This window comes from Centropristis striata, chromosome 24, assembly GCF_030273125.1.
Source record: "Centropristis striata isolate RG_2023a ecotype Rhode Island chromosome 24, C.striata_1.0, whole genome shotgun sequence".
NCBI lineage: Eukaryota > Metazoa > Chordata > Actinopteri > Perciformes > Serranidae > Centropristis > Centropristis striata.
The window spans coordinates 16,152,127-16,296,305 of record NC_081540.1 but is presented as its reverse complement, the minus strand read 5'-3'; the positions used below and the strand labels follow the sequence as shown (position 1 = coordinate 16,296,305).

Below are 144,179 nucleotides of genomic sequence, written 5' to 3'. Positions count from 1 at the left end.
CACACATGGGTGAAAGATGTAATACATATATATGAATTTAAAATTAAATGAACGAATACTATAATAATTGTAATTTGTTTCAAATAGTTACTTTAGCGGTAAGAGGGGCCAAACACTCATATATTGAATATATTTGACATGTATATGTATCATTTTGTCACACATACAGTGTATCTGGAAGGTATTCACAACGCTTCACTTTTTCCACATTTTGTTATGTTACAGCCTTATTCCAAAATTAAACACAAAATGACCAAAAATAGACACAAAATGACTAAAAAGGACACAAAATGACCAAAAAAAGAAACAAAATGACAAAAAAGACACAAAATGACTAAAGACATAAAGACACAAAATGACTAAAAGACACAAAATGACTAAAAAAAGACATAAAAAGACACAAAATGACTAAAAAAAGACACAAAACGACTAAAAGACAAAATGACCAATTAAAGACACAAAATGACCAAAAAAAAGAAACACAATGACTAAAAAAAGACACAAAATGACAGAAAGACACAAAATGACTAAAAAATACACAAAATGACCAAAAAAATACACAAAATGACCAAAAAAACAAGACACAAAATAACTATAAAAAGACACAAAAAGGCACAAAAAAAAGACACAAAATGACTAAAAAAAGACACAAGACACAAAATGATCAAAAAAAGGCACAAAAACACAACAATGACCAAAAAGACACACATTTTGTACCATAACATTGTTATATTACAGCCTTATTCTATAATTAATTTAAATTATTTTTATTATTTTTCCTTAAAATTATACACACAATACCCCATAATGACATTTTTGACCCATGTGCATTAGAAGCAGTGACACAAAAAGGGTTTTTATTAAAAAAATAAGAAATAAAAACAAAAAATTAGGATGTATGATAATCATAACACATTGATTGATGAAAACCTGAAATACTGAATGATGACATTAATTTATTGCAAAGACATAGAAAGTAAAAACTCAGCCGGGTCATTTTAAACCCATGTTGTGCATCAAAGGGTTAAAGTGAAAAAAAAACCCATCATGGCATTGCAATAAAATCATTTTTTTATGAAAAATCCCTGAGTTATTAGAATAGTCATATATTTAAGCAAAAAAAAAATAAAAATAAAAATAATTGTGACTTTATGCTCATGAACATTGTGTTTTGATGATTTGAAGTGAAATAAAAAAACATATCCTGAGAATAAAGCGCTAATTATAACTGAAAAGAATTCTGTGATCTTATGAGAATAAATTCATAATTTTAAGTGAAAGAAATTGCATCATGTATGGGTAATAAAGTTTCAGAGAAAAATAAATCATGATATCATAATATTATGAGATTAAAGTCAGAAAGAAGTCAATGTTGTGAGAATAATGTCATAAATTTTGGTGGTGAAAAAACATGTCATCTATATTATGACGCTATCAAAATGTTGTTTTTAATAAAACATTTTAGTTAAAAAAAAAAAAAAATCCAAAATGTTACAAGAATATATTCACCATTTTAAGCAAAAAAATGAATACAGTCCCTGATTTAATGAGAATAAAAATTACATTTATGAAGAAAAAAAACCACAATAACAATTTTAAGTAAAATTACCATTAGCATTGACAATAAAGTCATAATTTTAAGTGAAATAAAAATCCATACCATAAGAATAAAGCAGCAATTATAGGTGAAAAAAATCCCTGATGTATGAGAATAAATTAAAGGCAAACAAAACAAAATGGCATGTTATTAGGATAAAAAGGTGTTATGATTTATGTTTTTTTTTCTTAACATATATAGTAAAGTAAACTATGAAAAAAAAATTAGATGGAACTTAAGTCATAATTTTAACTTAAATCCATGAAATGAATATAATAATTGAATTTAATGTGAAAAAATGGCAGCATGTTCAGGAAATAGTCATATTTTACCTGAAAAAAAGAGAAATAAATGTCATTTTCAGTAAAAAACAAGCATGATGGAATTAAATCATATAGATGAAAAGGTCAAAAGATTATGACTTTATTCTCAATATCTCACTTGTCTCAGAACATTTCACAGCAAGGAAAACATTTTTCCAAATTTCTTTAAATGAATCACCCTTTTTAATGCTTTTTTAAATCTTAAAACAACCACTTACATCATGATCAGACTGAACTTCCATTTTTTGATCTATTCTAACGTATTTATGGTGTCAGCGTTACTGTTCCTGGAGTAAATATTTGTTCAAGATTTGATTTCTTTTCTTTCTAACTGTCGTTAATTTTACAGACAGTGATCCTGATTTTGCACAGGGAAGCCCGCTGAAAACACATTCACTGAATCAACTTAAAGCTGGAGAGATAAAAAATATAGATTTTCTGTAGCGGGAGAGAAAAAAAATAAACTTTTCACTTCAGCAGATTCCGATTAATGACACACATGCTAGAAAAAGTCTCATTCCGGTCGCTCAGGAGTGTGTGAACACACACACATTAATGCCCCTTTATAAAGTCAGTGCAGCAATACAGTCGTTCAGTCTGTCAAAGGCACCTGAGTTTAACTTCACCAGTGTAGCGCACACACACACACACACACACACACACACACACACACACACACACACACACACACACACACACACACACACACACACACACACACACACACACACACACACACACACACACACACACACACACACACACACACACACACACACACACACACACACACACACACACACACACACACACACACACACACTAGCTGTGCTCCTGTCCCTGGCTCTCCTGAGCGTCTGGGCCCCAGCGGAGGCCGTTGGCGTGCGTGGCGTGCTTGTCCCAGCTGTCCGTGTTGTGGCCGTGTTTCCTCTGGTGGCGTTTATAGTTGTCCCAGTGGCCGGTGGTGTAGGTGCACTCGGCGCAGGCGTACGGCTTCTCGCCTGTGTGCCGCAGCATGTGCCTCTTCAGGTTCATGCTCTGGTTGCAGGAGTAGCCGCACACGCCGCAGTGGAACGGCTTGGCGCCCGAATGGATGCGCTCGTGGCGCCGCAGGTTGGCGAGGTTCCCGCAGGCGTAGCTGCAGGACGGGCACTGGTAGGGCTTCTCGCCAGTGTGCACACGCAGGTGCCGCTTGAGGTTGTCGAGGTGAGAAGAGGTGTAGGGGCAGTGCGGGCAGCGGTGCGGCTTCTCCTCAGAGTGCGTGTGGGCGTGGCGGGCCAGGTGGTTGGGGTAATGGGACAGGAAGGGGCAGTGAGGGCAGTGGTACAGCTTCGTGCCACGCTGACCCCGCCGTGACCCCCGAGACCCTGACCCGTCTTTGGACGGCAGGTCCAGAGAGCAACGACGACAAACCTGCAAGGAAAAAAACAGACGGACAAAGGAACACGTCAGATTCAGGCTACGTTTACATGATGACGCTCTGAACAGAAGACGCGTCTTCACTTTTTCAGGATTCGTACACTTTTGCAGTGGTCAAATTCAAGCATTTTTCAAGGACTTTCCAGGTCAATTTCCAAGCTTTTCCAGTCTTACACAGATTGTAAATTGTATGTTTTAGATGAGTACTTGCATACTAAAAAGGGGAGATTTCACTGAACCATACCAACAGCGATGCTGTTACACTTTTAAGAGGAACGCTCTTCATTTCAGATAGGCTACTCATTATTTTTACATTGAACTGTGATTATCTATCGTCTATAGATGGATATAGTCAGATTGCAAGAGAAATACAGTAAGAATTTCAACCATTTACAAGCACTTTATCCAAAATCCTTTTTAAACCTTCGAAATACATTTACATTTAAGCATTTTCAAGGATTTGAAGCACCGGTACAAACCCTGCTTTTTATTCTGCGTTTAGACGAGCGTTTTCAGGAGGAGATCTGCTGCATACGGTGAAGCTAAAGTGTGTGGAACTGGATTGTGTATGCATGCCAGGCGACATCACTTAAAGCGATAAGAGCAACTTTGGGCATGGGGAAGTTTTCACGCCACGCATTTTCATCAGCTACTCCTTCAACAAAGTTCTCTACCATCCACTAGATCTCCCAGGTCTCGTCCAAAGCCGTCTGGCTCGCCTCCGACCAATTGGTGCATCCAAAATGTGATAGAGGTAATTACAGATCCTTCTCTGTTCACTAATACTATCTGTACATATCCTGTACATTTGGTGGAAAGACTCCTGTTTAGTAAGTTTAAGTTTAAGTTTTTAAGTTTATTAGAGCTGCCAGAGCAGCTTAAAGGTCCCACGCATGGCAATAATCCCATATGTTTATTTCCCTGTACTGGCACATGTATGTGGTTTCAGATTTTTGCGTTTTTAAGCCCCAAAAACGCCGTCACCATCTAAACGAAAGGCACTAACGATAAAATATTTTGTAGTTTTACCCGCAAGCATCCTCGTGTAAACGGGGCCTAAAACTTTCTTAATGATGAGACACTTTCCTTTTGAAAATCCACAAAAAAATACTAACTTTAGGTCCACAGGACAAAAATAAAAGTAAAAAAAGGAATATGAATGACGGTGTTAGTGGATTTAAGAACAGCATTCACCAGCATCTCCCTATCCTGTAAAAAAAAACATTAAATTCTGCACAAAAAAAACAAAACACAGTGATGCTGCTATTTGGGGTTCACTTGTCATTCACTTCCAGCCTGGCTAACGACAGACTAATCACAAATGAGATTGGTCTGGAAACCAGCCATTCATTTCTCCGTAGAGGAGGTGTGGTTTACGATCCGCCAGAGCCGTTTATTGGGCGCTATGAATGTCTATCAAAAGCGTCTGTAGGTAGCTCTTAGCCGATCGTATCAGTTATACCAGATGACGTATTTAGAGCGACAGAAATTGATGTTTACATAGCCAGGCTAGCCCATCTCTACTTTGAGACTAAAATGCTCAATTCTGCTTCTGCAACGTTTTTCTGCAGCATGTTCTGGCTCTGGCTGCTCACAGTCTACCGGCAGTGTTGGTGTGTGTGTGTGTGTGTGTGTGTGTGTGTGTGTGTGTGTGTGTCTGTGTCTGTGTCTGTGAGAGAGTGTTGCTTGCTGCTTTGCTTCTCCAGTTCTCGCTTTCTGTATGGAAGAATTATCCTATCTTTATTCAAGAGCGTAGATTTTCAGTTTGAGAGCATAATTTGTCTTTCTCATGCTCAGATTTGTTCTCCTCATGCTCACATTTTGCGCTCGCACTCAGATTTCTGCTGCTTTCTTTCAAAATGTATGCGTGCACTTAAAAATCACATGCTTGTGCTCACATTTCTTCTGCTTGGACACAAACATTTCGCTCGCACTCAAATATGTCCTGTGCGCACTCAAATCTAAAGTCTACGCGCTCAGATCTCAACTCTGCGCTCTCAAAACTTTTGTGCTCGGACTCAGAACACGCACGTCCTCTCAGGTTGAGGTGTCTGCTCAGACTGAACGATGTCCCGCCCTGCGCTTAAACTAGTGTGTTTCACCAGCCAATAGGGAGACAGCTAGATTGTGACCCCGTCTTAGGTGCGTTGCCTCGCCTTTTTGAGCGCTCCGTCGGGGCGGGTATATGGTCTGTTTGTAAAACTGCTTCTCTCTTAAAATACACCAATTGACCATATTGCTCCCTGGTCAAAGCCAGGGAGCGCGTAATTAGGCTAATGTTGGTAATACTTTCACTTTCACAAGAAGAAGACTTTGAGCAGGATTCGGAGCGCGGCAGCGAATGAATGAGAGACAGATGGATGGCCAAAGACCTCAAGTAAGTTCATTGCTAAATGTTGCTACAACTCAAAACACTCGTACTTATCAACATATATAGCGGGCCTTTGGCGGCACTAGGGACAGCAACTCATTATGAATGAAGTGACGTCAGCGGGGATTTCCTTCAGCTCGCGCATCATTATGTGTGCCGACCTGCCGCTGGTACGATCATACGTTGCCAATTATTGTACTTTCGTTGTACATGTTACAATGAAGGCCCGCTCTATATGTTGATAAGTACGAGTGTCAAAATGATTACGGTACTGTTGAAACTATTGAAATTGAAATTGAAACTACTGTATATGGTCGATGTGTTTTGAGTTGTAGCAACATTTAGCAATGAACTTACTTGAGGTCTTTGGCCATACATCTCGTCTCCCATTCATTCGCTGCCGCGCTCCGAATCCTGCTCAAAGTCTTCTTCTTGTGAAAGTGAAAGTATTACCAACATTAGCCTAATTACGCGCCCCCTGGCTTTGACCAGGAAAAATTTGCGTATTTTTCATTATACTTTTTTAAATCACGTAGCCAAGTCTATTTACCCATCATCTCTTGTTAAACGTTTCAATAAGAGAAGCAGCTGGTTACACGGATTGTATTACTGTTACATTAATTTATCAATTAAAAATGTAAATCATAATAAGACATGCAGCAAGAGTGCAGCTGACGGGATGCGAACCGGCGTCCCATGGTTTAAAATGCAACAGATGGTAGCGTCCTTCACCACTGGACTATCGTGACACCACTGAACAGGTGAAAAATAAAAAACAATAAATATATATATATAAATAATAATTTAAAAAAAAAATATATATAATCTAAACTACGATAACTCCTTTTAGGACTACTTAAGATTAATTCTACATAAATATGCTGCGTCTTAAATAGGTGACGATTCAAATAGCTGGCTAATATGGTCAATTGGTGTATTTTAAGAGAGAAGCAGTTTTACAAACAGACCATATACCCGCCCCGACGGAGCGCTCAAAAAGGCGAGGCAACGCACCTAAGACGGGCCACAATCTAGCTGTCTCCCTATTGGCTGGTGAAACACACTAGTTTAAGCGCAGGGCGGGACATCGTTCAGTCTGAGCAGACACCTCAACCTGAGAGGACGTGCGTGTTCTGAGTCCGAGCACAAAAGTTTTGAGAGCGCAGAGTTGAGATCTGAGCGCGTAGACTTTAGATTTGAGCGAGCACAGGACATATTTGAGTGCGAGCGAAATGTTTGTGTCCAAGCAGAAGAAATGTGAGCACAAGCATGTGATTTTTAAGTGCACGCATACATTTTGAAAGAAAGCAGCAGAAATCTGTGTGCGAGCGCAAAATGTGAGCATGAGGAGAACAAATCTGAGCATGAGAAAGACAAATTATGCTCTCAAACTGAAAATCTACGCTCTTGAATAAAGATAGGATAATTCTTCCATATTTCTGCAAGATTATTTATTTTTACGCCTTATTCCCCCTCATGTCATTCAGCCACACACATCCACTGATTTTATGGGCAATAGACGAGCTGCTGGGGGTCTCTGGGCGGCTCCGCTGTCCCCTGGCTCGTAGCGAGATCACCGGCGTTACAGCAGTGAGCGGTAGCGGGGCTAGTTGGTAGATTAGGCTTTTGCCAAATCCTGTCTGAAACAAGGCTAAAACATCCTTTTTGGTGGTGAAACAGGAGTTTAAAGTCAAACGTTGCTCTTCTTTTAAAATCAACTTTCGCTTTAAACTATTTAAAACGCCGTCTACAGCTAAAGAGAGCTTTGCGTCTGCTGCAGCCATGTTGGATCCATAAGAAAACTACAAAACTATAAGCTTCCGTCTGTTGAGTAGTACGCGTAGTCTTCTTACTGTCCCTCCCCGCTCTGTGATTGGATCCCTAAAACAGGGCTAAGAAACGGCCGTAGTTGCCAGACCGCCTCCAGGTTCAAAATGACATCGAGCGTGCAAGGCAGTATGGGTGTACCCAGGCTAATTCACTTCTTGAAATTGGGCTAGACAGTTTTTAGAGGACGTACCTGTCCTCCGTCGCCGTCCCCCTCCCCCTCGGCCTTGTCTCCCTCCAGGTCGGCCTCCTCCAGGGTGAGGCCACACACCCGGCAGCACAGGGGGAAGAGGAGAACAGGGAGCGGGGCGGAGGGAGAGCCTAGGCCGCCCAGCGTCTGGAGGTACCCCGAGTCCTGGGACACTCTCAGGGTCAGGTCTGACACCACTGCAGGAACAACACAGAGAGAACAATCAACTGATCGAACTCTGGAACTCCACTTTGCATATTCTTTCATTGAACCATGGAAAAGATTAGAAACCCTCAGAGAAAAGCCCAAAACTTTTTACTCAGAATAAGAAACTTATCAACCACCTCAAGCTCAGACTTCCTCTTTTTACTTCTTCCTTTCATATTTTTAAAAATCCCTCCTGGTTCTCATTTTCTGTGGTGGTTTGACTTTCCTGCTGTTGGTGAATCACAGTTTCTCTACATTATTATTTGCTAATAAAATAATTAAGATAAAATATGTAAGAATGTTTTCTGATGCACTTGAATTCAGCAGAGGTCAGTTACAGGGTGATAATCAGTCAACCAAGCAAAGCTTTTCTTCCTCATTTTCTAAACCTCAATCTTTCAGTTTCAATTCTTAGTTCCTCTTTTCTGCTCAGTTCTTCCAAAGGAAAAGTCCTCCTGCAGTCTAGAGGGACCCAACATTTAGATTTTAACACCACAGTTATCTTTCCAAACTTATCTGAAGTCACAAGGTGCAAACAACACTTTAAAAACAAAATAATTGTCTTCTTTCAAACAAAGCAACAAAGAATATTTTCAGCCAATTCAATAAATGAGGTTTTTTGTATACTCCTATGAAGGACGAAAAATGACAGAAGTATTAATACATGTAAAAAATGTAATAAAAAATATATAAATAAATGCAAAAACAAATGGAAATTCTATATTTTTACATTTATTTTATTATTTATTTAGGTATTTCTGTATTTACTTATGAATGTAATTCTATATTATATATTTAGTTAGTTAGTTAGTTATTTTCAAATTTATTTAACATTTCCACATGTATATATTTATTTATACTTTTTTTTTATTCATTAAGCATTTTCTTTTTTTAAAAGTATTTATTTCCACATGTATTTATTTCTGCAAGACTTTGTCCCAACAATTGTGCTTCAGAGTGACATTGGGAATATATAATATATAAAATAAATAAATACATTTGTAAATAAATATATATATATTATACATGTAGAAATTTAAAAATATATGTTGAGATAACTTATGAAATAAATGAAAATGTATACAAAAATAAAGATAGAAATACCTTAATAATTAATTTCAAAAAAGTGTATATATAGAATTTCAGTTTAATTTTTTGCATTTATTTACAGTGTTTCCTCTACCATTATTTTAGGGGGGCTTTGTTTATGATCAGGTGCTGACGTTGTGCACAGTAAGCGATGGCGGCCACAGTTGCGTCTCCCGTGTTTAATCCGTCGCATATTCCGAGACATGTGCGCACATTCACACACTTACACACACACTGAATTTACCGAGCTGGTTTAGCGAGGTCCAAACACACTGCTGCATACGCCGTTTGGTAGCCGCGAGCTAACATTAGCTTACAATTAATGTTGCTTTAATCACAAAAAGCTTAACTGTGAATAACGATCTGAAATATTTCCTGTCGCTAAACACATGCAGCTTTCAGAAGAGCACAGTGTGTTATCAAAATCCACCATAGAATTTACAAGAAGACTGTCAAAATAAGATGCCATAAATAAAACATAAAACAAGCCTTATTGTATATATATATGCAATCATTAAGACCAGTGTATAAGATTGACAAGTGGCATTAGAATGTGTGAGAGGGACCAAATTTGGGCTTTTTAAAAAAAAAAAAAAAACGAATTCTCCGGGGGGCATAAAGATTAAATTTAAGCAGGTAAAGCAGGTCGGATGCTGTTTTTTTTCGACATCACAGTATAAACTAATTTTACTCATCTGTATGCCCCCAAATTCCAGTGAACACAGGAGCTACTAGTCCTGCAGGCGGCCGACAAGTAGAGTTAAAGGTTCTTTGAAAATGTATCCCTGGTGAATACTCTTTTCTTTTACATTTGGTAGTTTATTTTTAAATGTATTACAATTTTTATTTGATTGGATTGTAAAAATAGTTGCTGATTCAGTGAATAGTTGAAACTAATGAATGATTAATCTTTGCATCTCCAGGGTTTGTCTGTCTGCACTGAACTCACACTAAAGAGTGACTTTTGTAAAAAGAAAATAATGTTGTGAATCTGAGAATCTACTGAATGATCAAAAATGAGGCTAATCCTCAGCAGTACAGGTGTTTCAGAGTGTGTGTTACCTTCTTCAGTGTCAGCGTTTGCCTTTTTCCTCCTCCCTCTGCGTTTCTCCTTCTCCCGTCTCTGTGGCCTCTCCTGCACGTGCATGCGCTGGTGCCTTCGCAGGTTGCCAAGAGAGCTGCAGGCGTAGCTGCACTGGTGGCAGCGGTAGGGCTTCTCCCCGGTGTGGGTGCGGGCGTGGCGCTGCAGGTTGACGAGCTGGGTGGAGGCGTAGGGGCAGACAGGGCAGCGGTACGGCTTCTGGCCGTCGTGGGTCCTCATGTGGCGCTTTAGGTGGTTTGAGTAACGCGAGGTGAAGGTGCACAGCGAGCAGGAGTACAGCTTCGCTCCGCCAGTCTTACCTCTCCTCTTCCCGTCAGAGTCAGCTGCCTCCAGCGAGCCCTCCACCTGACGGCACCAAGGTTATAATAGTTTTGGATTTTTCATTAGTTTTAGTTTTAATTTCGTTGTCAAGTTTTAGTTAGTTTTAATGAGTTTTTAGAGTGAGTTTGCTAGTTTTAATTAGTTTTTATTTTTTGGAAATGCTTAGTTTTAGTTTAGTTTTTATTAGTTTTAGTGTTAGTTTTAGTTTTTTGTAATGGGGTATTTGTTTAGTGGGAGATTCAATAAAGTCACAATTGACTGATCCATCTCAGCCCCAATAAGTTTATTAACTCATAGATGAAATAGATTTCATATCAACCAAAAAGGTTTACGTATGAAAGAATTTGACAAAGACGAAAACGAAGAACATTTCCACTTTAATTTTTGTTTGTTTGTTTTGTAACCAAAAAGTACAGTTTCAGTTAGTTATCGTTTTTAAAAAAATTCTCGTTTTTATTTTTATTTCAGTTAAGGAAAAATTTTTTTCAGTTCTTGTTTTTGTTATTTTGTTACTTTTCGTTAACTATCATAACTTTGGACAGGACAGAGGATCGCTATGAGTTCAGTAGCATAGACATGAAAGACATGAATAAAAACCATCTGAAAGCCTAAACTCTTGGCTTGGCTAATTTGCACAGATGACCTCCACAGTTATTCTAATAGCTCTCAGATAAGGGCAGAGAGATGAATGATTAAACGTCAGGAGAATGCTCCCTACCTGAGACAAGTCCACCGAGGCTTCATGCTGGAGGCCTTCCTCACAGGTGAGACAGTAAAGCTCCGCCCCTAGGTCCAGGCCCACACCTGCAGCAAAAATAAATCACATTTTATATAAGAAGACCATCAAGTGTCAACAGTATCTTTTTTTAAACCACAGTACAGGATGTGGGACTGCATTGTTGTTGAGTAAAATTAATAAAATTGTCAAAGTTGTTTACAGCAGCAAAAAGATAGAAGATCGAAAGGTTTATCCATCAGCCGATTTTCCGATATGAAAACATTGGACTTTTTTTAAAATCAAGGTGGCTTTCTTTTTGAAGTTTAAAAGCAGAGAGAAGATTTTACCAAGATCTAACCCTGCCCCCAGAGGAGTGTCCCCCAGCAGCTGACCACATCCTTTACAGGTGAGGAAGGCTGGGAATGTGGAGTCTGTAGGAGCTGACGGGTCGTCCTCCACACTCAGGGAGAACACCGTCATACCTGAAGGAGGACAGAAGAACAGGAGATGTTCAGAAAATTCACAAATTGAGAGAATTTTTCATGAAGACTGTAATCCTTAAACACGTTCTGCTTAGTGACGTCAGGATGAAGCCCGGCCAATTACAAAACAACTTGTGAGACATTTCTCATTTAAACAGTGTCCAAAAACAAAGCATTTGCATGAAAGTCTCTGAGAAAAAAAGTAGCCAAAACGAAGCAAAAAAATTGGAATATTTCACCAAAATCAATTTATTCTGCATCACTAATCATGTCGCCATGTCATTTCACTGTTTTTTCTTGCACTCTTTGTTTACATCAGACCACAGAACATATATTACATGATATAACACTCTGTGTTTCTTTATACTTTTATATTATAATGCAATACATTTATACATTTTATATTACTGTCCTTATCATATTAAGTGCACTTTCTACTTTGACAATTTGCGTATACACATGCATATATGCACTAACCAAATCCTGTTAAAAGCATTTAATCCTGCACTCCTCAGCAGTTTAATAAAACATATTTTTGAATGAAGAAGTCATATATGTTGTCTTGATTGTTAGTTAGCACATGCTTAAAAGAAGTTTCAACAAAATTTAAAAGCTTGATTGCTAAATAAGAGCCAGTTAATTATGTGATTAGTCCCCTAATCGTTTTAAGTTTTTTTATTTTGCACAAATAATAAGACAAAACACAAGTTTAAAGAGAGAACAACAAAAGGAAGGTGTAAGGTAGTGACAAGAAACCAAAAAGGGCTTATACAGGCCTCTACCTATATTAAAATTCACAAGTTAAATTAAAAACAAGTAATTATGAAATAAAAAATAATAATAATAATGACACATAAAAATGTGGCAAAATTATAATAATATTAAAAGTAAAGTAAAACAAAAGTGTAGAAATGTGTGTGTGTCTGTGTGTGTGTGTACTTAGTGACCCGAGCATCAGAGCCACTAAACTGCTCTTGTGTGCATTCAGAGAGGAAAACTGGATGGAACTATTAAACTGATCATTCCAGAGTATTGATCCTCTGTATTTTAAGGAAAATTGCCAAAGACTAGTCTTGTTAATTGTCTAGTATTGTACTTATGTAATTGTGGGTTGACATGGAAATATTCACTGAACGGTTTAGGAATGGAATATACATATACTTAAAGATAAAAATGCATATTTTGTATATATTGATCTGAAAGATTGTCATCATCTTGAGTTTTGAAAATGTGGCATTTCTAACAAATCTTTTCTGAACGAGATAAATAGTGTAGAGGTTGGAGGCACATGTACTGGCCCAAACAATGTTGCAGTATTTAAGGTGTGGATAAATCAAGCTGTAATATAAAGTAAGTAGACAGCTCTGATTAACCAGCTTTCAATAATCAATGCCTATTTCACTGTCAAAATAGTCGTTAGTTGTAGGCTTAGTAATCCACAAACTCGCGTATGATCTAGTGCAGGGATGGGCAACTTAAATGCTGCAGGGGGCCACAATTTTTCATGGACACTACCACAGGGCCACATATAGGACCGTGTACTAAACCAGATATGATGAAAATGCAATTTTAAATATGTTTACAGTGCAGTAACTTAACACATTTCATGCTCAAATGCATGTATAACAGTATAAATAGGAATATAAAAGGTTTGAAGACAATAAAAAATAACCACTTACTGTTATTTCTTTTTTTTCAGTGCAAGAACAGCAGACCAACATTAATTGCAAGAAGTAACTTTGTGCATTTTTACACTTCACTTTTAAGATAAGAAAAAAAGATTTAAAATCACATTTTATGTTGGACTAAAGGACCAAAAAAAAGACATAAAAATGACCACAAAAAAAGATACAAAAAGACACAAAATGACCAAAAAAAAGACACAAAAATAAACAAAATGACCAAAAAGAGACACAAAAAGAAACAAAATGACCAAAAAAGACACAAAAAGAAACAAAATGACCAAAAAGGACACAAAATGCCAAAAAAAGACACAAAATGACCAAAAGAAGACACAAAATGACCAAAAAAAGGACACAAAATGACCAAAAAAAGACAAAAAGAAGCAAAATGACTAAAAAAAGACACAAAATGAGCAAAAATGACACAAAATGACAAAAAAGACACAAAATGACTAAAAAAAAGGAGACAAAATTACCAAAAAAAAAGAGACAAAGTGACCAAAAAAAAGAGACACAAAATAACTAAGAAAGACACAAAAAAGACACAAAACATTTTTCATGCTCAAATTCATATATAACAGTATAAATAGGAATACAAAAGGTTTGAAGCAAATAAAAAATATCCAAAAACAGCAGATTGCAAGTAGAAGTAATTTTGTGCATTTTTACACAGCACTTTTAAGATTTGATGCACAAAAACATGTAGTTGTACTGAGGGCCACTTCAAGTGAGGGTGCGGGCTGTATGTGGCCCTGGGGCCTCCAGTTGCCCATCCCTGATCTTGTGTGTGTGTGTGTGTGTGTGTGTGTGTGTCACTGACCAGACTCTCTATCCAGCCCCATGATCTCAGAGTCTCCGAACTCGAGCTCTCCGCTCAGCAGGAAGTCGCTCTCAAGAACCAGGCAGCCCGGATCACAGGCCACCGCGCCGTCCTCCGACTCCACTGAACACACACACATGAAAAGGTTTATTACTACATATTATTCTATTAAGATATACTTTCAAATGTTTTATCCAAGTAGGAAATCCAAATATGGAGCAGGGTGAGAGCCAGAAAAACTTTTGTTTTTTTTCTTCATATAAGTCGCAAATAAGGACACTGAACACACATGGAACAAATTGTAACTTCCATGAAAACAAACAGGAGCTTTATATGTTGTTTCAATTAAAGAATAAATACACATGTTTTTAAAGTTCACATCCCATTACTGTACACTAATACACTTGTGTTTTATATTAAGATTAAAGTTAAGTTTGGAATAATTCTGGAAGTGTGTGGCAGTATTTGCCTCTTAAAAAAATATTTCTACTTTTTTTAGATAAAAAAAAAAAGAGTTATGTAGAACAGAAGTTAAAAATGAAGAATGAGCCAAATAAAAAATAAATAAATGACTTCATAAATTAAATCACATGCCATTAAATGTATCAATATGCATAAAATATTTCTTTTAATTAGCTTTTTTTTAAATTAGATTACACAATTTACATTTTTTATACATTTAACTGCATTTATATAATATGCATTTGTATTTATTTATTTTTACATTATTTATTTCTACACTAACTTGTTTATCCTTGCTTATTTAATCTAACTCTTTAACCCTCCTGTACTCTTGGGGTCCTTTTAGACCAAATCATTTTCATAGAATTGCTTGAAATGTTCAGCATATGTTCCCCTCTGCATCCTTTATAAATTTCATCTTTCTTCATACATTTTTACATGTTTTATACATTTTTATAGCACCCATGGTCCTCAGAGGTCAAAAAGGACCCCATGACATTAGACTGGTTTTAGGACATGTCGAAAAAATTTAACAACTTTTTTTCCACCTTTTAAGGCAACTCATGACCAAGACATTGATATATAATTTTGATATTTTTTTCATAATTATTGGTCAATTTTAGTCAAATATACAAAATTAGGCCTCATATCAAGAGGAAAAACTAATACAACCTGAATATTTTTTTTCAATTGTAATAGTGGGAAAATGTATTTATTATTTATTTTTGATTTTGGCAGATTATGTCCTCCACAGAGAGGAAGTGAGAGAGCAACTTGAGGAGAAGACAGTAGTAAAAGAAGAAGAGGAAATGAGGGAGGATGAGATAAGTTCAGAGGAGGAATGAGGCTGACTGAGTCTGGAAAAGGAAGAAGGGTGAAAGAAACGGAGACAGGACACAGGACTGATGATCTGTGGCGCTTTCATTTCATTTTCATCGCGCAATCCTTTCTTTTACCGTAAACATAATATTTTCTAATAGATGTGCACATTTACAGCATGAAAATAGGATTATATTTTAATATTTAATGGTGAGCACCAAACTGCACATGTCAAGACTAGAGCTGAAATGAATAGTGATTTAATTTATTAGTCGTATGAAAGAAAATTAATCGGCAACTGTTTGGATTTATCATTTCCATCATGATTTCTAGCAAAAATGCCAAATATTTAGTTGTGCCCGTCTCTTATTGAAATATATGAGCCCAACAGATGCTTCTGTTTCTAACTTATGTTAAAACTTGCAGATGTGTTCCCTCCGCTTCCAATCCTCATCCCACATGTTTTTGCAAATAGCAATGGAGTTGTCCCTCTTCTTAAAACCAGAGATAACAGTGATGTGTATAAAATCACATGTAAAAAAGAGAGATAAAGAAGTCAAACAGGGAGCAATAACAGAAAGACAGAAAGAAAAGAGGAGAAGAAGAGAAGAGGAGGAAGAAGGAGGTCAGGTGTGGGCCTGTGAAAAGGAAGTGGAGACAGGAAGCAGAGAGGAGGAAGACCAAGTGAGCCAAAACATTCAGGATGAGATAACACACACAAACACATCTACTCAGAGGACAACATGTCTCCAGCAGTCTTCCTCTCTGACAGACAATGAGGAAGTCTGCAATGTCAATATGTTAGAGCGGCTCGGCAGCGTCTCCCCTCGACTAATAGAATCAAACTGAAGTCAAACAGCGGCCCCAGCAAACTCAAAAAGAGGTCAAAAAGACTCAAGCAGAGGTAAACAGACTTAATAACTGCTAAACAGACTCAAACAGCTGGTAAACAGACTCAAACAGAGGTAAACAGACTCAAACAGCTGGTAAACAGACTCAAACAGCTGGTAATGACTCAAACAGCTGGTTAACAGACTCAAACAGACAGACTCAAACAGAGGTTAACAGAGGTAAACAGACTCAAACTGCTGGTTAACAGACTCAAACAGACTCGAACAGTTGGTAAACAGACTCAAACAGAGGTAAACAGACTCAAACAGAGGTAAACAGACTCAAACAGCTGGTAAACAGAGGTAAAAGCAGGTAAACAGAGGTAAACAAAGGTATATAGTGGGTTAAACTCACACTTAACCGGCTGGGGGTTGGACTGTTTCCTCCTCGGCATCCTCGCCTCGGCTCGTCCCGGATCTTGCTCTGGTTTGTGGGCTCAAGTCGGTCCGTCCGTCTGTCCGCCAGGCAGCTAACTGCATGTCATCATCATCATCATCAGCTGCTTCCTCTTCCTCTTCCTCCAGCGGACAGCAGCAGCAGAGTCATCACAACCAGCTGCTCCTGAAACAGAGCCACCAGCACCGCTTAAGAACAGCTTCCTGCAGTTAAAACATGTCAAACTACATTCATACTCTGCGGCTCTATGACGCTAAATAACCCCAAACAACCCAAACACATGTCTAGCGCTTTAAACTCACACTATGACTCATTATTTGTTGTTGTTCCGCAGTATATAGACGGAGCCATCTTGTTAGCCACCTAGCTAGCTAGTAAACTTCAACATTAAGAATTACACCGTTAAAACTACAAACTCTGAATAAAATCTACGTTTGTAAACGTTTCTTCGCTGGTCAACACACCTGTGATGAAGTCCGCAGATAACAGTTGCTGACAAAATTACGCTAATTGTTTAAAAATTCGTCTTTTGTCGCCAAACACAGCCGCTCGCTGCTGACACAGGTACGCCGGGTCCGGGCTCCGGGTGACGTCATGGCAAGCGCAAAGGAGCATGGGATGTGTAGTCCTTATGGCCAATCCTAAACTACACTATCATTGTTCATTTCTACGAAAATCCACATGATGGCGTTCTTGTGTATGCTATTTGATTTATTTTTTCCTCATGAATATATACCGAAAATAAGAAAATAAAGTTATGACATATACAATCTAAAGTCACTGTTTAATATGAAATTTAAAATCTATTTTAAAAAAATTAAGGTATTTTCTGACATTTTTAGACACTGTGAGCAAAATTCATTACCGTAACACATTTAAAAATAAAAAAATTAAAAAGTTTTTTGTTTTTTTTTCTTTGGCAAGCACTTAAATATGCTCAAAAGTAGCTGGTATCACCAAAATGTATTTTATTAAAATATACACATATTTTAATGCAAACGATTCTATCATTACCGTAACATTTCACCATTTTTTCTCATCAATTTTCATTCAGATTTTGTTCTTTATACATTGTTAAAAACCACTATGTTTGATTGTATTCTGTAAAATTATACATTTTTAAACAAATGTGTATTTATTTTTATAGAGTTTATTAAATATTTATTGTATATTTGTGTGGGGAAACCATGACATTTTTATCTGGACGCATTACAGTAATGAATTTGTGAATCAAAAATATGTTTAAAAATATAGAAAATATTATTTTTAACAAAAAAATAATAATTGTGCGTCATTATGGCTATATTGTTCATTCATATAAAAGCTAAATATATTTAGTTTGATAAAGTATGTCCTTATAATCTTCACAGACATTGCTTAGACTGACATAGCTTCATGAGAAATCTTGGAAATAACACACACAAAACAAAGATCTGTATGAGCTCACGAAGATCATTTAATTATTTCAATAATAAATATGATATACTAATGATTATCTGACTAGAATGTTCACATTAACAAGATAAAATACTGTATTAGGCAACCATGCATTTATCTCTTACATCAGTAACTAAAATATATCGTTTATAATATCTGTGTGTTTATTATAGGACTTTATGGATATATGAAGTAATTTATATTAATCGTTAACTTTAGTCATATTACAGTTTCTCAGTAAAGATTTTCTACATTTACAGACACTGACTGAAACATATCTGCATCATCAAACGGGTTCCATGATAATAAACAGTAAAATAATAAAGTATCAAACTTTAAATAAGTATTAACCTGATTTGTGAAATATGTTTTAAAAGTCTAATGGGGCAACAGTAACATTTTATTGCCAATTATACCCTCAAATTTCAGTCTAACCGTGTGTTCAGACCAGACGCGTAGCGAATTTTCGCGTCGCGTTACTCGCGCGAGTTGATCGCGCGAGTAGTTGAATTTACTCGCATCACTCGCGCAAGTAAATATTCGAAAAAATTCGCGCCGCGACATTCGCGTTTGCGTCTATTCGCGTGTTTGCATTGACTTTGTATGTAATCTTGTCGCGCGAAATATTCGCTACGCGTCCGGTCTGAACACACCGTAAAGATTCAACATTGAACTAGTAAGTAGTAGCTTTACATTCAATCTTACATTGTTTTTAGTTTTTAGGCCTCGAAGTGATTATTTACTGAATTGAAAATTGAAAATTTGCCTTCTGAGTAACTCTAAAAGATATACAGTCATGACAAATCTGTACTGTCCTATTTTTAAAACATTAAAATAAACAGGATTAGCTAAAATATACATCAAAATGTTAACCAATAGGCTTAAATACCATTTGACTTCCTTGATTTGTGGAAAATGCCCCACATGTGGCATAAACAAGCTACAGCTATAAAAACAGAAGTGATTTCAAGCTTTACAAATTGTCTTTTGGTGCTATTTAAACAAATAATAAACTTTATTAATTTAGTGCCTTTTACTTGCAAAAATCTGGATCAATTAAACTTGAATATGGCGTATCACAAGGCTCTATCCTAGGACCAATACTTTTCTCAATGTGTTACCATTGGGGGCGTCATCTTCTAGCGCAAGATCACAAAAAGCCAATAAAACTGAAACCCTCTTGCAATATTTAGGGCTTGATCACAAGTCCATCATGGCCTCAAACTCATCAATTCTTTGTCGGGTGTTTCCTCTTCGGATCCTCCGGTACGACACAGTTTTATACTTTGACGACTTCTTCTTGTCGTCCGCTTCGTCTGCCTCGCCGTTCACCTTCTGGGAATCTTCACCTCCTTCCTTTTTGTCCCTTTTGTCCTCCTTCACTTCCATCTCAGGGCTTTCTGTGCTGGATGGGTTTGATGTCGGACTGAGCTTTTTGTTTCCTCCTCCGGCTGTTAACGATGACTCAGTTGCATCCATCAACGACACTTTCTCCTCCAACCTGCAAACTGATTATAGCAGAAAATATTATATGTGTTTTTTTAATTCATTAAAATATAATTTAAAGGTTAAAGCACGATAAGCAGGGATTAAATTGGCTCGGTGGAGCCTATTTTTCATCATCATTTGCTTTTGGCAATAGAGTGAGTGTCATCTTTGCGGAATTTTAATTAGATTTTAATGAATGAATTAACTCTCTGGCCTGAATCTCCACTGTGAGTAATTGTGTTCCAGCCAATCAGAGCAGCAGTTATGTAAGATCCTCTCTACACAGCAAACTCTCAGACAAAGTGAACAACTACCAGCAACAAATAACTTTAGGAGGAGATAAAACCAAGTGAAAGCAATGGGAAAATTATTTTTGCTCTCATGCATTTGACAATCTGATATATTGGAATGCCTTTTACAGACTTGATTTGCATTCATCTTGTACTTCTTAACAAAAAACAGATTCAAAAAGGACCTTTTCTTCAGATTATTTCAATGTATTTGAAACAACTCATCGTTTCTTATGAATTTAAGTTTTCCCATGTATTCAATGTGATTAGTTCATCAGTTTAAAGTTAGATCAACTTATATGTATCCAATTCAGATTAATTGACAATTTAGAATTATAGATTAAAGCTTTTTTTAAACTTGACTTTAAGAAACAATAAACATAAAAATGAATCCTTACATCCATTTGGCTAAACTCAATGTCCCCAGTTTGTCTAACATGAGAACAAGGAATAAACCTACTGAGCAAACTAGAAGTGAAGTAACATTTTAAAGCTCCCATATGCTTATGTGATTGAAGACAGAAACTGCCACAATTAAATAAATAAAGATTTTTTAGCAGAAATAATATGAAATATAAATGTATGCATTAGGAAATTGATAAAATATGACAAATTAAATTAAAATGTAAAATGAACAACTTTAATTTACACTGTAAAAAAAACCTGTTGTTTGTAAAAAAAAAAACACAGCTGTAGTTGCCAGAATTTTATGGTGCAACTTTTTCTAATATTACGGTAAAATGATATTAGCACTGTTGCTTTCCCGTTTAAGATTGTCATTTTATTCCATATTGTACAGTAAAAAATCTAAAAGTTTTTCCATCAAGAAACGTTGTTCTGCCATATAATTGACAAGAAAATACTTTATAAATGCCGCATAAATTAAAGATTTTACCATTAAATATTACAGTATATTTTTGTTAGAGATATGGTGTTTAGTACATTTAACAGTGAGAAAAAGTATTTTATACATTTACGGTGTTTCATTGTTACTGAAACTGAATTAACTCATTTATCATTTTACGGTCTTTTACTGTCGTGGTTAAGCAGTTTTTCACCGAAAATCTACAGACATTTTTTTACAGTGTAGTGTGTTTTTCCTCATTTATGGAAGCTATCAGTGTTTGTCTGCTCCAAAATCATAACAGTAACAGCAGGAGTTTAGATTACCTGTATGTAGCTCAAGTGGAATATCTGCAGTTTCCGCTCGATGTCCTGCAGCAGGAAATGATGTCAGCAATGACGTTTTGAGTTGCTCCTGTTCCTCCACAATCTGTATTTCCCCCGGTGTCAGATTGAGATGAGCAGCAGCAGACTCGTGGGACAGATCTGTGTCTGTCAGAGAAACTCCCTCCGTCTCTGTCTCTTTGTCGCTGCTCGCCGATGTGGGATAAATGTCCCAGACGCTTGGGCTTTGTTGTTCTATTGTGGGCACTCTGGGGGCTTCATTTCCAGTTCCTGCACCAGCATGACTCAGCATCTGAGCACACTCAGAGTCTGGGAGAGGGGATGGAGGGGATGGAGCTGATGGAGCTGATGGAGCTGATGGAGGGGATGGAAGGGATGCAGGGGATGAAGGGGATGCAGGCGATAGAGGGGATGGAGCTGATGCAGGGGATGGAGGGGATGGAATGGATGGAGGGGACGAAGGGGATGGAAGGGATGGAGGGGACATAGGGGATGGAGCTGATGGAGGGGATGGAAGGGATGGAGCTGATGCAGCTGATGGAGGGGATGGAAGGGATGCAGGGGATGAAGGGGATGCAGGCGATAGAGGGGATGGAGCTGATGCAGGGGATGGAGGGGATGGAATGGATGGAGGGGACGAAGGGGATGGAAGGGATGGAGGGGATATAGGGGATGAAGCTGATGCAGGGGATGGAGGGGATGCAGATGATGGAATGGATGGAGGGGACGAAGGGGATGCAGGCGATGGAGGGGATAGAGGGGATGGAGCTAATGCAGGCGATGGAAGGGATGGAGGGGATGGAGAGGATAGAGGGGATAGAGGGGATGGAGCTGATGCAGGGGATGGAGCTGATGCAGGGGATGGAGGGGATCCAGGGGATGAAATGGATGGAAGGGATGCAGGGGATGGAATGGATGGAGGGGACGAAGGGGATGCAGGCGATGGAGGGGATAGAGGGGATGGAGCTAATGCAGGCGATGGAGGGGATGGAGGGGATGGACCTGATGGAGTTGAGAGAGGGGATGGAGGGGATGGAGCTAATGCAGGCGATGGAGGGGATGGAGGGGATGGACCTGATGGTGTTGAGAGAGGGGATGGAGGGGATGGAAGGGATGGAAGGGATGCAGCAGATGGAGATGAAAGAGGGGATGGAGGGGATGGTTTTTGGGAATCAAACTGATTGAGCTGATTTGCAGGCTCCTCGTTAGGCTCCTCTTTGCTCTCTTTTTCTTCTTGTTTTTCTGCATTTTCTTCTCTGCCTCCAGAGGTCGCCGTTTCTCCTTCTTCCCCATCCTTCACCTCCTCTTCCACTTTTCTACCAACATATTGTTTCTCTACTTCTTTATCTACCTCCTCTTCCCCTTTATGCTCCATCTCTTCTTCTCCATCAATCTTTTGTTCCTCTTGTTTCTTTGCCTCAGTTTCTTTCTTTCTATCAACATTTTGTTGTTCTTTTTCCTTGATGTTTTCTTCTTGTCCACCAATGTTTTGTTCCTCTTTTTCTTCTAACAGTACTTTATTTTCCCCTTTTGCCTCCATATTTTCTTCTTCTCCATCAATCTGTTGTTCCTCTTGTTGTTCCTCTCGTTTCTTCACCCCTGTATCTTTATTTCCTTGCATCTCTTCTTCTTTTCCATTAACCTTTTGCATTTCTTCTTTTTTATCTCCCCCCTTTTCTCTTTTTTCCTCAAACTCTTTTTCTCTGTCAATCTGTTGTTCCTCTTGTTTCTTTACTTCCGTATATTTATATTCTTGAATATCTTCTTTTCTATCAACCTTTTGTTCTTCTTCTTTCTCTACCTCCTTTTCTACGTTGCCCTCCAGTTTTTCTTCTCTTGCATCAATCTGTTGTCCCTCTTGTGTCTTTGCCTGAATTTCTTCTTTTCTATCAACTCTTTGTTGTTCTGCTTTTTCTTTTCCATCCATCTCTTCTTCTTGTCCATCAATCTTTTGCTCCCTCCTTTCTCCATTTTCTACCTTTCTATTTATTACTTCTTCCTTTCTGTCAACATTTTGTTCTTCTTTTCCACCAATCTGTTCTTCTTGTTGTTTCCTCTCCTCAATGTCTTCATTTTCCTCCATCTCTTCTTTTCCATCCACCTTTTGTTTCTCTTCTTCTTTCTCTACCTCCTTTTCTCTTGTATCCTCCATCTCTTCCTCATTTTCAGCAGTCCCCCTGTTTTCTTCTTTCTTTGCGTCGTCTACCACTCCTCTCTCCTTCTCTTTCTCTCTTCGGTCCTCTTCACTTCCCTCCTCCATAACCTCCTTTTTTCCTTTTTCCTCCATCTCTCCATCCTCTGCCTCCATCTGTTCTCCGTCCTCGTCCTTACCGAGACACTTCTTCTGTTTTTCTTGTCCTCCATCCCTTCTTCCATTCTTTTCTTCCTTCTGCGCATTGAAGTCTTTCTCTCCATCTTTTCTGTCCTCCCTGTCTTGTTCTACTCTTTCTGCCTCCTTTTCTTTCTCTCCTCCATCTGTTACAGGCTTCATCTTTTCTTCCTCTCCCTCCTCATCCTCCACTACTTTGTTTATTTGTTCTCTCTCCTCCACTTCATCTCCATCCTGTCTTTCTCCTGCCTCCTCCTCCCTTTCTTCCTCTCCAGTCTTTTCCTCCCCTCCTTCCTCTTCTTTTGTTTTATTTTCAAACAGCTGTTCTTCTTCTCTGCCTCCTTTTTCTTCTTGCTTCTTAACTTTTTCCTCCCCTTCCTGGTCATCAGCCTCCTTTCCTTTCTCTGTCTTTTCTTCCTTTTCTTCTACCTCTCCTTTGTTTTTTGTGTCTCCTTCCATCTCTTCTTTACTCTCTTCCTCCTCCGCTACCTGTTTGCTCCGTTTCTCCTCCTCCTCTCTTACTTCCACCAACTTTTCTTTCTCTGTTTCAACATTTATGTCAGTTTGTTTCTCCTCTTCTTTTTCTTTTTCTCCTTTATGCAAACATTCATCCTCTTTCTCTTTGAACTCCATCCGTTTCTCTCCTCCTTCCTCTTCCACCTTCTCTTCTTTGTTTTTCTCCTCTTCATCTGATACAGGCTCTACCACCTCATCCTCCACTTTGTTTATTTCTTCTCTCTTCTCCACTTCATCTTCATCCTGTCTTTCGTCCCCTTCAACCTCGACCTTTGTTACTTCTTTCAAACTGTCTTCACCTTCGTCTGCCTCCTTCCTTTCTTCCTCTCCAGTCTTGTCTTCTCCTCCTCCCTCTTCTTCTGTCTTATTTTCAAGCTGTTCTTTTTCTCTTCCTTTTTTCTCTTCTTGCCTAGTGGCCTTTTCCTCCCCTTCCTCGTCCTCAGCCTCCTTTCCTTTCGCTGTCTTATCTTCCTCTTCTTCTTCCTCATCTTTGTTTTTGGTGTTTCCTTCCATCATTCCTTTACTCTCCTCCTCCTCCTCCACCTGTTTGATCCCTTCTTCCTCCACTTCTCTTGCTTCTGCCAGTTCATCTTTCTCTGTTTCAACATTTTTGTTGTTTTTTTCCTCCTCTTCTTCTTCTTTCTCTCCTTTATGCCAATCTTTGTCCTCCTTTTCCTCTTTGCACTTGACCTGTTGCTCTCTTTCTTCCTCTCCAGTCTTGTCCTCCCCTCCTTCCTCTTCTTTTGTCTTATTTTCAAACAGCTGTTCTTCTTCTCTGCCACCTTTTTCTTCTTGCTTCTTAACTTTTCCCTCCCCTTCCTGGTCCTCAGCCTCCTTTCCTTTCTCCCTCTTATCTTTCTTTTCTTCTACCACTCCTTTGTTTTTTGTGTCTCCTTCCATCTCTCCTTTACTCTCTTCCTCCTCCACCACCTGTTCGGTCCCTTCTTCTTCCTCTACTACCAGCTTTTCTCTCTCTGTTTCAACATTTTTGTCAGGTTGTTTCTCCTCTTCTTCTTCTTTTTCTCCTTCATGCAAATCTTCATCCTCCTTTTCCTCTTTGCTCTCGACCCCTTGCTCTCCTCCTTTCTCTCCCACCTCTTCTTCCTTCATCACTTCATTTCTTGGCATTTCTTCATCTTCGACCTTGTCAGCTGCGTCTTCAACACTTTGCTCCTCACCTGCTGCCGTCCCCTTAGTGTCGTCCTCCATATAGACATCGGACAGCATGGCGTCCTCCAGGGACAGAATATCTCCAAACAACCCGACTGCCTGAATGACCCGAGAAACGATGGAGTCCTCGTCCAGGTCCGGACCATCCAGTGGGTCTGCAGACATCCACCAGCTCGCCATGCTGCAGCAGAACTGCTCAAACAGAGTGAAAGGAATAAAGCTGCAAGTGTTCCACTAAGGTTCAAAACTCTTGTGCATGTTAAGAAAGGATTTGATTCATGCTGATTGGCAGCACACGTCGTTTCTCAATCCACAGTCTGGTGACCTGAAGGTCACGTTTTCAGCCTTGGGTCTGTAATACTTTAATCTGTCAGGTGTGATTTCTCTACTGGACCTCTCCACACACATTCTGAGAGGGAATTATTGAAATACTTACAAAACCTTTTTCCCACTTGCTTCGACAAGTGACAAACTTGACAAAAATACTGAAAAGATCTGAGGACTTTCTTCTCTTGCATCAATCTGTTGTTCCTCTTGTGTCTTTGCCTCAATTTTTTCTTTCTATCAACTCTTTGTTGTTCTGCTTTTTCTTTTCCATCCATCTCTTCTTCTTGTCCATCAATCTTTTGCTCCCCCTTTTCTCCATTTTCTACCTTTCCCTTTATTACTTCTTCCTTTCTGTCAACATTTTGTTCTTCTTTTCCACCAATCTGTTGTTCTTCTTGTTGTTTCCACTCCTCAATGTCTTCATTTTCCTATTATTATTTTTTTAAATATTATTTTTCAGCACAACCTCACCTAATATGACCAGATAATAATTGATTTATTATTCTAACTTACTGGATCAACATTTTGAACCAAAAAGAAAGAAAGAAAAAAACAACATAAATGTGATTGTGTATGATACTGTCATCCAACTCTGGTTTTTATTCTAGTGGGACTCTATTTTATTTGTGTCTTGTGTGTTAAGCGTAACAATTTTGGTAATTTTGTGTCTTTTTTATTCATTATGTATCTTTTTTTTTTTTTTTTGGGTAATTTTGTGTCTTTTTTTGGTAATTTTGTGTCTTTTTTAGTCATTTTGTGTCCTTTTGTGTCTTTTTTGGTAATTTTGTGTCTTTTTTATTCATTATGTATCTTTTGTTTTGTTTTTTTGGTCATTTTGTGTCTTTTTTTGGTCATTTTGTGTCTTTTTTAGTCCTTTAGTCCAACATAAAATGTGATTTTGAATCATCTTTTACTGTCAAAATACTATCATGCTCAATAAAGAAGTTTAAATGTTGCAAATATGAACAAAGGTTGCAAATATAACATATAAGAGGGTTACATCCAGTTCTATCATTTTATACTAAATATATTTGAGCTTGTCTCCAGTTTTACTTGGTATATCATCATCAAACTGAAACTGGCCTCATGGAGTTTACAGACAGAACTTTCGAGGTAAATTTACAGTAGGGCTCCACACTGCTTTGTTTTCTAGTCTGGATGTCATGAAGAAGGCATGATTTGGAGCTTTTGGTGACTCCAGAGGGTTACATACTGTATGTGAAAATGAAAGTAGTAACTCTCCACCCAACTCTCACAAATTTGGGTTAAAAATAACACAACTTTATACTTTCAAATTATGTGCAATGCATAGGCCAAAATCAAATTTTGTGTGTATATGATATGCACAGGGGTATTTCTAAAAATAGCAACCCAACTAGTTGCAGGACATTGTAAGGTTCACTTCAAAAAAGGCTGCAGTTTGGTTGAACTTAGGCTACAAAACCACTTCTCCTGGTTAGGGTTTGATAAAAGACAGTTTAAAAAGTAAATACATTTTGTAAATGCTTGAAGTGAAGTAGTTACACTGTAAAAAATGTCTGTAGATTTTACAGTGAAAAACTGCCAAACCATGACATTAAAACATAAAAATGTATAAATAGGTTAAGTCAGTTTCAGTAACAATGAAACACCGTAAATGTATATACTGTATCAGCCTAAACAGTATTTTTTGAAAAATACATTACTCCACTGTAAAATACACTGTAATATGTATTTAATGAAATATATATACAAGCCGCCACTGTAATTTTTGCATTTATCTTTTTTAAAAAAAATACTTTTTCTCACTGTTAAATGTACTAAACACCATTTTCTTGTCAATTATATGGCAAAATAGCATTTCTTTTGATGGAAAAAACTTATTTATACAGTACAAAAATTGAATTTAAAAAAATTGCAATCTTAAACGTGAAATCATGTCTTTTTACCGTAATATTAGAACAAGTTCTACCGTATTTATTACGGTAAAGTTCTGGCAACCACAGCTACCGTTTTTTTAACGTAAAAACAAAGTTTTTTTATTTTACAGTGTACGAAGACGACGTGACTACTGGAAGTGATATAGTTATGTAAAAACATAATGCAGAGAAGTTAAGTGGTGTTTGAATCACGGGTGTTTTAAATGGGACATGAACGCCATTCTTTTTATTTTACATTTTGTGTCAGACTTTTATTACTTTGTTTTGGTAATTCTGTGTCCTGTTTTGTCATTTTGTGTCTTTCTTGGTAATTTTACATCTTTTGTTGAAGATCAACATTCCCACTGTGGTTTATCCAGCGCTGGTATGTAAAGCTTCACTATAAGCTGTAATGAGTCTTACATGTATTAACATTATGTCACCATCTTTACTGCAGCACACTATGGAGGATGGAAGAAAAAGAATAAATGACAAGATAACTTAATTAATATGACAATAAACCTTCCAAAATTAATATGGAAATGAAATCAAAACATTAATGAATGGATTAAATGTGACATGAATGTATTTGCATTTTTATTGGCTTTTTTCTTTATCTATGTCTGCATTAATCCTCCTCTTAATTTATTTTCCAACACTTTTATTCATCTTTACATTGTTTTTTTAATTTTGATTATTTTCAAATGCATTTATTTATTATTTATTTATACATTTCTAAATGTATGTATGCATTTGTGTATATTTCTATTTATTAATTCATATTTTTTTTCCCTTGGCATTTTTCCCCGCTGTTTATTTCCCATAAAAAAAAAATATTTTTGTATTATTTATTTGCTTCACTGTGAATAATAACACACTTTTACCAGCTTCAGCCAGCATCTTCACAAGGTCTTTTGCTTTTGTTCTTGGGTTGATATGCACATTTTGGACCAAAGGACACAGAGCCCGTCTCCTTCCTGAGCGGTATGATGGCTGGACATTCCCATGGTGTTTATACTTGGGTATAATTATTTGAACTGATGAATGTTGCACCTTCAGGCATCTGGAAATTGCACCCAAGGATGAACCAGACTTGTGCAAGTCCACAATTCTCTTCCTGATATCTTGGTTGATTTCTTTTGACTTTCCCATGATGTTACACAAAGAAGCAGTGTGTTTCAGGTGTGCCTTAAAATACATTCACAGGTGTGTCTCGAATTAACTCAAATGTTGTCAATGAACCTATCAGAAGCTTCCAAAGACATGACAGCATCATCTGGGCTTTCCCAAATTGTTTCAAGGCATAATAATGTTAGTGTATGTAAACTTCTGACTTTGAAGAAAGTAATAAAAAAACTGTCTTAAAAAATCCTTCTCTCATTATTCTGGCATTTAGCAAATACAAATAATTTTGGTAATCCTAACGGACCTAAAACAGGAAAAGTGATTGTCTGATTTTATGTCAGACAGTGAGAAAAAAAGCATATGCATCTTTTTATATGTATGTGTATGTAAACTTCTGGTTTCAACTGTACATATATATATATATATACATATATACATACATATATATTTATATATATATATACATACATATATACATACATATAAACACATATATATACACATATATATAATATATATATATATATATATATAATTTTTGTATATTTTTTTTATATAATATATATATAAAGAATGTATTTAAAAAAATAATAAATTAAATTGAAAACCCTGTACTTTGTAGAAAAATAAATAAATGAATTAATTAATAGGAGAATAACTGATTAAATAATAAACATGGGAATAAATACAAAGGTACATCAAATATGAATTTATGTTACATTCTTACCAATTACTTAATGACTGTATCTATTTATTTAATATTATTTTTTAGTACATTCAATAGCATGTGAACATATTAACCAAGTACTTTATTTATATACTCATTTTATTAACACTTTTTATTCCAATTCATTAAACAAATATTTAAAATACTTATATTTAAGATAATTTGAATATTCATCTGAATCAGTCAGATTTTAGAATTATTATTCTGTAATTATTGACAGCACTCTCCCTGACGTCCTGTGGATGGTGCTATGACGTTTTATTTTAGCTACTGAGTTTTGAGCATTGACGTACAGCAGGCATTCATAAACTATCTTCTTTCATAGGAACATGTGTCATTTTATTCTCTAGAATTGCCCCTCTATGTTTGTTATACAACAAAATAAATATCTTGTTTGTGCAAAGGACAAATGAAACAAAACCTGAACTTACAAGTCTTTAAAGGTTCGATTGCATGAAAAAATATTGTGCAGTTAAATAAAATCGTTCAGCTCATTCTGTTATATAGATATAATGCAAAATTAATAAAATGTAATAGTTATATAATGAAATGTAACTGTAATGAATACATTACTCACCCATAAAGATATTTTACTTTTAAAGTCATTTGTGAAGTTGTTTATTTTCTTTATTATTAGGGCCTCGGGGCAATCGCAAAATTTTTTTTGCATTGAAATGAATGGGACGGCCGAAGAAAAATGAGCGAAAAAGATCAATAATTGGAGATTTTTAAACGTCTACTTCTCCGGCATAATTTCACCTAGAGGCTCCATTTAAACTTTAAACAGTAGACACTCAGTCTTGTGTATCGGTGTATTAATCCACATTTCGATAGGTCATATAGTTTTTTATCAATCCCTGTTCAATGACCATGATCATTTTTGGAGAAATTCTGAGATTATAATGGGTGTCTATTGCACGGAATGTTCGTGTCACAGTGTGTGACATCATCGCCAGAGTGTAAAGGGAGAGAATAAATTGTCAAAAAATACATTTGAAAACTGCGCTCCAGGCCGCAAATTCCACTCTACAGAAATAATTTGTACATAAAAACGTAGGAAAATTTGTCTTCTCCCTCACAATCCTCTGGTAAAGCTGTCAGAGTTATAGTTTGGGCGTAGGACACCCAGATGATCCACCAACATGCACCAACAGCCTCATTGGCTCCCATATTAAAAACGAAGATTTCTAAAAAAAGGAAGATGGAACAGATTTTTTAGATCGCTCTAACAAAGCTATTTTTTCATTTTTCTGAAAAACAAAACATATGTAGACGTTCAGGAAGAACTCAGGACGCTCAAAGTGAAGTCGGATCAATGATAGGTATTATGGTTTTGCCAAAAATGCTTTCTGTTCGAGGCCAGAAATTCCAGTCCGTCAGTCTCTGCTGTCAGTGTGCCGGAACAGGTGCCAGTTAATTCTGTTGATTGCTTTGATCTTTGATGTGATTACAGTTACAGATACACACACGTAAGTGCGCACACTCCTCACACATGCAAACACATGCTTCAAACATATACGCGCGCGCGGACACACGTAACTTTATGTGATTTTAATCTCTCTCTCACACACACACACACACACACACACACACACACACACACACACACACACACACACAGTTTGAAATCTCATCATAGTGTACACACACCGGCAGTAGCCCCCGTGGCCCTTTCAGAATTTCCCCAGAGGAAATTTTCTACTTATGTCAATAATATTATGGAAATATATGATAATAATAATTTAGAAGTTAATTTATTTTCAAAAATATCAAATATTATTTTCAATCAGTTTGATTTAAAAAAAAAAAAAAAGAAAAACCCACAAGGTATCATTTGTCAGAACATGTATTTCATAAATAAAATAATGTAACAATTGTGTTTTTTTCTTTTATGAAAATACGTATGAAATGTATTTTACATTTAGCCGTAGAGCAAACAAAACATTAATTATTTCTGGTGCAATAATGGGATTTTTATAATAGTGAATAAAATATGTGTTATATTCTTCTCACAGCACTTGCTTCCAAAGGATTTTATTATATTTTTTTGTGGAACAAACTCTTTCAGTCCTCGAAGAGTTCAAACAGTGGCGGACTCAGACTTTTTGAAGGGCAGGGGCGAAAAAATAAAAAGGGCACATTCTGCACAACATGGGGCGGTCTGGGGGTCCTGGATAAAATGTGTACATTTTTAAGTAAAATGCATCAATCTTGTTCACTTTGAGAGCTAAATGAGAGCAAAAACCTCGTATCACATTTTTCACAGTTGCTTGATACTGTATTGTAGGATCTTTATTGATATCCTATTGTGTCATTTTTGTGTCACTGCAGATAATTTTGTTCACTGGGATTCTTTTTCTCTCTATTACAAGGGCACTTTATTGTGTTTTCAAACTTGGCATCGAATTGAATTAAAACTTTTCTATTACGGGTACAGGCAGACTATTGATCCACTTTTTGCTTCGTTGCCGATTTTTGTACCACTCGATGTAGTTGTTCATCATAGCAACGGCACATGAAAGCAACGCCTCTTTCATATTCCCTGTTTGTCAGCTACCAAAGAGCACCATGGCACCAAAAGGGCAGAAGGGCACTAGAAGGACACTGGAAGGGCACTAGAAGGACACTAGAAGGGCACTCATTAAGGCACATTATCAATTTTTTTGCTCTCAAGGGCACATCATCATAATTTATTATATGAAGGGGCACCCTAGAGGGCCCCCATTAATTTTTTGCATGTGTAAAGGGCATCCAATAAGGCACTTCCTCTCATTTTCACCACTCTAGAGGGCACTTTTTCAACCTTGGAGGCATGAGGGGTGGCGGTTGCCCCTCCTGCCCCTCCTCTGAGTCCGCCACTGAGTTCAAATATTTGATTATTTTATAAAAGTGCATCCGAAGCTTCACTTCTGCTCTGTGACTTGGCTTCCTGCTGTGCCCTCCAGGCGTTGAGCACCTCGTCATCCACGGGCTCGGCAGCGGCGCGGGCTCTGACCCTCTGCCTGGTTTGGGCGATGAAGGTGGCGATGTCATCCTCTTCCTCGTCCACCTCCTCCCTCTGACTCCTCCTGCCTTCTGACTCGCTTGTTTCATATCTAGAACGATGAGCAAACTTCCTCTTTGTGAAGATGTCATCGTAGCTCTCCGTCCCCTCATCGCTCCTGGCGTAAGCAGCGTGTGACCCGCCTGTCCGGCTGGAGAAGCCGTTGCTCGTGTCGTCACTCGACAGATTTTTGCGTAACCTCGATCTGTATCTAGAGGTGACGCTGTAAGTTTCCTCATCATCTTCTTCGGCGTAGGAATCCCTGCGGCTCGAGAAGTCAAACTCGGAAGCGGAGGCATCAAGGTCGTCATAGGCATCCTCCAATTGGACGCCTTCTGCTCCAGACGCCGACTTACTGGGAGGAGGCCGGACACTCTCCAGCCAGTCGTCGATGTTGGTGTTCTTCTCTTTCTCCAGCGCCGGGTTGAGATTCAGGCACCCGGAGAGGCCAAAGGTCCTCGCAGGTTTCTCTTTTTTCTTTGTTTCCTTGAGAAACTCCTCCTCTCTTGTCTTTCTCTCCTCCTCCTCCTCCTCGTCATCCTCGTCATCCTTTGGTTTCTTCTTCTTGTAGAGGGTGCTGCGCTTGTTGTCCTCCAGGATCTTCTTCTTCTCGTAGGTAGCCATTTTGCCCCTCATCTCAGACTTAATCTCCTTGTCCATGGCGTCAAGTTTGCCCATGTCCACCTGGTCCTGGAAGAGGCTGAAAAGAGGGACGCTGGTGGTGGTGATCTTGGTTTTCTTGGAGCTGAGGGTGGATCCAGAGTAGCTGCTCGCCCCGCCACCAGAGAGGACAGACGTTGCCCTGCCGCGACCCTGCGACAGCGCACTGGAATATGAGGCACCGCTCAACATAGACACCTTGTCGTCATCCAGGCCCCGGCCTGAAATCACGCTTGGTGTGCCGCCAAAGCTGAACTCAGATCCGACTCGTGACGGAGGAGGCAGGCTCATCTCACTCTGCTTCTGCTTAATCGTTTCGGAGACGACACTGGCGATCCAGTTCTGGATGCTGGCTAAGTTGACCATCGGTTCTCCTGCAGGGCCTTGGATGGGAGGGACCGGGAGGATGGGGGGAAGTGGTGTCTGGGGGTGAACAGAATGTGCTGATCTCGCACTGCGAGGCTGGGACACAGAGGATATGACGGAGGACCGACCGCTCAGCATGGACATGTTGTCATCATTGGCGGCACTCGGCGGGCCCATGACCCCGGCTCCGGCCCAGAAGGCGGAGAGAGGAATGGTTCCTCCACTGACACAGCTCTCGCTCTCCCAACCGCACATGGACTGACTGTCCTCCAAAGTCTTCTTCGAGCGCTCCAGGATCTCCTCACGTCTCTGCCTGCGCTTGGTGGTCACGGAGTCCTCAACCCGACTCATCTCCAGAATCTCCTCCGTGTTTTCCTCCCCGTAACGCTTCTGTTGCCTCATCTTCCATGACTGGTACGCAGTCAGGTTGACGTCCTGGAAGGCTGGGGTCCTGGCCTCTCCCTCGCTGTCACCTTTCTCTCCATCTCCGATTGAACTTTTTTCTCCATCCTCTCTGTCTTTCTTGTTCCAGCCGAACTGGATCCTTTTGATGCGCCATCGCTCCAAAGGCGTCATCTTGTCCTTGTTCTTCTGGCAAAAGTTGTACATGGAGCTGGTGTCGGAGAGGATGCTCTCCACGTCGACCTCAACCTTCTTCTTTCCTCCGTCTCCACCTTCTGTCGCCGTGCTCTCGCTGCCCTCATCGTCTTCTTTCTTGCGGTAGCGGGCAGCAGCTTGTTCCTCTATTTCCCTCAGACGCTGTTTCCAAAGATCAGAGTAACTTGTGCAGCTGGAGGTGGACATGGCATCTGAGGGTGGTCGCCTGAGGCGCCGCTTTAGCCGATCTTTCATGGCTTGAACATCCTCACTGGTGACGCTCTCCACATCAGCGTCCTCGCCAGTCTTCTTCGGTCGAGCCCCAGAGAGAGATTCTCCATCCTCGCCGTCGCTGTTTAGCTGCGCCTCCCACCAGTCGTCATTCTGGTACTTCTCGTTCCTCCGCTGCCACTCACGTATCATGCTATCGAGGTCGTCCTCATCTTCCCCTTCGTCCCCAGTCTCCTCCTTCGGCAGAATGATCTTTTCCTGACTGTCTCCCAGGCCGTTTTGTGCTCCGGTGAATCCGCTTTTGAGCGCAGCAGCGGCTGCAGAAGAGGCGACACTGCTCATCACGCTCTCTCCGTCCTCCTCCTCCTCCATCATGATGGAGTGCGCTTTCACCTCTATCATACTCTGCTCTTCCTCTTTATCAGTGTCGTCATCATCATCGTCGTCCCCGCCCTCGCCAAAGATGCGCGCACGGGCACGTGCATCGATAACGGAGCACTGGCTGAGCGTGTCGTCGTCATCGTCGCGCTCCTCCATCAGGGTCTCGTTGAGGTTTCTCAACTGCTTCAGGAAGCCTTCGTTGGGGTTTATTGGGCGCTTTTTCCTCATGGACGTCAGTGCCTCCATGATGGACATGTGGTGGAAGATCATCAGGTAGGACGCCACCAGGATGGCAGAGCGGCTGATGCCCATCATGGAGACCACAAGAACCTTTCCTAAAAGGAAACAGAACTGATTACAGCCTGATCAGTAGTTGGTTAATTAACCCTTTGACTGCCTGGTCAGCCATATGGTAGAGCACATTTTGAGTAACCATATTAATACACCATACATACATCAAAGAAAGGAGTGTTTAACTGAAATTCACCTCATTGAGCCATCTCTACCACTTGGCTGAGGTTTGTTTTTCTAAAAAAAAATCTGCTAGATGTCACTGTGTCTTTAAATAGTAGGCCTCTTAGTCTCGTCTCCAACCAGGAAATCGGAAACAAGAAAATCACTCCAGACATTTGTTTTTGGTGAAATTTTGAAAGGTAGGTACATTTTTTTAACATATCCTTACTGAACAGAATAATGTTAAATGATTAAATGATGAAAGATGAAAAAAACTGTAATGAATGTACTTTTTTTTTTTTTTTAACTATCTCAAGCAAACAAGATTTGATTTGGAGCTTTATGGTTAACTTAGCAGTATCAAGCTAATGTCATTATAATGAATTATGTGCTATGAAAACATAACTTCCGATCATTCATTGCTGTAAATATAAATATGTAATGTTATTCCATCATATATAAGCTAAAATAATCAATTAAGAATGTAGTTTTTGTTACTTTCTGAGATGATTTCCAAGGGAATCATGACAATCACAACTAATTCCATTTTTAACAAAATTACAAATGCTGTTATACTAATATTTTTACCATTGTAGGAGAATGTGATTTGTATTTTTTTTAATTTGTTTTACAATTACTAGATGGATACAAAAAGGGGTTAAGGGGTTAAAAATTAATATACAGTTATTGTTTATACCTCTGATGTGTCTGGAGGACAAAAAGCAGCCTTTTGTAACCATAAATTAATGAAAAAATGTATAATCATCTCAGGTAGGATGAAAATGACACCATCTGTCTCTCACCCTTGTGTGTCAGCAGAGCCTCATCCAGGAACTCTGCAGTGGGACGAAAGTGCAGTGAGATATCTGTGTCGGGGAAGTCGTCCACCTCGACGCCCATGTACTGGATGCTCATGCCAGCGTAGAAGGACTCGCCCGTGTAAACGCCCGTGCCGTGGGCAGTGTTCAGGATGTGGGTGATGCCCATTCGCTTCAGACGAGCCTTGTTCACCGCAACAGATCTGGAACAGGAAAAACAACCTTCCAGAAATCAGATGTCTGGAATCAACCAGGAAACCTCCAATATTATATGATAATTAAACAATGTTTGAAGACCGTGTTGCTCTCTGAAGATGATGCATTTCCTGCAAAGAGTGGAAACTCTAAATGTGCAAACCAAACATGAAATTTACTTTATGACCAACTGAACTGAAGCTTTCAACCCCAACGATAGTCTTCATCAGCTACTACACTGTATAAAATGTCTGCAGATTTTACGGTGAAAAACTGCCAAACCATGACAGTAAAAGACGTAAAATGATAAATGGGTTGTTAAATGGTTAATTCAGTTTCATTAACAATGAAACATCGTAAATATATATATCAGCCAAAACTGTATTTTTTACATAAAAAAAACCCCCATTGCTCTACTTTAAAACAATACTTGTTTGTAACAAAAATGTACTGTAATATATAAACAAACTTGAATATCATAAATAAAGATGAAAGTGGCAAAAGACAAAAACTCAAATTTCGGAGAAAAATAAATCAGATATTCTATTAAAACTGGTAAATTTACGAGTAAAAAATATATATATTTTCTGAGATTTTAGATGCAAACTTAAGTGAAAGCAACAGATATTCTGAGATAAAGTTATAATGTGTAGGCCATCACTGTAATTTTTGCATTTATCTTTTGTAAATATAATATAATAAATATGAATATAATAATATTTATTATTAATAATAATTATAATAAAAAAATAAAAACTTTAATTTATGTGGCATTTATAAAGTATTTTCTTGTCAATCATATGGCAGAACAGCATTTCTTTTGATGGAAAAACGTTTTCTATGGTAAAAAACGCAATAAAATGTTAAATGTTAAACGTGAAATCAACAGTGCTAATATTTTTACGGTAATATAAAATAAAGGATCCTCTGAGGTTTTGTAGGGATCCCCTGCAGATTTTTGTGATTTCTGCAAAATTTTCCCACTGACACATAAGTGAGAGACAGAATATTCTAAAAAAATATCCTAATAAATATCCTATTTTATGTATATATTTTTACATTTTCAAAATTTTTTGTAAGCAATTTTTCTATATTTTTTGTATATTTTCTATATATATTTTATATATGACTTATGTATATATTGTATAAATTGTATGTATATTTCATTTATTTTTAAAAATATTTTATATTGATTTTATGCATATTTTATGTGTATTTTGTGTATATTTTATTTAGATTTTATGTATAGATTTTTGTTGATTTTATGTTTATTTTATATTTATTTTCTCTTAGAATTTGTATGGACTTTATGTTTAAAAAAATCGATATGTACAGTGAGGGAAATAAGTATTTGATCCCCTGCCGATTTTGTGATTTTTGCAAAACTTTCCCACTGACAAATAAATGAACGGTCTATGGTTTTATTGGTAGGTTCATTTTAACAGTGAGAGACAGAATAATTAAAAAAAATATCCAGAAAATCACATGATATAAAAGTTATACATTTATTTGCATTTGACTGAGTGAAATAAGTATTTGATCTCCTACCGACCAGCAAGAATTCTGGCTCCCAAAGAACGGTTATATAGCCATGAGACACACAAATTAATCCTCTCACTTTAATAAAGTACTTCCATTCTCAATTCATTGCCTGTATAAAAGATACCTGTCAAAGTAAAATATACATAAAATATAAACAAAAATACATATAAAATATACATCAATTATATGTAAAAAATCTATATAAAATCGACAAAAATATATAAAAAATGCATACAAAAAATATATAAAAATGTACAGAAAATATATATGAAATATACATACATTTTATAAGTATTGCAGCTCTATGGACACAAAACAGTCACTGAATATTTCAGGTTAAATATTTGTGGGACTCACTTCTCAGCGATGAAGATGTTGGGCCACACTTCGTCCACAGGGTTGGTGGGCGCCTCGAGGCGGTCCTGAACCATGGCCCTCTGGATGTCCAGCACACAGGGCGTGTTATAGGGGCTGCGGTCATCGATCATGTCCTTGACCCGGTTGTACAGGTCCTCCACCATCAGCTGCTCTGCTGATTCCAGCATCGACTCTGGGACAGACTCGGCCCGCACGCTGCGAGGTGGTAGTTCTGAGGAGGAAAGACACGAGACACCTGTCAACTGAGGCAGACTGTCTTCTGTCACCAACTGTCCATCTTGTATGGAGGACAGAAAATGGCAGGAGTAAAAACAAATGAGAATATATATATATATATATATATATATATATATATATATATATCACAAAATCGGCAGGGGATCAAATACTTCCCTCACTGTATATATTGATTTTTTTTTTTTAAACATGAAATCCTTACTAAATCTTTGAAAAAATAAATATAAAATAAACATAAAATCTATTTCAAATAAACATAACATCTAAATAAAATTTACATGAAATACATATGAAATATGCATAAAATCTATATAAAATCTTAAAAAACACATAAAATATACATAAAATCAATATGAAATATAAAGAAATTATATATAAAAAATATATATAAAATATACAAAAATATAGAAAAAATGCTTAGAAAAAATATTGAAAAATGTACAGAAATATAAGCATACATGAAATAGGATATTTATTAGGCTTTTAAAAAAAATCTAAAATAGATTTTTTATACATATAATTTATGTATATTTTATATGTATTTTGTGTATATATTATTTAAATTATATGTAAATTTCATATTGATTTTATGTTTATTTTATTTACATTTTTCATAGGTGAGGGAAATAAGTATTTGTTTCCCCTGCCAATTGTGATTTTTGCTAATTTTCCCACTGACAAATAAATATATATATAAAATATATACATTTATGTGTATAATATAATTTATATATATAAATTAATGCAAAAATATTTATTACATTTTATTATTTATTTATGTATTTCTGCATTTTTATGCACTTGTATATATTAATATTTTCTTAAATCTATTTTATTACATTTACTTATTTGTGTATATATTTTTTCTACATTTATTTATTTACATTTTGACATTGTTGTCTCTCAGAGATAAATGACTTAAAGCAATGGTAAATGGACCTGCACTTATGTAGCGTTTTTCTAGTCGATTTGTAACCACTCAAAGCGCTTTACACTACAGACTGCGCTCATTCACCCGTTCACACACACATTCATACTGGTGGCAGAGGTTACCCTAACAGGTACATAAAATGAACACAGCATTGGGAGCCATTTGGGGTTCAGTATCTCATGTACCTTCCATGTGGGGGGCTGCTCTACCAACAGAGCCACAGCCACCCCATGCAGAAAGCAAAAATAACTAAATAAATATGCAGACATACCAAGATAAATAGCAATTCCATATTTTTACCATTATTTCTTGCTTTCTACATTTTCATTTATTACATACTCATTTCCAAATTTATTTTTTTAATTTAATAATTTTTACATTTCCACATGTATTTATTAATTCAATTATAAATATAATTACTTTTTGAAAATCTTTATTTCTACATTCATTGATTTATTTATCTATTTATTTATTTCTACATTTTAAAGTCATTCCCCCCAAAAATATTAAATTTCCACATGTATTTATTTATATAATAAATATATTTACTTTAAAAAATCTATTCATTTCTACATTTATTGATTAATTTATCTATTTATTTATTTGCTACATTTATGAATTCATTGACATTTTGACACCGTTGGGAGACAAAACTCTCACCGAAATAAATGTAGAAATAAATAAATACATGTGGAAATGTAAAAATAAATACAGAAATACCTTTATAAATAATAAAATAATTGTAGCGAGCTGTTTGAAACTGTGGTCCTGAAAAACACACATCCAACAGCTCGATCAAAGGGCGTGCATGTGAAAGCACACACGTCTCATCAAAGCCCGATGCAGATGAAACATGTATAGTCCATTAGAGACGTTCTGTCAGAATCAGTGACGTGTCACTGAAGCTGATCTCCTCAATCAACAGCCCTCTGCTAACGAGACTGACTGTCACTGACCACGGCACCACCACATCACACATGTTGGATGTGGACTTTCATTTCTTCACCAGTCACAATCCTTCACAGCTTCTCTTCTATTTTCCATGTTTCATGCAAGATTCAAACTGAATAACAAATGCAGCTTGAGACTGAAGTCTATGGTGTTCTCCACATCAAAAGGAGTCCTTTTGATGTGGAGGAGCAGCGGCTCTACTCCGGGCTAAGCTAAGGCTGAGCCCAGCCACCCTACGGAGGAAGCTCATTTCAGCCGCTTGTATCTGCGATCTCGTTCTTTCGATCACTACCCAAAGCTCATGACTATATGTGAGGGTTGGAACGTAGATGGACCAGTAAATCAAGAGCTTTGCCTTCAGGCTCAGCTCCTTCTTCACCACGACAGTCTGGTACAACGCCTGCATCACTGCTGACGCCGCACCAAACCGCCTGTCCATCTCATGCTCCGTTCTACCCTCACTGCTGAACAAGACCCTGGATACTTGAACTCCCTCGCTTGAGGCAGTACCTCTCTCCCCACCCAGAGGGGGCAGTCCACCGTTTTCCAGCAGAGAACAATGGCCTCAGACTTGGAGGTGCTGACTCTCATCCCAACCGCTTCCCACTCGGTTACAAACCGCCCCAGTGAGTGCTGGAGGTCCCGGTCTGATGAAGCCAAAAGAACCACATCATCTGCAAAAAGCAGAGATGCAATTCTAAGGTCACCAAACCGGATCTCTTCCTCCCCCCCGGCTGCGCGTTCAGATCCTGTCCATGAAGACCACAAACAGAATCGGAGACAAGGGGCAACCCTGGCGGACACAGCTCTCACTTTGGTTATATAGGGACCAGATAGCTCGTAGCAACGAGCCCAGTACCCCATATTCCCACAGTACCCCCCACAAGACTCCCTGAGGGACAGGGCCGTAAGTAGGGATGACGGCGATCGATCGGCAACTGATCGGATCGGCCCGATATGATGAAAAAACGATCAAAAAATCCGATCAAAGGTTAAAATCACAGATCCCATTGCATTATACATACATGTGCTTTACAAGTGTTTGTTATGGTGTGGTATACATTCCGGATCCAAAGGTGGCGGTAGTGCGCCGAAACACTGCCGATTTAAAACAAAGAAGAAGTGTTGTGTTGCGGTCACGCAGCCTGCATGCACCGACACACCCACAACATGTCTGCAATATGCAACCTGGTCTCACAGAAATCCGTGGAATAGCCACGGATTCGGGCAGTCAAGGACAGGAAAGAGCTTCATGTTGAAAGTTTACTCACTCATACTATCCATTTTAAATGGCTGTATTGTTGCATTTTTCGTATAAAATAAAACTCAAAACAATTGCACTCTCACTAACATTTCTCTAAATGTCTAAATGCTTGCATAAATTGCAGCTAGCGTGTGTGACATTGGACTCACTCACTTAGATAAAGTTCCATATTGCCTATAGAGGCCATTTTGGCATATTGTTTTCCACAGTGCCACTGCTGCTATGAAGGAATATTAAAGTTACTGCTCTGCAATAAATAAAGGTCAATCTAGGTAATCTAGTAGTATCTAGTAAATAAATGATTACAAGGTTAACATAAATGAAAGACTATAGGCCTGTGCAATATATAAAGTTTATTAAAACCTCATGTAGCTCCATGGAAACAGCACAGCATGGCAAGAAGTGTATGAAAAAAAGTATTTTGTGCAGAACAGTTATAATGTGGAAAAAGAAACTTTTGCTTCACATATTCCACATGTTGAACCATTTCCATGTTTCCAGCCTCTCCTGTCCTCCTCTCAGCTCTGTGAAAAACAGATTTTCAGTGAATATTTTTGTTGCATGACCGTTTGTCTCGGCAGAATCTACCATGACTTCACAGTGTCGCTGAAGAGCAGAATGTATTGTTTTTAACTGAATCTGGTTAGTTATTTTTGGACACATTTTAAACGGCACATGCAGAATAAATTATTCTGACACAAATATCACAATTTATCCCATTTATAACTGTGTTATTCTGCACAAAAGGACATTTGGGTTTGAGTTGTTACCATTTCTAGCCATGATTGTGCTGATTCCATACTTCCCTACAAAGTCTAACTGCAGTAATTACATTTTTGGTCAAAATTGAGTTATAACTAAAAATGAACTCCTTGATGTCTGTTTTATCTTGTGACAGAGTTTTAGATTTCAATTTTGCTTTATTTCAGAGAAATAATTATATAAAAACCACAAAATCCAACTCAAAACCAAGCAGAGCTGCACTTATATATTAATTTAAAGATAAAAATAATAGAAATTATAAGTTTATTTGAAAGGGAAATTATTATCTAGATAGTGATGAAGTAAAAAAGTGAGAAAATTATATTTGGACTACATTTCTTGATAATATTAAGTCTAAAATAAATAAAAAAACGCAAATATTTGAATAGAGTTGTTAAACACTTTTAAATACATTTATAACAAAATCTATTTCAAAATGTTTATTCACTGAAAACAAAATATAAAAGCTGAAAGAAGACAACAACATTGTAGTTACTTCACTCTACGTTTGCACTTCTATTAGAACCTTTTACAGCAAAACCAGAGTGCATTAACTACATTTTTGGGGTCAAAGGTCAAATAAATTATCATGATTTTTTAGCATAAAAATAACATGATCAATACATGTAGAAATAAGTGTCGTATCACTGACCTACCTATAACTAATTTGGCTGGCCAGTTAAAAAATGTTAAACATTTTTAAAGCAGTTTTTCTCAGTTTTATCTTTTGTGTAGTTACTGCAGTTAGACTTTGTAGGGCAGAATAGAGCTGCAGGATTTTGTATGTATTTGCTTGCTGAGGATCAGAAGGTTGAAGGGACTCTGAGTCGTCTCACCCTCATTGATGATCTGCTTGGCGGCGATGGCGGATGAGAGGTGGATCGGTTCCATGAAGATGCTGGCAGCGTCGGAGCCTGAGATCATGGAGAACCTCGACTCTGACGCCATCGAGAAACTGGAAGAGAGGAGGAAACAGGAAGTCAGTTTCAATCAGTAAATTAAATCTGAAAAATAATTTGTTGTTCAACAGCACTATTAATGTCACAATTTTATTATATGTTGTGGAGATGCAAAGAAAAAGGCAAAATTGTGTTTCTGTCAGCAGCAAAAAAATCAAAAATAAGAAAAATCATTAACATAAATACCATAAACGCTCAGTGTATCATATATGTCACATCACAGATCTGTGGCATTTAGGGTTCAATTTTTTTTTTTTTTAAACATCATAAATGTCTTCTATGTGGTTCACTTGGTCTGTGGTATATCCCCCATAATTTTCCTTTTACCCTTTATCAGGAAAAGAACCATATTTGGTAACTTCTACGTCATAGATAGTGACACTGTTGCATCTGACCAATCAGTAAATCATACAAGATTCAAGCTTTCCTTTATTGTCATTGTATTAAAAAAGTATACAACTAAATGTACGTGTGCTTCTCATATATAAGGTGAGAAAAAAAAAAAGACATTCAGACATTAAGTAGTCTAAAAAGAAAATAAATTGTTTAAAGGTAAAAGATAAAGTGGTGATGGATGCAAATGATGTCTTATTCTCTATTCAGGGTTGCTGTGGGAAAGAGACTATAATAAATATAACTAGAAAATTTCCTCTGGGGAAATTCTGAAAGGGCCACGGGGGCTACTGCCGGTGTGTGTACACTATGATGAGATTCTTCAGAGATTTCAAACTATGCCCTTTAACCTCAAAATGTGTGTGTGTGTGTGTGTGTGTGTAATTAAAATCACATAAAGTTACCTGTGTGTGTGTGTGTGTGTGTGTGTGTGTGTGTGTGTGTGTGTGTGTTTGAAGCATGTGTATGCATGTGTAAGGAGTGTGCGTGCTTACGCGCATGTGTGTGTGTGTGTGTATCTGTAATCACATCAAAGATCAAAGGCAATCAGATCAAAGCAATCAACAGAATTAACTGACACCTGTTAATGTTCCGAAAGAGTGACAGCAGCCAGAGGTGGACTGGAATTTCTGGCCTTGAACAGAAAGCATTTTTGGCAAAATCATAATACCTATCATTGATCCGACTTCACTTTGAGCATCCTGAGTTCTTCCTGAACGTCTACATATGTTTGTTTTTTTTAAGAAAAATGAAAAAATAGCTTTGTTAGAGCGATCTAAAAAAACTGTTACATCTCCCTTTTTTTAGAAATCCTCGTGCGTTTTTAATATGGGAGCCAATGAGGCTGTTGATGCGTGTTGGTGGATCATCTGGGTGTCCTACGCCCAAACTATAACTCTGACAGCTTTACCAGAGGATTGTGAGGGAGAAGACAAATTTTCCTACGTTTCTATGTATAAATTATTTCTGTAGAGTGGAGTGGAGCGCAGTTTTCAAATTTATTTTTTGACAATGTTTTCTCTCCCTCTACACTCTGAGCGATGACATCACACACTGTGACACGAACATTTTGTGCAATACACACCCATTATAATCTCAGAATTTCTACAAAAATGATCATGGTCATTGAACAGGGATTGATACAAAATGCGACGTACGTCGCGAAAAATTCGTATTCTGTAGAGAAAACTAATAGCACACCGATCCTGATCAAACCGCACGTTTTGATGTATAATTTGTCCTGCAACTCTTCAAGTTGTAGGACTAGTAGCGGGACAAAATTGCTTCCGGAAGAGCCGAGCCCCGAGCACTAGTCCCTACAGCTATTGCTGTATGGGACCACTGCTCGGTGCGATTGCCCCTTGGCCCTAATAATAATAATGACTCAATTGACCTTGATTTGTAATATAAAAATGAAACATTTTGCAAAAACTTGTAATATCCTCCAAAAACACTTCAGGGTTGACATTTTCAGTTTCCAGGAGTGTCCTATAAAGCAGCTATTCTCAACCTTGGGGTCCCGACCCCAATTGGGGTCACGAGATGATTTCTGGGGGTCACCAAATCATTTTGGAAGTCAGCTCTGGCTCCATTGTGTTAAAGTGTTCATGTGTTTTAATCTTTTTGGTCATTTAATATGTTTTTTTTTTGATAATTTTGTGTTGTTCTTTTGGTCGTTTTGTGGTTTTTTTGGTCATTTTGTGTCTTTTTTGGTCATTTTGGGTCTGTTTTTGATCATTTTGTGGTCAATTTGTGTCTTTCTTGGTCATTTTGTTTCCTTTTTTTGGTCATTTTGTGTATTTTTTTAGTCATTTTGTGTATTTTTTTGGCCATTTTGTTTTTCTTTTTGGGCCATTTTGTGTCTTTTTTGGTCATTTTGTGTCTTTTTTGGTCTTGTGTCTTTTTGTGGTCATTTTGTGGTCAATTTGACGAACATGAAATATTTTTACATGAAAATTATTTTAACCATTAGTAGTACACTGTAAGAAAACCCAACAACAATGTAAAAAATGCAGTAAACAGTTATTTTACAGATATAGAAAATATGAATAATATAAAGTAAATATCTATTTTAAGGAAATATGTATCCGTAGAATAACTATAGTTTTTTCTACTTTAAATTGGCGGTTAGTGATTCTACTGCCAGACTTATACTGTTTTTAGTAATTTTGTGTATTTTTTTTGGCCATTTTGTTTCTTTTTGGTCATTTTTTCCCCCTTTTTTGGTCATTTTGTTTCTTTTTGGGCCATTTTGTGTCTTTTTTTGGTCATTTTGTGGGGGTTTTTTGGTCAATTTGTGTCTTTTTGTGGTCATTTTTTGTCATTTTGTGGTCAATTTGATTCTTTTTTGGGTAATTTTGTGTCTTTTCTGACATATTCCAAAGTCTGCTTCATTATTTGTCCAAAATTCGTCGTTTCGACTGAGTTTGTACATGCATGTGAAATTGGGGGTCGCGACTCAAAATGGTTGAGAACTACTACTATAAAGGGTTAAGGGTCTGGGTTCTTATGGGTTAAATTCAGTGAAATGAAACAGAAGTCTGGTGTGTCCTACCTGGGTGACGGACAGCGGAGGTAATGAGCCTGGACTCCTTGGACGCTCCTCTCCTCCTGCGCCTCCTCGCCATCAGGAACCGTCTGATCTCCTCGCTCCTCGCTCTCGCTGCTCGACGCCATGGCAGCCAGGATCCCACTGATAATGACAAGCTTTTATTCATGTTAACTTGAAATTCTGTTCTTTTACATTTTATTTGGATTTTTGTTTAAATGGGAAGATAGTTCTTGATTTTGTACACTGTAAAAAATGTTCGTAGATTTTACAGTGAAAAACTGCTAAACCATGACAGTAAAAGTAAAAGACCGTAAAATAATAAATGGGTTAATTCAGTTTCAGTAACAATGAAACACCATAAATATATATATCAGCCAAAACAGTATTTTTAAAGTTTTATTTTTTGAAAAATACATCACTCCACTGTAAAATACACTGGAATTATGTATTTCATGTAATATATATACAAGCCACAGTAAGTGGCAGTTTTGCATTTATTTTTTGCAAAAATACTTTTTCTCACTGTTAAATGTACTAATTTTTAATGGTAAAATCTTTAATTTATGCGTTTTCATTTATAAAGTATTTTCTTGTCAATTATATGGCAAAACAGCATTTCTTTTGATGGAAAAAACTTTTATTTATATAGTAAAAAATGAAATAAAATGGGAATCTTAAACATGAAATCAACAGTGCCAATATATTTTTACCGTAATATTAAAAAAAGTTGCACCGTATTTATTAAGGTAAAGTTCTGGTAACCACAGCTGCCGTTTTTTTACCGTAAAAACAAGTTGTTGTTTTTTGCTTGTTTTATTGCATTTATTTTGGAAAATTGTATTGTTATTATTATTATTATTGCTTTGTCTCTTTAATCTATTTACCTAGTTTTTATTATTATTTAATGATTAATTCATTTATTTTGGCAGATTCAGTCCTCCATAATAGCACACTAAAACAAAGGTAAGTGAATAAAACAAAAAAAAATTGACATTTTATCAATTATTGTTTAGTGCATTTAATAGAAATGTAATTGATTTTAATTGCAGTTTAAAAGAAATATAAAAAATATTTTAAAAGTTTATTAGGGAAGAAAATAAGTTGGGGAATTAATACAATATTGTATTAGTTGTATATATAAAAAGGCAATTTAACACAAATATATATCACATTTTTTATTATTAAATGAAAGCCTACATTTATTTCAATTAAATTTGAATTAATTCATTCATTATTTATTTTTTTCCAGGTACAATCGCTGAGTACACTGTAAGAAAACCCAACAGCAATGTAAAAAGAACAGTTAAAACAGTTATTTTACAGATATATATATATATATATATACACATACAAGTTTCATCTTTAAAATTATTATTATTATTACTTTTTTGTCCAAATAAGAGTGTAATATTACATATTTTCCCCTTTTGAGCAGCCAGAAGCAGTTGTTTGGACAAATAATGTATGATAACTTTTGGAAATTTAATAAAGTCATGAAGTCGATCAAACATGACAATAACAATATTAATTTTCGCCTTTTGAGTGGCCAAAACATTTGTACTCATTTTAAAAAGTAACAGTAAGCAATTGAATAATATGTATTATTATTTTAATTAACCTTTTTCATGGCATTTGCACTTTATGTAGAAAAAACAAAAAGAAAACCCTGTAAAACAATACAGTAAAATGTTTAAACTGATGTGTGTGTGTGTGTGTGTGTGTGTGAGAGAGAGATCTATTTTTAGCAGAGGACAGCTGCCTGAGAGTCTGTCAGCTCTGAGATCAGCAGCTCAGTGAAAAGGCCTCACAGTTCCAGACAACACAACAACAAGTGTCACACAACATCCACAAGATATCTTCCTATAAAACACCACGTCTCTTTGTGTATATGTGTGAATATGCGTGTGTGTGTGTGTGTGTGTGTGTATGTGTGTGGTTGTGTGCTCTTACCTTGGTGGGTCACAGTGTGTGTCTGAAGGCGTTAGCGGTCAGATTGACACTAACGTCAGAGAGACTTCTCTCCCCCACCAGGCCCAGTGACACCCGACACCACAGCTGCACAGTAACTGAGTATTTTTACTCCACTAAAGTACTATTACTTACTCACTTAAAGCGACAGTGCAAAGAATGAAGACTCAGAGCACCACACACCTTTAAATGTAAAGTACCCAGTTGACAAAGCAGTAATTGTCGATTTATATATGCATCTATATATAGATGTATGCTGCCCTACAAAGTCTAACTGCAGTAATTACATTTTTGGTCAAAATTGAGTTATAACTAAAAATTATATCCTTGATGTCCGTTTCATCTGGTGACAAAGTTTTAGATTTCAATTTTACTTTATTTCAGAGAAATAATGATATAAAAACCACAAAATCCAACTCAAAACCAAGCAGGAATTGCACTTACCACCATATGCTTTGGATATATATATATATATATATATATATATTTATATATATATATATATATATATATTTATATATGTAACAAGGCTAATATATAATATAAAATTGTACAGAAATATTGCAAATAAGATAGTTATTTAGTTTTCATTTCTTGTATTATAATTTCCCAAAATCTGTATATATAGTTCTTACCTGACATGTTATCCTCTTTAGTCTGCTTGTGCTTGTGTTTCATTAAGCTCCTGTAATCCACGTCATTTTTGTGTGTCCGTTTACTGTATATATATATTGGATCCTCGCGCGTACCTCTGCCCGTTTGTAACTGTTGATGGCAGAGGTAAGCTGCATTTCTTTCCTGTGTATGTCCGTTAATTGACCGTTATGCTTAAATGTTGTTTTAAATGTCAAAATCTGTAATATACTTTTGTACATTTGCTTAGGAGCTGAATGAGGGAAGGACTAACTGGAGATTGTTTTTGTTAATTGTATCTGTCAGGTATGTTTTGTTCATTTAATGCCCCGTTTGTAACTGTTGATGGCAGAGGAGCTGAATGAGGGAAGGACTAACTGGAGATTGTTTATTTTAATTGTATCTGTCAGGCTGTGAGAATAAACGGAGATCGCCTCCAAAAGGAAAACTGGTCTGAGCGTCAACTTTACACAACGCAGAGTAGCCTCCACCGGTTACACTTGGTGCCGTCCGACCCGTTGGATCTCCGATCGGCGCTTGTCCGGTCCACCGGGATCCATCTGAGATTCTCCGAATCCATCAGATTCCCGCTTCTCCTCCTCCTCCGGCTGTGTGGCCTCCGCGAGCTACGCGCGCCCCCGAGTGCGCGCGAGGTGTGTTAATTAGAACGAGGGATTAGAGGAGCGCTTTTACGCTCTTTCTGAAGTGTGTGCTTTGTTGTTTTCATGCTATTCTCACTTTGAGGGTCTTTTGTGGCCAGTAAATGCATAAAAGGGTCACTTTTAAAAAATATATAAATTAAAAGGGAATATTTCTGGAACTGTATATGGGAAAGGTGATTTTTTTTGTGTGTGTGTGTGTGTGTATTCAAAGTGTATGAGGTGATAATTTACTTATTTTTTATTCAAAATTTAAACGGTCTATTTGTTTTATATCAGGGCTGAGACTATTTGCATTCATATTTTAATTTTGTCTGCATCCTGGGGTTTTCATGTTCCTTGGTTATACTGTGTTGTGCTAAGTCATACTGTTAAAAGATACATATCTGCCAATTGTTTGCATTCAGTTTGGGTGTTATCAAGTTTTTCCTTTCTATGAAAGTCTGTTATGTCAGGGGGAGATACATTTAGGGTTGGCAGCATGGCTGGTCGTGGACATGACATCACCCTTGGGATGGGGAGGGGTCAGCAGATTGCTTCACTGAGTTTTGGTAGGGGTAGACTTATGTCACCCGGTGTTCTCAACTACACAGCTGATCAGTCAGTTATTAACCCATCATTAGCCCCCACTGCCAGTTCCACACCTATTGTCCCATCAGACCCTAAGCCTACACAAGTCATCTCTGTTGAAGCTTTTGGAGACATGATTGTAGATTTGGCTAAACAGATTGGAGATAACATCTCAGCCAGCCTTAGCAGTATGCACCAGCCCACTGATGCCCAGCCTCAGTCCCCTGTAGGTCAGTCATTCAGTAAAAGTGACTTATCACATTTAAAAGTAGTTGTGCAGTCCGACACCAAAGCTCCACCTTACTTTAGGGGTGACCATACTGACACATTCTCTGTGCATGAATGGGAGGACATGATGAAATGTTACTTGAACAGGGTGAAATGTGACACACACAAAGACACGTTTGACCTGATGATGTCAAGGCTGACAGGCAAAGCCAGGGATGTGGTGAGGGTGTCACTCCGCAGCCGTCCTGAACTAAGTGCCACTGACTTACCCATGGCTGTGTTTGATGTATTAAAGGGTAACTTTAGTGAGCTTTCATACTCCAATCTGCCCATGAAAGATTTCTATAGTACCATCCCCCATGCTAGTGAAAGTGCTATGGATTACTGGATTCGCCTTAACAAGTCCATCGATGCTGCTGACGAGTGTCTTCGGAGGAGGGGCAGGTCTGTGGAGGACCCCAGTGCTGAAGTGGTCATGATGTTCATTAATCACTGTCCCGATCCCAGTCTTGCCATGTCATTCCAGCTGAAGGCACCTGAGCAATGGACTGCAGCTGAGGTCCAGGAGCGTTTGGATAGTCACACAAGAAATGTGAGGAAGACACAAGCTAAGTCCCAATACCCAGCGTGTTTCTCAGCTTGCAGTCAGAGCCCTATGACAGATTCCTTCCATCCTGCATACCCCTGTGTGTCTCAGACCGCTTCAGTGGCATGCCAGTCAAACCCCCCTCCAACCTCTCTGACTGCTTCTATGCAGGCCTACAGTCAGCCTCGACTGGACAATGTAACTGTGAGCCCCCACATCACCTCATTGCCTCCTCCTGCTGCTGTCTTTGATCCTCCTGCTGCAATTTGTACATCAACCAAGGAGCCTGGTGTTCCAGAGCTGGTGACTATGTTTGACAAAGTTCTGTCATTGTGCTCTGCTTCCCTTGCAAGCAGCCAAAACCCAGTTAATCGTCAGCCATACACCCATCAGCCTACCAACCGTCAGCCAAATCATCGCCAGGGTAACCGACCCCGTAATCACCAGGGTTCTGTCACCACTACATGCAGGGTCTGTGGTTCAGCCGACCACACGACCCATGCACACTGCAGACTTTACAGATTGTGTCTCAACTGCTTCAGTCCCGGTCACATAAGGCACGAGTGCCCACAAGCCTCACGTTCCCCAGCCATCCCTCCCCCTTCACCCTCCGATGCTGCTTTAAACTAGCTCGCCCGTGTGATGAGAGGGGTAGCAGGGGCAGTGCTGGTGTAACCCTCAGTGAAGAAAATGATTTGCAGTCTATGTATGTGAACTGTCGTAGTGATCTACCTGATGATAATACAGTGATTTTTGTGGGGTCGCACAGGGTGGTAGGAGCTAGTGAACTGTTTTATGCTCCGGTGACCGTTGATGGCCAGTCTACCTTGAGAGGGATGCTTGATTCAGGGAGCATGTCATGCACGCTCAGTAAAGAGGCAGAGTCCAGGCTTATAGCTGCTGGTGTTCTCCTGAATCCTCAACCTGTGCCTGAGAAGGTGGTCTTGGTTGGCTGTGGTGGCCTTATAACACAGCCAACATGTATCTATGAAATGAACATTGAGATTTTTGGATCTGAATTCACTGTGCCCACCTTCCTTGTCCCAGGACAGAGGGACGAGCTCATCATTGGAAGCAATGTTATCAGACCCATAATACAGAGGATGAAATCTGATGAGCAATACTGGAAGCTCATATGTTCGAACACCTCAGACCCAGAGTGTGAGCAGTTCCTCCAAATGCTCAGTTGCATAACTCGCTGGTCTGGTCCTGAACCCCCTGACAAGGTTGGCACCGTCAGATTGCAGCAGGCTATCACCCTTGCACCTCAGCAGGAGTATCTGGTTTGGGGAAAGCTGCCCAGTAGTGCTCCTGTGTCACCAGGGAGCACTATAATCGTGGAGCCCACCTCCTCCCGCTCAGCTCCAAGAGACATCATCGTCGGGCGGGTCGTAGCGCCCATGTGGGGGGATCGCTGGGTCGCTATGAAGATCCTCAACCCCACGATGAAACCTGTGGTGCTACGCCGCAATACCAAAGTAGCTGATGTTTTCCCCTGTGTTGCTGTGGAGGACCTTCCTATCTCCCAGGGTGTAAGCAGACCACAGGCTGATCAGGCGTCTAAACCAGCCTCCAAGCCAGGTTCCACCTGTGACCCCCTCCAACGTCTCAAGGACTGTGGATTGGCAGACATAGACTTTGAGGGCTGTGAGGTAGCAGATGAGTGTAAACAGCGGCTGGCTAACCTTGTGCTTACTTACAAGGATGTCTTCTCCAAAGATAAGCTGGACTGTGGGGAAGCAAAGGGTTTTGTCCATCGAATCCACCTCACCGATGATCGTCCCTTCCGGCTGCCCTATCGCCGTGTCCCTCCAGCACACTATCACAAACTGAGAGAGGTGTTGTCTGAGATGGAGATGAAAGGCATCATCAGTAAGTCAGTCAGTGAGTATGCCTCCCCACTGGTCCTGGTGTGGAAGAAGTCAGGAGAATTGAGGATCTGCACCGACTTTCGCTGGCTTAATGCCAAGACAGTCAAGGATGCACACCCGCTGCCTCACCAGGCTGACTGCCTTGCTGCCCTTGGGGGGAATGCCTTTTTCAGCACCATGGATCTTACATCGGGCTTCTACAACATCCCCCTTCATGAGTCTGACAGACGATACACAGCCTTTACAACACCCTTAGGCTTGTATGAGTATAATAGGCTTCCCCAGGGGCTATGCAACAGTCCTGCATCCTTTATGCGGATGATGATGAGTGTCTTCGGAGACCTGAACTTCTCTAGCCTCCTCTGCTACCTGGATGACCTGCTCGTTTTTGCTCCATCAGAGGAGGAAGCCCTAAGTCGGCTGGAGACCGTCTTCTCCCGTCTCCGAGCCAACAACCTGAAGCTATCTCAAAAGAAGTGCCACTTCCTTCGCAGGTCTGTGCGGTTCCTGGGCCATGTGGTGGACAGCCATGGGGTCTCAGTCGACAGGGAGAAAGTGGAGGTCATCTCGGCTTTCAGGAAGGAAGACCTAATGGACGATGACGGCTGCACTCCATCTCAGCGAAAGGTCAAGTCTTTCCTTGGGATGGCACTGTACTACCAGCATTTCATTCCTGGCTGCTCTTCTATCGCAAAGCCTCTTTATGCTCTGACTGCGGGGAAGAAGAGGAGTATTAAAGGAGCCTCTGGTCGACGGAGAGCCGGTACCTTCCGGAAACTGACTCCTCAGGATTGGACTCCTGCCTGTGATGATGCGTTTGAGCTTTTGAAGTGTGCTCTCCTCAACAGTGTAGTGCTGGCACACCCAGACTTTGATAGGCCTTTCATCCTCTCCACCGATGCCTCCCTTGATGGTCTGGGTGCTGTCCTGTCCCAGGTGCCTGCTGATGAGGAAATAGCAAGGCCCATCGCATTTGCAAGCAAGTCTCTCAGTCGCAGCCAACTCAACTATCCTGCTCACAGACTTGAGTTCTTGGCCCTCAAGTGGGCGGTCTGTGATAAGTTCAGCCATTGGCTCAAGGGCCACAGATTCACAGTTTGGTCGGACAACAATCCTCTCACATATATCCTGACCAAGCCCAAGCTTGATGCCTTTGAGCAGCGGTGGGTCTCAAAGCTGGCTCCATATTCATTTGAGATCAAACATATTCCCGGCAGGTTGAATGTGGTTGCGGATGCTCTCAGCAGGGAACCATTTGTGAAGCCTCTGAGGCAGCGGTTGCTGCATGAGCCTTACTCTAAGCTGCTGGACCAGGTCTGTAATGTCAGTGATGGATGTGTGCAGGACTCCTTCCGCCTCACTTGCCAGCCTCAGGCACTGGGGTCCCCACCTCCTTCCACTACACTTGATGTCTCAATGTCTGAGGATGAAGTCTCCTCCATCCTGTCCTCTTTTGACGAGTGGGATTCTGTCCCCAGGCAGCGTGCAGCATCTCTTGCCAACCATCTCACCTCCTTGGAACCCCCTGGCCAGGATGCATTGCCATCTTTGTCTCTTGCAGACCTGCAGTCTCACCAACAACAAGACCCAGTCATCTCAAGGGCTGCTCACTATGTGGACAGGAAACGTAGGCCCTCCAGGCGTGAACGCTGCAATGAAAGTAATCAAACTCTGAGAGTCCTTAAGCAGTGGGATAAACTGACACTCATGAACGGCATCCTCTATAGGGTCACAAAGGACCCCCTGACGAAGCAGAAAAGATTCCAGTTCATTGTACCTGAGACCCTGAAGGAAGAGGCATTGTCTGGTGTTCATGACCATGCTGGTCATCAGGGTCAGCCCCGCACGCTTTCCCTGGCTCGTCAGCGGTTCTTCTGGTGTGATATGGAAGGAGATGTTCGTGATCATGTGAGGAACTGCCACAAATGTATTCTTAGCAAGACCCCTGAGCCTTCGGCAAGAGCCCCAATGGAGAGCATTAAGACATCTGCCCCTCTGGAGCTTGTGAGTGTTGACTTTTGGTCTGCTGAAGACAGTAACAACAAGTCTGTGGATGTTCTCGTCATCACTGATCACTTCACTAAGCTGGCACATGCTTTTCCCTGTCAGGATCAGACTGCCAAGAGAGTGGCTAAGAAACTGTGGGAAAACTTTTTCTGTGTTTATGGCTTCCCTCAGCGCCTCCATTCCGACCAAGGAGCCACATTTGAAAGTGAGCTGGTTGCTGAGCTGCTGGAGTTGTCGGGGGTCAACAAGTCCCATACCTCACCTTACCATCCAATGGGTAATGGCGGCACAGAAAGGTTTAATCGCACCCTGGGTAACATGTTGAGATCTCTGCCCCCACGTTCAAAACAGAAATGGCCGCAAATGATCCAGACTATGACCTTTGTTTACAACTGTACCGTTCATGAGACCACCGGGTTTGCGCCTTTCTATTTGATGTTTGGGAGGGTCCCCAGGCTACCAGTTGATCTTCTCTTTAAGAATGTGCTGCATGATGGGACTGTCTGTGACTATAATGCTTATGTGACCTCCCTTTTGGACGACCTGCACTGTGCCATGGCACTGGCTCAGAAGAACTGCACCGCTGAGCAGAAACATCAGTGTGACCAGTACAACAAACGGGTCAAAGGTCAACCTCTGTCTCTTGGTGACAAGGTGCTATTGGCAAACAAAGGTGTCAAGGGGAAGCATAAGCTTTCTGACAAGTGGATGCCTGTTGTTTACACAGTGGTAGCCTCAAAACCTGCCTTGCACATCTATAGGATCAGGGATCGCGAAGGAAGGGACCGTGTTGTCCATCGGAACCTGCTGCTTCAGGTTAGCTTCCTGCCCCTCGATGAGGCTTTGGACGATGAAACTGCCCATGTGTCCATACCTGCTGCTAGCTTGGCCAATGCTCCTGTCACAACTGAATGGCATGATAATGAGGCGTCTGTGTCAGAGACTGCGCCTGAAACACCTGAGCCGTCCCTTGCTGGTTCCCTCTCGAGCGCTGCTGACTGTGATGATAGCCGCACTGCCTCATGGGTCTGTGAGCAGTCCTCCATTAATGGATCAGCTGGTTCAGAGTGTCCCCTGTCTCCCTCTGTGGTTGTTTCCCTTGCTTCTGATGGTCCTGCCACCCCCGCAGATTCCTCAATCACACTCCCCGCTTCCCTGCCACGACCCCTGACTGCCCATTCTGATCCACTTCAGGCTCCAACTGCTGGTGGACTTTTCACTTCTCGGTTTGGCAGAGCTATAAGACCAGTGTGTCGTTTGATTGAGTCCATGGTACAACTAGAGTCTTTTCTGGGGGTTGAACCGAGCCCCACTGCTGTTATTCATGTGTGAACAGTAAATGTAGTTGAAGTAACATGCTAGTAGCATGTGTATTTTTGAATTTTTTTGTATTTATTTTTTTTAACAGAGAACATGTTTGGGTCACTCTTTGTACTGTGCTGATTTGCTGCTGTATGATGGTATTTCTTTTAATGTGCCCACATGGTGTGGCCGTAATATGTGTGGTGTATAAGGCATCTCACTTTGTCTATGGAGTGTTATGAGTTCTTGCTAGGCGCCGAGCAGTGCTCTAATTCTCTTATCCTTTAAGTAGGAAGCTCATGTTGCTGGTCCATTGCACTTTGTTTTGGTTGTGTCTTCTTTACGGCCAATGTGTTTTTGTGATTGTGGATTGTTTTGCTATCCAGAATTTTGTGTAATTCTAGGGGGGAGAGTGTAACAAGGCTAATATATAATATAAAATTGTACAGAAATATTGCAAATAAGATAGTTATTTAGTTTTCATTTCTTGTATTATAATTTCCCAAAATCTGTATATATAGTTCTTACCTGACATGTTATCCTCTTTAGTCTGCTTGTGCTTGTGTTTCATTAAGCTCCTGTAATCCACGTCATTTTTGTGTGTCCGTTTACTGTATATATATATTGGATCCTCGCGCGTACCTCTGCCCGTTTGTAACTGTTGATGGCAGAGGTAAGCTGCATTTCTTTCCTGTGTATGTCCGTTAATTGACCGTTATGCTTAAATGTTGTTTTAAATGTCAAAATCTGTAATATACTTTTGTACATTTGCTTAGGAGCTGAATGAGGGAAGGACTAACTGGAGATTGTTTTTGTTAATTGTATCTGTCAGGTATGTTTTGTTCATTTAATGCCCCGTTTGTAACTGTTGATGGCAGAGGAGCTGAATGAGGGAAGGACTAACTGGAGATTGTTTATTTTAATTGTATCTGTCAGGCTGTGAGAATAAACGGAGATCGCCTCCAAAAGGAAAACTGGTCTGAGCGTCAACTTTACACAACGCAGAGTAGCCTCCACCGGTTACATATATATATATATATATATATATATATATATACTGATTTAGACATAAACATTTAAGAAATTATAAGTTTATTTGAAAGGGAAATTGTTATCTAGATAGTAATGCAGTAAAAAAGTGAGATACAATTATATTAAGACTAAAATATAACATTCATTTAGGCTATTAAGTCTAAAAACCACAAAACTTTGCTGTTAGGCCGGCCAGCATCTGACGCCAGTGTTCTTCCTTAACGTGTTTACACAAAATGAATCCAGCGAGCCACCTTTTACTCCGTTTGAGTCCTTTTTCCCATGCGTTATTTCAGTCTTGTGGCAGTGAAGGTTTCTGCTGCTGTCCTCAGCTCCGTTGTGCACACAACTAAATGTTTGTCCTTGGTCTTGTGTTACCTTGCTGCTGATTAGTGATTGTGCTCACCTGCTGAGGCGCGCCGCGGAGCAACGCACATGGCGTCACGCTCATGCAGCAGCACGGCCGCTGTCAGACACACGCAGCTGCACCTCCAGGCAGATCGCCGCAACAAATACTTTTGCTGGTCTTTTGCTACCAGCAGCATCAGCTTAATAAGCAATACGTTAGAGTGCTTGGTATTCGCAAGATGAGCCTCCTCATCATGCCAAACTGTATCACCGTTGACAGGAGAGGAGGAGAAAACGGCTCGCATTGATACGAAGGTCCGAACTATAAAAAAAGTTGTTTTCACACTGCAAAAGGTTCGGACATTGGTTCGTTTGGTCCGGACCGAGACCACCTCTTTTGGTCGGACCAAACTTTTCCTTGCCCTCTACAAAGGCAAACATCCCAAATGACAAGACGGCAGAAACAATGGCCACCTCAAATGACAAAACCTTTGTTTTGTCATTTGCCCCACCATATACAGTCTATGCCTAAAACCATTCACAAAGTCAAGCAAATTCTGCAGCTGACAAGTTTTGCTGAAAACAGCGACATCCCCTCCCAATCTGGGCTAAAAGAAATGCTGCAGACTTGATGCCAAGTTCCATGAACGGCCCCATGCCCGGCCACACCATGGGAGGCTTTCATGACAGACTCTCTAAATTTCTCAGGCGTCACAATCTGCACTATGGGTTTTCCCACACAATCACCCTGTGCAGAACATTTACGCACCAGCGCACCACTTTGTAAGTACCTCTGAGCTGCAGTTTCCATGTCTACCACTGGAGAGACCAGATCAAACAAAGCACTAACTGAGGCATCAGTTTCTTGTTCTCTAACAAGATCATTACAAGAGATGGACTTCAGAGGCTCAGGTATGACCGCAACTTTTGCCTCAGTCTTCAAGTGTTGAGCAGGTTCGTCTCTTACCCGACTCATTGCTCGAGTTACTGCATAATCTTGAACCTGGTGACCTCACTAAGGGGTGGAGCCTCAGCCCAAACTCTGCCTCCTGCCAGGTCATTACCAAGAATTATGTCAACCCCTTCCACAGGTAATGCAGGGCGTACCCCCACCACCACAACACCAGTCACCAACCCACAACATAATTCCATTTTATTCAATTCAACTTTATTTATAGAGCGCATTTCATGCACAAGGCAGATTCAATGTGCTTCACAATGGATATACATAATTACAGTTAAAAAACAAAACAAAACAGAAAACAAACAAAAACAAACAATTAGAAAAAATCAATTACAAATGAATTTAAGAGTGCAGGTAGACAAGCTATGCCATATTCACCACATACACACTTACTTACTCACACGTGCACCCACTCCCACAACCACACATGCACACGCACGCACACAGTTCAACCGAATGCTGTTGAAAAAAGATAGGTTTTTAATCTGTTTTTATAAATGGCTACTGATGTGGCATGTTTAACTGAGTCAGGCAGGGTGTTCCACTTTCGTGGACACTTTCATAAACACTAAAAGCTGCTTCTCCTTCGTTGGATCTGGTGTGAGGGATGAGTAAGTTGCCACTGCCTGTTGACCGAAGTGTTCTTGCTGGGGTGTAGGTGGTGAGCATATCTCTGATGTACTAAGGTGCAAGGCAGTGTAGTGCTTTATAAACCAGGAGCAGTATTTTGAAATCGATTCTTGTTCTAACGGGTAACCAGTGCAAAGATTTAAGAACGGGTGTGATGTGTTGATATTTCTTGGTGCCAGTGAGAATACGCGCAGCTGCATTTTGAATTAGTTGTAACCTATGAATACTTGATTTGGAGATTCCAGTGAATAAACCATTGCAGTAATCTAGTCTACTTGTTATAAATGCGTGGATTAATTTTTCTGAGTCGGATTTTGACAGAAAGCCTCTCAATTTAGAGATATTTTTGAGATGATAGAAAGATGATCTGGTGATGTGGTTGATATGACTTCTGAAATTTAGATTGCTGTTGATAATTACACCCAGATTCCTTGCTTCAGTTTTGCTGTCGAGAGAGAGAGTTGAGATGTGTTGCAATTTTCTGTCTGTGAGCCTGTGCACCAAAGATGAGTATTTCTGTTTTGTCTTTGTTTAGTTGTAAAAAAATTTGTGACATCCATTGATTAATGTCTTTGATACACTGAGTGAGGGATGTTATGGGTGATAGGTCATCGGGGTGTAGTGAAACGTAAAGTTGTGAATCATCTGCATGATTATGATAACTTATTTTATGTTTGCGTATGACATGTGAGAGTGGAAGCATGTAGAGATTGAACAGTAGTGGTCCTAGAATTGACCCTTGTGGTACCCCACATGTAATGTTCATTTTGTTTGAGTAGAAATCACAGATGGAGACATAAAACTGCCTATCCTGAAGGTAGGTTCTGAACCAGTTTAGAACTGGGCCAGACAAACCAACCCACCTTTCGAGTCTTTCCAGTAAGATATTATGGTCAATGGTGTGAATGCAGAGCTAAGGTCGAGTAGAACAAGAATGGACATTTTTTGGGAGTCTGTGTTTATATGTAGATCATTAAGGATTTTAATAAGTGCTGTTTCTGTGCTATGGTGGGGACGGAAACCAGACTGATAAGTATCTAAGAGGTTATTTAACGCTAGATAATTCTTGAGCTGAATGTAAACTGTTTTTTCAAGTATTTTACTGAGGAATGGGCCTGTAATTTGCAATGACACTTTGATCCAGATTGTTTTTCTTCAGAAGTGGTTTGATGACAGCTGTTTTTAGTGATGTGGGAAATATACCTGACTGAAGAGACGTGTTAATGATATGTAAAACCTCTGGTGCTAAGCAGTTAAAGACATTTTTGAAAAATGCAGTTGGGAGAGGATCCAGGCAGCAGGTGGTGGACCTGAGCTGACCAACAATATTACCAAGTTCTATTAGATTTAAACAGTTAAAATGAGGCATGACACAGGTGGAGTTTCTGGAGAAAGGAAGGGCAAGTTCAGTTGTAAGTTTTAGGGCAGTAATGTTTTGTCTAATAGTAATGATTTTGTTATTAAAGAAAGAGGCAAATTGATCACATTTTACTGAGGACAATATTTCTGAAGGAATGGTGGAAGGTGGGTTGACTGTCCACACTGTTTTTAGCAAGTGTCCAAATCGGATATGGCTCTGTTCAGACTGGGCCACATTATTGACTGATCTGACAGGTTGCTATAGTAACACCGTCAGCAATTATATGACGTCTGACGCCGTTACGACGTCAGACGTTACGACCCGCTCTGATCCTAACAGGGACAAACAATGGCAGTTAACAAAGAACCTGCATGTGAACGATTGTACACTGAGCCACAGTGTCCGAGCACCAAACTAAGACACGAAACAAAAGCTCTCTCCCGTAAAACAATACATGTGTCTCCCACAAACAATGTAATCTAACAACCAAAATGGTGGAACAAACTTTCCCAAAGGTTACTTACCAAGAAAGTCCACAATCAAATCCCACCACTGCAAACTAGTCCAAACAAAAACACTAAATTAGTCCTAAATGGACGAGTGGACGAGCCCCCATTTTGTCATGAACCGGCTCATAGATCATGACAAAAACAAGGGAGACCACACATGTATTCAAGTTATAAGAAAATAATATTTATTTAATTAATTGAAAACACAAATAAACTTAATTATGTGAGTCAGTATATCAGTGGTGAGGTGTGTGCATGCATGCAATGTGGTGAAATGCAGGTGTATAAGCTGAAAATAACTAACAAACTAAACAAAACCAACTAAAACAAACCAAGGTGGTGGCTGTGGAGGAGAGAGGAGAACTGAGGCCTCAGCTCCTCTATATAGCCTCAGTGATTGAGACTGGATTCAGGTGTGCTTCTCCAGCCTCCTCCAGCCTCTGCAGACTGGAGGAGTGGCCTGACCTGTGGCTCCTCCTACAAAGGAAGACAAATAAAACATGCCACAACACAGAGTGGGAGGGGGTCATCACACCCCCACCACATAAGAAAGGAGACCAAACAGGTACTATGTAGGTACTAGGTATTTCAACACTGTAGTTTCCCACTCCCCAATATACATCTTATCAGGGTACTTAAGTCAGACTGAAAAAAACAATTAGAGGGGGAGGGGGTCATCACACACAAGACACAAAAAGACACAAAATGACTTACAAAGACACAAAATTACTCAAAAATAGAGTCCCACTAGAATAAAAACCACAGTTGGATGACAGGATCACACACAATCACAAGATCACATTTATGTTGGTTTTTCTTTGTTTCTTTTTGGTTCAAAATGTTGATCCAGTAAGTCAGAATAAACAATCAATTATTATCAGGTCATATAGGTGAGGTTGTGCTGAAAAAAAAATACACCAACATGGCATCTAAACCTTTTTTAAGAAGTGTATACAGGCGGGATGAAAAGGATTCAGAAATGGACAAATAGCCCAAAACTCCAACAGAAAATTAATATTAATGTATTTTTTGATCCATTTATCTTTTTTAAACCCTCCAGAATTTTTTGTTTAATTGACTTGAACAGCTGCAGTTAATTACATGCTGTGTAATCCAGATTGCATTTTTTACAGAAAAATATTAACATTTTGTAGAGCTTAAAATGACATAATAAATAGGATAGAACTTTTAAAAAATATTACGGTAAAATGCACTGTTGATTTCACGTTTAAGATTGCCACTTTATTTCATATTTTACCATATAAATGAAAAGTTTTTCCATCAAGAAAATTTCTGTTCTGTCATATAATTGACAAGAAAATACTTTATAAATGCTGCATAAATTGAAGATTTTACCATTAAATATTAGAGTATATTTTCGTTAGAGATATGATGTTTAGTACATTTAACAGTGAGAAAAATTATTTTTACAAAAAATAAATGCAAAAAGTGATGGCTTTTATATTTATATTACAGTATATTTTTTTACAAATACGGTGCCAGTGTATTTTACAGTGGAGTAATTTCTTTAAAAAATAAAAATGTAAAAAACACTGTTTTGGCTGATATGTACATGTACAGTGTTTAATTGTTACTGAAACTGAATTAACCCATTTATAATTTTACGTCCTTCACTGTCATGGTTTAGCAGTTTTTCACCGTAAAATTTACAGACATATTTTACAGTGTATTTTTCTGCTTAAAATGACAAAAATGACTTTAATTTTGTAAATGTACTTGATTTTGTAGTTGATTTTAATTTGTTGTCTTTGTTACGTTTCTGCTGTTTTTGCTCTCAGAGGAATGACACGTCCATCTCTAGTCAGCTGACAATTCACTCTATTTATAACCTAACACACACACACACACACACACACACACACACACACACTGGGTCACTACAGTTCATTTGTAGCTGATAAGTTTTTGTTTTTTTTAACTTATTTTCTAGAATAGAAAAGTACTTACAGTGACAAGTCATCTTTAGAATTGCTGAGAAAAAAAAGTTACATCTCGAAAATTATTTTTATTATTACCATTTTTTTGTCCAAATAAGAGTGTAATATTACACATTTTCCCCATCTGAGCAGCCAGAAGGAGTTTATTCATCCACTTTATGACTATATTTAATTTCCCAAAAACATGACAATAACAATATTAATTATCAATTTAAAAAAATGTATTTTCTATTTCATTTTAATCTATTTATTATGTATATATATATATATATATATATATATATATATATATATATATATAAATATTATAATAATATAAATAATATAATATAATATAATATAATATATAATATAAATAATATAATATATAAATATAAATAATATAATATGTGAAAAAAATATTTTTTTAGTATATATATATATATATATATATATATATATATATATATATATACTAAAAAATATTTTTTTCACATTGATTTTATTTAAAAAGTTTTTGACACTTATTTATTTCGCATTAATTTGTATTAAAAAAATAAATGTTTTAATCTATTCATGTATTATTTTGGCTTTTCTGAATATTTATTTCACCAAACATAATTATCTCTGTATACATTTCTTTGCACATTTGTACACAAAGAATTCCTAAATTGATTTTATTATTACTTTTGGTACATTAAAGGGTTATTTAATAATTGAGATATGTATGTATTTATTTATTGCAGCTTTCATATATTAATATTTAAAATATGTATTTTTTATGTATTTACATTTATCTGTATTCATAAAAACGTGTTTTTCAGTCACTTAATCTGATCTTTGGGCACCAAAACCTGTTGGTTGAAGTGAAAGAAAAATGGTTATAAAACTTGCAGAGTAAACTTGAAATTTCTTTATGTTTGTGTGTGTGTTTGTTTAAATGATATTCACATTTGAGCTTTTTCACATTTTATTGCATCAAATCCAAAGTGCTTTTCTCTGACAAGAACAATGTTCAGTGGTTTTAGTGGTTTTGTCACAATGAAAAGGTGAACTATTGAACACTGAGTGGCTTTTAATACACATTACACAAGTGCAAATATAAACACATATACATACATACATACATATATATGTATATATATATATATATATATATATATATATACATATATGTATATATATATATACACATACATACATATATATATATATATACATATATATGTATATATATATATATATATATACATATATGTATATATATATATATACATACATACATATATATATATATACATATATACACACACACATATATATAATAATATATATATGTATATATATATATATATACATATATATATATATATATACATATACACACATATATATAAACACACACACACATATAATATATATATACATGTGTTTATATTTCTTTTCTTTTTTTTTTTCTTTTTTTTTCCAGATATAGATATTTATATGAAGAGTCAAACATTTTCCACACATGAAAGCATTTCTAGGTATGGAAACAACAAGAAAAAAAAGGCACATTGAGGCACAAGAGAAGAAAGAGCAGAACATCTAGCGGCCACAGTGAGACGTTAAATATCTCACTAAATAACATTATTATTGTCCCCAGAATACGATTCAGCGCACAAATGTACAAGAGTCATGTGAAGTGATCCGGTCACCTGTTTCCTTTCCATTTTAAAAATAAATACATTCATGTCTCTGTTTATAAATCTATTAATATTATTTATTATTTTTAACATTTAATGGCATATTCATTTACTTATCCAGTAATTTATTTCTGACTAGAAAACTGTTTGAGTTAAGAAGTAAAAGTTATTTAAATTTAATTTATATTTTTTATCCTATTAATTTCTGCATTCATTTGTTTTCTTTTGTAATGTAAATTAGAAGTTTGAAATTCATTTATTTATTTTTGCTTTTTTCCCCCAATTAAATCATTTAATCATTTACTGGCTTGTAATTTATGTATGTATTACTCTAAACTTTTTTATTTCCATGTCATTTTCTTTATACATTCAAATTGGCAAGTTGTTAAAAAAAAGTTAATGAAAAATAAATAAAGGAAAAACTGGTGAAGTAATACAAATACAAATAAAGGAGCAAATAAAATAGAAATATGAATTAATGTTATAGTTTATAAATGTGTTAATTTCATTTACCTTTTTATATTATTTCTCTAACATATTCATTTAAAATAAAAGGAAACACTCCCTGAGAATGGCAGTTTTCTCAAAATTAATGTTTAATTATATTTATTTATGCATTTATCGGGTTACTTTTTAAATCTATATGTTCTGTTTTAAATGTATTCATTCATTTTTGCACTTATTTTGAATGTTCTTAATCTATTGATTCATTTATTTATTTTCCCCCTTTATTTATTACTCCAAACATATTTATTTCTTTATCAATTTCTTGATATATTTCTTTATGAATTTCTTTCTATCATCATTCAAATTGACTTTTTCTCTTTTTAAATGATCAAAAAAATAAATTCTTAAATGCAAGCGGAAACTGGGAAATGAATGCAAGAATTAAAACAGAAATATATATTTATGTCTCATTTTTAACAAATGTTTAAATGATGATTTTTAATATTATTTCTCTAACATTTAACGGCATAGTCTTTAGTTTGTTGGCCAAATGTAATACAAAATAAATGGAAAAACTCCCTGAGTTTGTTCATTCAGCATCTCCATAATTTAACACCATTAAATGAGTTAAAATATAAACATATGCTGCTTTTTAAATGAAGGACACAAATCGTGTGCAGGATGAAATTGGATTGAAGGACTCATAGTAGTCCCGCAGATTAGCTTAATGAAGGGGATCTGCTGGAAAAAAACATGCTCTCTTTCACTATAGGTTTCAATTTTTGGTAGGAGCCACTTCATCAAGATTGCGGATCGGAGATGGCAGCCATATAAAGTCTATGAGAACCAATATATCTTCTAAGCTACTCAGAAGGTCAATTTTAGTGTCAAAATCTACATTTTCTGGGTCAAGAAATCATTTAAATTGAGAATATCACTAGTTCAGTGATTCCCAACAGGGGGGACCCGACCCCCCCAGGGGGGCGCCAAAGATCCACGGGGGTCGCGAAGCCCTCTTGATCTTAAGGGATGTAATAAATCTAATGTGTTAAATATAGATGAGTCAGCATTTAATTCATTAGTGGGACAAAAACAACTAAATAAGGGCTACATTAAATGTTTATTCATTTATTTAAATAGAAAAATCACTATAGAAAAGTTTAAAAATAAAGGCTATATCGCGAGAATAAGGACATGTGTAACATCCCTCCTGCAGTATACACAGGTAACCTCACCTAGCGGTAACCTCACCTAGAGGTAACCTCACCTATCGGTAACCTCACCTAGCGGTAACCTCACCTAGAGGTAACCTCACCTATCAGTAACCTCATCTAACAACAGAAACACAGAGCTAATGTAAAAATGGCGAAGCGTCAGGGGGACGAAAATGCTGAATATCTCAAAAAGAAAAAGAGAGGGTACCATGAAAGTCACACTGAGTTCGGCTTCATAGAAGCAATGGGGTGGGTTTACAATGGTAAAAATGTGGGTCCCTCAAGAAAAAAGGTTTGGAACCACTGCACTAGATGATTTTTTGTTCAAATAGACATATTCATTTTCACTCAGACTGGGAGGCAACTCGCCTCAAGTGCTGCAGCAGGGAATCCTGAGTTGAAAGTGTTTGGAATCTGTGTTCATGGGAGAGTGGGATTAGCTTCCATGTACACTGCTCAAACAAATCAAGGGTACGCTTTCATCTCATGTCAGATCTTAATCAACAAATTATTTACAGTGATCTAGTGATATTCTCAAGAGCTTTAAATGAATATTTGACCCAGAAAATGTAGAGTTTGACACCAAGATTGACTTTATAAGTGGCTTGGAAGATATATTGGTTCTCATAGACTCTATATGGCTGCCATCTCCGATCCACAATCTTAATGAAGTGGCCCCTTACCAAAAATCGAAACCTATAGTGGTAGACAGCATGTGGAAAACATTTGGTGCTTTTGTCCGGCGTGTCCCCATTCTTCTAAAATCTGGTCCTAAGCTGCCTGACTATAGTGACACATTAATATTCCTCTCATGTTCAGGATAATCAAATATCTCCTGAACGCACCACCACATGTATATTAATGGAATATGAGCTCATGTCCTGAATATAAAGCCAGCTGGGAGGGAAATTTAACAGATGATTCAAAGAAGTCTGTGAGGAGGTCAGAATAATATCTGGAATGTTATTCACACTAAGAGAGAGAGAGAGAGAGAGAGAGAGAGAGAGAGAGAGAGAGAGAGAGAGAGAGAGAGAGAGAGACGGAGTGATGCTGAAAAAGATAATAAAAGTTTTCCTGATTTAACCCTGTGGAATCACATGACTTGGTTATGGTGTAAAAACGAAGCAGCCTGGCGCCATCAGCTTCCCTCTAAACAACTGCACTGTAAAAAATGTGTGTCTAAAACAAGATAAAAAACTAAATCTGAGGGAAATGCTGCATGGACAGATAATTTACCTTGACAAGATTTCTTAAATTAAGATTATTAAATCTAGAAATAAGCATGTTGAATGCTTAAACTAAGAAACTAACTCTTAAAACAAGATAAATGATCTAACACTTCTAAATCTAAAGTTGTTTTTTTTTATCTTGGTAAGAAACAAATAATTGTCAGTGCCCTCTGCTCAGGCCAGTTTAATTTATCTTGTTTTAAGAGTTAATTTCATCATTGTGTCTTTTTAGTGGTCATTTTTACATCTATTTTTGATCAGTTTGTGTCTTTTTTGGTCAATTTGTGTCTTTTTTTGTCAATTGGTGTCTTTTTAGTGGTATTTTTTACATATATTTTTGGTAATTTTGTCTTTTTAATGGTGATTATATGTCTTTTTTGGTCATTTTGTCATTTTTGGTCAATTTGTGTATTGTGTGTAAAATAAGAAATTAACCCTTAAAACAAGATAAATGATCTAACACTTCTAAATCTAAAGTTTTTTTTTTTATCTTGGTAAGAAACAAATAATTGTCAGTGCACCCTGCTCGGGCCAGTTCATCACTGCTTGCAGCTTTAATTTATCTTGTTTTAAGAGTTAATTTCTTATTTTAATTGTTCAACATGCTTATTTCTAGATTTAATCATCTTAATTTAAGAAATCTTGTCAAGTGAAATCATCTGTCCATGCAGTAAGCTCATTTCCCTCAGATTTACTGTTTTTATCTTGTTTTTAGACACACCTTTTTTGCAGTGTGGCTTCAAACTGCACTTTTTGTTTGATGATGGGAATCCGAGTCGAATGGGGAAAAACACAAAAAAGAAAAACAATCAAACCTTTAACAAAGAAAATAAACAACAAAAAAAACGGAAAAACAACTTGAACAAAGAAAAAAACCAAAAGCAAAAACAGGGGAATAAAACAAAATAACTGAAACAGAACCTTTAACAAGGAAAAAAAAACAAAAAAAAAAACAGGAGAAGAGACTTTAACAAAGAAAAAAACAAAAAAAAAAAACAGGGGAATAAAACAAAAAAAAAAACTGAAACAGAGCCTTTAGCAAGGAAAAATAAACAACAAAAACACAGGTGAAAAAACTTTAACAAAGAAAAAAAACAAAAAAACAAAAATGAAACAGAGCCTTTAACAAGGAAAAAACAAACAAACAAAAAAATTATTTAAAAATGACGTAAAACCGGAGATAAGGTAATATATGTATATATATATATATACACAGAATAAATGTTATTTTAATTCAGTACAATGGAGAAAAAAACTGAATATTGTCAGAATATTACTTATTTTACTATATTACTGAATTAAAATAAAATGTATTCTTATATATATATATATATATATAAGAAATATATATATTATATATATATATATATATATATATATATATATATATATATATATATATAAAGACCTAGATGTTCTCTTGATTTTACCTCTTATAGGTTATGTTTGTAACCAACATTTACAATTATTCTTTGAGCATGGTTGTGTTCAGAAAATAAAAACATAATAAAATCACATATCAGGTCATATAGGTGAGGTGGTGCTGACAGAAATGACACCAACGTGGTAAACATTTTAAGTGCTATTTACAGGCAGAATGAAAAGGGATTAAAAGCTGCAAGAGGCGACTTCATGTCGGACTTCATTACCCAGAAATCGTCTCTTGTGGCTCCGGGAAAGAAAGCGGAGCTTCTTTCAGACACGAGAGAAGCTCGGTGTGCGTCAGCTGCACTTCCTTTCTCTTCTCTCACAGTTTGGACAGTGTATTTGTTTTTTCTCTGCATCAGCCTGTGTTGTCCACGGCGGCGGGCAGCAGAGGGACCGCCGCCTCGCTCCTCTCTGCCTCGCCACCATCCTTCCCCATGTCTGTCCACGCGAGTCGCTCAGCCAGCTTCTTCTTCTCCGCTGCCAGAGGTGGAAACTCGCGGCAGTACGCTGGCGGCGGCAAACACGGCACCAGGTGCACCTCGCCGGTCTCATTCATGAGATGCACGCAGGTGTAGAAATCCTGCGGCGAGCGGTTGGTAGTGGTGGGAGTGGGGGCGGACTCGGGACGTCCCATCACGCTGTACTCTGTCCCCGGCAGGGACACGATCTCCGGCCGCGGCCAAAAGGACGGGAGGTCCAGTAGGGGGGCAAAGGCATCGGGTGGCGAGGAGCAGTACGGCGTCTGCAGGTATGACGCCGGACCCGTGAGCTGGTGTTGGCCGGCAACGGGCGCCACGTCACACGGAACCATCAGGGCGTCCTTCTGCAGGTCCGCCGGGTCTGCAGCAACGCCGCTCACATCCTTAGGTGTGCTCAGATACACGCCGCTGGCACTCACGTGGTCCCAAACCTCCTCGCTGTAGCTCGGAGGGCGGTAGCTGTGGAGGTCACTGAAGTGGCGGTTTATCTCCTCCAGGTTCCCCTTCTGACAGATCAGGATGAGGAGAGAAGGAGAAGAGAGGAGAAGATATTAAAGGATAAAAAATTAAAGATGGAAAAGGAGAGAAAGGAGGCAGGAGAAAGTGCAGGGGTTAAAGTGAAGAGCGAGGGAAGAAAAAGCAGCAGAGAAATGAGAGGAGAGGAGGAGGGAAAAGAAAAGGATGGTGGAAAGAAAATAAAAGAGAAATCAGAAGTTACCACATGACGGAAGAGCATTTAAGTCAATATTAAACAAACAAACAAATAAATAAGTAAATAAATAGATTAAAACAAAATCAAATCTACAAGTAAGGTTATGCAATAAATCCTAAAAATAAATAGAATATAATCTCTCTCTCTCTCTGTGTGTGTGTGTGTGTGTGTGTCTGTTTGCGTTACCTTCAGCAGCAGTGGGTCGATGCCGATGATCCGCGGCTTTGGAATTGGAGGCAGGAAGAAATCTTTTATTCTGAAGGTGAAAACATAAAGAAAACATTTGATTCTATTCATTATATATTAATTATAATAATTGTAATAAGTGTTTTGACTCAGGTATTTATTTAATTGAAAATGCACAAAAAATAAATGAATACATTGAAAAATAGATGCAAATCAATGCAAAAATAAGTTAATACATTTAAAAAATGTATTTTAAAAAATCAATGAATAACAAGAAAAACCAGGCCTGCAAGCAGGACTGAACGGGACCGAGCAGAGTGGAGCCGTCGGGGGAGGCGCCGTCGGACACGGTGCTGTGGGCTCAGTCCCTATGCGTACAAAATTGTGTGTCTCCTACTCCTCTGCTCGGGCTAGGTGTAAAACATGTTACTTGCTGTTGCCAGCAGGGGGCGCTATGACTGTGTGTCAATATTGACACGTGGGTGTGTTCCGGGCTGGACCCTAATCACGTGTGTGAAATTTGGGACAGATTGGACAAAGTATTGTCAAGTTATCCAGTCTGGTGTTAGATGGCGAGACGCCATATTTTGCCGCCATGCCACGCCCACATAGTGTGACCGTCGGTAAAGATTTATACAACTTTTGATCCCAAAGGCCTTGTGATGCTACTGACCAAGTTTGAAGTAAATCGGGTGACCTCGGTGCTCGGTCCCTAATTAAAAAAAAAATCTTTGTTTGAAAAAATAATATTTATATTTGATAGTTTCTCACCTCTTGCTCTGTGGAACGACACCAAAGGCGATAACGAGCAGCGCCACGATGCCGACGCCTGTCACCAGAATCAGCACCACCAGTTTACCTGCACAGGTTCAAACACAGACACTTCATTAAAGGGTGTTTCAACTACAGCCCAATACCCGGGATGAGGCGGGTCTCGCACAAACGCCCCTAATTTAATGAGCAGTCCTGAGTGGTCTTTTTTACGGGACTTTTTTCGGCTGTTTTTCTCCCCTGAAGAAAGCCTGGCTGCTGATTGGATAGAAAGCAAAACAGGATGTGATGTGGTACTTGACGCCACAACAACACGTGCCATTTGTAAAAGCCGGTGAAGCAGTTTTGCCAACTAGCGACTTTTCAGACCCCCTTAGCGACTATTTTAAAAAAAAAGTGACTGGCGACAAATCCAGTGACTTTTTCTGGTGTTATTGGACACTTTTGGAGACTCGTTCTTTTCTTCTCTGCCAGCCCCCGCGGCTCCTTAAGAAAAGTAAGAACAAGTCGAAGCGGCCCAGTCCTACTGCAGCTAGGGTTGCCAACTGTCCCTTGAAAAACAGAATCATCCCGTATTTAGAAACAAAAGCGCCCGTCCCATATTGAGGTGAAAATGGACGCACTTTGTCCAGTATTATTATGATATTAGTCAGCTGCATGACTCCAAAATAGCCCTTCAATTGTATTCATGCTGCTCGCGAGATTTTGAGCTATTCAAACTTCTATTTGTGACCTGTGGGAGCAGTAAAAGGAAAAGAAGAAGAGGAGGAGAAGGAGGGGAAGCAGCAAGCAGCCAGAGTGACGTCGCAGAGGCTCGTTAAGAAGAGTAAGAACGAGTCAAAGTGGCACAGTCTTCCTGCAGCAGTCTCTCCCAGCTGCAGTCACAGAGCTGGAGGGGATGTTAACCCCTTAGCGTCCAGTCTGCAAATTGCTAATAGGCTAACAGTTAGCTCTGTAGCAGTACAGTGTGTATGTGCTGCTGCTGCAGGAGGTGTTCACTTAGTGATCTCTGTTTGTTTACAACAAGCACCGGACACTCTGTGCACAGTTAGTGATGCAGGTTAATTCACAATCACTATGTTTATGATCAGAAGACACTGTGCATAATTCCGTGTTTAATCCGTCGCGACAATTGAAAACCATACATCACCTCCAGAGTCTCTAAATCCCTCTGGGAGCCTTTTTGTAATGGAGACACGCATATGTATATATTTGACTAAAATTGGCCAATAATAATGAAAAATATGAAAATTATATATCAATATGTTGGTCATGAGTTGCCTTAAAAGGTGAAAAAAAAGTTTCTAATATTTTTTTTCTACATGTCCTAAAACCAGTCCGATGTCATTGGGTCCTTTTTGACTCCTGAGGACCATGGGTAGTCGACAGGAGGACTACTTCGAGGTTATTACAGTTAACAAAAACTAACGAAATAATGAAAACTAGAATTAAAAAAACATTGTTAACTGAAATGAAATTAAAACTAAAGTATTAAAAAAAATGATAAATAACTGAAACTGTATTGTGTGTCCTGTGTTGGAAATATGAAAATTCCTATAGCGTAACCCGTTCAGTTATTATGGTAATCCGAAGTGCGCATGTCTTCAATTTGCCCATGATATTACAAATCACATTTTTTTTGCAGTGGCGCTGAAAACTAAAACTAATAAAAACTAAACTAAAACTAAACATTTTCAAAGAATAAAAACTAAACTAAAACTAGCAAACTCACTCTAAACTCTCATTAAAACTAACTGAATTTGAAAAAAAAAATTCACAACGAAATCAAAACTGAAACTAATGAAAAATGCAAAGCTATTATAACCTTGGACTACACAAGGGATAAATAAAAACATAATACAAAATTAATACATAAAAATAATTTAAAAAAATAAAAATGCGAACAATAAATAATTAAAGGTAAAATAAAATTGGTAATGAAATGTGATGTAATCTGCTGTTTAACTCTATGGAGTTTTGGGCTATTTAGTCCATTTCTGAATCCTTTCTATCCTGCCTGTGTACACCACTTAAAAAATGTTTAAATGACATGTTGGTATATTTTTTTCAGCACAACCTCACCTATATGACCTAATAATAATTTACTTTTTATTCTGACTTACTGGATCAACATTTTAAACCAAAAAGAAACAAAGAAATGTCATCCAACTCTGGTTTATATTCTAGTGTGACTCTATTTTAATTGTGTCTTGTTTAGCGTAACAATTTTGGTAATTTTGTGTATTTTTTAGTCATTTTGTGTCTTTTTTGGTCATCTTGTGTCTTTTGTTGTGTCTTTTTCAGTTATTTTTGTCTTTTTTTGGTCAATTATTGTCTTTTAGTCATTATGTGTCTTATCTGTGTGTGTTTTTTTTTTGTCATTTTGTCTTCTCATTTTGGGTCTTTTTTGGTCATTGTGTGTCTTTTTTAGTCATTTTGGGTCTTTTTTTGGTCATTTTGTGTCTTTTTTTTAGTCCTTTAGTCCAACATAAAATGTGATTTTGAATCTTTTTTTTTAACTTTCAAAACACGACTAGCTCAATAAAGAATTTGAAATATTGCAAATGTGAATAAAGGTTGCAAATATAACATATAAGAGGGTTACATCCAGTTCTATCATTTTATACTAAATATATTTGAGCCTGTCTCCAGTTTTACTTGGTATATCATCATCAAACTGAAACTGGACTCATGGAGTTTACAGCCAGAACTTTAGAGGCAAATTTACAGTAGGGCTCCACGCTGCTTTGTTTTCTAGTCTGGATGTCATGAAGAAGTCATGGTTTGGAGCTTTTGGAGACTCCAGAGGGTTAAATATGACATGCTAGGGGCGCCCTGGTAGCATACCTGGTAGAGCGCGTACCATAGAGGCTTTGACCTCGCAAGCAGGCGGCCCGGGTTCGAGTCCGACTCGGAGCCCTTTCCCGCATGTCTTCCCCTCTGTCTCCCCCTTTCACTCTCTCTCACACTATCAAATAAAGCCTTGAAAAATGGCCAAAAGATATCTTAAAAAAATATGTATATATATGACATGCTGACAGTGTGTGTGTGGCGGGCGGTGTACCTGCGGGGGGCCTGCCGGGGACGCTCATCAGTAGCGGGGCGCTCCAGTCGCTCCACAGGCCGTAGTTGTGCGAGCGGCAGCGCACTCGGACCACAAACTCGCCGATGGGCAGACTGAGGAGCTCAACGTGAGTCTCCCACAGTGGGTATTTCACCTGCATACACATCCCATAATGCACTTACATTCATTACACTGTCAGCTGTAATACATTTTATAATTTTTAATATAATTATTTACAACAAAATCAAATATTTTTCATGTCTTAACTTACAAAAAAACTAGGGCCGGGACTTTAACGCGTTAATTAAGATTAATTAATTACACAAAAATTAACGCGTTAAAAAAATTGACGCATTTTAATCGCACTTATTTTTGCACCGCGGAACATTTCTCACTGGATGAGTTTCAGGTGGACCGATTCATACTGGAGCACCAACTGGCGTTCATGAGTTCAGACAACAACAAACCACAGTGGACATGAAGGAAAAAGCTGATGAGACGCTTTGGTTGGCCCCGTGGATGATGGGACATTTTGTTACAAAAAACCAATGGATGGAAGCGTTAGAGCATGGTTGTGTTGCTATGCAACAAAGAATTCACATATCACCGCAGCACATCCAGCCTCAAGTATCACCTCAATGCAAATCATATAGCAGCTAGCGGCTAGTGTGGTAGCTAGCTTGCATTGTGTTTTACTTAAAAAACCAAAGTATTATAGTTTACAGAAGGTCTACCTACCTATAGGCTACCTTAATTTATGAAATGTGCTATATTTGACAATATGCTATTGCTACACTTAATGGCAAAAATTGCACTGGTCTGTTGCAAGGTTATTATAGTTCACGAAAACTAACGAAATAACGAAAACTAGAATTGAAAAAACATTTTTGTTAACTGAAATAAAAATAAAAACTAGACTTTTAAAAAAACGATAACTAACTGAAACTGTATTGTGAGGTTCTAAAACTAACTAAAATTATTGTGAAAATGTCCTTAGTTTTCGTCTTTATCAACTTTTTTTTCAATCATAATCCAGTGTTTCTATTTCTTCACCGCTGAGTGTGTGTATTCCTGCTTTGTGGCTTCAGGGAGAAGCATGAGTGAAATTACCGTAATGACACCATGTTGGCTGTAAAGAACAACTTCTCAGCTTTCAGAAAACATTGGAAATTTTCCAATAGGGTAATCCGTTCAGTTATTATGGTAATCCGAAGTGTGCTTGAGCAAACGTCACCGGCTCAACACTCTAAACTTGGGATGTTGGATAAACCGAAGGAAAAAAAGGAAAAAATTATTACGACCTCTTTGAATCTCACACGACAAAGCCCATTCCAAATAAACTAAAACTAATAAAAACTGAACTAAAACTAAGCATTTTCAAAAAATAAAAACTAAACTAAAACTAGCAAACTCACTCTAAAAACTAATTAAAACTAAATGAATTCGAAAACAAAAAATTCACAACGAAATTAAAACTAAAACTAATGAAAAATCCAAAACTATTATAACCTTGGTCTGGTGGACTTGAACAAAAATAAACAATATTTTTGTTGCTTAAGCTTATGTATTCAGTCATTATTCAATGGTATACTAAAAATCCATGTGAAAAAAATGACTTCTCACTGTTCTCAGGTCAAATATTTATATGCGATTAAAATGCGATTAATTTCGATTAATTAATTACAAAGCCTCTAATTAATTAGATTTTTTTTTTTAATTGAGTCCCAGCCCTTGTAATAATGTAGACATATATTTGTCTTGTTATTAGTGTGAGTACCTTCCAGTTGTCAGGCTCAGTGACCCATCTGTACTGCAGCTCGTAGACCAGCGTGATCCAGCCGTACTGCACGTGAGAGGGCACCGGGTAGGTCCAGGACAGCAGAGCGTTGTGACCCATCTCATCGCCACCGGCGTCCGTCAGCACGTAGGTCAGATTCACCGGAGCTTCTGTCTGAACTGTGGCGGGAGGTGGAATGTTAAAAGGACGTCAGAGAGCAAAAAATAAAAAGTCACACAGGATCGATTTTATTATTTCTGTTTGAAAATCCTCACAAAAACCATCTCTGCTGAAGAAGTATGAAGGACGAAAGCTAAGGAGTAAGAAAGCTGTCTTAAAGATGTGTGCATGTTTCCAACCATTTATAATGTTAGACATTTGTATGTCAATAAAATAGTTGTACACAAAATGCTGCTTTCATATATGTGATGATGTCAAGTAGGTAACAGGCAGGTCACAGGGGAAAATAATCGAACTAGAGCTGCAACAATTATTCGATTAATCGAACAATAATCAATTATTAAATTAATCGTCAACTATTTTGATAATCCAATAATTGGTTTGAGCAGTTTTTTAAAGACAGTAAGTCCAAATTCTCTGATTTCAGCTTCTTCAATGTGAATATTTCTGGTTTCTTCGTTCCTTTATGACAATAAACTGAATATCTCTTTGGTTTGTGGACAAAACAAGAGATTTGAGGACGTCATCTTGTGGTTTGGGAACACTGATTGATATTTTTATTTTTGCGTTGCAGGACGGAGAGATTCAAAAGATCCTTCTCTCCTACAGCCATCAGCCTGTCTCATTCTAGCAGAGCTAACAGAATAACTGAATTTCCCCTCGGGGATAAATAAAGTAATTTTGAATTAGAATTGATATTTATTGTTTATTATTTTAGTACATTTAACGGTAAATTAATACAATAATTCAATATAAAAATTCACCTTAAATGAACGATTTTATCAATAAATTATTAGCATATTCATTTATTTATTTATTCAGTCATTTATTTATTTTATTTAATTTTTATTTTGGCAGCTTCTCTCCTCCTTAGAGGCACAATGGTATTTGCTGTTTTAACCTCTCTGGGTTCATTTATTACTTATTTAATGCATGCTTATGTTTTATAGATATGTATATGTATATTTAAATTTAAGCAATAGTTACAGATGTGATAGATGCTATCATGTTCAGCTGATCCTCCAGAGTTTCTTTTGTTTGGGTGTTCTGTTGTCTAAGCTGTTCTCATGTCTTAAATATGTGCCCCAAACTTCAGAAATTCCCAGATGTCAAAAACTGTAAACCTAAACTTTAGCAAAGGAAAAACCAGCAACGCAATACTTTAATGGCATCTCTTATAGGAAGGATGAAAAATGTCATAAGTAGACATAAATTGATGAATAAATGAATGAATGTAGAAACAAAAAATGAATGTTTTTACATTTATTCCATAATTTATTTAGGTATATATTTTTACATTTCCACATTCATTTTTTTAATTTAAATTAATGAATAAATGTAGAAATACATAAATAAATGTAAAAGTAAATGTATAAATAAATATAAAAAATAAAGGTAAATGTATAAATAAATATAAAAAATAAAAAATAGATGTAGAAATGAATACAACATAAAATAATAAAAAATTAATTAATTAATAAATTAAAATGTATTTCTACATTTATTTATTTCCAGTAGTGCGTTCCTCCTGTAGGGAAGTGGCTGAGCACGGAAAACTAGCAATTTTAAAATAACCCCCTAAAACCTGAAGTTTTTCTTGAAATTCAAAAGAAGATTTTTCAGCCGCTTCAGAGTTTATTTGTCCAAACCTTCAATAAAGTTTTTAAAAAATCAACGTGATGCATTGGGACACTCCCACATGTATCTCTGCATTTCATTGGCCAAGAGGCTGAAAATAGGTGGAAAAAACTACAAATACTACAAATACTACAAAACGACGTATCCGCTTTCCCGGCTTTAATGGTAGAATAACGCACAGCGCCCCCCGGTTTTAATGGTAGAAATTAGGGTTGTCACGATACTAAAATTTTCAACTCGATACTGATACTCAGGAAAATATTCGATACTCGATACCATTTTCGATACCACCAGGATAAAAACAAAGACCCCAAAATTTGACAGAAATATTTGTATTAACAAAAAAAATGCAACATGTTAAAATGAACAGAACCACAGGTTAAATATTTATAATAAGAAACAGTTGTGCAAAAAGAAACTGCAACTCTGATAACAAGCTTCAGGTTTGAGGTAGTGCAATAAATAAATAAAGACAGTAAACAATAACAATTATAACAATATTTTGAGGTTGTATGCTGTGCACGAGGGGGGTATCGATACTTTTGAAAATGAGTACCGTATCCGGATACAACATTTTAGTAATCGATACTTTTTGAGTATCGATACTTTTGACAACCCTAGTAGAAATGCAGTAATGCTTTCCCGGCTTAGCAGAGATCTGCTCAGATGTCTTGAGCATGAAGAAATAACTAAAATCTGAGACGTTTTTCAGAGTCTGAAGCTGTGAAGCGGTTGTTTTCCCTGTGAACATGTGAGAAATGACCTTCCAGTCACTGAGCGGCCCATGTGATGGTCTGCTCTCTGCAGGCGTGGGCTGAACGTCCCTGACCTATTTACATGGACACACACACAAGGCTGCTGCAAACACGTGCATATAAATATATATATATGTATACATATATATACATATAAACTTTATATTTATATTTGACACGCAACGGAGCGCAGGAAGTCTGGATAATAACACACACTCAGTCATCACTGGATGAGATTAAGTTCTGGCAGAAGATTCCAGCTGTTTGACAATGCATGCATTCATCTCTTCAATGGGCTCTTAGAAAACATCGCTCTGTGAAGGAAAATGTTCAATTTAACGATGAAAAAGACGCACAAACGTTGCTAAAAATATCAGATTCTTCAGAGGTCAGTGAACCCCAGATCCACATGATGCAGCAGCGGAAAAAAATAAAGTGGAAGCACAGAAAAACAAATTATAGGCTGAAATAACAACAACCTACTGTGTGACATGACACTGTATGTGTGTGTGTGTGTGTGTGTGTGTGTGGGAGCAGCAGTAAGGATTATGATGGGACATTTCCTGAATACATAACCCTCTTAACCCCAATGAGCCATTTCAGGGTGTTTTTACATTTTCCATGTCCTTAGCCATGTCCTTTATGTAGAGATGTAGAATGAGCTGAGTTATCTCAGCTCATTCTACATCTCATATCTAATCTCATTACCTTTTCTCATCGTAATTTATTTTATTTTATCTTGTCTCATCTTATTTTACCTTATTTTATCTTATTTTATGCAACGTCATCTTATTTGATCTTATTTTACCTCATTTTATTATTATATCATTTCTCATCGTATTATATCTCATCTCATTTTATCTAATCTCATCCCGTCTCATCTAATCATATATTATATTATCTTTTTTTTAATCTTTTCTCATCTTATTTTATCTCATCTTATTTAATTTTATCTCATTTAATTTTATTTTATCTCATCTCATTTTATTTTATCTCATCTGATCTTATTTTATCTTACCTCATTTTATTTTATCTCATCTAATTTTATTTTATTTTATCTTATCCTATCTCATCTCATCTCGGAAGAAATCTACACTGTTCCCCAGTAAAATCTTGCACCAAACCTGATTTTTCTTTAAAAAAAAATCACAATGTTGACATTTTGAGCAGGTTGGTCCTGTCAGTCCTTACCTATCTCTGCCACATCCAGACAGTGCTCCTGGGAGGTGTAGTTCCCCTGGGTGGTGACGGCGGTCACGTTCAGACAGTAGATCTTCCATATGGACGTGTGGCTTTTGTCGAAGTGGCAGCTGTTGGGGCCGGCGCTTAAGTAGTCTGGACACTCGTGTTTGGGCCCCTTACTGCCAGAGAGAAGAGGAAAGGTTTAAATTTAATGTAAATTTAAAGTAATAATTAATAAGTTTAGTTTCCCTTCACCCCATTTTATTTACACTGCTAAAATCTTTAAAAAAACAAAATTATGATTTGCTATACCATTTAAAAAATAAAAACAGCGTACAGTCCTTGTAGGTATGACTGTGTCTCTACAGAGGTTGATGTAGCAGTCCTTTAGAGCCACAGTAGCCTCTGGTTTCCATTTCCTGACTGTGAATTTAGTTGCAGACTGCCTCCACACACAGGGTTTGTAACAAGTCTCCAGAAGAACTAAGTTGTGATCTGATCTGCCAAGTGGTGGTAAGGCAATAGTTCTGTAAGCTTCTTTGCCATTGACATACAGCAGATCAATGATCTATACATATCTATACCTATACCTTGATTTAAAAAAAAAAAAAGCGTATTATTTTATTTTATATTTTCCTGGAATGTGCTTCATCGAGGAGTAGCAAAGTCTGATCGCTCTCTAAGTTTACCCAATTTTACTGAATTTTTCAAATCATATTTTTGATAGATTACTTCTGTGGAGAGAAGACCTTATTCGAGAGAGGAGCTTTTTTCATTGAAATGGAGCAAGTCTGGAGGACACCATCACTTATTCCAGCTGAGTTGAAGAGGTGTTTTCATGGTTGCCATGCTGGTGCAAAAGTTAAGGCTCAGAAATGGAGATATAAGCCTTTTCTGCCGTCAGTCATCATGGGGAATGTCAACTCTCTGCCCAACAAGACTGATGAACTGGAGATACTGGTGAAGACTCAGAAAGAATACAATGAGTGTAGTCTCTTGTGTTTCATGGAAACGTGGTTGAATCAAAACATCTCAGACTCCAGTGTGGATAGAACTGGCTTCACTCTCATGTGATCGAACAGAGATGCTAAAGCTAGTGGCAAGAAAAAATGGTGGGGGCTTGGCTTTATTTGTGAACCAAAGATACTGTCAAGGAGAAGATGTGCTGTCCAGACATTGAATTATTGGCGTTGACTTACTTACTTGGCATATTATGTACCAAGAACATTTAGTTATATCATAACAATACATGTGTACATTCCACCCAAGGCAACTGCTGACGGTCCATGTAAAGTTCTACATGACCTTGTTGCTAAGATACAGACTAAATCCTGAAGCACTTTTCATAATATCAGGAGACGTCAATCATGTTTCCCTATTCTCCCAACTCACTGGATTCACACAGTTTGTTAATTGTCCCACCAGAGAAAATAAAACCCTTGATCTGCTGTATGCTAATGTCAAACAAGCTTACAGAACTACTGCCTTACCACCAATTGGAAGATCAGATCACAACTTATGCTGGGCTTACACCAAATGAATTTCCCAGTCCTAGAGTAAAAACTGAAACTCTTTAGTAAATCTAGGAGTCTTACTGGAGTTATAGCGCACTCCCATCATCCCCATCCTCCTTAAGTGTAAGGTAGTAATCTGCACTGTTTCATATCTGTCTTGGGTTTGAAATAATATCAAACACGTTTGATATGATCGCAAGTCGCAGTGACGGAACACAATCAACAACCAATAGATGAGAGGTTCCAGACCGGCCAGTAAAACCACTTCGACAGGAAAAAGGAACATCACAATAATATTAGTAAGCTCAATCCTGAATACAAAAATATAGAGATGTAATATATTTACGGCCACAAGCGGGATTTTAGGGGCGCTGTTTCTTAGTAGAGAAGAGTAAGGAGACCCAGTTAAAATGTATAAATAAATGTATACATAAATAAGTAATAAATAATTGATGATTAATATGTGATTAACTAAATGAAAGTTGATAGAGCTGATAAGTATAATTATTCAATTAAACAAATTATAATTAAATAGGACATAAATGTATATCATGAATTATTTTCTAAATTTTCCTTTCCTTTATTCTTTAGTCAACTTTTCATGTCAGAAAAAAAGAAACCCTTTTTCAGCTTTGTGAGGGGGCATTTAGTGGCGTCTTCTCTTCTTTTTGTCGTTTTTTTTTTTCAACACAAACCACTGCACACACAAAAATTGCATGGTAGGTAAAAAATGCTAACGGAAATCTAGTTGTAGTCTTGTGACTAGTGACCCTGCAAGATTCGCAGTCTTTGTAGAATCTCAGTCTGAGACTCGGCTCTGACTAAAAACTCTAAACACTTGTCTTTAGATGTGAGCAGGTGTGAGCTGATAGTCTTGCAGGAGTCTTTCCAAATCTTTCCAAAGTCTTCTGGTGTATAGGTATGATTAGTTGGAGTTGGTTAGCTGGAAACTTGTTACAAACCATGTGTGTGGAGGCAGCCTGCAACTACCTACAAGGACTGTACACTGTTTCCACAATAACAAACCTTGGATTACTAGTGATTTAAAGGCATTGGCGGTTTTACACAGGGGCCAACAGGGGCCAGTGCCCCTGTAAAATTGCTCCTGATAATAAGTTAATTAATGTCTTACGGCGACATTCGCTGGCTCAAAGACCGGAACTAAAGACATATCGATGGATCGTTCTCCACGGACTCCTTAAAGCGATACACAGATTGCAAACTTTGGATGTGAGCCAACAGCTGCAGCCGCCCTGCATGGACTACTGCAAATAGTCGAAGGTAAGGAAAACGATTCAATTTAATGTCAGTGTGTTTGTACATATCTGTGTTTTACTGTTTTTTTTCACTGCGCTTAATCACATCTTTACTGCACTTAATCACATCTTGGTCTTGCAACTTGCAGTTTGTGAATGAGCAAAGCCATTGAAGTCCGTATACATGATGACATGTGACAAGTACCAACTTTATCTTTCTTAAAAGTCCGTTGCACAGCAATAAGTAAGAGAAAATATATATATTCATTGAATGCAATTTAAATGGGACAGTCCAACATTTGGGGGTTTCCACCCCAATCTATTTGAATTGTGGACATCCAGGTTATATATATATAATATATAATATATATAAATATATAATATATTGGGGAAATAGGTGAAATAACCGACAGCATTTAGCCTACTTGTTAAATTAAAAACTTGCATTGGCCTTGTGAAACTAGAAGGCTACAATCCTCTCCGTTTTCTTTTTAGTAGGCTATCATCATGAAAAGGAGCAGTAGGGAAAAAGCACCATAAAGAGAGTGAGGGACATGGAGATGAAGGGAGAAGTTAAAGAGCTCAGGAGCAGGTGGAGAGAGAACCAGAGGAGGAGAAGAGGAGAGAGAGCCAGAAGAGGAGAGACAGACAGAGGTGGAAAATGAAAGGCATGGATGACACTCCAGTGCAGCCACATCTAAAGACCTTCCCTACCACATTAATGGGAGACAGGAAGTGCAGTTTCCGGGCCAACTGGTATGAAACCCACCCCTGGATTGAGTATTCTGTAATGATGGACTCAGTTTTGGATTTTAAATAAACTAAACATTTTGAACGCTTAGATATTGACCTGTTTTCTCCTTATATGTGCCCCCCTGAAAAAACACTGGCCCCACCTCGGCCCCCCTGGTAATTTTGGTCTAGAACCGCCACTGTTTAAAGGCAATGCTCAATAAGAAGAAGGCAGCTTTTAGAGATGGTGACAAAGCACAGCGCAAACAAATGTACAATATAAGTTGAAGAAGAGACTTCTTCAACTTATGTTGAGGTGGTGGAGAGATGCACTGTCAAGATGTTCGAGTCCATCCTGAAATACCCTGATCATCCGCTACACAAAACCTTTATGGACCAAAAAAACAGCAGTGGACGACTCCTCTCTCCTTCGCTCCTACAGCCATCAGGCTATGTAATTCTTCAATAATCTAGAGAAGAGCTAACAGACTAAGTGAATTTCCCCTCTGGGATAAATAAAGGAATTTTGATTTGATTTGAGAAACTGTGACTTTGATATGATACTGTTTTGTTCTTGTCATTCCTGCTTTTTTTCCAGTTGTTTATGACCTATTTCCAGCCAATTATCCCAGATTTCCACGAGACGACAATCAATGGAGTTGTGAACAATGCCACGTTGGGTCAGAGGCACAATCCAATTTGTCCTGATTACTAAGAGCACATTTCTTTTTTTTGTCTGTGCCATGTGGGTGACTGGCATCAGGCTGAGGACATGTGAGGCCGTGTTCAGGAGTTCAAAGCTGCTCTCAGACATCGGCGTGTTAAAAGCTTCTCGCTGAGGTGAAGCACGACAAATCAAACTGACCCAGAAACCTTTAAAGAACTCAGAGGCTTTTACATGACGCAGAACCTTTTTACAGGACCCAGAAACTCTTACATGATCCAGAAGCTTTTACAAGACCCAGAACTTTTTACATGACCCAGACACTTTTAAAGGATCCGGAAACTTTTACATGACCCAGAAACTTTTACAAGACCCAGAACTTTTTACATGACCCAGACACTTTTACAGGATCCGTAAACTTTTACATGACCCAGAAACTTTTACAGGATCAGGAAGCTTTTACAAGACCCAGAACTTTTTACATTACCCAGACACTTTTACAGGATCAGGAAACTTTTACATGACCGACACTTTTACATGACCCAGAAACTTTTACAGGATCTGGAAGCTTTTACATGACCCAGAAACTTTTACAAGACCCAGAACTTTTTACATGACCCAGACACTTTTACAGGATCCGTAAACTTTTACATGACCCAGAAACTTTTACAGGATCAGGAAGCTTTTACAAGACCCAGAACTTTTTACATTACCCAGACACTTTTACAGGATCAGGAAACTTTTACATGACCGACACTTTTACATGACCCAGAAACTTTTACAGGATCTGGAAGCTTTTACAAGACCTAGAACTTTTTACATGATCCAGACACTTTTACAGAATCCGGAAACTTTTACATGACCCAGAAACTTTTACAGGACCCAGAACTTTTTACATGATCCAGACACTTTTACATGACCCAGAAACTTTTACAGGATCTGGAAGCTTTTACAAGACCCAGAAACTTTTACAGGACCCAGAACTCAAAGCTGCTCTCAGACATCGGCGTGTTAAAAGCTTCTCGCTGAGGTGAAGCACGACAAATCAAACTGACCCAGAAACCTTTAAAGAACTCAGAGGCTTTCACATGACGCAGAACCTTTTTACAGGACCCAGAAACTCTTACATGATCCAGAAGCTTTTACAAGACCCAGAACTTTTTACATGACCCAGACACTTTTAAAGGATCCGGAAACTTTTACATGACCCAGAAACTTTTACAAGACCCAGAACTTTTTACATGACCCAGACACTTTTACAGGATCCGTAAACTTTTACATGACCCAGAAACTTTTACAGGATCAGGAAGCTTTTACAAGACCCAGAACTTTTTACATTACCCAGACACTTTTACAGGATCAGGAAACTTTTACATGACTGACACTTTTACATGACCCAGAAACTTTTACAGGATCTGGAAGCTTTTACAAGACCTAGAACTTTTTACATGATCCAGACACTTTTACAGAATCCGGAAACTTTTACATGACCCAGAAACTTTTACAGGACCCAGAACTTTTTACATGATCCAGACACTTTTACATGACCCAGAAACTTTTACAGGATCAGGAAGCTTTTACAAGACCCAGAACTTTTTACATTACCCAGACACTTTTACAGGATCAGGAAACTTTTACATGACCGACACTTTTACATGACCCACAAACTTTTACAGGATCTGGAAGCTTTTACAAGACCTAGAACTTTTTACATGATCCAGACACTTTTACAGAATCCGGAAACTTTTACATGACCCAGAAACTTTTACAGAACCCAGAACTTTTTACATGATCCAGACACTTTTACATGACCCAGAAACTTTTACAGGATCTGGAAGCTTTTACAAGACCCAGAAACTTTTACAGGACCCAGAACTTTTTACAGGACCCAGACACTTTTACATGACCCAGAAACATTTAGAGGATCTGGAAACTTTTACATTGTCCAGAACTTTTTGCATGATCCAGAAGAGCATTTATTTTGCATTAATTGTGGTAATGAAAAAAATAAAAATAAAAATGTAAATATAAATATAAAATAAAGAAAATATACATTAATAATTAATAAAATAAAGAAAAAGAAAAATGAAATTAAAACATCAACGATAAAAAAATATTTATTTATATTTACTTTATTATAATACATTTAATTACACACTGCAGCTGGGTAATAAATGTAAATGATAAAAAAAAATGCACTTTTCTCCCTCCTAAATGTAAGACAGTACCATGGAGTACCTCAAAGCGATACTGCAGTACAGTGCAAGTACAAGTGTGTGTGTGTGTGTGTGTGTGTGTGTGGTGTGTGTGTGTTGTGCACATACTCTTTGGAGTAGGTGAGGACATAGGTGACCTGCTCGCCATCCGTCAGGTTGTGCAGCGGATGCCACCAGCAGCTAAAGTCCTCCATGTTTGGCGAACGGCAGTTGTAGATGTGAGGCCTCGTCGTCACGGCAACCTCCTCTGTGGGGAAAAACAACAACAACAGAGTCAGTGTGAGCTCGTCACCACGACAATACCACAGCTGCGCTGGATAGTAGCAGGTGGGACTTACAAACAGGTGAGAGACTTCTCACGTTATATTTCTCAGCTCAAAAGGTTAACGGTTAAAGGTTTGGAACTACGAAAAATGTAATAATTAGTAATAGATAAAAAAATCTATAAATAAATGAATAAATGTATAAATAAAAAAATATAATACATACAAAACATACATGGAAAATCTATATTTTTACAATTTATTTCATTATTTATTCATTTAATTCTACATTATCATCTATTTAGTTATTACCAAACTTCATTTTAAATTTCTACATGTATTCATTCATTTATAAATCTATTTATTTTTTAATTTTATTTCTACATGTATTTATTCATTTATAAATTATGAAAAAAATGTATAATCTCATTCATTTATCCATTTATTTATAATCATTCTTCTACTGCATTTCTACTTATGTCATTTTTCATCTTTCAGGAAATTATTTTCTCATTATATACATATATATTAACTCTATACTCTATACTATATATATATATATATATATTTATTTATTTTTTCAACATGAAAATGTCCAAAAACAACAAGAAGTTTGTGTCAAAACCCAGAATTCGTTCAGTCATTTTAACTCTATGGAGTCGTGGGCTATTTAGTCCATTTTTTAATCCTTTTCATCCTGCCTGTATACACCACTTTAAAAAAGTTTAAATGCCATGTTGGCATATTTTTTTCAGCACAACCTCACCGAAATGACCTAATGATAATTGATTTTTTATTCTGACTTACTGGATCAACATTTTGAACCAAAAAGAAACAAAGAAAAACCATCGTAAATGTGATCTTGTGATTGTGTGTGATCCTGTCATCAACTCTGGTTTTTATTCTAATGGGACTTTATGTGTCTTGCTTAGCGTAACAATTTTGGTCATTTTGTGTATTTTTTAGTCATTTTGTGTCTCTTTTGGTCATTTTGTATCTTTCTGTGTCTTTTTTTGGTCATTTTGTGTATTTTTTAGTCATTTTGTGTCCTTTTTGGTCATTTTGTGTCTTTCTGTGTCTTTTTTGTGTCTTTTTTTGGTAATTTTGTGTCTTTGTTAGTCCTTTAGTCCAACTTAAAATGTGATTTTGAATATTTTACTTGGTATATCATCATCAAACTGAAACTGGCCTCATGGAGTTTACAGCCAGAACTTTAGAGGTAAATTTACAGTAGGGCTCCACGCTGCTTTGTTTTCTAGTCCGGATGTCATGAAGAAGTCATGCTTTAGTGCTTTTGGTGACTCCAGAGGGTTAATCAAGGTAATATTTCATTTGCTCACCCGCTAACTGCAGAACTAAATGGCATTTTGCTTGTGGTGCTCTAAGTGGTAAAACAACTCTGTCTCTTTCGAGAAATCATGAATCCTCAAGATAACCCACAGCCAAAGTTTCATGTTGGAACTATGGATTACTAGCATAAAGTGAGCCTGTCTCCAAAGAGGAGACTTATGTGTTATATAAAATATCTGAAAAAAAACTGCAGAAAACACAAACAACTGTTGTCCACTGCAGCTTCACTTCACTTCTGCTGGAGGGAAAATCACACAGAGGGGAGAGAAAAAGATCAATTGTCCAACTGTCATCTTTCCTCTCACTCACTTCCATAAAATCCATCTGTTAATTTCATCTGTTTGTGCCTCACAAACACAAACACACACACACACACACACACACACTGTGGGTCCCATGACAGTGATTTAGACCAGCAGTGGAGAATTGATCGGCGTCTGAGAGCAGCAGGAAGTGAGCAGAGTCCTGCCTGCAGCAGACCGACATGCTCATCGAGTGGAAGTGAGACTGATCTCTGGCTGAAACCCTACGGCTCATTTATTATTATTAATACAGTTATTGAGTGTGCTTGAAAGAGCACACTATATACTATTCACCGGGCTTATTCTTATTGAGTGTGTTTGAAAAAGCACACTATATACTATTCACCAGTCTTATTCCTAATTTTGTGTGCTTGCTTGCAAAAGCACACTAATAGTTATTCACCGGGCTTATTTCTTCTTTTTATTTTGTGTGCTTGCTTGCAAAAGCAATTGTTATTCAGCGGGCTTATTCTTTTTGTTTTTATTACTGTTATTCTTCCGTTTGTTCCGTGTTGTTTTTCGGTCGACTACTCCTCCCAGAGTTTTGGTCGCACATACACTAAAAAGGTGTCACATCGACCAGCTCGGCCATGACAAGTGTGCTGTGACTTTTCTAAGGGTTTCGGCAAATGATTTTCAAATTATTCTGCAAAAACACGCCAAAAAGTCCCCCCAATGTTACCCTATGGAGAGGCTAGAGTGATGACATCATCGCTAGAGTGGAGAGGGAGAGAAAAATAAAAAATAAATAAATTTGGAAACTGAGCTCGAGGCTGCAGATGCCACTCTACAAAAATAATTTATACATAGAAACATATGCATGTTAAAAAAGGCAGGAACATTTCTGGAGGAAAGCAGAGGAACCAGTTTCTTATGATCGCTCTAAAAAACCTGTTTCTTCATTTTTCTTCACAAAACATATGTAGACGTTCAGGAAGAACTGAGGATGCAAATACTGAGTAGATATATATATATATATATATATATATATATATATATATATATATATATATATATATATATATGTATATATATATACAGGCCATAAGTTTGGAAGCAACTTAAATTTTCAATTTTTATATATATATATATATATATATACAGGCCATAAGTTTGGAAGCAACTTAAATTTTCTGTTCACAATGGCTTTCTTTAAAACCAGTATGGATTCTTTGGATTTTGATGTGTTTACTGCAGGACCAGACTTTACCGTTATTGAATTGAAACATTTTCGTCAATTGACCTTTCGGTATACATTGGTGTTACTAGACCATTGTTACATAAATGTTAACAAAAGAAAAGAAGGGCTGAGAGTGATGAAGACTGTGAGAATCAGATGAAAGGTCCAAAACTGAAGGGAGTTGAGCTTGTGAGTCTGTTGGCCAAAGACAACATGTAAAAGACAAAATCCTTGTGAGTACATTGAAGCAGCAAGACGTCATGTGCTTGCTTCAGATGGCGGCAGCGGGCGGCGAACAGTAATCTGTGTTAGAATGCTGGAGGGACCTAAAGGCAGCAGGGAAACAAAAGAACCCTTGTGCATGACTGTAAGAAGCTCAGTGAGCCGCTCTGCAGGGACTTTCTAATAAAAAACCCTTCACTTCTCAGAAATACAAAAAGGAACGACGCACACTGGGCGCCGACAAACCTGCAGCGATCTGATTCACTGCAGCTCCTGAGCACCATCCGGAACTGCAGATTGAGTTTTCATCAGGAAAATCATTCAGAGTTAAATGGCATCAACCTTTCCAAATAGACATAATGTAACAGAAGGGAGACAATTCCTATACATATATATATATATATATATATATATATATATATATATATATATATATATATATATATATATATATATATAAGATAATTATATGATATTCAATGATATCAGATGACCAGAGTACTGTACTTCACTAACAACATCCTTTGGAAATAAAACAACACTATAAAACCTAGGCAACAGGCCCACCGAACCACAAAGAAACACAAAACAACCGCAAAGAGACTCAAACAACCACAAAGAGACACAAAACAACCGCAAAGAGACTCAAACAACCACAAAGAGACTCAAGACAACCACAAAGAGACAAAAACAACTGCAAAAAGACTCAAAACAACTACAGAGACTCAAGACTGTTACGGCTCCACCCACACCCGCTTCCTCTGCCCCTTCACACCCCTCTGTTCCGGCCTCATCCACTCCCAGCACCTCAGCTCGCTCCCAGCGTGCACTCCACAGACACAGCTGCAACAGGTTGAGTTGACGAGGTGAATGAGCTTACAGCCGGATCACTGCACACCTGCTGCCACTCTCCAATCAACCCCTCTGCCTACAAGACTCCAGCTTTCCTGCCAGTCATCGCCAGATCTTCCCTGATTGTTACCTGTCAAGTACCTAGTAGAGACGCAGGCCCCCTGCCAAGTGTTTGTTGCTGTTGCCCTTTTTGCCTTTTTGACCTTTTTGCCCCCTTGCCTTGCTCCAACTCATGTTCAACCTCTCTTCCCACAGATCTCCCCTCTCCAGCAGTGATCCGGCTTGCCTGCCCGTCAACCAGCCCAGTCACCTCACCTGCTCTTCACCTCCGGCTCCCCTCCAGCTCACCTCCAGCTCCCCTCCAGCTCACCCAGCCTTTCCCCTCCACACCACCCTTCAAATAAAACCCTGAACTCCACTAAACTCTGCCTCCTGTGTTGTGCGCTCGAGCCTCTCCCCACTAGCCCTAAAAGAAGACACCTCTCCATGACCATCTCCGGTAACCATGTGGAGATGATCCGCTTCTATGTCCTTAATTCTCCCCAAGCTCCCCTCATTCTGGGCCGACCCTGGCTTGAGCTCCACATTCCCCATATCAGCTAAGGTGAGGGGCGCATCCTCAGCTGGAGTACGGCCTGCTATGCGCGGTGTCTCCGTGCTGCCCATACCCCGTCATCACCACCACAGCCCCCTCCAGCTCCCCCAGACCTCTCCTCCGTGCCAGAGGCCTACCACGACTTGGGGGAGGCCTTCAGTAAGGAGTGTGCACGCACCCTGCCCCCGCACTGGCCCTATGACTGTGCCATTGAGCTCCGCCCTGGCAGCAAACACCCGGTCAGCCGCCTGTACAACCTTGCCCCTCCAGAGAAGGCCGCCATGGATGAGTACATCTCCGAGAGCCTGGCCGAGGGGCTTATCCGACCTTCTCACTCCCCGGTGGCAGCGGGATTTTTTTTTGTGAAGGATGGGTCCCTCAGGCCGTGCATTGACTACCGTGAGCTCAACTCCATCACCGTCCACAACACCTACCCTCTCCCCCTTATGAGCTCCAACTTCGAGCCCCTCCTCGGTGCCACGGTGTTCACCAAGTTGGACCTACGGAACGCATACCATCTGGTCCGGATCCGTGAGGGGGACGAGTGGAAGACGGCTTTCAAGACCTCCCGTGGCCACTATGAATACTTAATGATGCCCTTCGGTCTAACCAACGCCCCCTCGGTTTTCCAGGCCCTGATGAACGACGTGCTGAGGGATATGTTGGACATCTTTGTGGTTCTGTATCTGGATGACATCCTGGTATTCTCCAGAAACTCTGAAGAACACGTCCAGCATGTCCGCCTCGTCATCCAGCGTCTCTTGGAGAACCGACTTTTTATTAAGGCTGAGAAATGCATCTTCCACGCTCCCTCCGTGGAATTTCTGGGACTCATTGTGGAGGGGGGACGGACCCGGCCTGACCCTAAGAAGATCCGGGCAGTCGTCGACTGGGAACAGCCTACCTCCTGCAAGCAGCTGCAGTCCTTCCTCGGCTTCGCCAACTTCTATCGCCGGTTCATCCGGGACTACAGTCGGGTGGCTGCCCCCCTCACTGTCCTCACCTCCTCTCTGCGACCTTTTGCCTGGACACCAGGGGCCAGTACTGCCTTCGCCGACCTGAAGAGGCGCTTCACCTCTGCACCGATCCTGGTCAACCCGGACCCCGCGAAGCCCTTCATAGTGGAGGTGGACACCTCAGACACGGGCGTGGGCGGTGTCCTCTCTCAGCGGTCTGCTGACCAGAAGGTGCGCCCCTGTGCCTTCTTTTCCCATCGCTACTCCCCCGCTGAGACCAACTACGACATTGGTAACCGGGAGCTACTGGCTGTTGTGGAGGCATTCCAGGAGTGGCGGCACTGGCTGGAGGGTGCAGAGCACCCCATCATCGTGTTATCAGACCACAAGAATCTGACGTACATCAGGTCGGCCAGGAGGTTGACCTCCCGCCAGGCACGCTGGGCCCTGTTCCTCAGGCGGTTCGACTTCACCATCACGTTCCGCCCGGGTTCCCTGAACAATAAGGCTGACTCTCTGTCTCGGTGTCATGCGGCAAGGGAGGAGCCTACCACTCCAGATACCATCCTTCCTTCCTCCCGGGTCATCGGAGTGGTTACCATGGACATCGAGGCAGCGGTCATAAGGGCTCAGCACACCCAGCCCGACCCTGGGACTGGTCCACCTGGCCGTCTCTTCGTCCCGGAGGCCGTCAGAGCCACGGTAATCCAGTGGGGTCATGCCAGCCGCTTTGCCTGCCACCCGGGGGCCCGACGTACCCTGTCCTTCCTGCGCCGACAGTTCTAGTGGCCTACTATGGCAGAGGATGTCCGGGGGTACGTCTCAGCCTGCCCCACTTGTGCCCGCAGCAAGGCGTCCCACCAGCCGCCGTCTGGTCTGCTGCGGCCCCTTCCCGTGCCCAGTCGTCCATGGTCCCACATCGCGGTCGACTTTGTGACTGGTCTCCCCCTGTCCCAGGGTGACTCAGTCATCCTCACCATTGTGGACCGGTCTGTGCGGTTGGTGGCCCTGGCAACCAGCGGAGACCTTTTTGCCCCCTTGCCTTGCTCCAACTCATGTTCAACCTCTCTTCCCACAGATCTCCCCTCTCCAGCATTGATCTGGCTTGCCTGTCCGTCAACCAGCCCAGTCACCTCACCTGCTCTTCACCTCCGGCTCACCTCCAGCTCACCTCCAGCTCACCTCCAGCTCACCCAGCCTTTCCCCTCCACATCACCCTGCAAATAAAACCCTGAACTCCACTAAACTCTGCCTCCTGTGTTGTGCGCTCGAGCCTCTCCCCGCTAGCCCTAACACAAGACAACCACAAAGAGACTCAAAACAACCACAAAAAGACTCAAAACTACAGCAAAAAGACTCAAAACAACAACAAAGAGACTCAAGACAACCATAAAGAGATTCAAAACAATTACAAATAAACAAAACAAATACAAATAGACTCAAAACCACCACAGAGAGACTCAAAACAACCACAAAAAGACTCAAAAAACTGCAAAAAGACTCACAAACAACTGCAAAAAGACTCACAAACAACCACAGACACTCAAAACAATTACAAAAAGGCTCAAAACCACCAAAAAGATACTCAAAAAACGAGACACAAAACAACAGCAAAGAGACTTAAACAACCACAAAGAGGCACAAAACTACTGCAAAAAGAATCTAAACACATATGACAAGACACAAAACAACCACAAAAAGACTCAAAACAATTACAAATAGACTCAAAACCACCACAAAGAGACAAAAAACAACCACAAAAAGACTCTCAAACAACTGCAAAAAGACTCTCAAACAACCACAGACACTCAAAACAATTACAAAAAGGCTCAAAACCACCAAAAAGATACTCAAAACAACCACAAAGAGACACAAAACAACAGCAAAGAGACTTAAACAACCACAAAGAGGCACAAAACTACTGCAAAAAGAATCTAAACACATACGACAAGACACAAAACAACCACAAAAAGACTCTCAAACAACTGCAAAAAGACTCTCAAACAACCACAGACACTCAAAACAATTACAAAAAGATTTAAAACCATCAAAAAGAGACTCAAAACAACCACAACGAGGCACAAAATTATTTGGACGGAGCCTGATTTTATGCTAAGCTTAGATAACTGACCGTTGGCTGCAGCTTCACATTTACTGCAATTTATGCATTTGCGATGAATGTTAATGTTTTGGCACAGAATACCCGCCTACAAATCTTTAACACCAAGCTTCCAGCACGATGTGGGCTGAATTAAAAGAACTTCAAAAACAGAACAAGAGTTCCTGTCCTTGTCTTTGATGCACAACATCAGCTGCTCACGTTTGATTTCGAAAATGATCATAATGTATATGTCTATGTGATTATTAAAGAAGAAGCGTGAGGCTGATATCAGCTCAAATCTGGAAATGTTTCATATCCTGTTAATTGGGCATCTGGTCAGAATTCAGTATTCAAACATTTATTTAATATTATATAGAAATGTGATGACAGAAGGAAAAAATACAGACAGGAAGTGCATTGCACCTTCTTGTGCCACAGGGAAATTACTACTGAACGGTCCGTTTCTATGGTAACATAAGGCAAGACCAATATTATGTAGCACATAATTTCACTGCGGAGAAGCTGAATTCCAAGAACATGGAGTAATTTGTCAATTACAGAGTGAATTATGTATGACAAATTAATTTCATTCCAATGCTCTTGTGAATATTATGATCACCAAGAAGACAAATGTCTTTTGTGCAGAATAATAGTTAATAATCTTAAAAAACAAATTTAATTTCTCTGATATTTCCATTGTTTAAATTTAAATGAAATGGAATTTATATATACAACACTTTCCCAAGTGTTCCAAATGTTGAGGAGAAAAAGGTTTTCTCCACATATGCTACATATTGAACTATTTCCATGTTTCCAGCCTCTCCTGTCCTCTCCTCTCAGCTCTGTGTAAACAGATTTTCAGTGACTGGCTTCACAAAGTCACTGAGGAGCAGAATTGAATGTTTTTAACAAGATCTGTTTAGTGCTTTATTTTTGGGCACATTTTATGTGACACAGATAAAATGAAATAATTCTCACATAAATATCAATATAAGTAATTAAATACGTATGGAAATGTAAAAATAAATTGAAAAAAAAGAATGAAAATGTAGAAATAAATTAACAAATAAATACCTAAATAAGAAAATAAATGTAAAAATATAGAACTTCCATTTATTTTTTGTACACTGATTAAACCAGCTTGCATTAAAATGGCTGAGATACTATGTGGACCGCAGGTGGCTAACAAATTTAAGACTGTACCACTGTCCCATAACACAGTGAGGGGGTCGCCAAAGTTTACAATGGTAAGAATGTGGGTCCCTCAAGAAAAATGTTGGGTCATGTACTGTACGGTACTGTCATGGTTTAGCAGTTTTTCACTGTAAAATCTATAGGAATTTTTAGAGTGCAGTGTACGTCCTTCATAGTTTATTATTAAAGGTCCTCACAAGCTCTTTGTTCTCCATTCAGACTGATGATTTACTCACCATGGCCGTGTGTCTCTGCATAGGCGACGTCCTGCATGGCCAGTCGGCTGCAGACCGCTGCTGGAAGCAGACAGAGCAGCAGCCACAGCATCCTGCAGCCTGCAGCCTCCCGTTTCCCTGCAGCCACAAACACAAACACAGGTGAGACCAGAGCCCTGTACTATGGAGCGAGTTAAACATACCCAGGATATCTTCTCGTTATCTCGCTTCAATAAGCCTAACAACTGCAGTCACAGATGAATGGTATCATGAAGGTGGATATCAACTTTCTCAGTTAACCTTTAATAGGACACTCATTGAAATACTTGCAAATTCCAAATTTCAACCCTAGAGAATATTGGAGGATATTACATACTGCGTGAATGCGTAAAAAACATATGTACCCCTGGGAGGGGGGTAATATTTTGAGAAAAAAGTTACAAATTTATGACAAAAAAACTCAAATTAATGGTCAAAAAGTTACAAATTTATGAGAAAAAAATCTCAAATAACGGGAAAAAAAGTTACAAAGTCGTGAGAAAAAAACTCAAATTAACGGTAAAAAAGTTGACGAGATCAAAGTGGCAAATCTAAGAGGAAAAAAATGCGCAGATTTATGAGATTTTAAGTGGTGAATCTGTGAGAAAAAAAGTTTGTTTTTTTAACTTCTTTCTCGTAAATCTGTGACTTTTTTCGCGCAGATTTGCCACTTTAATCTAGTAACGTAGCCTGATGTTTGCTGATTAGCTGGAAGAAATCCCTTTGGTTCTACGACCTCACAGAGAGACATGGGGACCCCATTTTGATATCCACTGAAGTTACCAAATATAGTTCTTCGCCCGATAAAGGGTTAACCCCAGCTTTCCTCTTCAGGCTCTGCACTGTAAAAAATGTCTACAAGCCATCATTTTTGCATTTATTTTTTGTGAAAATAGTTTTTCTTACTGTTAAATGTACTAAACACCATATCTCTAACATAAATATACTGTAATATTTAATGGTAAAATCTTTAATTTATGCAACATTTTTAAAGTCTCAAATATTTCCTGCCACATGCCATCACACTGTACAATAACAAATAATAGTCTGGCTCATTACATACAGTCGCTATGCACTTATCTATCTATCTATCTATCTATCTATCTATCTATCTATCTATCTATCTATCTATCTATCTATAGTATTTTCTTGTCAATTATATGGCAGAACAACTAAAAAACATACAGTAACTACTGTATCTGTAATTATGTTACACATAGTAACTCTACTGTACCTGTAACTGTGTTACATACAGTAACTCTACTGTAACTGTCACTATGTTACATACCGCAACTACTGTAACTGTAACTATATAACATACAGTAACTCTACTGTAACTGTAACTATGTTACACACAATAACTCTACTGCACCTGCAGCTATTTTACAAACAGTTACTCCACTGTAACTGTAACTATGTTACACACAGTAACTACTGTAACTATATAACATACAGTAACTCCAATGTAACTGTAACTATGTTACACACAGTAACTACTGTAACTATATAACATACAGTAACTCCAATGTAACTGTAACTATGTTACACACAGTAACTACTGTAACTATATAACATACAGTAACTACAATGTAACTGTAACTATGTTACACACAGTAACTACTGTAACTAGAAAATTTCCTCTGGGGAAATTCTGAAAGGGCCACGGGGGCTATTGCCGGTGTGTGTACACTATGATGAGATTATTCCGAGATTTCAAACAATTAATACTAGTAATGTTATGATACTATATTATATACAAGGAGCACACTTACAACAAGCATTCCTTTTCAAGTATTTATTGATACAGCAACCTATGCCCTTCAACCTCAAAATGTGTGTGTGTGTGTGTGTGTGTGTGTGTGTGTGTGTGTGCGTGTGCGTGTGCGTGCGTGCGAATTTCTGGCCTCGAACAGAAAGCATTTTTGGCAAAACCATAATACCTATCATTGATCCGACTTCACTTTGAGCGTCCTGAGTTCTTCCTGAACGTCTACATATGTTGTTTTTTTTTTAAGAAAAATGAAAAAATAGCTTTGTTAGAGCGATCTAAAAAAACTGTTAAATTTCAGACAGCTCAGAAATCTTCCTGCGTTTTTAATATGGGAGCCAATGAGGCTGTTGGTGCGTGTTGGTGGCACATCTGTGCATCCTACGCCCAAACTATAACTCTGACAGCTTTACCAGAGGATTGTGAGGGAGAAGACAAATTTTCCTACGTTTGTATGTATAAATTATTTCTGTAGAGTGGAATTTGCGGCCTGGAGCGCAGTTTTCAAACTTATTTTTTGACAATTGTTTCTCTCCCTCTACACTCTGGCGATGATGTCACACACTGTGATAAGAACATTCCGTGCAATACACACCCATTATAATCTCAGAATTTCTCCAAAAATGATCATGGTCATTGAACAGGGATTGATAAAAAACTATATGACCTATCGAAACGTGGATTAATACACCGATACACAAGACTTGTGTCTACTGTTTAAAGTTTAAATGGAGTCTCTAGGTAAAATTATGCCTGAGAAGTAGATGTTTAAATATCTCCAATTATTGTTCTTTTTCGCTCATTTTTGTCGGCCGTCCCATTCATTTCAATGCAAAATTTTGGGCACAAAAAAATTGTATTCTGTCAAGAAAAGTAATAGCACACCGATCCCTATCAAACCGCATGTTTTGATATACAATTTGTCCTGCAACTCTTCAAGTTGTAGGACTGGTAGCGGGATGAAGCACTGGTCCCTACAGCTATTGCTGTATGGGACCAGTGCTCGGTGCGATTGCCCCGAGGCCCTAACTATATAACACACAGTAACTCTACTGTAACTGCAGCTATGTTACCTCAGTAACTCTACTGTAAATGTAACTATGATACATACAGTAACTACTGTAACTATATAGCATACAGTAACTCGACTGTAACTGTCACTTTGTTACATACAGTAACTACTGTAAATGTAACTATATAACATACAGTAACTCTACTGTAACTGTCACTATGTTACACACAGTAACTCTACTGTATCTGTAACTATGTTACATACAGTAACTATACTGTAACTGTCATTATGTTACATATGGTAACTCTACTGTATCTGTAACTATGTTACATACAGTCACTCTACTGTAACTGTCACTATGTTACACACAGTAACTACTGTAACTGCAGCTTTGTTATATACAGTAACTCCACTGTACCAGTAACTATGTAACACACAGTAACTCTCCTGTGACTGTAACTATGTTACATACAGTAACTACTGTAACTGTAACTATGTAATATACAGTTACTCTACTGTAACTGTCACTATGTTACATACAGTAACTCTACTGTAACTGTAACTATGTAACATACAGTAACTCTACTGTAACTGTCACTATGTTACATACAGTAACTCTACTGTAACTGTAACTATGTAACATACAGTCACTCTAATGTACCTGCACAGCTCAGTTTGGTGATATTAATGTAACGTTACAACTCAACATGTTTACATTCATATTTAACTCCCCCTGCTGAGAATCTGTTTTTCTCATATAAATATTCTTCAGGGATTCTAACAGGTTTTGACAGACTTTAAAAACTCTTGCTCTCCTCAGAGACCCTCGCACTATCTGTGCACCAAGGTCCACAGAATCTTCCAAAAAGCATAAGATAAGATAAAATAAGATACGATAGAACAGTAGTAATCTCAAAGGAAATTCTGGTTCCAGATTGCTCCATAGATTGTTCCAAAGGGTGATGGCCTTGATTGGTCAGTAGGAGGTTCTTTTAAAGATGCTGATCTCTATAACATAACCTGGTCCCGACAAGGTTAGCTTCTCAGCATGAGATGCCATGGTAATCTAGCCAGATTAAAAGAGAAGCACTTTAGTGATACCAAAAACCCAGGGTTAGAGCTGAAGTGACCTCGCTAACCCTCAAATCCAGTTTCGTTGTACAGGGCTCAGGTCTGAGGAGAGACCAGCAGCAGAACAACTTGACATGGATATAATTTAAAGGGCATCAGTGTGATCTGCCTGCAGCGTCATGAGACACAAGTCCCCCTCCTGTCCACCATCACATCGTCCAAAGCTAATCGCAATGAGAAAGTCCGTGCATTCATAAAAGTCACACCATCCATTTCTTTGAAACAGAGAATAGAAACACTTATTTACTGGTGGATTCCCAGCAGCAGTAAAAAAAATTGCTGGAAATGAAAAAATGATTAATGTGTACGGAAGTCTGTGGCTGCCAAAATGAACAATAAACAGGCATTTTCATCAGTGTTTGAACTTTCCAGTTAAACTTTAAAAATTATCTTAAATATTCAACGTGTTTTTGAAAACGTGTACAAAAATAAAGAGTTTAGAAAAAATACAACAATACAATGGACCCTGAATCAATAATAGGCTACATCTTTTTTGGTATTGTCATGTTGTCTCTGTCTTTTGGAGGGAGGTTCAGAGAAGGTGTACTGCAATGAAGTTGAGTTTTGAATGTGATTTCTTTTCTGTTATACTAGGTGATGTTACAGAGACAAGCAGTTATATTATTAATTTAATTATCTTGTTGGGGAAAAGATTTATTTTTAAAGCTGTCAATGCAGATTCTTTGAACTTCAATCAATTTAGGATGCTTATTAAACGTTATTTTGTTTTGGAAGGTTATATTGCTAATAGGAATGGTGATGTTGGACGGTATTTGGAAAGGTGGGAAAGGTTTATTGAAGTGGAAGGTTGGCATTTAACTTAACCCTTTATTATTTTCTCTTAGGTTATTAAGTTTACTGAAATACTGTATGTTTTATGTGGTAATTATGTTTGATCTTTGTTTGTGTCGAGTTGAGTTTTAATTAGGGGTGCACCGATCGATTGGTGCCGATTTCCTTAATTTTGCGGGATCGGCGATCGGCCGATTCTTTTACGTCAAACCGATCTTATCTACCTCGATAATAACCCCCCACCGGAGAAGCAGTGCTCCCAACTTTGTTGCTAAATTTAGCAACTATTTTTCAAGATAGCGACTGGAGACAAACCCAGCGACTCCTTCTTACTCTTCTTAACAAGCCGCTAACGAGCCAGAGGCCGGCTCATTAAGAAGAGCCGCTGTTAGCGGCAGTTAGCGGCAGTTAGCTACAGTTAGCTCTGTAACAGTACAGTGTGTGTGTGCTGCTGCTGCAGGAGGTGTTCACTTAGCGATCTCCGTTTGTTTACAACAAGCACCGGACACTCTGTTTCTTCTTCTACAGTTTGGCATCTAGCCGCCACACTGTATCATCAAATGCTACGCTGCCCCCGTGTGGAAGGCACCAGTAATACAACTTTTTTTCCTTCCAGATATGATGAACTATTCGATTTTTTCATTTAATGACTGTTCAAATATTCGAAAATCGATGTCCATCCCTAGTTGTATGTATGTTGCACTATAACGAAACCAAAAACTCAGGACACTTTATTTATGGTTGCAGTTCTTTTGTTAGTTTGTCCTGTAAATTGTTGCTATTTATTTTAAGTTCAGTATTTTTATTAACTACCTCAGGCATTGTGATTTCCTTTATTTGATAAAGAAAAATACTGATGTGTTGTTGTTTTTCAATAAAATAAGATTCAAACATTGAAGGTTCAGTTAGTTCAGAGTTATAAAAAATCGGTATCGGCAGGTCAGGCTTTTTAAAAATCGGTGATCGGTGATCGGCGAGAAAATTGCAATCGGTGCACCCTTAGTTTTAATGTTATTTAATGTGTTAAAGTTCTTATTTATGATTGTTGTTTTATTTATTTAGGTTGGTTTTGTGATTTTGTTATTGTTGTTCTTTTTCTTTTCTTTTCTTTCCTTTCCTTTTTTTTATTGTGTTTGTCCATTGGTGATTTATGTTGTGTTTTGTTTAAATTAATAAAAAAAGTTTAGAAAAAATTCAATATGTGAAATATGTGAAGCAGACTCCCCCCTCAAAAATAATTTATTAGAAAAAAATCTGCTTTTTTTATTTTCTTTCGCTGTGTTATTCTGCTCAAAAGACATTTTGATTGACATTTGTTGATATTAGTTGTGTGTTGATGTGTTGTATGTGTAACTAACAGCAGTGCATCATGACACAGAGATCTCTGGCCTTTAAAGATTCTGCTGAAAGCTCATTACTCTAATCATCTTATAGTCCTGTGCAGCACTCGGTCAGACTCTACTGAGCATGTGCAACATGATGAGGTCAGACTGTCTTGGAAACTCCACATACACACACCGGAAGCTGGTTTCATCAGTTATTATTACCTATTTTAAAGTCAGTCTGGTTTCACCGGGAACACATCAATATTATTCTTCATTTACAAAAATCAACAAGCCTTTTTTTGATATAACACAAAGCAAAAAAAAAAATTAACCATCATCTTTAAAAGTGACTTAATTCTTTAAAAGATATTTTCTCTAAAATACAGATAATAAGCAGTAAATATATGTATTTAACAAATATATATATTTTTTTTACTTTAATATGACATTGTTGGTAACTGTTGCTGCCAGACTTTTTTTAATGATTTCTTTTACATTCATTTTTTTAAGTTTTACTATAAAAAACAAGCATTTTGACATTGTTGGGTGACAAAAGTCTTACAGATATAAATAAATAAATAAATAAATAAATAAATATTCTACATTTATTCATTTATCTCTGGGTACGCATGTATAAATAAATAAATACATGTGGAAAAAGTAAAAATTAAACAAAATACATTTCCATCTATTTTTTGAATACATATATTTCTACATTTATTTGTCTATTTATTTATTTACTCATTTTTTATCCTTTATTTAGATCCAGCTGTGTGAGTGTGAGCTGACACAGTGAAATCTCAGCCTGATGTAAATATGTCCTATGGGAGTTCAGAGAGTGTGACACAACAATCAGCCAGAGTAATCCCCTCGCCTTGATCTCACAGGATTAAAAACAGGGCTTTGTAGGGGTTTTTCAGGACACAATGACACACAGAGATCTCTGTGGAAAGAGTAAAAAAAAACAGCAAAACTTCAGCAGCATGTTTGTAATTATGCAATCCGTATGTGTCAGCTTGTTCACTGCAGGTTCACGTCTTTTATTGCATTTCAAGGTCCTTCACCTGTCAGCGACTAATTACACAACACAGTCATAAAAAGGCATTATCATCACACATGTTACAAAACTCCAACTGATAACATAGCTGTTATTATTCACTTTATACTTGAAGATGAGTCATAAAACCTTTATTCAACTGTAAATTAGAGCAATTGTTGACGTGACAACATACTCTTTAAATATCTACTTTAATTTTCTTTTAGGAATTTGGTGTTTAATTTAAAGGAAAATAATATGCCTTGCCGTAGTGTCCATAAAGTAGGCATGTCTGTAAAGAGGAGACTCTTGGGCTATCAGCATAAAGTGGGCATGTCTCTAGAGAGGAGACTTGAGGGTTATCAGCATAAAGTGGGCATGTCTCTAAAGAGGAGACTTGGGTGATTAACATAAAGTGGGCATGTCTCTAGAGAGGAGACTTGTGGGTTATCAGCATAAAGTGGACATGTCTCTAAAGAGGAGACTTGGGTGATTAACATAAAGTGGACATGTCTCTAGAGAAGAGACTTGTGGGTTATCAGCATAAAGTAGGCATGTCTGTAAAGAGGAGACACGTGGGATATCAGCATAAAGTGGGCATGTCTCTAGAGAGGAGACTTGTGTGTTATCAGCATAAAGTAGGAATGTCTGTAAAGAGGAGACTTGTGGAATATCAGCATAAAGTGGGCATGTCTGTAGAGAGGAGACTTGTGGGCTATTAACTTAAAGTGGGCATGTCTCTAAAGAGGAGACTTGGATAATTAACATAAAGTGGACATGTCTGTAAAAAGGAGACTCGTGGATACCCATAGAGTCAATTTTCATTCAGATATATTGAGGTCAAAGGGAACAGCTCTTGACACTGAACATGGTCAGTATCTTCAGATTGTTGCCTCTGCAGCATCTAAAAGAACTATCTCGTGCAGACTGAAGCTGAAAGCCTCTGCTGCTATGTAGCATGTTAATCTCCTCTCAGTGTCAGAAACAAGTGACAGAAGGGGAATAATAACAGAGAGATGCACCACTAACACTCACACATTCCTTAAAGGTTCATCTGATACATAAATGCAGCGCCCATCTCTATCTGATCCTTCTGGCCAATCATAGTGCAGTGCTTTACCCGTTGCTATGATGACAACCCCCAAGAGACGCCGAGACGTCTCTGACAGGTGAATCTATATTATCACATCACACACTGTACAGCTTCACAACAGGACGTCCACACAGACCGGTCAGGTTCCTTCAGATATGAGTGAATCAGTCGGTAACCACGGGGTGGTTGGGCATGGCAACTGGTTATCTGCTCCTTCAGTGGAAGATAATTAAAGACTCGTATAATCTGGAGCCGGCATGCTCAAACACATTAAACATTCATTCTTTCTTGCTTTGACTTGTAAAACCTCAGAACAGACGTATGAACACACATGGCTTCATGAATCATTTAATATGTACATCAATCACAGAGCACCACTTTTTGACCATCTATACCCGATACGGCGGCTATTCTACCGGGCCGAGGCGGCAGTATTGTGGTCACGGAGGTCTTGATATTTAATTTATACTTGCTGGAATGTACCCATGTTTAGGAATATGTTGGAGAGGACTCTGGTCTCAGCAGAGAAAAGCTGGTGAACGGGGTGTATGACTGGTTTGCCAAGCCAGAAATTATTAGAAAATAAATATTGATTAATATCAACACAATACCGCATATCAGGCAAAAACATGTGTGTAGAACCTGATAATGTAATACATTCCCGATAATGTAATAACCCCGATAATGTAATAGAAATCTGCACTTGAGTCCATTGAAAATGTAATAAAACCTGATAATGTAATAACTTCCCGATAATGTAATAAAGTGCATTTCCCAATAATGTAATCCACTTTTTTTTACCAATAATGTAATAAAGTATAACATTAAAGGGAGGTTATTACATTATCAAGTTTTATTACATTTTCAATGGACTCAAGTGCAGATTTTTATTACATTATCGGGGTTATTACATTATCGGGAATTTATTACAATATCAGGTTCTACACATGTGTAGACCTGTTAGAAATAATCTGTTATTCTGTCTCTTATTCTGTCTCTGTTGTCTGTCTCTGTGTGACAAACGGCACTATCTATGCATGCGTAATTCACTATGTATGTACCCTATTTCTGTGCATTTATAGATTAATCATGCAAGATGCTTTGATACAATGATCATGTGTTAATATTGTTTTAAAACTATGATTATCTGCTTAAACTTTCTCTGTCCTACTTAGAGTAAGATTCTATAATCACAAAAAGATATATTTTACGTTTATATTCTATATGGACATTGCAAAAAAGTTTGTTGCCTTGAAATTTTGAGTTCACCCAACATTTCTTTTTTTGCAGTGCACCTCAGCGATCTTTTTTCTAAATAATCCGTCTTTCAGGTGATATTTTGAGCAGAAAATTGCAGAATCTGGCAACATTTTGTGGCATTTTCCACACAAAATTGGATTTTGGTATTTGTATTGCATTTGATTTGAAGGTCAAAGTCATACTATTTGAATGCAGATTAAAGAGCAGTTTGTTTCCTGAGGGCCTTTGGTTTACGACTTTCTGTTATTGTATTAGTTCACTATCTATTGTATATGTGAGCACCTCATGGTATATAAGTCAAGACAAACTATGTTCGGCAGACAACAACCATGCTGTGGTCGTCTCTTCATTCTGCGTGATATATCACACACTGTGAAAAAAAACTGTTGTTTTTACAGTAAAAAACTGTATTGACAAGAAAATACTTTATAAATGATGCATAAATTAAATATTTTACCATTAAATATTACAGTATATTTTTGTTAGACATATGGTGCTTTGACATTCAACAGTGAGAAAAAGTATTTTTACAAAAAATAAATGCAAAAATTACAGTGATGGCTTGTATATATATATATACATATATATATATATATATATATATATATATATTACAGTATATTTTTGTTACAAACACGGTGCCAGTGTGTATTTTACAGTGGAGTAATGTTTTTTTGTTTTTTTTAATGTTTTTAAAAAAAAAAATACTGTTTCGGCTGCTATATACATTTACAGTGTTTCATTGTTAGTGAAACTGAATTAACCCATTTATCATTTTACGGCCTTTTACTGTCATGGTTTAGCAGTTTTTCACCGTAAAATCTAAAGACATTTTTTACAGTGCACTGGGTCTGGATTTATAAGGGAACTAGCAATTCTCAACATTTTACAAAACATTTCTCTCATAGAATACCACACACAAACTCACCTCGTTATGAAACACAAGCTGGTTTGTTTACTCTGAAATGAAGAGCTATTTTTCTGTCACTGATTAATATAACGATTTGTGAGCGGGTAAACGTAGCGAGTGAGCAGACATTTAAAAACCTATTTAAAATAAGAGATAAGGTTTATTTAAAGAGCAACACTGCTGTCCCCGCAGGCAACGCTCTGACCTTTAACAACAAAGACTCCAATTAAACAGAAAGGAGGGACTTCTCCCTGTTGAAGCAATTACTGCTTTCAGTCCCTCAGTGTCACACTGACAGAGACACAACACAGGCTTTAGAGAAAGCACAATGCAGAATGTTTCATCACTGTGTCAACCAGACACTGTGGATTAACAGCCCAACCTCTTCAATCTGCGTACGAATAACATCACTTCAGACCTTTAAATTATGGTTAATGCAGACGCCAAAATCCAATTGACGGTGTCCTCGTAACTACTTCACCTCCAGCATTTACATGCTTTTATTTACCCTTTAACTCTATGGAGTTTTGGGCTATTTAGTCCATTTTTGAATTATTTCCATCCTGCCTGTATACACCTAAAAATGTTAAAATGCCATATTGTTTTTTTTTTTTTTCAGCACAACCTCACCTATATGACCTGATAATAATTGATTTTTTATTCTGACTTACTGGATCAACATTTTGAACCAAAAGAAAAAAGAAAAACCAACATAAATGTGATCTTGTGATGTCATTTTGTGTCTTATTTGGTCATTTTGTGTCTTTTGTTGTGTCTTTTTCAGTTATTTTTGTCTTTTTTTGGTCATTTTGTCTTCTCATTTTGTGTCTTACAGTGTGAATAATATATGAGGAGCATGAAACTGTTTTATTGTTGTTGTGCATTTTGTAGTCGTGGGTGTAATCACATGTCGCTTGGAGTGACGTGCAGCACTCACATTTACAGAGGTCAAACCATGAAGATAAATAATTTTTTCTTCATCCACGACCAAATTCAAACAGCATTAAACCATAGAAACTAAACCACAGATGTGTTTCCCACAGTTAATGACAGCAAAAAGTAAAAGTTTTGTGCTATTCTTTGATTTAATTAAAAGTGTACAATTTTTAATTTACGCCCTAATTCTGATGTAATTTGACAGTGTTTTAATGTAATTTCTACAAACATTTTTTACAGTGTGGAGGAAACGTGCCAGGCTAACCCTCACAACGTAAAAACGAAGCAGCATGGAGCCCAGCTGTCAGTTTTCTCTAAAGTTTTGGCTTTTCCAGAAGTTTCCATGTCCAATTTAATGCATTAACCCTTTTTTTTAGCAAAGGTTAAAAAAAACACCTCAAAGTGTATTAACATGATGCTAGAGAGCTAGCCGGGCTAGCTCTCTAGCATCTCTACTTTGAGACTAAAATGCTCAGTTGTGCTTCTGCAACGTTTTTCTGCAGCATGTTCTGACTCTGGCTGCGCTATAGTTTCAGCTCACAGTCTACCGGCAGTGTTGGGGTTTGTTGGGAATGGCAGGAGCAAGTTTGATATTGGCAAATATTAAATATTAAAATTAATATTTAATAATAATATTTAACTGTAATAATTATTAATGTTAATTAAATTATTCATAATCAGTTATTAATATCGGGGCACCACCCTGTGAACAGGGACCAATAACCAAGCTGTGAAAAATAGTCTCATAAAAGGGGTGTTCACTATAAAGAAATATCAATATTCTAAAATATTAATAATTATAATAGGAACATTGAAAGGTGAAATTCAAGCACTGGCCTTCACAACCAGCTGTTATTACAACACTCATGCAAACAATCACAAACAAATGCTCTTTAAATCCAAAAACAAGATTATTTTACTTAAGAAAAATTGATTAAACCAATGAAACTTAAACCAATCAACTTATTTATATTCTAAACTACGAATCAAATCTATTAAAATGGTTACAACAGCAAAACCAGGCTTCAACACTCACACATTATGTGTGTGTGTGTGTGTGTGTGTGTGTGTATGTCTTTTTTTTTTTGGTCATTTTGTGTCTTTTTGGATCATTTTGTGGTCAATTTGTGTCTTTTTTGGTCATTTTGTTTCTTTTTTTTTGGGTCATTTTGTGTCCTTTTGGTAATTTTGTGTCTCTTATGGTCATTTGGTGTCTTTTTTTGGTCATTTTGTTTCTTTTTTGGGTGATCTGAACTGTGCGTGTGAGATTGTGTTCAGTGAGCGGGGGTCACGGACAACATGCGTTTTAAATTGGGAGTCACGACTCAAAAACGTTGAGAACTACTGGTTTGCATCAACATGAAATAATCCGGTCATAAGGAGTGACTCAATTTAGATTCTATGAAGTCAAATATTTTAGATGTGATATGTGGACATCATTTTTTTTAGTTTGAGCAAGGTTATACTTTTTTCAGTGTACAGTATTTGATCTTGTTTCTGTGATTGTTGCAGTGAGAGCAACTCCTCCCTGTCAGACTCCCTGTTGGACTCTGTGGCCACGATTTCAACCGTCACGTGCAGATGGAGCAGTGATAAGGGTTATCTGAAGCAGCTCCACCAACATCCACCCATCAGCTCGCAGAGCCGCAGGCGGCGCTCAGACAGGAAACAGTGATGTGAACAGACAGCCGAGTTCGATCCACAGGGAGAACGTCAGCACAGCTTTATATAATCCTGCATGTTACTAATTAACACACAGTTTAGATCAGGAACACAGGAACACGCAGGAAACGCATTAACACAGTGAGAGGACGAAACAACCACACTGTAAAAAAAAAAGTTATTTTAAATAAATTTTAAAGTTTTTCTGCACACTGTAATAAATTCTGTAGTCATTTCATTTTACTTGATATATTTGATAAAATCTATTAAATATAAATGCGTCCTTGATTTTGAGGCAGTTGTTTAAGTAACTCTTATGTAAAATGTTTGAGATAGAATCTACTTATTTTGATCACATTTAATATAATCTTTATGGGTATGTAATTCTAAATCAAGAGAATTTTGAATGAATCCAACACAATAGATTTAGTCCGTTTTTAATTGACTGGCACTTCCTGTTGAGTTATTAACTCAACTTGTACGATTTCTATCAGATTTCAACTTCCATTTTAAGGATAATATTTGTCATTAATTAATTCACCTTTTTTATGGCATTTCCACTTTTTTAGTAAAAAAAAAAAACAAGAAAAACATTACAAAAAAATGTAAAATAACACAACATATTTCTGAAAAAAAAAAAAAAATACAGTGTAAAAAAGTGATTTTCAGCGTTTAAGCGTGTTTAAACTGAAGCTCTGAAAACTGCAGTGATGTTGAACCACATCATTAATACTCCTTGAAAGCACCAGCACATTACTCCTTCTTCGTTCTACGTCTTCATGACGTCACAAATAAAAAATCAAAGCACCGTCAGCTTCCCTCTAAAGGATTGGCTTAAACTACATCCTAGTTTTTGATTGATGGTGATAGTAAAAAGAAGAGATTTAATATATTTAGTATAAAAAGTTTTTAAAAAATGTTTTTACCTTTTGCATATAACATTTGCAACCATTTTCAACAGTTGGAAACTTTAACTCACATGTGATCTATGTACTTTATTCCTATGACTAAAACTAATTTGCACATGTATTCCAGGCACTTTATGTATTTGCACTCGGCAGTTTTTTGTCCCCATGTGAAGTGATCTTACATATTTGACTTGATTTAAAATTCTTCATTGAGGATGAAAATGATTTTAAAATATATATATGTAATTTTTTAATCTGATTTTATTGTTGTTGTTTTTTGTCTTTTGGGCTTAAACTGTTGATCTAGTAAGTCAAAGTGAAAAAATCATTAAGGTGAGGTTGTGCTGAAAAAACTGATACCATCACCACGGTATGGTAAAGATTTTTTAAGTGGCAGAATGAAAAGTATTCAATAACCGACAAAATAGCCGAAGACTCCAAAGGGTTAAAGAAACAAGACTGTTTAACATTCTCAACATAATGATACAGAGCTTCCGGTCTGCTGTGCAGCGCAGCAGAAAATCTGTTTAAACATAGACATTAAGTTCTGTACGTCCTCTGACCTTTAGCACGACATGTAAATTATCTTGTTTTTCCCCCCTAGCATGCACAGATAATTCACTTAATGACATGTCGAAGGGCACAAGACTGAGAAGACACTGATAAGCTCTTTATCATAATGTTAACAATGTTAAACAGTCCCTGCAGCTTCTCATTCTAATTTCAAACCTTCATGCTATGGAACAGAAGTGAGCAGGGTCACTGTTTGTTAAATAACAACAAACAGGAAGTTTTCACTACTTCCCTTTAACTCTATGGAGTTTTGGGCTATTTAGTCCATTTTTTAATCCTTTCCATCCTGCCTGTATACACCACTTAAAAAATGTTTAAATGCCATGTTGGTATATTTTTTTCAGCACAACCTCACCTATATGACCTAATAATAATTGATTTTTTATTCTGACTTACTGGATCAACATTTTGAACCAAAAAGAAACAAAGAAAAACAAACATCAATGTGATCTTGTGATTGTGTGTGATCCTGTCATCCAACTCTGGTTTTTATTCTAGTGGGACTCTATTTTATTTGTGTCTTGTGTGTTTAGCGTAACAATTTTGGTCATTTTGTGTGTTTTTTGGTCATTTTGTGTCTTTTTGTGACATTTTTTGGTAATTTTGTGTCTTTTTTAATCATGTTGTGTCTTTTAGTTATTTAGTATTTTTTTGGTCATGTTGGATCTTTGTTATGTTTTTTTTAGTTATTTTGTTTCTTTTTTGGTCATTTTGTGTCTTTTTTTGGTCATTTTGTGTCTTTTTTTTGATCATTTTGTGTCTTTTTTTAGTCATTTTGTGTCTTTTTTAGTTATTTTGTCTTGTCTTTTTTAGTAATTTTGTGTATTTTTTGTCATTTTGTGTCTTTTTTTTTGTAATTTTGTGTCTTTTTGTGTCTTTTTTGTGTGTTTTTTGGTCATTTTGTGTCTTTTTTGGGTGTTGTTTGGTCATTTTGTGTCTTTTTGTGACATTTTTTGGTCATTTTGTGTCTTTTTTAATCATGTTGTGTCTTTTAGTTATTTAGTATCTTTTTTGGTCATTTTGTGTCATTTTTTAGTCATTTGTGTCTTTTTGTGGTCATTTTGGGTCTTTGTTATGTTTTTTTTAGTTATTTTGTTTCTTTTTTGGTCATTTTGTGTGTTTTTTGGGTGTTGTTTGGTCATTTTGTGTCTTTTTGTGACATTTTTTGGTCATTTTGTGTCTTTTTTAATCATGTTGTGTCTTTTAGTTATTTAGTATCTTTTTTGGTCATTTTGTGTCATTTTTTAGTCATTTGTGTCTTTTTGTGGTCATTTTGGGTCTTTGTTATGTTTTTTTTAGTTATTTTGTTTCTTTTTTGGTCATTTTGTGTCTTTTTTTGGTCATTTTGTGTCTTTTTTTTGATCATTTTGTGTCTTTTTTAGTTATTTTGTCTTGTCGTTTTTAGTCCTTTAGTCCAACATAAAATGTGATTTTGAATCTTTTTTTTACTTTCAAAACACTATCATGCTCACTCAAGAATTTGAAATGTTGTGAACATAGATTTCAAATATAACATATAAGAGGGTTACATCTAGTTCTATAATTTTATACTAAATATATTTGAGCTTGACTCCAGTTTTACTTGGTATATCATCATCAAACTGAAACTGGCATCATGGAGTTTACAGCCAGAATTTTAGAGGTAAAGGGGCTCCAAGCTGCTTTGTTTTCTAGTCTGGATGGAGTGAACAAGTCTGGATTTGGAGCTTTTGGAGACACTCAGACACTGAAATGCTGAAAAAACACTTTTTTACACTGTTAAAAGTAATATCTCCAGAAATGTACTGTATTGTTTATTAGTCAACATACTGTGGAGATTAAGTGGAAGTAAGGTATGGATTGGTTTTTATGTATAGTGTAACTGCCTCGCAGTAGCAACTACACTTCCTCAGTGGCCTCATGTGTTGGAACAGATAAGACCACACCTTCCGTGTACAACATGCAGCTGCACTTTTGTCTTCTGAAACTACATTATTATCTGAAAACATAATAAAAACAGAGCACTTTTCAAATCCTGTGCAACCTTTATCAGGCTCCAACTCTTATTCATTTTTACACAAGGTTACATATGACGCCGTATTAGGGCCATTGGAGGTATTTTAGATTTAAGTTTTTAGATTAAAATTGTACATTGACAAAAAAAAAACTAATTTCAAAGTTAGCAGTTAGTATACAAGAAAAAACATCTCAAATTTACTAGAAAATTTCCAAAAATTCTGGTACATTTGTGATTTTTCTCTTTAACACTTAAATCTCAGAGAATATCCAAGTTTTTTTTCTTCTAAAAAATGTATGACTAACTGAGAAAATTCTGTTTTTTTTCTCTAAATATTGTGCTTCCTCCTCCTGCTTCTTTATTTATTTATTTATTTATTTATTTATACCAATAATGGCCCTACACTGTTGTAGTTGTTGCTCTATTTTACAGTGTGAATAATATCTGAGGAGCATGAAACTATAGTAAATATGAAAACATAATAAAAACAGAGCACTTTTCAAATCCTGTACAAACTTTATCAGGCTCCAATTCTTATTCACTTTTACACAAGGTTGTATATGACGGCGTATTAGGGCCATTGGAGGTATTTTAGATTTAAGTTTTTAGATTGAATTAGTATTTTTATTAGAAAAAAAATCTCAGATTTACTAGAAAAAAAAAACACAAATTTACCAGAAAATTTCAAAAAAAATCTGGTTCATTTGTGACTGTTTTCACATCAATGTGTTCATTTTTCTCTTTAACACTTAAATCTCAGAGAATATCCAAGTTTTTTTTTCTTCTAAAAAATGTATGACTTTAATTGAGAAAATTCTCTTTTTTATTTTTTTAATTTATATATATATATCATTTTAATATATATTATATTATATATAGTGATAATGATGGTAATAATAATATATATATTTATGTTTTATTGTATATATATATATTTTTTTCTCTCTATATTATAATATATCAATACTTAACTACTAGATCTATAACTGAAACACACACGCACGGACACACACACACACATACACACACACACACACACACACAGGGGTACCATCATTGTCGCTGTTTAATATTCACTCCCTGTCTGTCCATATCACTGTATTGTATTATTGCACAATAAAATAATAAAACATTTTTAGAAAATTCTGTTTATTTCTCTGAATATTGTGCTTCTTCCTCCAGCTTCTTTTTAATTTTCTTTTTTTATTTTATTTTAACCTATAATGGCCCCACTGTTGTAGTTGTAGCTCTAATTTACAGTGTGAATAATATCTGAGGAGCATGAAACTGTTTCATTGTTGTTGTGCATTTTGTAGTTGTGGGTGTAATCACATGCCGCTTGGAGTGACGTGCAGCAACCATGAAGATAAATCATTTTCTCTTTATCCACGAAAAAATGTCTGTAGATTTTACGGTGAAAAACTGCTAAACCATGACAGTAAAAGACGTAAAATGATAAATGGGTTAATTCAGTTTCAGTAACAATGAAACACCGTAAATGTTTTACATTTTCTTTTTTTAAAATACATTACTCCACTGTAAAATACAATGGCACCGTAACAAAAATATAATGTAATATATATACAAGCCATCACTGTAATTTTTGCATTTATTTTTTGTTAAAATACTTTTTGCAACTGTTAAATGTACTAAACATTATATCTCTAACAAAAATATACTGTAATATTTAATGGTAAAATCTTTAATTCATGCGGTATTGATAAAAAGTATTTTCTTGTCAATTATATGGCAGAACAGCATTTCTTTTGGTGGAAAAACTTTTTATCTATATGGTAAAAAATGAAATAAAATAGCAATCTTAAACGTGAGATTAACAGTGCTAATATCATTTTACCGTAATATTTTAAAAAGTTGCACCGTATTTATTACAGTAAAGTTCTGAAAACCACAGTTTTTTACCGTAAAAATATTTTTTTTACAGTGTGGAAGGAGTTTAAAGCTTTCCCTGTGTTTGGAAGTCACATTTGCACGCTGCTTTTAGGAATTTCAATCAGGTTATTTAGTATCAACACACTGGATCAAAGCTCCACTGGACTGAAAGAACATAATGTTTTATAAAAAGTTAGCTCCACGTGAGGGATTAATTCTGAAGCTGCTCACAGTGAAACAAAGTGAAAGAGGGATTAAAACCACTACAGGAGGTCATAAAAGCTTTGAAGTTTCTCACAAACTCCCGTTCAGCACACTGTAAAAAATTTCTAGATTTTACGGTGAAAAACTGCTGAACCATGACAATAAAAGACGTAAAATGATTAATGAGTTAATTCATTTTCAGTAACAATGAAACACTGTAAATGTATATATCAGCCAAAACAGTATTTTTTTTAAACTTTTTTTTAATTTTTTTAAATACATTACTCCACTGTAAAAAACACTGGCACCATGTTTGTAGTAAAAAAAATATACTGTAATATATATATATACAAGCCATCATTTTTGCATTCATTTTTTGTAAAAATACTTTTTTTCTCACTGTTAAATGTACTAAACACCATATCTCTAACAAAAATATACTGTAATGTTTAATGGTAAAATCTTTAATTCATGCAGCATTTTCTTGTCCATTATATGGCAGAATAGCGTTTATTTTGACGGAAAAACGTTTTATTTGTTACGGTAAAATATGGAATAAAATGACAATCTTAAACATAAAAATTAACAGTGCCAATATCTTTTTACTGTAATATATAAAAAAGTTGCACCGTATTTATTACAGTAAAGTTCTGGCAACCACAGCTGCCGTTTTTTTACAACAGTTGTTTTTACAGTGTACAAAAACACTTGTTTTCTCTTCTAAATTTTGTATTGAGCAATCATGATGTCTCCTTAGTGGATCTCAACCTTTTTCACGCCAACTTAAAATAATCTGTTTGATGTTTGTGAACTCTCCACAACAGCAACAACAAGAGACTTTCACACCCCCCCCCCCCCCCCCCCCCCATTTCTTTTGTTTTTTTTCTACAATTATTAACCATGAATCTTGAATGTTAATTTACAGTGAATTCTAGGTAATAATAATAATAATAATAATAATAATCATCATCATCATCATTTATCATTTATTAATCATTCATTTATTCATTTATATAAAATTGAGGAAACCTTCTGTTTTGTTACTATAAAACTTTTAATTTAATGTAAAAAATAAATAAATAAAAACGGTCAAAAGTTGAGGAAATAAAATTGAGGAAACTTTCTGTTTTGTTACTATAAAACTTAGAATTAAATGTAAAAAAATGTTTTAAAAACGGTCAAAAGTTGAGGAAATAAAATTGAGGAAACTTTCTGTTTTGTTATTATAAAACTTTAAATATATATATATATACATTTTAATCATACATTTTGACTGTGTGATTAATAAATTTGCTATTTATTTTGATTAAAGCACACATTCAGAACCCCCTCATCACCTGAATGGAATTATCTGTTGTTTTATAACCATGTTAACCACTGCAATGACTCATCTGGGTCACAAACAAGACATTTGTTTTTGATATCTTCCTACAGCTTCAGACTCCAAATAAAGAGTGAAACATATTCTGATGGAAGACAAAGATTGGATCAGATAGTAACATGTGATCTGGATACAGTAAAGTAGAACAAACCAGCAGCGAACAGCTTGGAGTTAGTTTAAATAAAACTCTGTCTGCTCCTCAACTCGTCTCTTCAACTTTATTCTCTATTTTCTTGTTTTGTTTTACTACTTGCAACAACAGTCATGTTTCCATCAACAGATTTCTCTGTGCATGTTGAAGATCCTCATAAAAAAAAAATGAAAATGTATATGAAAGTTTTTATGCTTGCTTTTTTTTTTTATAGTCAATGCTCTCAACGGGAGATGGAAATGCTTTTTCCAAAAAAGTCCTGACGTAGGGAACATTTAACTAGATTTTCTCTCTACCTCTTCTACACTTCTAAACGGTAACAGTAAAAGACGTAATATGAAAAATGGGTTAATTCAGTTTCAGTAACAATGAAACACCGTAAATGTATATATCAGTTTGTTTTTTGAAAAATACATTACTCCACTGTAAAATACACTGTATTATGTATTTAATACAAGTCCCAAAAAAAATTTGCAATTATTTTTTGTAAAAATACTTTTTCTCACTGTTAAATGTACTAAACACCATGTCTCTAACAAAATATACTGTAATATTTAATGGTAAAATCTTTATATTATGCGTTTTCATTTATATATTATTATATATACTATTATATGGCAGAACAGTGTTTATTTTGATGGAAAAACCTTAAAGTTATTCAGAAAAAAATGGAATACAATGGCAATCTTAAATGCAAAATCAGCAGTGCTAATATCATTTTACCGTAATATTAGAAAAAGTTGCAGCGTATTTATTACGGTAAAGTTCTGGCAACCACAGCTGCCGTTTTTTTATCGTAAAAACAACAATTGCTTTTTTACAGTTTACTGACGTATTAGCCTACAGCAATAAATGACACTGCCATCTTCTGACCAAATTACGTTACTGCAGCTTTGTTTATTTGCTATAAACCAGCTGATGGAAATGTCACTAATTTGCATTATGTTAATGTAGTTAGTTAAACATTAATAAATTATGTATTTACCATTCAAAATGGCCTATATACGGTTTATAAATGATGATTAAACATTAATAAACTATCTGTTTACCATTTATAAATGATGGTTATTGTAAAGTGTTACCTAATATGTTAGTAAGGTATATCAACTACTACGCAATGAATATAGCTATAGTGCATTAAATGTATAAAATGTAAAGAATGTATAAAAGATCCTGATTTTGAAAATTTGCTATCTTTTATATTCTTGGTTTTATTTTGTTTTTTATTTTGTTTTGTTTTGTTTCTTTTGTTTTGTTTTGTGAAGTTTTTCTTCACTATTCCCATTGTTAAGTTTGTTTTAATTTAAGTTGTATGTACTGTAAATTATATGTCGGACCCCAGGAATAATACTTGCAGTTAATGAGGATCAAAGTAAAACAATAAACAATAAACAATACTAATTACCTGAACTTTTGATGAGTGAAGGCACACCTGTGCAAGAGCCTCAGATTAAGAGCACGGATCCGTCTTCTTACCTCCCAGATCAGCGAACCACTTTGAGATTAAAAGCCTCCTACAGAGACCCGCAGCAGGACCAGGACCAGCCGGGATCCGCTCTATGCGACCGCTAGTGGGACGGACCGGGTGAAGTCCGTGCCGAAGAGCCGGAGCTGCGGGTGGAGCTGCTGGTTGTTGGTGCGCGCTCAGCGGACTGTGGCGTTCACTGCCGTCGCTGTATATTTCTGCCACCACCCCCTTCTTCTTCTCCTCCTCCTCCTCCATCTCCCTAAGGAGATTTTCCTCCACCTGATCCCGCGTCATCAGCCAGCTGGCGCTGGGGGCCTCCCCTCTGTGAGCTCGGCCAGCCTCCAGTCCGCTCCGCCGCATGGTTCTATGGAAGATCTTTAGTGCCAGGGAAAGAAAAGAAAAAAACATATTCTAAACTGTTAAAATAAAAAAATATTTTTTGAATAGATTTTATTGATATTTAAAAAAAAAAACATAAACAACATAAACATTTTCTCTATATTCATAAAGATATCACAATAGATAGGGAAATAAACCACCATCCAAACCAAAATGAGTTCAAGTACCTCAGGACTGACCTCACTCCAAAAAAATAAAAATAAAAAATAAATAAATAAATAAATAAAAGTAAGAAAGGCAGCAATAAAAGAAAAGGGAGAAAATAAAAAGGGGTCTCAGTCACAATCTAGAAATTATACAAATACACAAGACAATAACAGGGTGGATGACATTACTACGTTTTGGAATAATGGATTGATGAAAAAGACAGATAAAGAGTTAAATAAATTAAAACCTAAATAAATTAAATGAGACCATAATGTACAATATGCATATACATATATATATGTATATCCAAACACTGAACAAGACATTTTTACTGGACAAAACATAATTAAGTTAATTAAGTGAAAATACAGTGAAAGGGTCAAAGTTATGAGACCAAACCGCTAAACATCCTTTTATATACATATATATAACTTTAGTGACACGTTCCCGTGGACAGATACACATTGTTCTGCTTCTCTCCTGATGATGGCTCGTCATGTTAGTGACCTGTCAATCAAAGGTAGCCACCCCCCAAATCATAGGATACTCTTTTCTTCTATCAAACATTTTGTCAGGACAAGCACTGTGTTGTATGTTAGAGACAGAGACAGGTCAGTAAGGTTTTGTGGTATTTTTTTGTTTGAGTTTGTCTAGGTTCCATGCTGTTTTGTGACCTTATGGGCATTAAGTAGACTTGTTGGATAAGGAAGTGACTTAGCGCTTGCTACGTCACCGATTGGCTCATTCGCTTGAGTGACGCGAAGGGGCGGGCTCTTCTGCCGCCTCTTAAGAAGTGAACCAACAAACATTTTGTCAGAACAAGCATTGTGTTGTGTGTTAGAGACAGAGACAGGTCAGTAAGGTTTTGTGGTATTTTCGTTTGTCTAGGTTTCATGCTGTTTTGTGGCCTTATGGGCATTAAGTAGACTTGTTGAATTAGGAAGTGACTAGAAAAGGATCTAGAAAAAGCTCCGAAAAGGATCTAGAAAAAGCTCTAAAAAGGATCTAGAAAAAGCTCTAGAAAAGGATCTTAAAAATTATCTAAAAAAGCTCTAAAAGGATCTAGAAAATTTTAAAGCTCTAGAAAAGGATCTAAAAAAGCTCTAAAGGGATCTAGAAAAGGGTCTAGAAAAAGCTCTAAAAAGGATCTAGAAAATTCCAGAAAAAGCTCTCGAAAAGGATGTAAAAAGCTCTAAAAAGGATCTATAAAAATTCTAGAAAAAGCTCTAGAAAAAGCTCTCGAAAAGGATCTAGAAAAAGCTCTAGAAAAAGCTCTCGAAAAGGATCTAGAAAAAGCTCTAAAAAGGATCTAGAAAAAGCTCTAGAAAAGGATCTAGGAAAAGGATCAAGAAAATTCTAGAAAAAGTTCTTGAAAAGGATCTAGAAAAGGATCTAAAAAAAGCTCTAAAAAGGATCTAGAAAATACTAGAAAAAGCTCTAGAAAAAGCTCTAGAAAAGGATCTAGAAGAAGGATCTAGGAAAAGCTCTAAAATGATCTAGAAAAGGATCAAGAAAAAGCTCTAGAAAAAGCTCTAGAAAAGGATCTAGAAAAAGCTCTGAAAAGGATCTAAAAAAGGATATAGAAAAGGCTAGAAAAAGCTCTAGAAAGGGATCTAAAAAGGGATCTAAAAAAAGCTCTAACCACCAGATCCTCCTCTCTTCACTCACAGAACTTGATATTTCAGGTTCTGCCCTCCGATGGTTCATGTCCTACCTATCAGGGAGATCTTTTAGACTATCTTGGAAGGGAGAAGTGTCCAAACTACAAAACCTTTCCACTGGGGTGCCTCAATGATCAGTGCTAGGCCCCCTTCTCTTCTCAATTTACACCACCTCACTTGGCACAATCATCCGCCATTATGGTTTGTCAAACCATTGTTATGCTGATGATACCCAGCTGTTCCTTTTCTTCCCACGGCCCAAACGGCCCCAAACGACCCAACAGTCTCGGCCCGCATCTCTGCTTGTCTTGTGGATATTTCCACATGGATGACAGAACATTACCTTCAGCACAACCTCTCATAGACGGAACTCCTTGTCATCCCACCTCGTCCAACCTTATATCAGCCTATCAATCTTCAGCTTGGATCCATGCAACTTGTACCCATAAGCTCTGCACGAAAGTTGGGTGTCATGATTGGTGACCAACTGACGTTCAAGGTTCATGTATCCTCAATTGCCCGATCTTGTCGATTCGCCCTGTACAACATCAGGAAAATCAGATCCTATCTGAGCGAGCCATCGACACAACTCCTGGTTCAGGCCCATCTCTCTGCACTGGCTCCTGGTCACAGCAGCATCATATTCAAAGCCTTGGCTCTTGCCTCCAAAATAGCGAGAGTCCCATATTTACAGACACATCAAAATATCAAAGTGTGTTTCTGGGTTAATGTGACTCAAAATGATGGAGCAGGTCACATATACGTGCTGCTCACATCTTGCTCCCAGTAAAACCCACTTTTTTAAAAGAATTCTTAAAAAAAAAAAAAAAACAGCACAAAGTTACCTGACATCAAATCACAGTAAACAACAAGGTATTTTAGAGGTAATTATATATATCTTTTTTATATATATATATATATATATATATATATATATATATATATATATATGTGTGTGTTTTTTTGTTGTTTTTAAAAAAATAAATAATTAACTAATAGTTATGATGATTATTATTTAAGTTTTCATCTAAAATTTTCTTGATTGTTGTGATGTCATCTAAGGTGGAGTAATTGTAGGGGAGACCAGGGACAGTTGTAACACCTTGAATTCCTCCAATCAGAGACAACCTAGAGTGATGCTACTCACTGTGCTTATGCTCGGTTAGTTTCCCGCCATTCTTGCTAGAAATGGAGCCACATTTGAAACTTTCTGACGTCATTATCTACAAAAGGTTGTTTTTGAGGTTAAAAATTACTTTTCTTTCTGATGTCTATGAATTCAAACAAGTATTATTAGAATCACTGTTTTGCAAGCTAAAAAGAGAAATGGCTAACAAGTGTTAAACTAGCAATCAAGCTAGCTCACATGAGATGAAAACATGGATGGTGATGCTGGGACAGTTGTAACGGCTCGTTACAAACGTCCCAGCATCACCAGCCAAGTTTCATCTACATTCTAAAAACTAGCTAAGGTTAGGGATAGAGTTGCAGATATTGGTATTAAAGGGAAACTATGCTGTTGTGGCAATTTCTTTGCTGTTTTCTCGCCGGCCCAAAGTTGCATGGCTGCTTTTTCCTCTTACAGACGCTTAAGGTAAATTAAGCTAAAAAAACAACATAGTTTCCCTTTAATGTGCAAATTAAAACTAAAATGTCATCAAATCACATTTAAAGTTCATGTTTAAACTTGTTTGAGGTGTTCTGCCCATTAAATCATATTCTTGCATTATAATTTGACGGTTTCACCTCTTTTTTGTCATGCAGTATGAAAAAAAAGGTAATCATTACTTAAAAAGTGTACAGGGACAGTTGTAACAGTGGAAAGACTGTATTAAAAGCAATTTTGCAACCTGTACATATTTCATAAAACCACTTAAATACATTACATATACATCAGCTGACAGATTGAAGTTTATAATATAACACATTGGTTTTTCCAGTGTAAATGGTTTTTGATGTTTTGCTAAAAATTGCAAAAAGTGTTACAACTCTCCCTGGTCTCCCCTATCAGCATTTCACAACTGCAACTCCCAGGAGGCTTTGGTGCTGCTGACAGTTGTTGTTCAGTAAAGCCCCAGAAATCCATTTAACACAGAATAGGGTTCAATAAGATCTAAAAAATGTTATACATATGACATAAAAAAGTGTGTACTACTGTCTGCTGTGGTGGTTTTTGAGGAAAACCTGGAGCATGGTTCAGTGCTGTGAGCCTCACACGACGTGTGAAGGAGCAGTCAGCTCAGATCAGCGTGAGTCTGACCCACAGAGACCAAAATAATCAGATTATCCAACAGAGCAGCTTGTTTGTTGGATGACCTCCAGCGTCTGCTGCCTCCTCACTAATATTTAAATGAGAACAGCATGACAGGGCCCAGGGGCCAACACAGGCATGATTCAAATTAGCCAGAGAGCATGGTCCTCTCAATGATTCATCAGGCAGATCCTGATCCACGTTTTTCTACCAGCTTCTTGTTTTATTACCCGTGACCTGTGACCAACATAAATGTTTCATCTCAGAGGAGAGATACAATAACAGAAGCATGTTATTTATAAACACTACAGGCCAAGCAAAAATTTGTATAAGAAAAGATCATAGTTTCATCTGGTATACTTTGCAACAAAATAAACATGATTATTATATAAAGAGTCACTTGTCAGATTACACTTTAATAATAATGAAACAGGTATTTGGGGTTTTAAGATAAGATACACTTTATTGTCCTTGGGAGGAAATTTGTCTTGGACTCCAATGCTGTCATATAAAGCTGCTTTACAGTAATAAGTACAGGTACAGACAATACATACATATAGGCCACAGGCCACATATAACATATACAGTATACAAGAAACAGTGCAATGCACACATACACACACACACACACACACACACCTGCCCAGACCCTCCCTCACCCACTGTATTATTCCATGGGTCATGATCAATGGTACAATTGCACAGTTTGTTTGGTCCTGGAGGCATTTAGGATCTTAATTGAAGTGGGAACAAATTAATTCCTAAAACAGTTCAGCCTGCAAGTGGGGACTCTGAAGCGTCTAGCTCAGTGGTTCCCAACCTTTTTCTTGAGGGACCCACATTTTTACCATTGTAAACTTTGGCGACCCCCCATTGTCCATTGCTTCTATGAAGCGGAACTCAATGTGACTTTCATGGTACCCTCTCTTTTTCTTTTTGAGATATTCAGCATTTTCGTCCCCCTGACGCTTCGCCATTTTTCCATTAGCTCTGTGTTTGTGTTGTTAGGTGAGGTTACCGCTAGGTGAGGCTATTTTTTAACTTTTCTATAGTGATTTTTCTATTTAAATAAATGAATAAACGTTTAATGTAGCCCTTATTTAGTTGTTTTTGTCCCACTAATGAATTAAATGCTGACTCATCTATATTTAACACATTAGATTCATTACATCCCTTAAAATCAAGAGGGCTTTGCGACCCCCCCGTGGATCTTTGGCACCCCCTGGGGGGGTCGGGCCCCCCCTGTTGGGAATCACTGGTCTACCTGATGGTAGAAGCTGGTATTCTGTGTGCAGAATCTGTGTCTGGTCAGACAAGATTTTCTCAGCTTGTTTGAGCACAGACTGCTCGTAGATGGACTACAGCCCCTGATGGCCTTTCAGCTTTTTGCTCAAAAGCTGTGCAGAAGAACTAACAACAGCATGGTGCCCTATTTTCCGACAGTCACTGAACACTCACACTGTGCCGGCTCTGTGGAAGAAATCCATTATAACTCCATTGCCTAAAAGACCCTGTGCCACCGAGAATATATATATATATATAATGGCAAGCCATTCAGGAAATTATTATATATATGGATTCAAAACCTGAGAATATATATATTGAAACCTGAGAATATATATTAAATGTCTGAGAATATTTATAGAAACCTGAAAATATACATAGAAACCTGAAAATATACATAGAAACCTGAGAATATGTATTAGATGTCTGAGAATATACATAGAAACCTGAGAATATATATTAAATGTCTTACAATATATATTGAAACCTGAAAATATATATTGAAAGTCTGAGAATATATATTCAAAGTCTGACAATATATATCAAAGCCTTTAATTAAAATCTTTAATATGTATTCTGACGTTTTAGTATATGTACTCAGGTTTCAATATAACATATATTCTCAGGTTTCTATAAATATTCTCAGACTTTTAAAATAGATTCTCAGATTTCGATATGTATTCTCAGATTTACACATTTTCAGGTATATATATACTGCTAATATAGTATAATTATAGTGAAATAATAATTTCTTGATGGGAATGTACAGAGTAGGTTATGTCAATTTTTAGTGAAACTTATGTTTTGAAATCATTGTTCATTTTTGGATGACAGCAATACAAAATCCACACATATTATTCCAAAACGTAAAATTCAGGCATTTTTGAAAATTCTTATTGTAAACCTTAAATGTAATGTAAAAAAAAAAGGTAAAACGAAATCATAAAAAAATACTAAGTCTGCCCAGTTACACTGTAAAAAAAACAAAAACCTGTTGTTTTTACGGTAAAAAGCCGGCAGCTGTGGTTGCCACAATTTTTTTTCATATTATGGTAAAATTATATTAGCACTGTTGATTTCACATTTAAGATTGCCATTTTATTTCATTTTTTACCAAAAAAAAAACATTTTTCCATCAAAAGAAACGCTGTTCTGCCATATAATTGACAGGAAAATACTTTATAAATGCTGCATAAATTAAAGATATGGTGTTTAGTACATTTAACAGTGAGAAAAAGTATTTTTTACAAAAGATAAAGGCAAAAATTACAGTAATTTTACAGTTACTGTTACCCTTACTGTTATTTACTTTACAGTATGTTACTGTGATAAAACCACATACTGAATTACAGTACAATCCTGTATCTCCTTTGACAGTAAAATACTGATACTGCAAACATAATCCAACAAATAAAACATAGTTCAACTTACCCTGTGATTTGCTCAAGAAATGCAGGATAAAAATGGATGTTCCAAGAATGTAGAAATACAGTAGCTTTCTATTTTCTCAGCCTCTCTGCAGTTAATTCTACCATAACTCCCAGAATGCAATGGTATTTACGGTATATTACAGTATTTTATGGGAAACGGCAAACTACCTACAAATATTGCCCAGAATGCATCGTTTTCTACAGTATAATACCTTTTTAATGGAAAACAGTATGTTTTTGTCACAATTTGGCTGTTTTCTTACAGCAATTTGTTACAGTGTATATATAACAGTATATTTTTTTGCTTTTTGTATTTTTCAAAAAGAAAATGTTAAAAATACGGTTTTGGCTGATATATATATTTTGCAGTGGAGTTTTTTATACTGTTTTGGCTGATTGATATATTTGCGCTGTTTCATTGTTACGGAATTAAGTCATTTACCATTTTACGCCTTTTACTGTCATGGTTTAGCAGTTTTTCACCCTAAAATCTACAGACATTTTTTACAGTGTACATGAAAGAAATAAACACTGCTTTGCTGCTACAGAAGCTGATTTAATCTGCAATGTCTCAGTGGAATCTAAAGACCCTCATCAGCAATGGTTCCCTATCAGGCCAAAACCAGAAGAAGAAGAGAGCTCAAACATGGTCCTCCTACTTCTCTGCAGGTCCGAGGATGGATGGAAACATCCTGGTCAACCAATTCTTCAGCCGACTAATCCAGTGCACATTGTAAGTCACTTCCAGACTCAGTTTGGAGGGCGAGTTAACCGGCTTCTGCTGGCGCCTGAGGTTCTTGCTCATCCTCTTTGCTGCCAGTCCAGTCATAAGCGGACTGATAGGACCTGTTCCAAGCTGGTGTTTTAAGTCCCTTATTATGTTCTTTTGGGTCAGCAGGCTGTCAGCGGCCATCTTTTGCTGTGCTTTGGCTGCACTCAGCTTTAGTTTCAGAACTCTGATTTCATCTCTCTGATGGAAGCCCTCTGTGTCTTTGGTTGTTTTACCCTGGAGCAGATCCAGAACTGCCCCCAGGGTCTCAGCCTTGGCTTTCAGTTTGGGTCGTTGCAGTGGGTTGCAGCGGGTCATGAGCTTCATCTTGGTGGATTGAAGTTTCTTACTGGTGTCCATCTCCCAGTGTTCGATGTAAGACTTCACACGGCAGTCCAGACTGGCAGTGTCTGCTGCTGCCATGCTTCTTTAGTGATTAATTGTGTTTCTGTGGTGTTTTACCAAGTCCAACTAAGATATGGGTCACCTATGTCACCTATATCGATTCCAGAATGGAACACTGTGTTATGTTGCCTTGTTCCATTCTAGAATCCAAGTTCAACGGCAACAAACACATTTTGTTTCCTGTGTCTTCTTCACAATAAAAGCCTGTTGAATGCTTAACCCTTTGGAGAATTTTGATGGGTTTTGACTATTTTTCATTCTGCCTGTATAAACGACTTAAAACATGTTTTTTCAACACAGCCTCACCTGATAATTATGTTGTCATTTTGACTTACTGTATCAACATTTTGAACACAAAAAACAACCATAAAACACACACAAAAAAAACAAAAAAAAAAACAAATCACACAAAATAACATTAAGCACAAAAGATTGCATTAAAATGCTGGATGCACATTGCAAAATTCAATAAAATCTCTAAATGTTGACTGAAGCCTCACTTCCTGTCTGTAGCTGTATCCTAATGTGAAGGATACTACGTCATCAACATCCACCGAAGGACTGTCCCGATATGGCGTCATATTTGAGTCAAAAGTCGCGCGAGCGATAACACATCTGCACGCGCGCAGATCTCTCTGTGCACGTAAATTATTTCACGGCACTTGTTTCATCTTTGCACAGATATTCAGCAACCGAGTGAAGCAGAGGCAGGTGTGTGCGAGTAAAAAACAACAGCAACACGCACAACAACACTCTCTCTCCCCCGTGCTCGCTCGCGTTGGAGCTCTGCTCGCGTGGAGCAAAGACTTTTGACACATTGTGGGCGGAGACCAAGGCTGACCCCGGCCCTCTTATGATTGGTCATTTTCCAGCCCTCCATGTAGGCGCCTTTTCAGTTTACTGCTGACAGCTTAGTGGTAGCAGCGGCATCATGTAAACGGTTAATGGTTATGGTTAATATTCACTGTAAAAAATGTCTGTAGATGTCTGTAGATTTTACAGTGAAAAACTGCTAAACCATGACAGTAAAAGATCATAAAATTATAAATGAGTTAATTTAGTTTCAGTAACAATGAAACACCATAAATGTATATATCAGACAAAACAGTATTCTTTACATTTTCTTTTTTTAATACATTGCTCCACTGTAAAATACACTGGCACGTGTTTGTAACAAAAATATACTGTAATATATACAAGCCATCACTGTAATTTTTGCATTTTTTTTGTAAAAATAATTTTCTCACTGTTAAATGTACTAAAAACCATATCTCTAAGAAAAATATACTGTAATATTTGATGGTAAAATCTTTTATTTATGTGTTTTCATTTATAAAGATGGTTTTCTTTGTCAATAATATGGCAGAACAGTGTTTCTTTGATGGAAAAACATTTTTTTACCGTAAAATATGGAATAAAATGGCAATCTTAAATGTGAAATCAACATTGCTAATATCATTTTACCGTAAAATTAGAAAAAGTTGCACCATATTTATTACGGTAAAGTTCTGGCAACCACAGCTGCTGGTTTTTTACCATAAAAACAACAGTTTTTTTTTATTTTTTACAGTGTTAGTTATAAAACTATTTGACCATTTTTATGGCATTTGCACTTTATGTAGAAAAGAGTTCAGACAAATTTAAGTACTAAGGAACAATAAGCTCCAGTCTTCACTGTCTGATTTAATGATTCAGTATTCTGTACCTGTTTCATTGGTCTGAAGATAAAATAAGAAGGGTCCCTGCCCCTGGCGTGTCTGGGCTGCAGCGTCAGAAAGCACTTTGTGATTATGCATTGTGAAATGGTAATGTAACAGTCACTATGCAACAGATTTATTCTAATCCCTGCCACAGATTAGGAGGGAAATCAGCAGAACGCCTTTGGTCTAAATGACACAGCATGTGAGTGAAGCTTTAACCTTCAGCCAGCAGCAGCAGCAGCTTCATCATTTACAATATGTTGCAACAATTCAGCATGCTTCACCTCTGACAGTTACATCAGCTGACTGCTGTATTTTCTTTACAGTTTGTCCATTAAACTCAGAGCTCTTTACTGGTAGAACTTTTAGACCCTCATGATTATCCATTAAAGACTAACCCGACACAATGATTGACGTGGACATGAATATGAATTAGTCTGCATCCATAAAATATGAACATAATTCCCACTTCCTACACTGTAAAAAATAATCTGTAGATTAGTAGATCAGTAATTTTTTAAAATTTTAAATACATTACTCTACTGTAAAATACACTCGCACCATGTTTTGTTTGTACAAGCCATCATTTTTGCATTTGTTTTTTGTAAAAAAAAATGTTCTCACTGTTAAATGTACTAAACACTCTAACAAAAATATACTGTAATATTTAATGGGAAAATCTTTAATTTATGCAGCATTTATAAAGTATTTTATGGTCAATTATATGGCAGAACAGCATTTCTTTTGATGGAAAAACGTTTTATTTTTTATGGTAACATATGGAATAAAAACGTGAAATCAACAGTGTTAATATAATTTTATCCTAATATTACAAAAAGTTGGACTGTATTTATCACAGTAAAGTTCTGGCAACCACAGCTGCCGTTTTTTACTGTTCCCAAACTTTTTTCTTTCAGGAACGACCCCCACAAAGTTCAGCTACGAGTCTCCTCTTTACAGACATGCCCACTTTATGCTGATAACCTACAAGTCTCCTCTCTACAGACATGCCCACTTTATGTTGATAACCTACAAGTCTCCTCTTTACAGACATGCCCACTTTATGCTGATAACCTACGAGTCTCTTCTTGACAGACATGCCCACTTTACGTTGATAACCTACGAGTCTCCTCTTTACAGACATGCCCACTTTATGCTGATAACCTACAAGTCTCCTCTTTACAGACATGCCCACTTTATGCTGATAACCTACAAGTCTCCTCTTTACAGACATGCCCACTTTATGCTGATAACCTACAAGTCTCCTCTTTACAGACATGCCCACTTTATGCTGATAACCTATGAGTCTCCTCTTTACAGAAATGTCCACTTTATGCTGATAACCAACGAGTCTCCTCTTTACAGAAATGTCCACTTTATGCTGATAACAGGCAGTCTTCTCCTGCATTAAAATGTGTTATTTTTTCCTATATTACCATTCTGCATACTGGGGTCCCTAAACAGTCTGTGAGTTGCATAAATTGAGTAAGACTGGAAAGCTGACACCCTTGTGGATTCAATTAGCCCAATTTCATTAATGCGTGATGATGTTAGTCAGTGAAACATGAGCTCTAGGATAATCACAGCTTCATGAAATTTTACAATGACAAACTAGACCCTTGAGCATTCAGAGATGGAGGGTTTCCACTCTATATTGACAATAAGGGGATTTCTCAGCAGGCAACACAACAATCGCCCAATATACAGAAATCTACAAAATGTCAAAAGTTTTTGCAACCAAATCCCAGAATGGATTTTTCTGTGGTGTTCATCAAAGTCTTGGTGTTTTAATGTGGTGGTATTTTTTTAAACCAGTTATTGAGTGAAGAAATTAGCACCAAATATGTTTAATAAATTATATCAACCCAAAAATTGCTTACGAGACGTAATGTTACAGAAAATGTTTTCTACAGGATGTCTCTCTATCTGTGTGTGTGTGTGTGTGTGTGTGTGTGTGTGTGTGTGTGTGTGTGTGTGTGTGTGTGTGTGTGTCTGGGGACTTGTAAGTGACACTCAATTCTATCGAGGGATAAATATTTGGGGAATGTAACACAGCCGAGAGCAGGTGATAAGATAAGACAAACACACACACACACACACACACACACACACACACACACACACTGCAACTGCATAACGCTTAAATGGGAAAAATGTGCAAAATAATATAATAAACACAAATCTGACCTTTAAAAAATAAAAAAGAATATATGAATACAATAATAACAAACATTTAATTGATTAAAAATAAACTGTTTTGAAAATGTAAATGTTTTTAATCAGTTATTGAGTGAAGAAATTAGCACCAAATACGTTTAACAAATGATATCAACCCAAAAATTGCTTATGTTACAGAACATGTTTTTCTACAGGATGTCTCTCTATCTGTGTGTGTGTGTATGTGTGTGTGTGTGTGTGTGTGTGTGTGTGTGTGTGTGTGTGTGCTCAGTACTGGACTCATTCTGTCACATCTCCTGTTTGTCACTCTGCAATTAAACTTCAGCTCTGTTCTGTTCTGTCTGAATTATGTATTTTCTCTGCTCGCTTCCATGACCATCTGTCTGCTCGTCCTCTACCACAAACTGACACACACACACACACACATTAAACACATTATTCCATACATGCACACACACACGTTTTACGTTGATCTAATTTGTCTTGAAAAGCATCGTTTTTGCATCGTTTATTGGACAGTAATACTGTGCTGGGAAACAATGGCACACTGTAAAAAATGTCTATAGATTTTACAGTGAAAAAACTGCAAAACCATGACAGTAAAGGTCTGTAAATGATAAATAGGTTTGTTCAGTTTCAGTAACAATGAAACACTGTAAATGTATATAACAGCCAAAACACTATTTTTTACAGGTTTTTTTTTTTTTTTTTTAATACATTACTCCACCTTAAAATACACTGGCACAGTGTTTGTAACGAAACAATACTGTAATATATAAAATTTATTATAAGTTATAAGTTATTATACTGTAATTTTTGCATTTATCTTTTGTAAAAACTAACTGTTAATTGTACTAAATAATAAAAAACATAATAAAGGGAAAGCATTGCAGCCACGGCTCTGCTAGGTGGCAGTACCACACCAACTAACACTGATCTTTATGCTGCTGTAATCAGAAGTAAATAAAACAAACTATCAGTTGAAGGTGTTGCTAATCAAACACAGTGACACATGTTTTGCTCAGAGTGAAGGTGATATCTAGTGTTTCACAGTTTGCAGCATGCAGCATGATGCGTTTTAACCTCAATTGGTGTGATGTAAGCTCTGGTGTTAAACCCCTGTGTAGAAGCAGTGAGCTGATTGACAATAATCCAGAGTGAAAGATTTCCCCTAATGTAATCACACTGAAAGCATCATTGTTCTTGTAAAGATGAGATGTACATTATGCTTTTACAGTGAGAATTCAATGTTGACTAATAATAAAGAGATTTAATATTCTTAAAGAGGTAAAATTCATGAGTGATGGTGTTAATTAAGGAGCTGCCACACTGTAAAATATGTCTGTAGATTTTACGGAGGAAAACTGCTAAACCATCACAGTAAAAGACCATAAAATGATGAATGGGTTAATTCAGTTTCAGTAACAATGAAACACTGTATGTATATATGTATATATTTGTATAATGTATATATCTGCCAAAACAGTAATTTTTTTACTCTACTGTAAAATACTCTGGCACCATGTTTGTAGCAAAATATACTAATACAGCCATCACTGTAATTTTTGCATTTATCTTTTGTTAAAATACTTTTCCCCACTGTTAAATGTACTAAACACCATTTCTCTAACAGAATTATACTGTAACATTTAATGGTAAAATCTTTAATTCATGCGGCATTTATGGCAGAACAGCATTTCTTTTGATGAACAAAACCTTTTTTAATACGCTAAAATATGGAATAAAATGGCAATCTTAAACGTGAAATCAACAGTGCTATAAATATAATTTGACCGTATTATTACAAAAAGTTTCACCGTATTTATTACAGTAAAGTTCTGGCAACCACAGCTCCCATTTTTTTTACTGTAAAAACAACAGGTTTTTCTTTTACAGTGTGTGGAGTGTAAATGTCAGTCGTCTTCTGTCGCTCTACATACGTCATCTGGTATAACTGATATGATTGGCTAATAGCTATTATTACATTTTATAGCCATTTTATTACATTATTACATTTTAGCGTAAAAAATAAAAAGTTTTTCCATCAAAAGAAACGCTGTTCTGCCATATAATTGACAAGAAAATACTTAAAAAATGATGCATCAATGAAAGATTTTACCACTAAATATTACAGTATATTTCTGTTAGAGATATGGTGTTTAGTACAATTTAACAGTGAGAAAAAGTATTTTTACAAAAAATAAACGCAAAAATGCTGGCTTGTATATATATAATCCAGTATATTTTTTGTCACAAACACGGTGCCAGAGTATTTTACAGTGGAGTAATGTATTTGAAATAAAAAACAAAACTGTAAAAAATACTGATTTGGCTGATATATACATTTACGGTGTTTTATTGTTACTGAAACTGAATTAACCCATTTATCATTTTTATGGTCTTTTACTGCCATGGTTTAGCAGTTTTTCACCGTAAAATCTACAGAGATTTTTTTACAGTGCATCTGTCAGTGAACCATTCACACAAATTATGTCGCAGCACAGGGATCATGCCCAAGATGTTCAGGGATTGAACCACGACCTTCCGATTAGTGGCAACTGCGGTACTAAATGAGCCACAGCTGCCCCATCCAACCATTTTACTCCAAACACTGTAAACACTCTAGACCTACCCCCTAAGGAACTCCTTGAATCCAGTTTGGAAGCCAACAACAAGCTTTAGACCTGCTTCAAGACCCCTGGACCTTTTGAAAGAGTTTTTGAAACCCTTCAAGGACCCCTGAAACCTTCTCATCAACCTCTGAACCTTAACAGACCCCTAAAGTCCTCTTTGAATCCAGTTTGGGAGCCCAACCATAATCTATAAACCGATTTCAAGACCCCTGAACCATTCTCAACAACATTTGAACCCCCTAAAGTAGTCCTTGAATCCAGTTTGGGAGCCCAACCATAAACCAATCAACAAGCTCTAGGCATTTAGATTTGGTTCATAACCATTAAAGAGAGTCCCTGAAACCTTTCAAGAACCCCTGAAACCTTCATATCAACCTCTCAACCTTAACAGCCTTGAATCCAGTTTGGGAGCCCAACCATACACCAATCAACTAGGCATTTAGATTTGGTACAAAAAAAATAAAGAGAGTCCATGAAACCTTTAAAGAACCCCTGAAACCTTTTCAACAATCTCTGAACCTTAACAGCCCCCTAAAGTACTTTTTGAATCCAGTTTGGGAACCGAACCATAAACCAATCAACAAGCTCTAGGCATTTGGATTTGTTTCAAGACCTCTGAATCCTAAGAAAGAGTCTCTGAAACCCTCAAAAGGACTCCTGAAAAATTTTCATCAACCTCTGAACCTTAACAGCCCCCAAAATTACTCCTTGAATCCTGTTTGGGACCCCAACCATAATTTCTAGACCGATTTCAAGACCCCTGAACCATCTAAACAACATTTGAACCCCCTAAAGTAGTCCTTGAATCCAGTTTGGGGGCCCAACCATAAAATAGATTTGGTTCATAACCATTAAAGAGAGTCCCTGAAACCTTTCAAGAACCCCTGAAACCTTTTCAATGATCAATGAACCTTATCAGCCCCCTAAAGTACTCTTTGAATCCAGTTTCGGAGCACATCAACAGACTCTAGACCTGTGTCAAGACACCTGAACCTTTTGAAAGTGTTTCTGATACCCTTCAAGGACCCTTGAAACCTTCTCAACAACCTCTGAACCTTAACAGACCCCTAAAGTACTCTTTGAATCCAGTTTGGGAGCCCAACCATAAACCAATCAACAAGCTCTAGGCGTTTGGATTTGTTTCAAGACCTCTGAATCCTAAGAAAGAGTCTCTGAAACCCTCAAAAGGACCCCTGAAACATTTTCATCAACCTCTGAACCTTAACAGCTCCCGAAATTACTCCTTGAATCCTGTTTTTCAAGACCGCTGAACCCCTTTAGAAAGTCCCTGAAGACCTTTTTGATTATCAGGAAAGAAAAGCTTCAGAGTGGCATGTGTGTGAGTCTGAGTCTGTGCTTGTGTGCTTGTGTGCGTGCATGTCTATGTGCGTGTGTGTGTACATACAGATGTGTATGCGGGGATGGGAGGGGTGGGTTTTGTCATTTTTATTGTCTGTTTTTATCCTTATTTTTTGTAAAGCACTTTGTGTTACATTTCTATGTATGAAAAGCGCTATATAAATAAAGTTTGATTTGATTTGATTTGATGTGAGAAAGATTAATTTAAAATCAGGAAAAAAGCTGCAGCCTACCCTTTAAAATTAAACGTTTAACCTTCTAAATGGAATGGAATGAGATGAGAAACATTTTATTTTATTTTCTACCCTCCATTTCAGGTGTTTCCATTTCTGCAGTTTAGCTTGAAACAGGAAGTGTGTGGAAATTATTCATGAATTTTACTTCACATTTAGAAATCTGCCACTTCCTCTGTCACCATCACAGATGAGTTCCTCCTAAACGGTCACCTGAACCCGTCCAGGATCCCACAGAGAAATCTATGAGCACGCCCAGTCCATTTCTGTTTTCCTGACTTACTGCTATTCAACACAGTTAAGATTCTCTCTTTTTCTGGTATTTTCACTATTTTCTGGCTGGTTTTAAGACCTAAACAATAACTGATGGCTGATAAAAAGATCAGAAAGTCAGGAAAGTGATCATTGTCCGAAATTGCCTGCACTGAAATCTTTCATACACTATAAAAATAAATAAAACTGTTGTTTTAACGGTAAAAAAAAAAAAAAAAACGGCAGCTGTGGTTGCCAGAACTTTACAGTAATAAATACGGTGCAACTTTTTTTTAATATTACGGTAAAAAGATGTTGGCACTGTTAATTTCACGTTTAAGATTGACATTTTATTTCATTTTTTACTGTATAGATAAAAGGTTTTTTCCATCAAAAGAAATGCTGTTCTGCCATATAATTGACAAGAAAATACTTTACAAATGCCGAAAAAATTAAAGATTTTACCATTAAATATTACAGTATATTTCTGTTAGAGATATGATGTTTAGTACATTTAACAGTGAGAAAAAGTGTTTTTTACAAAAGAAAAATGCAAAAATTACAGTGGTGGCTTTTATATATATTACATTAAATACATATTGCAGTGTATTTTACAGTGGAGTAATGTATTTTTCAATAAACAAAACTGTAAAAAATACTGTTTTGGCTCATATATAAATTAACAGTGTTTCATTGTTACTGAAACTGAATTAACTCATTTATTATTTTACGTCTTTTACTGTCATGGTTTAGCAGTTTTCAACATAAAATCTACAGACTTTTTGTTACAGTGTATCTTAAATAAAAAGTTTAAAGAAGATTTATTTGATATTCTTTTAAATCATGCTAGAGAAAAGTAGAAGCTAAATCAGGTTGATTATTGTTGTGTCTTTGGACTTTATTTGCATTGGCTCTGATAAAATGTTAACAGCAGGACTTGATAAGGATCCTTTAAGCAGATTGGAGGAAATATTAAAGAGAAAAGCAGTGTCTGGAACTGTGACGGGCCACTTCCTTATTTGCCCCTGACAAAGGTTATAAAATGAGTAACCCTTGACTCTCCTCATTCACTGTTTCCTGCTTCCTTCTCTATCGTCACATTAACACAACATGGGGAACTTTGCTGCCAACGAGGGACTCTCCATCTTTGTAATTGTGAGTGTCAGTTAATTATTTTATATGTGTTGGCATTTATATTCTGCATAATCTGCTTTTTTTTTTAAAGTCAGTTTGTTTATAACTTTCTGCTGTTTTTTATTAAGATAAAGTTGCAATTTTAGGCGTTAAGAAAAACACTTTCTCTCATTTCTGCTTTTCTTGTAAATTATTGGATCATTTTGAAAATTATTTAATGAAAGAACATTTGGGGAAGAATTTTTCAATTTGTCTCTTTTCAAGCAGATGAATCACGCTCAGAATATGAGAAGATACAGATGTAACTAAAGAGGGGTTTATCATGTGTGTTTTTAAGATATCAATATCATGATTATTGTCAAGACTAATTTATTAAGACATATAATTCTGATCGCAACACACTGAGTGATAAAGTTTATTATTAACAGTATTTCTATTTTCTAAAGGCTGATCATTTAGTATTAGTATATTAGTATTTGTATCCACATTTTAAAAATCCACTAAGTGTACATTTTTGGATTCATACCATTTGTTACATAAATTTGGTGCTCAATTTAACTAATTTTAAAACTCTATAACCAATAAAATTATTAAAAATCCCTCCATAATCCCATTTCGAGACAGCAAAACCTTAAGGAATACCAGAGGAAAATCCATGCTGTGATTAGTTTTTTTTAACATATTGTCAATTTCTGTATTTTGGGCAATTGAATGGCAAGCGCTTGTGTTGTTTTGAAAAAAATCCCCTTGTTGTCTATATAGTATAGAAAGTCCCAATCCTCTGAATGCTCTAGGTGTCTAGTTTGTGGCCATAAAATCTTATAAGGCTGCGATTATCCTAGAGGTCAAGCAGCTCATTTTAAACACTAACTAACATCATCACACATAAATAAAATTGGGCATATTGAGTCCACAAGAGTCTCAGCTCATCGGACATACCCGATTTATGCAACTCACAGACTGTATATTAGGGTTAGGGTAAGGTTTGGGTTAAAACGTAGGGCACGGGCGCAGGAGGACCATATAGATATATATCTCTTAAAAGTTCCTTAAACAAGAGTTGTTTTCTTTTATAAAAGCTATTAAAAATGTGTCTTTTTTTCTATTAAAAAAAAGGGAGTGGTTTTAAAAGATGGAGGAAGGGGATTCGGGCATAGGTTGAGGGAGCGACCCATTTCTTTGGTCAAATAAAAAGTTAACTTAGAGAAAAAAAATAAAATTGGGCTCATTGAGTCTAAAAGAGTCTCAGCTCACCAGTCATACCCGATTTATGCAACTCACAGACTGTATATTAGGGTTAGGGTTTTCATTTATGTCACTCACAGACTGTTTAGGGACCCTAGTATGCAGAAATATTCACATATAATAAAACAAAAGAACAGGAGAAAAACTGCACGTTATCAGCATAAAGTGTGCATGTCTCTAAAAAGGAGACTTGTGGGTTATTAGCATAAAGTGGGCTTGTACCATAAAGGTATCTGGGGGTCAGAGGTCAATAATCTGGCTTTGTGTTGCAGCTGGTATGGCTCGGGATCAACGCCTTCCTGTTCGTCCATTTCTACATGGCCTTCCTGACGGACAAATGGTATTACACCAGGGTCCTGCTCGGGGTGAGTCTGAGACTACATGTTCTATATGGAGTCATTTCCTGAATTAAGATTAACTGAATTTGCAAATTCACTAGATTAAAGTGCCAAATCTACAAGAAAAAATGTGCAGATTTAAGAGATTTAAAGTGGCAAATATGCTCGAACATAGCTTTTTTACTTTTTTACATTTTTGTTTCCAGTCACAGCCACATTTTGGAGAAGTCACTTCTTGTCACAGTCACATGACCACCACACCAGGGTGTTGAGTATGTGTTGCTTAGTGATTTAATGAGTTAATGTGAAGCATAAAGCTGAATATGGGAAATTCTAGAACATTTAAAGTGTTTGTTACACACGTGTCACCATGGGTTCTTATGGGTTAAGCTGCATCCGACAAAATTACCGCACACTTTATTTTGCATCACATACGTGGGAGTTATTAAAGTTTCCACACTTCAGAGAGAAGAAAAAGTCTGAGCAACAAATCAAGCAATTCATGGAAATTGTGGGAAAAGATTTGTTTGAAAAAACAGGACATGACCTTTTTCAGTTCCTCAAACTGCAGCAGATGCCCAACATGAACACCATCAAAGTGCTTTAATAACACACACTCTTTTTTCTTCTTCTTCTCTTCTCACAGCCTGCCCTGCAGCATGTCAGGAGACTCATAACCTAATTGCCCTAATCTTAGAGAAGAGGGGTTTTTTTGTTGCCTAAATTCAACCAAACTGCTTTTTTTCTACAACAGCGAACCTAACAATGTCCTGCACACTGGATTTTGGCTTATGCAGTTGTGTTATTTGTATTCAGGTTGAAGAGAATGGAGAGATAGTATCTGTACGAACTATCTTAGAGTAAAGTCAAGTTAATAAATAATAATAATAATAATAATACATTTGATATTTATAGCGCTTTTTAAGGTACTCAAAGTCGCTTAAGTTGTTTGACTTTGAGCAGGTGATTCATTCATGGTCTTCCTGTAACAGCATGCCGCAGTATAAAACATCCTGAACACTTTACAATTAATTCACACCCACACCCGCTCTAATCACAGCTTATCTACACACACACACCTCCTTCTATCTGCTCTGTGGTCACAGCTGACTCACAGCTGCATCCAACTGAGTGGAAGTGAAACAATCGGTTTCTTTCTGTATTCAATGACACCAAACAGCCTCACAGATTTTTTTTTTTTTTTTTTCTCAGTGTCTGACATGCAATCAGATTTAACTTTTCCTGTTTTAGGTCAATTAGGATTACTTAAATTATTTCTATTTGCTAAATGCCAAAATAATTAATAATTTTTTTAGACAATGTTTTTATTACTTTCTTGGAAGTCAGAAGTTTACATACATTTCATTAGTATTTTGGCTCAAGTATGACTTGGGTCAAACATTTTGGATATCCTTCCACAAGATTCTCACAATAGTTGGCAGGAGTTTTGCCCCATTCCTCCTGACAGAACTGGTGTAACTGAGCCAAGTTTGTAAGCCAACTTGCTTGCACATGCCTTTTTCAGCTCTGCCCATACATTTTCAATAGGATTGAGATCAGGGCTTTGTGATGGCCACTGCAAAACATTGACTTTGTTATCCTTAAACCACTTTGAAACTAATTTGGCAGTATGCTTCAGGTCATTTCATCCATTTGGAAGACCCATTTGTGCCCAACAGGGCCGGCTGTAGCCCATTTGGTGCCCTAGGCGAGATCCATTCGTATTGAACAGCTCCGCTTGCTGTTTCACGGAGGGTGGAACTCCCGTTTTTGTTTGCCCATGGTGCCAGCCAGGCTATACAATACAACTGTCTGTCTATATAATTATTAACTTCCAAGTAAATTCTCAAAGAAGCACAGCTGGAGGCTGCTAACAAAGTTAGTGCAAATCCCGCGAAAATGTGCTTAACTGTGTTCAGCTAGCATTGCTTTATTTCAACCTAGCTAGCAAGCTAATACAAATTAAACGTCTTCACACAAAAAGGCATTTAAAAAAAGTTTGGGACTTCTTCTCCTTCTCTTCTTTTCTTCTCTTTCGATACTGCACACCGGAGAGCTTTGACGGCCGTTTCATTTTACAAGATATATCAAAACATAGCCTGTCTGTCACTTGACGTGACCTGACCTCTGACAGTGATCTGACCGTCTAAAGGGGGGCAAGGCAATGACCCCACGTCATGTGACTCAGCACCACAAGTGACAAAATGTCATTGTTTATCTGTCTCTTTATATTGTTAATATTTATTATTTTCAAGACAGAACACAAAGCAAGGGGCGACAATGGGCATCAAAAATTATTATTGTTTTTTTTTTTTCTCCCTTGAGGGTGACTGGCGACGCCCCTCCAGCAGATGGCGCTCTAGGTGACCACCTACGTCGCCTATGCCTAGAGCCGGCCCTGGTGCCCAAGCTTTAACTTCCTGGCTGGTGTCTTGAGATGTTGCTTCAGTATTTCCACATAATGTTCTTTCTTCATGGTGCCATCTATTTAGTGAAGTGCACCAGTCCATCCTGCAGCAACACAACCCCATAACATGATGCTGCCACCCCCGTGTTTCACTGTTGGGTTGGTGTTCTCAGGCTTGCAAGCTTCCCCCTTTTTCCTCCAAACGTAACAGTGGTCATTATGGCCAAACAGTTCGATTTTAGTTTCGTCAGACCACAGGACATGTCTCCACAAAATTAAGGTCTTTGTCCCTGTGTGCATTTGCAAAGTGTAATCTGCCTTTCAGCCCATGTCGGTACAGGACTAGTTTCACTGTGAATAACGACACACTCTTACCAGCTTCAGCCAGCATCTTCACAAGGTCTTTTGCTTTAGTCAGGCAGCTTAGGACCAGATTTTAGAAGAATGGGGACAAAAGCACCACATTTTTTCCACATGCTCTCCTTCGCTATAGGTTTCAATTTTTGGTAGGAGCCACTTCATCAAGATTTTGGATCGGAGATGGCAGCCATATAAAGTCTATGAAAACCAATATATCTTCCAAGCCACTAAGAAGGTCAATCTTGGTGTCAAAATATACATTTTCTGGGTCAAGGAATCATTTAAAGCTCTTGAAAATATCACTAGATGATTATTTGATCAAATAGATGTGTTCATTTTGGCCATATATTAACTTAATTTCCAACTCAGTTCCTAAGTGGTCTGACATATACTAATATAGGTCACATACAGTGCGTGTATTCTGAAAAACTCATAATATGAATACATTTATTAAACTTTATCAGCTTTGGGGCGTTCCCGGTGGCACACCTGGTAGCGCGCGTACCACAGAGGCCCAGTCCTCGTAAGCGGGCGGCCCGGGTTCGAATCCGTCTCAGAACCCTTTCCCGCATGTCTTCCCCTCTGTCTCCCCCTTTCACTCTCAATATCTCTCCTGTCAATAAAGCTAAAAAATCTAAAAAAAAAAAAAAACTTTATCAGCTTCACTTTTATCATTTATTACATTTACAACCACAAAGATTTTGCAATTCCAGTGTGCCTTCATGCATGAGCACCACAGCCACTTGTGCCATTAGTGTATTTTATCAATTTTTCAGAATACATGCAATGTTTATGACCCATTATAATAATCATCGAATGATTTTCTCAAGAGCTTTAAATGATTCTTTAACCCAGAAAATGTAGATTTTGACACCAAGATTGACCTTCTAGGTGGCTTGGAAGATATATTGGTTTTCATAGACTTTATATGGCTGAACTCTCCGATCCACAATCTTGATGAAGTGGCTCCTACCAAAAGTTGAAAGTTATGGGGATGGAGAGCACGTAGAAAAAATTTGTTCCTTTTGTCTGGCGTGTCCCCTTGATTTATCTAAGCCGCCTGACTAATTTGTTCTTGGGTTGATATGCACATTTCAGACCAAAACACGTTCATCTCTGGGACACAGAGTCCGTCTCCTTCCTGAGCGGTATGATGGCTGGACATTCCCATGGTGTTTATACTTGGGTATAATTATTTGAACAGATGAATGTGGCACTTTCAGGCATCTAGAAATTGCACCCAAGGATGAACCAGACTTGTACATGTCCACAATTCTCTTCCTGATATCTTGGTTGATTTCTTTTGACTTTCCCATGATGTTACACAAAGAAGCAGTGTGTTTCAGGTGTGCCTTAAAATACATCCACAGGTGTGTCACTAATTAACTCAAATGTTGTCAATAAACCTATTAGAAGCTTCCAAAGACATGACACCATCATTTGGGCTTTCCCAAATTGTTTAAAGGCATAGTAATCTTAGTATACACTGTAAAAAATGTCTGTAGATTTTACAGTGAAAAACTGCTAAACCATGACAGTAAACGATGTAAAATGATAAATGGGTTAATTCAGTTTCAGTAACAATGAAACACCATAAATGTATATATCAGCCAAAACAGTATTTTTTACAGTTTTTTTTTTTTTTTTTTAAATACACTGTAAAATACTCTGGCACCGTGTTTGTAACAAAAATATACTATAATATATATACAAGCCATCACTGTAATTTTTGCATTTATCTTCTGTAAAGAATACTTTTCTAACTGTTAAATGTCTCTAAAAAAAAAAAAATACTGTAATATTTAATGGTAAAATCTTTAATCCATGCAGCATTATAAAGTATTTTCTTGTCAATTATATGGCAGAACAGTGTTTCTTTTGAACTTTTTATTTATACGGTTAAAAATGAAATAAAATGGCAATCTTAAACGTGAAATAAACAGTGCTAATTTAATTTTACCGTAATATTAGAAAAAGTTGCATCGTATTTATTCTTGTGAAGTTCTGGCAACCACAGCTGTTTTTTTTTTACCGTAAAAACAACAGTTTTTTTTAGTGTATGTAAACTTCTGACTTTGAAGAAAGTATGAAAAATTGTCTTTAAAAACCCTTCTCTCATTATTCTGGCATTTAGCAAAGAGAAATAATTTTGGTAATCCTAACAGACCTAAAACAGGAAAAGTGATTTCACGTCAATAAGTGAGAAAAAAAAAGCTTCATTTTGTATAGTGTATGTAAACTTCTGGTTTCAACTGTATGTATCCTCAGCTATTCTTGGTTCTGGTAACTGACTCGTGTGTGTGTGACCCCTCAGCATGCTCTGTCCTGGGCCAGAGCTCCTGCTGCCGCCCTCAACTTCAACTGCATGCTCATTCTGCTGCCAGTCTGCAGAAACCTGCTGTCCTTCCTCCGAGGAACCATTCAGGTACATGAAATACTCCCATTTCATCCAAACAGCATTCAAACACCCCAAATAAAGTTTTACCAAAGAACAACTGGGTGATTCTCAAGAAGCCAGTCTAAGTTCTGTCTGTGAAGATTATAAGGACATACTTTATTAAACTCAATATATTTCACTTTATATGAATAAACATTATAGCCATAATGAGGCACAATTCATTGTTTTGTGTTAAAATAATATTTTTAAACATATTTTTCATCAGTCATTACCGTAATGCGTCCAGATAAAAATGTCACTCATATACAATAAATATTTAATAAACTTTATGAAAATAAATATAGATTTGTTTAAAAATATATATAATTTGACAGAATATAATCAACATTATAGTTTTTAACAATGTATAAAGACCAAATCTGAATGAAAATTGGTGAGAAAAAAAATGGTTAGATGTTACGGTAATGATAGAATCGTTTGCATTAAAATATGTGTATTTATTTTATAAAATACATGTTGGTCCAGCTACCCTTGAGGATAATGAAGATGTTTTATGATAATCAACTCTGGAAAACAAGAAAACATGAATAACTTTGATCTAAATTGAAACTTAATATTTATTTTAAAAATCTTCAGAAATTCATTGTTTTTCGACAGGCGTTATCATCAGAGTTTGAACTTTCCAACGGTTTTTGAACAGATCATCGCTTATGAACATTTCTTTTTATAAGTTTTATAGAAAAATGATTAAGTGCTTGCCAACAAAAAAAAACTTTTCGTTAAATAGATTATAAATTCATATTAAACAGTGACTTTAGATTGTATATGTTATAAACGTTCAAGAAAATATGTATTCAATGTTCTTAGATCTTTGTTATGAGCTGTACCATGTTCATAAGAATCACTCACTTATCTGTTTTAACAGTTTACTCATTGCTCTTTATGTTAATGTTTGTACTTAGTGCTGCAGCCGCACAGCCGCTCGCCAACTGGACCGCAACATTGTTTTTCACAAACTGGTGGCGTACATGATCGCCTTCCACACAGGTACGGCTTCATGTTGAAGATGTTTTATGAATATCAACTCTGGAAAACAATAAATTGGATCTAAATTGAAACTTATTATTTATTTAAAAAAATCTTCAGAAATTCATTGTTTATCGAAAAGAGAAACAGGTGTTATGGTCAGAGTTTGAACTTTCCAACGGTTCTTGAACAGATCATCGCTTATGAACATTTCTGTTTATAAATTTAATTGAAAAATTATTCAAAACGATGGTTATGTACAGTAAGTGACGGTGTCTGGCATATGAAGTGTTTGGCAACTTTTGCTGCCAGACTTTTTATCAGGGGTTTTTTCTGATACCATTTTACATTTAAATTAAATTAAATCTAAAGTTCTACTATAAGAAAACAGAAAGTTGCCTTAATTTTACATTCAGCAATATGATGTGTATTTTTACTCTTTTTTTAGAGAGAATTCACTGTAATTTGACTTTCAAGATTGAATAATAATGTAAAAAAAGCCAGGGTTTCTGTGATCTTGACATTAAAGTATAATTTAATTCACAGCCTTTCTTGGCTTCCATACAAAACAACAAACACTTTACATATAATAACTCTTATTTCTGATGATAGGCAGCACTGTGCAGCTTCCGTAGCAGATAAGTATAATGTGTTCTCTGTTTTGACTCTCTGAAGTGTTTTCTGTGTTGCAGCCGTGCACATCGTTGCACATCTGTTTAACTTTGAGTATTTCATGGATGCCCAGCTGAACCGGAACAGCAGCTGGCTGCCCTTCGTCCTGTCTGAGATCGGCAACGGGGACAACGCGTCCTACCTCAACCCCATCAGGACCAATGAGACGGTGAGTGATTCGAATTTAAACCAGGTGGCAACCTCCAGGTCTGAGCAGGGAGGCAAACCAGGAAGTGCCTTAAGCTGCATTCCACTGAAAATTCCAGCAGGGGGCGCTAAGTTTGGCTGCAAAAGCATTTTTGTCCATTTATTTCAGTGCAAAATGAGAAAACTTCTCACTTGATTTATTTCCTCAGAAATTTGGTCTCAAACTATGGTCTCAATCGCTAGTAAAAAATCTGGTAACGCTTTATATGTAGGTCCTTGTAATTACCATTAATTAACAAGTAATAAGGCCCTTGTAAGTCCTTACTAGATGCTTATTAACATTATTGTGTGTTTATAAGCTTATATAAGTGTTAATAATGGCATTACAAACACCCATGACCCACCCATTATGTCTTTGCTATGCCTTTATTAATCTTATTTTGTTTGCTTATTGATATTAAAATATACTTTATTGCTCATCTATTATAAGTTAACTATAAGTTAACTATGCTTTTTGCAAGTACCGGATCTAAAGCGAGAACAATGCCTTATTACTTGTTAATTAATGGTTATTAAGGACCTTATTATAAAGCGTTACCAAAAATCTTCTTCAAGACAATTTGGAAAATGGACCTGTACTTATATATCACTTTGCGACCACTCAACGCGCTTTACACTACAGACTGCGCTCATTCACCCTTTCACACACACATTCATACTGGTGGCAGAGGCTACCCTAAACGGTGCCACCTGCCACCTTTGGGAATTCATTCACACACCGATGAATGCAGCATCGGGAGCAATTTGAGGTTCAGTATCTTGCTCAAGGATTCTTCAACATGTAGGCTGCCATGGTCAGGGATTGAACCACCAACCATCCGAGCAGCGGGTGACCACTCTACCAACAGACCCACAGTCGCTCATGTTAATAGTGCAAATAATGGCCCCATTTTGAAGAAAATAGAAGATATAGAATCGTATGATTTTGGGCGTGGCTACCTTTGATTGACAGGTCACTAACAATGCGAGCCGTCATCAGGAGAGAACAAGAATAATGCGCATCCACGGCAACGTGTCAATAAAGTTATATATAACATTATATAGATATAAAAAAGGAGGTTTACTGGTTTGGTCACGGTGACTAAGTCCATTATTTATATACATTCTATGGTTAAAACGTGTTACTCAATCTGTGAAGTCCTGAACTGCCTCGTTTGGATTTAACGATGTACTTCATCAGACAAGCTTCTTCTTTATAGTATTCAACTTCTGAGTTGGCTCTTATGGTCATTATCACAGAAAATACAAAAATTGCAATTAAATAGGAAAC

The 144,179-nt window shown here is 37.3% G+C and overlaps 5 protein-coding genes across 9 annotated transcripts in view; 1 reads left to right on the top strand and 4 right to left on the bottom strand.

Annotated features, from left to right (window-relative positions):
* Window positions 1-2,004: 2,004 nt before the first annotated feature.
* On the bottom strand, window positions 2,005-17,303 carry LOC131963088 (zinc finger protein 513-like). Of its 3 annotated transcripts, none has more exons than XM_059328225.1 (8): window positions 17,181-17,303; window positions 16,675-16,881; window positions 14,149-14,271; window positions 11,512-11,646; window positions 11,165-11,250; window positions 10,086-10,470; window positions 7,731-7,924; window positions 2,005-3,333 (listed from the first exon to the last, which is right to left on the bottom strand). In XM_059328225.1, exons 2-8 carry the CDS (start codon window positions 16,712-16,714, stop codon window positions 2,743-2,745), a joined length of 1,554 nt encoding a protein of 517 aa, XP_059184208.1. In that variant the 5' UTR covers window positions 16,715-16,881; window positions 17,181-17,303; the 3' UTR covers window positions 2,005-2,742. The 3 variants fall into 3 exon arrangements, with proteins under 3 accessions (XP_059184208.1, XP_059184210.1, XP_059184209.1); XM_059328227.1 differs by having other exon boundaries at window positions 16,675-16,919; window positions 17,181-17,277; XM_059328226.1 differs by lacking the exon at window positions 17,181-17,303 and adding an exon at window positions 17,019-17,153.
* Window positions 17,304-21,421: 4,118 nt separating this feature from the next.
* Window positions 21,422-25,314, bottom strand: LOC131962587 (protein enabled homolog). Its single transcript, XM_059327536.1, has 4 exons — window positions 25,026-25,314; window positions 24,374-24,560; window positions 21,605-23,122; window positions 21,422-21,536 (listed from the first exon to the last, which is right to left on the bottom strand). Exons 1-4 carry the CDS (start codon window positions 25,312-25,314, stop codon window positions 21,422-21,424), a joined length of 2,109 nt encoding a protein of 702 aa, XP_059183519.1.
* Window positions 25,315-31,069: 5,755 nt separating this feature from the next.
* Window positions 31,070-48,359, bottom strand: dusp27 (dual specificity phosphatase 27). 3 transcript variants are annotated; one of them, XM_059328235.1, is made up of 6 exons: window positions 47,874-48,359; window positions 45,927-46,064; window positions 42,857-42,975; window positions 37,855-38,086; window positions 35,746-35,963; window positions 31,070-34,824 (listed from the first exon to the last, which is right to left on the bottom strand). In XM_059328235.1, the coding sequence occupies exons 2-6, from the start codon at window positions 46,046-46,048 to the stop codon at window positions 32,093-32,095; spliced, it is 3,423 nt and encodes a 1,140-aa protein (XP_059184218.1). In that variant the 5' UTR covers window positions 46,049-46,064; window positions 47,874-48,359; the 3' UTR covers window positions 31,070-32,092. The 3 variants fall into 3 exon arrangements, with proteins under 3 accessions (XP_059184218.1, XP_059184217.1, XP_059184219.1); XM_059328234.1 differs by lacking the exon at window positions 47,874-48,359 and having other exon boundaries at window positions 45,927-46,323; XM_059328236.1 differs by lacking the exons at window positions 42,857-42,975; window positions 45,927-46,064; window positions 47,874-48,359 and having other exon boundaries at window positions 35,746-35,982; window positions 37,855-38,081.
* A 20,146-nt stretch (window positions 48,360-68,505) lies between these two features.
* Window positions 68,506-116,476, bottom strand: LOC131963094 (prolactin receptor-like). Its single transcript, XM_059328233.1, has 9 exons — window positions 116,359-116,476; window positions 94,908-95,024; window positions 85,765-85,903; window positions 79,284-79,453; window positions 75,520-75,698; window positions 73,743-73,896; window positions 70,679-70,766; window positions 69,908-69,977; window positions 68,506-69,515 (listed from the first exon to the last, which is right to left on the bottom strand). The coding sequence occupies exons 2-9, from the start codon at window positions 94,996-94,998 to the stop codon at window positions 68,886-68,888; spliced, it is 1,521 nt and encodes a 506-aa protein (XP_059184216.1). The 5' UTR covers window positions 94,999-95,024; window positions 116,359-116,476; the 3' UTR covers window positions 68,506-68,885.
* Window positions 116,477-134,200: 17,724 nt separating this feature from the next.
* Window positions 134,201-144,179, top strand: part of LOC131963019 (cytochrome b-245 heavy chain) — a 22,802-nt gene continuing 12,823 nt past the window's right edge. The window contains exons 1-5 of the mRNA XM_059328144.1: window positions 134,201-134,277; window positions 135,774-135,866; window positions 140,921-141,031; window positions 141,967-142,051; window positions 142,723-142,871. Of these exons, the coding sequence (XP_059184127.1) occupies window positions 134,233-134,277; window positions 135,774-135,866; window positions 140,921-141,031; window positions 141,967-142,051; window positions 142,723-142,871 (483 nt within the window). The 5' untranslated portion in view covers window positions 134,201-134,232. The remainder of the gene's footprint in view (window positions 134,278-135,773; window positions 135,867-140,920; window positions 141,032-141,966; window positions 142,052-142,722; window positions 142,872-144,179) is intronic.

Coding starts and splice junctions, on each gene's coding strand:
- LOC131962587 (XM_059327536.1), bottom strand. CDS start 25,314: ATGGCGAGCTGGTGGATGTCTGCAGACCCACTGGATGGTCCGGACCTG. Junction 24,561..25,025: donor AGGAGAGCAAGGGGTCGAGA/GCAAAGAGGAAA, acceptor ATGTTGAAACAG/AGAAAGATGAACTGGCAGAA. Junction 23,123..24,373: donor GGGGAGGAAAAGGCCACTAG/GCAAGAAGAGAA, acceptor AAATGTTGACAG/AAAGGAAGAAGTAATAAATA.
- LOC131963088 (XM_059328225.1), bottom strand. CDS start 16,714: ATGCCGAGGAGGAAACAGTCCAACCCCCAGCCGGTTAAGT. Junction 11,647..14,148: donor GGGGCTGGATAGAGAGTCTG/GTCAGTGACACA, acceptor GTCCTCCTTCAG/GTATGACGGTGTTCTCCCTG. Junction 7,925..10,085: donor AAACGCTGACACTGAAGAAG/GTAACACACACT, acceptor TTGTTCCTGCAG/TGGTGTCAGACCTGACCCTG.
- LOC131963094 (XM_059328233.1), bottom strand. CDS start 94,998: ATGCTGTGGCTGCTGCTCTGTCTGCTTCCAGCAGCGGTCTGCAGCCGA. Junction 79,454..85,764: donor GTCCTCACCTACTCCAAAGA/GTATGTGCACAA, acceptor TCTCTCTGGCAG/TAAGGGGCCCAAACACGAGT. Junction 73,897..75,519: donor CTGAGCCTGACAACTGGAAG/GTACTCACACTA, acceptor ATGTGTATGCAG/GTGAAATACCCACTGTGGGA.
- dusp27 (XM_059328235.1), bottom strand. CDS start 46,048: ATGGCGTCGAGCAGCGAGAGCGAGGAGCGAGGAGATCAGACGGTTCCT. Junction 42,976..45,926: donor CTCCGCTGTCCGTCACCCAG/GTAGGACACACC, acceptor CCTCTCTTCCAG/TTTCTCGATGGCGTCAGAGT. Junction 34,825..35,745: donor GGCTCTGCTGACACACAAGG/GTGAGAGACAGA, acceptor GTTTCCTTTTAG/GAAAGGTTCTTGTGGTCTCC.